Raw genomic sequence first — 101,497 nt, forward strand, 5'->3', positions numbered from 1 at the left:
TATATATTTATATATATATATATATGTCAATTTAATTTCATATATATGTCAAATTAATTATTGATTTTATTAATATATTGTAGGGATCGGATCATTTTTCTGTGACTTAAGCAGTCGATCATTGGAGCTAAGTCACATCCAAGTCATGAAAGCGAATATTGTGATAATGTTGTGCAATTTAGAGAAAATATTCCCACCTTCGTTCTTTGATGTCATGAAGCACTTCCCTGTACACCTACCATATGAAGCCGAACTTGGTGGTCTAGTCCAGTATAGGTGGATGTATCCATTCGAAAGGTTTTTTAAACGCTTGAAAGGAAAGGCGAAGAACAAAAGATATCCAGCGGGATCAATGGTTCAATCATATATTAATGATGATATATCTTACTTCTCAGAACACTACTTTGCTTTAAACATTTCTACAGCTAGTAGAAGGAGGTATTTCATACTTACTGTATAATATATAATGGTCTTTTAAATTTATATGAAAAGGTAATTAAAATTTTAAATATTTTCCAGGTCATTGCGATATGATGAGGGTGAAGTTCCTGTATATCTAGTACCCGTACCGGATATATTCACTCAAGTCAGTCGTCCTAGTGGCCAAACTACAGAGTTTTGGCTGTCTGAGAAAGATCAAAAATGCGCACATGCATACGTATTGCGAAATTGTGATTACTTTCGTCCCCTAGAGAGGTATTTATTTCAGATTTATTTTTATAGCGATTTCTCTTTAATATATTTATGGATTAATTGTCTTCTATATGTTGGGAAAAACAGTGTGTTGGACGATCAAATACGGTATGAATATCCAGAACTCACTGATGGTGAAGTCACATCGAAAAGAGATGAAGATTTTAGCGATTGGGTTCGCCAATATGTAAGTATATGTAAATAAATTAATATAGAAAAATATTTTACTGAATGGGTTCACTTCCGACAATTTATATTTTATTCTTATGTAGGTGTCTACAATGAAACGTGTTCACATTTTTCCTCCATGGGTCCATGAATTGGTTGAAGGTCCAGAAAACAAAGTCAAGTCGTGGCCTATGTATTTTACCAGAGGTTACATGTTTCACACGCGGGAACATGGGCAGACCAAAAAGACAATGAATTATGGGATATATGTCTGAGGGCAAAATTATTTTAAAGCATCTATGGAGAATGATTTTTTTGGGACCGTTGAAAACATAATCGAGCTTGAGTATCCTGGCATTATTAACCTAAAGATCACACTTTTCTACTGTGACTGGTTTGACCCAACGGTTGGCAAAGGTATCCACATGACAAACGGAGGCATCATAGACGTGCTTCCATCAAGAAAATACCAAAATTACGAACCATTTATTTTAGGTTAAGTTTCTTTTCATTAAATATTTAATTTACCTACATACGTATATATATTATTAAATATATATTAATTTAATATGTTCTATTTCTTTATATAGGTTCTCAAGCTGATCAAGTGTGTTATCTATCATATCCATACACTAAACGACCTCACAAATCGTGGCTTACAGTGTGCAAAGTCAATCCAAGGAATGTTGTTCAAGGGAAGTTTAACGAAAATGACTTGGTTATATTGCAACAAACTTTTATTGAGGCAACTCCGACTTTGGTTGAAGAAATCATCATTGAAAGTTTAGTCGACGAGATTCATCAAGATGAACCAATAGATTTTGAGATAGAAGATGCTGAAGGAGAAGACGAATTTCAATGTAACTTGTCAACATCTGATGATGAAGATGAAGATGAAGAACTTGCATACGAAGACTAAATGTGCATCTGATTTGTAAAATATTGTCTCTATGTGTGATTTCTGTTAAAATAAAATAAACTTATTTCAATTATAGTAAACCTTAATAGATTGATTAATCTGGCAATTTGCAAGTAAAAGTATCCACAATTAAAAATATAGTCACAAAACAGTCGCACATTAGCGACCGTTTAATAACTAAACAACTTTGTAACCGTTGTGCGACTACTTTGAAACCACGAGCGGATACCGTTTTGCGACTAAATTGCGACTAACACCTGAATTAGCAACGTTACTGCGACTCTTTTCCCACTCTTGATATTTTTATATCTTAAATTTCATTTTTGAGATGTATGTACATCCTTTGTTATACAATTATACTTGTATTTGACTGAATTTAGTCACTAAAACTTTTTGAAGGTCAAAAATTTCAATGTTAACAATATAAACATGCATATGTTCCAAAACCATTTTTGGACAAACATGTCACCATGGAAGAATATGTAGGAGTTTAGGAAAATGTAAAACTTCTGTTTTAAAAGTCATGTTTTACATACTCTTTACTACTACTATAAGTGATTTATGGATGCAAATAAGCTCATAATGTGTGAAAATCAAACTTTTAAGTTGACTAATAACAGACAGTCACAAAAGCGTAACACTTTGCCACCAAGTCGCAACTATTTTGCGACTGTTATGCAACTGTTTTGCAACTAAAGTGCGACTAACACCTGAATTAGCAACGTTACTGCGACTCTTTTCCCACTCTTGATATTTTTGTATCTTAAATTTCATTTTTGAGATGTATGTACATCCTTTGTTATACAATTATACTTGTATTTGACTGAATTTAGTCACTAAAACTTTTTGAAGGTCAAAAATTTCAATGTTAACAATATAAACATGCATATGTTCCAAAACCATTTTTGGACAAACATGTCACCATGGAAGAATATGTAGGAGTTTAGGAAAATGTAAAACTTCTGTTTTAAAAGTCATGTTTTACATACTCTTTACTACTACTATAAGTGATTTATGGATGCAAATAAGCTCATAATGTGTGAAAATCAAACTTTTAAGTTGACTAATAACAGACAGTCACAAAAGCGTAACACTTTGCCACCAAGTCGCAACTATTTTGCGACTGTTATGCAACTGTTTTGCAACTAAAGTGCGACTAACACCTGAATTAGCAACGTTACTGCGACTCTTTTCCCACTCTTGATATTTTTGTATCTTAAATTTCATTTTTGAGATGTATGTACATCCTTTGTTATACAATTATACTTGTATTTGACTGAATTTAGTCACTAAAACTTTTTGAAGGTCAAAAATTTCAATGTTAACAATATAAACATGCATATGTTCCAAAACCATTTTTGGACAAACATGTCACCATGGAAGAATATGTAGGAGTTTAGGAAAATGTAAAACTTCTGTTTTAAAAGTCATGTTTTACATACTCTTTACTACTACTATAAGTGATTTATGGATGCAAATAAGCTCATAATGTGTGAAAATCAAACTTTTAAGTTGACTAATAACAGACAGTCACAAAAGCGTAACACTTTGCCACCAAGTCGCAACTATTTTGCGACTGTTATGCAACTGTTTTGCAACTAAAGTGCGACTAACACCTGAATTAGCAACGTTACTGCGACTCTTTTCCCACTCTTGATATTTTTGTATCTTAAATTTCATTTTTGAGATGTATGTACATCCTTTGTTATACAATTATACTTGTATTTGACTGAATTTAGTCACTAAAACTTTTTGAAGGTCAAAAATTTCAATGTTAACAATATAAACATGCATATGTTCCAAAACCATTTTTGGACAAACATGTCACCATGGAAGAATATGTAGGAGTTTAGGAAAATGTAAAACTTCTGTTTTAAAAGTCATGTTTTACATACTCTTTACTACTACTATAAGTGATTTATGGATGCAAATAAGCTCATAATGTGTGAAAATCAAACTTTTAAGTTGACTAATAACAGACAGTCACAAAAGCGTAACACTTTGCCACCAAGTCGCAACTATTTTGCGACTGTTATGCAACTGTTTTGCAACTAAAGTGCGACTAACACCTGAATTAGCAACGTTACTGCGACTCTTTTCCCACTCTTGATATTTTTGTATCTTAAATTTCATTTTTGAGATGTATGTACATCCTTTGTTATACAATTATACTTGTATTTGACTGAATTTAGTCACTAAAACTTTTTGAAGGTCAAAAATTTCAATGTTAACAATATAAACATGCATATGTTCCAAAACCATTTTTGGACAAACATGTCACCATGGAAGAATATGTAGGAGTTTAGGAAAATGTAAAACTTCTGTTTTAAAAGTCATGTTTTACATACTCTTTACTACTAATATAAGTGATTTATGGATGCAAATAAGCTCATAATGTGTGAAAATCAAACTTTTAAGTTGACTAATAACAGACAGTCACAAAAGAGTAACACTTTGCCACCAAGTCGCAACTATTTTGCGACTGTTATGCAACTGTTTTGCAACTAAAGTGCGACTAACACCTGAATTAGCAACGTTACTGCGACTCTTTTCCCACTCTTGATATTTTTGTATCTTAAATTTCATTTTTGAGATGTATGTACATCCTTTGTTATACAGTTATACTTGTATTTGACTGAATTTAGTCACTAAAACTTTTTGAAGGTCAAAAATTTCAATGTTAACAATATAAACATGCATATGTTCCAAAACCATCTTTGGACAAACATGTCACCATGGAAGAATGTATAGGAGTTTAGGAAAATGTAAGTCTTCTGTTTTAAAAGCCATGTTTTACATACTCTTCCTATTTTATATACTCTTTACTACTAATATGAGTGATTTATGGATGCAAATAAGCTCATAATGTGTGAAAATCAAACTTTTAAGTTGACTAATAGCAGACAGTCACAAAAGAGTAACACTTTGCCACCATGTTGCAACTGTTTTGCGACTGTTATGCAACCGTTTTGCAACTAAAGTACGACTAACACCTGAATTAGCAACGTTACTGCGACTCTTTTCCCACTCTTGATATTTTTGTATCTTAAATTTCATTTTTGAGATGTATGTACATCCTTTGTTATACAGTTATACTTGTATTTGACTGAATTTAGTCACTAAAACTTTTTGAAGGTCAAAAATTTCAATGTTAACAATATAAACATGCATATGTTCCAAAACCATCTTTGGACAAACATGTCACCATGGAAAAATGTATAGGAGTTTAGGAAAATGTAAGTCTTCTGTTTTAAAAGCCATGTTTTACATACTCTTCCTATTTTATATACTCTTTACTACTAATATGAGTGATTTATGGATGCAAATAAGCTCATAATGTGTGAAAATCAAACTTTTAAGTTGACTAATAGCAGACAGTCACAAAAGAGTAACACTTTGCCACCATGTTGCAACTGTTTTGCAACTGTTATGCAACCGTTTTGCAACTAAAGTACGACTAACACCTGAATTAGCAACGTTACTGCAACTCTTTTCCCACTCTTGATATTTTTGTATCTTAAATTTCATTTTTGAGATGTATGTACATCCTTTGTTATACAGTTATACTTGTATTTGACTGAATTTAGTCACTAAAACTTTTTGAAGGTCAAAAATTTCAATGTTAACAATATAAACATGCATATTCCAAAACCATCTTTGGACAAACATGTCACCATGGAAAAATGTGTAGGAGTTTAGGAAAATGTAAGTCTTCTGTTTTAAAAGCCATGTTTTACATACTCTTTACTACTAATATGAGTGATTTATGGATGCAAATAAGCTCATAATGTGTGAAAATCAAACTTTTAAGTTGACTAATAACAGACAGTCACAAAAGAGTAACACTTTGCCACCATGTTGCAACTGTATTGCGACTGTTATACAACCGTTTTGCAACTAAAGTACGACTAACACCTGAATTAGCAACGTTACTGCGACTCTTTTCCCACTCTTGATATTTTTGTATCTTAAATTTCATTTTTGAGATGTATGTACATCCTTTGTTATACAGTTATACTTGTATTTGACTGAATTTAGTCACTAAAACTTTTTGAAGGTCAAAAATTTCAATGTTAACAATATAAACATGCATATTCCAAAACCATCTTTGGACAAACATGTCACCATGGAAAAATGTGTAGGAGTTTAGGAAAATGTAAGTCTTCTGTTTTAAAAGCCATGTTTTACATACTCTTTACTACTAATATAAGTGATTTATGGATGCAAATAAGCTCATAATGTGTGAAAATCAAACTTTTAAGTTGACTAATAACAGACAGTCACAAAAGAGTAACACTTTGCCACCATGTTGCAACTGTATTGCGACTGTTATGCAACCGTTTTGCAACTAAAGTACGACTAACACCTGAATTAGCAACGTTACTGCGACTCTTTTCCCACTCTTGATATTTTTGTATCTTAAATTTCATTTTTGAGATGTATGTACATCCTTTGTTATACAGTTATACTTGTATTTGACTGAATTTAGTCACTAAAACTTTTTGAAGGTCAAAAATTTCAATGTTAACAATATAAACATGCATATTCCAAAACCATCTTTGGACAAACATGTCACCATGGAAAAATGTGTAGGAGTTTAGGAAAATGTAAGTCTTCTGTTTTAAAAGCCATGTTTTACATACCCTTCCTATTTTATATACTCTTTACTACTAATATGAGTGATTTATGGATGCAAATAAGCTCATAATGTGTGAAAATCAAACTTTTAAGTTGACTAATAACAGACAGTCACAAAAGAGTAACACTTTGCCACCAAGTCGCAACTATTTTGCGACTGTTATGCAACTGTTTTGCAACTAAAGTGCGACTAACACCTGAATTAGCAACGTTACTGCGACTCTTTTCCCACTCTTGATATTTTTGTATCTTAAATTTCATTTTTGAGATGTATGTACATCCTTTGTTATACATTTATACTTGTATTTGACTGAATTTAGTCACTAAAACTTTTTGAAGGTCAAAAATTTCAATGTTAACAATATAAACATGCATATGTTCCAAAACCATCTTTGGACAAACATGTCACCATGGAAAAATGTATAGGAGTTTAGGAAAATGTAAGTCTTCTGTTTTAAAAGCCATGTTTTACATACTCTTCCTATTTTATATACTCTTTACTACTAATATGAGTGATTTATGGATGCAAATAAGCTCATAATGTGTGAAAATCAAACTTTTAAGTTGACTAATAACATACAGTCACAAAAGAGTAACACTTTGCCACCATGTTGCAACTGTTTTGCAACTGTTATGCAACCGTTGCTACTGTTTTTGCAACTACTTTGCTACGGTGTTTTGGCGGTTGATGTTCCCACCACTAATTTGGTGAAATTTGTCTAATTATTTACGGGTGTTTTTTCCCCCAAAGAAGTTTAGTCTGCGACTCCTTTGCAACTGTTTTGCGACTGTGTTTCGTTAATAACTAGGCAAACACTTAAACATTTTTACACTTCTTATTTTCTTGTTCCACTCGATCTAGGGTTTTCTCTCAAAACCTCTCCACTCAAAAAAAATAATCGAATTGTGTTCTCTCTCAAACACATCGATCTCTACTTCTCTCTCAATCTCTCAATCCTCTATTTCTCTCAATCATTTCTCTAAATCTTTTTCTCCTTCTCTCTCTCTCTCTCTCCATCGTTGTCTTCTTTCTCGATCTGATGCCTCCTAAGACCAAGGGTTCTTCCAGAGGTTGCGGTGCCAGAACAGCCACCGGTGTCCAAATCTTCAATGGTAGCATATCCTCTTCTCAGTAGTCGAACCCTTCTGAACGCACACACTCTGCAACACAGTCTGCAACCCAGTCACATCAAAGCCGTCCTTCACAGTTTTTGCCAAGGACAAATCCAGCGCCGATAAGTAGTCCATCGCCGACTACAAATCCACCATCGAGGACAAACATACAGTCGAGTAGTCCTCCACCGCGGAGGATACTTACACCGCCTCTGATTCCTCAACAACAGCCTCTTTCTGTTCCTCACCCTCAACTTCAACTGGAGCTTGTTCCAGAGGAAGATAACGGCAAAGAAGAAAACGAGGAGCAACAAAACCCTAATCAAAATGTCGATCACTACCAAGATCTGTTGGATGGTTTGCTAGCTCTTCCAGGCCGAGAACATCTACCACTCCTGTCTGAGCATCCTATCCCTGGAGTCGAAACTCTATGGTATAAAAACTATCTCCTCTTGTAATTTTGCTTTAAGTATTCTCACATAGAATCTTAAAGCATGAATGTGTTCACTAGTTTGCGGTAATAGGTTCAATAATCGGTTCGATGTTCAATACTTTGATCATGTTCAGTAATCGGTTGTTGTTTGATATTCAATAGTTTCAATAGGTTATAGGTTCATATTTCCAAGTAGACTTACTCAGTTAATGTAACAGGTTTACCGGCACAAAGGAAAGCTGTCTCGAGTCATTGCTGGAATCTTTAGGAGGAAGTTTGATGGGCCTTACTACAGCTGGAAGGTCACTCCATAACACATTCAAGAGCGATATTTCAGGACATTTGCGGTAAGTCAAATAATAGTTTTCACACTACTCTTATTTTTGTACTCTATATATATGAATTTGTATTGTTGCTAACTAAAATATTTTGTGGGATTGTAGCGGAAGTATAATTGGGATGTCGGGATTACTGAGCTCGTTAAAGAAGGTTTCTTGACAATAGCCAAGAAAAGGTTGAAAGGCATTGTCAGTCAAGCTAAGAGGAGTGGTGTACAACCACCATGGATTGGTGATAAAATATGGCCGATTATGTGCGAGTATTGGAACACCCCTGATGCCATTGAGAGGAGTGAGAATGTTTCACAGTGCAGAAACTCTACTCGTGGAGGTCTTGGAGTGCACAAACACTTAGCTGGTCAGAAATCATTTGTAGAAGTTCATCAAGAAATGGTAAGATTTCTCTTTCCATCCTCTTCACCTCAAAGTTTTTCTATTATTTCCATGATTTAATGTGTTTCACTATCATTGTAGGAGGAAGAGCTGGGGTGTCCTGTATCACTGGTCGAATTGTTTCTTAGAACACACACTCGGCCCGATGGAACATTTGTGGATCAAAAAGCCAAAAAAGTTGCTGACACTTATGAGAAGACCATCGAAGAGAGACAATCTGAAACGGACGATGATGGTCCAGATGGTTCAAAGAGCTCAACACATCAGAGTCTTTCCATTGATGAAAGAAATGAAATCTTCCTTCATGTAATTCGTTTATGTCTTTGTGTGTGATTTTTCTTTGTCAATTTTGGTTTCTTAATGTGAATGATGATTGATGTTGATTCTTAGCTTAACAGTCTCCTAGTTTTCTTAAAATTGTTTAATGAGCTATGCTTAGGAACCTAGAATATTTGATGTTGATTCTGCATTTGGTTTTTTGGTTTGTGCTGATTAGCGAATGTTTATCTTTTGGTTTAGTGTACTCAAACAGATACCAAAGGTAACCCATTTGGCCTTGGATCACTTGTTGAGACACTAAGGAAAGAAAAAAGGAAAGAGAGTTATGAAAGCTCTTCTGCAGCAACTCTTGCAGAGCTTCAAGATCAAATTCGGCGCAAGATATCTGAACATGAGTCTGAGAATGCACGACGTGATCAGGAACACCGAGAGTCTCAAGCTGAGATCAAGAAGCTTGTCTTCTTCATCAAAGAAAAAATTCTTGAATACTCAGCTTTTATGGTTTCTCCTCCTGCAGCCACCCAACCAGCTACCGTGCCTGCAACCAATGCACAACCCATCGATGGAGGCACCACACCAGCCTCCAGTCCAGCTGCACAACCCACCGATGGAGGCACCACACCAGATGCCAATTCCCCTACCTCTAATACTTCTTCCAACTGAACTTCTAATTCCCCTTTTCTTTATGTATGAACTTGCTTTTGAATACTGTTTCTTGGATGTTTAGGATGATAAGTTTGCTTGTGTGGTACTTTAAATCATCATTCCTTTTGATTATTAGCATTTGAAATTCTGAAATTAATCAGATTTCGGTTGCTAAAATGTTACTGATTTGTGACTAAACCAATTCAAAAAATGTGACTATTTTGTGACTAAACCAACTCAAATAATATGACTATTTTGTGACTAAACCAATTCAAATAATGTGACTAAACCAATTCACAAAATAGTGGCACAATAGTTACTAAAAACGAACTCCTTAGCGACTACAAAACCAGAGTCTTAACATAGTCGCAATAATAAACGACTAATTTGCGACTCAACTGCTACTACACTAAAACAGACTTCGCAACCCTTTTGGGACTAATAGGTCGTCCTTAATCCGTCACTAAACCTAGACTCTACCATTAATCCCAAAATGGTCGTAAACATAGGACTGTTATATATAGTCACAAAATTGTCCCTAAGTAGACTTTGTTGTAGTTTAGTCGGAAATGTACAACTACCAATTCTAGTCACAGTTTCGTCGCAAATATACGACTATATAAAAGAGTCCATAATCCATCGCAAATAAGCGACCTTGTTGCGACTAACATATTTTGTGACCGTTTTTTGCGACCATCAAAAAGAGTCGCGAAGTAGTCGCAAAACCCTTATTTGCGACTAAAGAGCGACTATAATAGGAGTGACAAATGACATGTTTTCTTGTAGTGTATGATCAACATTATAACCATCAATTTAATCACTAATTGATGTATTGTGGACATGCAACTTTATGTATATGATCTATATGATCAACGTTATAACCATCAATTTAACTTTTATGCGATTAATCAAGATACTATCATTATTAATCTCTACTTTTAACTCATTTTTAAAACTGAAGTATATAAAGCCAATCAACAAGATTTTCATAAAACCAAGTCGAAAACAAATAGTATCAGATCAAAACAATAACACATTAACAATAATAGAAAATGAGAATATTAAATAGTCAAGCACGTGGTGGTCTCCGACATCACTCCAAAGAAGAAATAGATGAGATATGGATCTTCCAAGTTCGTGACTCGTAGTTTAAGCTGAGAGATTCTTGAGAGCTGAGTAATGCAGAAGTAAGCATCCAAACATTGAAAAAATATATATATTTCATTCTTTTGCTCTCTTTTGATTCTAATTCTGACTACTCTCATAGCAATAGCTAGTATCTTGGGTTCAATCCAAAAACATAGCAAACTATGCAATCTTCATGACAGAATCGAGATTGTTGCTGGAAAAAATTTCAGCATCGATCATTCTCTCGACTTAGACTCGTGGGGAAGAGAATCAAAGGTTTTTAAAGTTACTTGTGATTCTGAAGGGTAAAATCATCATTCCATAACCAAAAAAATACCCAAAAACGTAAATACACTACAAGAAAACATGGATTTGCCGATTACAAAAACAGTCACTAAACAGTCGCAAACTACTTAGGTACGACTGATTGGCGACTGACTTACGTAGTCGTTAAACAGTGTGTCGCTAAAATAATCAGTCGCCAAATAGTCGACACGGAGCTACTAATTAGCGACTGATAATTGTGGTCGTTCTTCCCTCGCCAAACAGTCGCTAAAGTTGCGACTGAATTTGCAACTCTTTAGCGACTGATCTGGTTACTCATTTGCGACTGTTTTGGTTACTGTTTTGTGTACGTTTCGGTGACTGTTTTATTATCATGCTTTTTAAAAAATTCTGGTAAAAACGAATTATTTGATTTTGTAATAACAAAACTGATTATTAAAACTATAACTAAAACATAACAAACATGAAACTAAACAAACACATAAGTTTAATTTTACATCCAAACATAACAAGAGTACAAGTCACAAATATTACAAAAGTTTTCATAATCATAAAGGAAGGAGGGATTGTGAAGGAACCTAACTTTGAACATCAAAAAAGTTTGGGTCATTGGTTTGAGACTCGAGGAAGGCGACATAGTTTGGGTTAGTCTTGAGGAAGCTCACCAAACGTGAGATCTCTGCTTGTTGCTCAAATGTAACCCAAATCCATAATTTTTTTTTGGAAAATGTCTAATTCTGTAATTGATCCAAATTTTAACATCCCTAGATCTTGTATTCTAGTATAACTGATAATCTTTATACTTCAAATTTTTCTATTTACAAATCTTGGTTTTTTTTCACCTTTGTGTAGTCATTTTTTCTTAGAGGGATGAAAGAAGACAACTAAAGAGAGATCAGGGACAAAAAGAAAGTAAGGAGAACTTTAATAAAACTGATTATAGTAATAAAATATGTAGTAGCGCTTTAAGAGGAAGAAAACAAATATCTTTTTAATGTGAACCATATGCATTTTTTTTTTGTTTACCTTTAAAATTAGAGTACAACTATTTGATATTCGTTGATGTCTATTGACTTATGTTCTAAATTTAGATAAAAATAATAACAAAAAAACAAAAAATGAGATGACAAAACTTAAAATATATGGTCGTTTTACTGTAAATTGTCAATTTTGGGACAAATCTTGTAGATTAAAGTAAAACGTGTGTCTCTTGATCTTCTAATATGATTTCTATCCTTGAACCTTTGATGTAACCATTTTCTATAACTGATTAATTAACTAGATGCTTGTTTGTTACCTTCTAAAATATATCATTTTAGTTGGCTTCAATCGTGAGCGTCACACATCTATTTAAACTCGCACAGTAGATTTCATAACTCACAAGAAACTTAGATTTTCTGAAAATAACACTCTCTTCTCCTTATTAATTACCACTGTAGGTTTTACAATCACGGTGGACACAATGAGTTCCTCAGGAGAAGAACGAGGTGTTGTTGTTGCAGAACCCGAGCCACCAAGAGGAAATAGAAGTCAATATGCTTTTGCTTGTGCAATCTTAGCATCCATGACGTCTATCATCCTTGGTTATGGTTCGTCTTTGTTATGAATTCTTATCATGCACTAACAGCCCATGTCGAGGTTTGTTCGGTTTTACGGTTTAGATTATCATCTTTACATTTTATGGATGTTGCAGATATAGGAGTGATGAGTGGAGCTGCAATCTTCATAAAAGACGATTTAAAACTCTCAGATGTACAACTTGAGATTCTTATGGGGATTCTGAATATCTACTCCCTGATCGGTTCAGGCGCGGCCGGTAGAACTTCAGATTGGATTGGAAGACGATATACCATAGTGTTGGCAGGAGCCTTCTTCTTTTGTGGTGCTCTTCTCATGGGGTTTGCCACAAACTATCCTTTCATCATGGTTGGTCGTTTCGTAGCTGGTATCGGTGTTGGTTATGCTATGATGATTGCGCCTGTTTACACCGCTGAAGTCGCTCCTGCCTCTTCACGTGGTTTCCTTAGCTCTTTCCCTGAGGTAAACTAGACTCCACCTTTCTTATTATATACTCCCTCCGTTTCAAAATATAAGATGTTTTAAGCAAAACACTCAGATTAAGACGTTTTTACTTTTAACAAGTTCAACCAATCATAAACAATACTGCATAATATAAAATACTAAACTAATCTAAAAGTTGCATTGAAATTTGAAAGCATCCTATATTATGAAACAAAAAACTTCTCCAAAACATCTTATATTTTGAAACGGAGGGAGTATATATTATATATACATGGAGGTTGATGATACTATGTTTCTTTTTTATGCAGATATTTATCAACATTGGTATACTTTTAGGATATGTATCAAATTACTTCTTCTCCAAGCTTCCCGAGCATCTCGGTTGGAGGTTCATGTTAGGGGTTGGAGCGATTCCCTCGGTAATCCTAGCCATTGGAGTGTTGGCAATGCCGGAGTCTCCACGGTGGCTAGTCCTCCAAGGTCGCATTGGAGATGCTTTTAAAGTTCTTGACAAAACCTCAAACACTAAAGAAGAAGCCATCTCGAGGCTCAATGACATAAAACGTGCAGCTGGAATCCCTGATGATATGACAGACGATGTTATAGTCTTGCCGAACAAGAAGACTGCCGGTAAAGGCGTGTGGAAGGACCTTCTTGTCCGACCAACCCCTTCTGTTCGACACATCCTCATAGCATGCCTTGGCATCCACTTCGCCCAACAAGCCTCTGGAATCGATGCGGTCGTGCTTTACTCTCCGACCATCTTCTCAAAGGCTGGACTGCGATCCAAGAATGACCAACTCTTGGCTACAGTGGCTGTCGGAGTTGTCAAGACCCTCTTCATCGTGGTAGGGACTTGTGTGGTTGATCGGTTTGGACGTCGTGCCTTGTTGCTTACTAGTATGGGCGGAATGTTTATTTCGTTGACCGCGCTTGGAACTAGTCTTACAGTAATCGACAGGAACCCCGGACAAACTCTCAAGTGGGCCATAGGGCTTAGCGTTACCACAGTGATGACCTTTGTGGCAACATTCTCAATAGGTGCAGGCCCCGTGACGTGGGTTTACTGCTCAGAGATATTCCCCGTGAGGCTAAGAGCTCAAGGTGCAAGTTTGGGAGTGATGTTAAATAGACTGATGAGTGGTATTATCGGAATGACATTCTTGTCTCTTTCTAAGGGTCTCACCATCGGTGGTGCGTTCCTTCTCTTCGCCGGAGTTGCGGCCGCCGCATGGGTCTTCTTCTTCACTTTCCTTCCGGAGACACGTGGTGTGGCTTTAGAAAATATGGAGAGTCTCTTCGGGAGCTACAACGCAAACAAAAAGAACAATGTTATGAGCAAGGGCAAAGAAGTAGCTGATGAACAATGAAAGTGAGACCAAATTTGCTTCCATTTCATTATTTGATCAATGGGACGTCGTCGATTTCAAAAGACTCTCAAACTTCATTGGCCGAGTGTGGCCAGTAAGAAGATTAATACAGAATTTTACTTGCCATGTCTAATAATCTATCATGTTGTATATAAGTTTTCTTTTGTAAATAAATAGTAAGAAACTCTTCGTATGTAACATAAATGCAACATAGGTTTAATTACTTTGTTTGGACGATTTATTAAGGTACGTTTCGTTATTTACAAGTTATAAACAAACAGTTTAACTGTAGTAGAAGATTCCAATGAAGATCAACGATCTTTATAATCTTCTACATAAACTAGGTTTTGAACCCACGCATGAGTTTATTTTATATATTTTGATGAAAATTATATATACTCATTCCGTTTCAAAATATAAGAAATGACAATTTAAAAAAAATTCAACCAATCATAAATAAAATTGCATAATAAAAAAATATTAAACTAATCTAAAAGTAGCATAGAAACTTAGAAACATCTTATATTATAACACAAAAAATCTTCTCTAAAACATCTTATATTATGAAATGGAGGGAGTATGTGATTGATGACAGTAATGAAATATTATCTTATAAAAAAAATTTAAATTAGTATTAAGTAAAAATTTAAATTTCAGATATACAATTTTTAAAAATATAAAAATGAGTTGTGTTATACATTCAGATCAGATCAAAAAAAATCATGAATTTAACTCGACGTCCAGACAAGGCGAATCAAACTGATGACCTCACATATCCTAAACCATTTATTTGACCACCAGAAAAACGAAATAATTTTGTAATCTTGAATTTATCTCGTTTTTCATATTTAATTGATCGCTACCACCTATGTTTTCGTGTTTTTATTCAATGTTTTCTTATTTTTCATATTCTTTCTTGTCATTTTCATTGTCAAATTTTATGGTAATTGTTATCGTTACTTTTATCCAGTTCTTCGTTATACTCTTCTTCTTCTTCTTCTTCCTTATCAAATTTTTCACATTCTTTCACTGAATTTTTTTTTTTTTTAGACTACCATACAATTTGTTAACCCATCAAACTCCAAGACCAAAATCATTTCTTTTCTCATAAAATTTGTGCAATTCATAAAAAGACCATCATAGTCAACACATGCATCCAATTATTGCTAATTTCATCCATATACTTATTCGGTTTAAGATCCATATGTATTGAAACTTCTCAAACCAAAATCCTTACTCGCGGAGAAAGTAATATGAACACATTATAGTTAAAATAATATTTGTGATTTTCGTCGATCCTTCTTCTTTAAACTCAAATAACATCAACTCAAGGTCTTGCAACGTCAATCCTTATTTCTTAGACTTAAAAATAAAAATTTTACTGCAAGAATATCAAATCGTATTTCTTTGATTTCAATAAATTTTACCTTTTTCTAAAAATTCTTAATAATATAGATTACTACTATATTTCCAAAAATGTTAATTAGTGAAATATCAAATTCTTATTGGTTGTTTTAAATCCTATATGGACACCTTTAGGAGTTTATAGCTTCAACTTTTTATTAGTATAGATATAATATTTTAAAATTTCTATGGAGGTTAAGTAATTGTAATATTTTCAACATTCTATGAAGTTTAAATATTTTTAATATTTGAACCTTTTAAAAGTTTCAATAATTATAATATTTTAAACTTTTAAAATTTATAAATTATAATTTTTTAGAAACCATTTATAAGCTAATAAATTTTAAAAATTTAAAGATTATAAGATTTTGAAACCTTTTAAAAGCTAAGACTTTTAGAAGTTTCAATATTTATAATATTTTAAACTTTTAAAAGGTTTCAAAATATAATATCTGAACCTTTTAAAAAGTTCAATATTTATAATATTTTAAACTATTAAAATTAAAAAATTATAATATTTAAAAACTTTTTAAAAGCTAAGAACTTTTAAAAAGTTTTAATATTTATAATATTTAAACTTTTAAAAATTTTCAATATATTAATATTTTTTTTTCAAACTTTTTAAAGTTTTCGTTTGATCAAATAAAAGATCGGATCAAACAAATAAACTTTTTAACTTGGACGTCTGATAAATCAAGCTTTCATGTTCATTCGCTGTTGGAAGCATATTAATCTTTATTTATACTGGTTCTGAACCATTGTCTAAAAGATTTCTAGCCAATATGGGACGTTGTACATAGTTCTTTTATTTCTATAAATTTAAAATTTTCCTTTTTCTAAAAATTCTGAAAATTTAAAAAATGTTAATGAATGACATGTCAAATCCATATAGGTTGTTTAAAATAATTCTTAATATAGAAAATTCTGGAAATTTAGAAAATGTTAATGAATGACATGTCAAATCCCAATAGGTTGTTTAAAATTCTATGTGGACGCATTAAGGAGTTTATAGCTCCTACTTTTATTTAGTATAGATGTTAGTTTTTTCAATTTAGCCTTTAACATGATACACATATTAATTGTATCGATAAATGTTGACACATGTCAAATTTAAACATATTCTGAAAATAAAAAAAATTATACGCAAGTTTTCTAAAAAAAATATACTTATTTTTATTTTTATTTTTGTCACCATTCAGTCAACAAGTTCGGACGAATTTATTGAAGTATTGACTATGGATCGGAACCTATGTGATTTATTGGAGTCGAATTCTGGTAGAGTCGGTCGCATATGTGGTGTTATAACCACTTGAATAAAAACATCTCTCTTTCATAAATATTATTCTATTTATTAAACAATTAACCTAATTCAATGGGAATTTTTTACTTAAAGCAAGAAACTCCTAATCTGTACTTTCTATTAATAAAAATGCAACATAGGTTTTGTTGATATGAGAAACCAACCATTTTGTATGTTAATTAACTAGTTAAGATCTGGGTAGGTTTTTGGTATAAATCGGTACGAATAGCAAAGAAATGACGAACTGGATTTATATTGATGAACTCTTTTCCTGTTTTTGTGTTACAAGTAGTTTTTCTGAGTATGTTCTCTCCGTTTCTACATCTTTTTCGCAATATTTAAGTCGCTCAATCTCATGCCCGAATCCCGAGATTTACTCCATCGATCTCTCCTCGTTCAACATCGATCTACCGTGATTCTCTCAATCACTTGACTTCGCCACTTCTTCCTAATCACCCGAAAAGATTCTGAACTCATAAAAAACATGGCCCTAAGGCCCATTAAACCTATTATTTGACGGGCCGGCTACTGACCTAGAGTCAGCGAAACCCAACTCCAACAGGTTTGATTACTTTGTCTGGACGATTTTATTAAGGTATTTTTCCGAGTATTGCAACTTTAACTCAAAAGTGGGTTTTTCTTGTGGGACAAAAAGCAATTTAAATGTAGTAGTATATTATATTAATGGAGACCAATGATCTTTATAATTAGTCATATATATATATATACTTATATATATATGTGTTTAAGATCTTAGCGTTGTTAAATAAACAAAAAAAAATCTTATGTTATGAAATATATATAAGAAAAAAACTTTGTTAATGATAGGACTTTGATTTTATTGAAGCTTAAGTAGAAATATACAGTTTCTATTTACTGTTGGTCAGTTGGTGCATTGGCTTATAAAAATGTAGTTTCTGAACATTGCATGGGTTTTGTTGGGTTATGAGTCTAATATGTTATTTTCGGTTTGTTAGGAAAAATATAACTAGCAAGTCTACTAAAATACATCTACGTAAGTTCTTGACTTCAACCCGAATTTATAAGAATCTACAAAATGTTTATTCATGACTTTTGTTTTCATTTTATGGTTTCTATGAATTGTTTATAGATAGAGAAAAAAAAAATATTTTTCGTACTGATTACTAGCTATATTAATCATTGCAAAAGATAATAACACAAAAGCACAAATTATGCATTAAGATTTAAGAATCGTGATCCCTAAAAACCCTAAAGAGAAGACATGATGCAAAAAGAAGAGAAAACAAAATTATAATATATAAAAGACACACATGCAAACCCTAAAGATACCATTACAAGTCACTTTATGCTAAATGGTCCTTGGGGATCGAGCTGTCCGCATAGAATAAGATAAGTTGTGTAGAGAACACGATCCTTACAACCGGTTCGATGCTCAACAATTGCCTCACAAAAGAACTTGAGTTGTTCCAAAGTACAACATCCCAACATTTGCCCTAACAAAAGAAACAGCCAGTTAATTTTTTCCGTGCTCTCGTTTATCACAGGCCTCATGTCAGTCTTGCATGTCCCGCACGGAATCAGTTCCGGAGCTAACCATTTAGCCGGTGCTCGAGTACGCATCACCTCCTTGTTATCCCTAATGTACACATACAATTCGGAAAACTTCTCCATCAGATTGTAAGATATCGTATGAGTCCTATCGCAAGGATTGCAGTGGACTTGACCAGAGATCACGTTTATATTATTGGCAGTCAATTCACTGATGGTATGATGTACGGCTAGCTTGTTCGTAGCCCATGGATACGGTGGTATGATCACCTTGTCATCCACAGCCACAGCCACAGGCACAGCGACAGGCACCTTTTTTTTAACCGCACCCGCTTTTCTTAATTTACGACGTGCTTGCCCTCCTGGTTTCCGACCTCTGCGGGGAGTTTCCAAGGCCACGGTTTGAGGAGGGTGAAGGAGTTGTCCGGAAGGTTGATAATGCAACGGGACCGCTAATCTGGGAGTTTGCAAGGCCACGGTTTCAACCTGGTTCAGTTGAGGGAGGTGAAGGGTTTGTACGGAAGGCGATGAATATAGCGGAAGAGTCTGTTCGGGAATATTCCTAGGGTTTGTACCGTTAGTGATCAAGTCTTCAATTAAAGACGTCATGTGAGGTGGTTGAGTAGGAGGAGAAGGTTGGATAACTCGTGGAGGACCGAATGATGTCAAGAGTTGCATGAAGGACATATGGCCTTGTTTCTCCACGGGATCTTGTTCTTGAGGAACCAACCGGCCTTGTCTGTTCACAGGATTTCTTCGTTGAGGTAACCCTAAGGACAGATCGAGATTGAGATCAAACTCAGGATCACTATTTTCGTCAGCCATGATGGTGCAGAAGTGGAAAAGAGAGATTTAGGTTAAATCTGTTGTTAGGGTAAATTGGGAGATATGAGTACAACGTAGGGAAACAAGGATGTGAGATCTGGAAAAGCTTTAGTTGACATTTACATTAAGGGGTATATATATAGTTGTTTGTTAATGAATGATAAGTATCTGACAATATATATTTATTTAATTTACTATTCGCGAAAACGTAGGAGCCTGTACAATTTTCAACACTATCCACATTGACTATTAATTATTTCTTTTACTGTATTAAGTTTTTTTGTCATTGTCAAATCTTGCATAAACTTATCCATATATATTGTTAAAAGGTATATATATACTGTACGTTAATTAAAGCATGAAATGATGGTACGGACAAATAGATAAAAAAAAATAAACCCAAAAGATTCCAAAAGTACCATAAATCCTAGATAAAATTTAGAAATTAGAACCTTAAAACTTCGTACCAAAAATTATAGAATTAACTAATATATATAAAATAATTATACTCTCTGTTATATAAAAAATATCATTTTGACACAATTTACATAAATCAGAAATATATAATTATACATGTTTCTCTCTATTTAATAAATGATTAATGGTTCAATTTCAATAAACTTTGGGTTAAAGAATAAGTTAGAAAATTTAGTGTATAAAACATAATGAAATTGTAAAATAACATTCTTTGTGAAACACAAAAAAAACTCTATCATAACACTCTTTATAAAAGAGAGAGTGTATATTTTTTTTGTTCAATAACTTCAATTTCAAGTAAATTCATACATATCTTTTACAAAAAGAATTATTACCAACTTACAGTATTTTGCGTAGGCCTGAGCAAAATACCTGGATCCAAAGATCCAATCCAAACCCAATCCAAACCTGTATCCTAAAATTTTAAAATAGTCGAACAGTTTCAAAATTTTAAACCCAAAAATCTGAACCCCGTCCATAAAGTATCATTTGATTAAAAAAAACAAACTAACCATCTTTCAAAACTTTTCACTAAAAGTGAGTTATCCACACGAGCAAGTAAAAATTTCATAGATTTCTAATGAGATAAAACATGTGCTTACTAATAATGATATTTTTGGGGGTAAAAACAATTTTAGGCTGTAAATGGATACAAAAAAAATGGGTTGAACAAAATTGGGTTGAATAATATTCAACTCATTCATCTCCAAAATAGTGCCTGAACAAGTTGAAGATTTTTGTTATAGGATTAGTTATTTTTTCAACTTTTTAAGTTGAACGGGCTGAATAGTTTTTTCCAACCTCTTCAACCTTTACAATGCAAATAGTGAAAATTGGTTGAATAATTTGAAGTTTTGATATGAATGTGTTCTTCAACTGCTTCCAACATGTTACTGAAACGACCCGACCCGGTTTTTTTTAACATAATAATAATATAATTAAATATCTCATAATATTTAATTACAATCCAACTAATAAACCAACAACATAACATAATCAACCAACCATAATACCATTAACATGCACAGTGAAATACATATAACAATAATCACCAATACAATATTCTTCCTAACCATTCTATCCACCAACCTAACATGCTTCTACACAAGGTTCCAACATAAATAACATAACCAAGGACACACAATCGAGACCCTAGATCATCCTCCTTCTCATCGCCATGATTTCACGCTACACATGCATTACCTGCACCATAAACACAATGAGATGCGTGAGTATTACCAGAATACCCACTGAGACGATCCTCCCGTCTACGAGCTATACACACAAGAAAATCAAGAGTACAACCACAAAGAAAACATAACAAACTAGTCATTGAACAGATCACTCAATAACACATTCACCACACCTACATATCATCACAGAAAACAAGTCATACAACCCAATCACTCAGATAAGCTCATGGTCACGCACTCACCTTAGCAAAGTGATTCAAACAACAATACTACCAGGAACTAGACAAGACCACGATCTCAGTTAAAATCCTCGATGGTCTCAACTCGTGTCTGAAAAAACGTGTCCCATGAAACTGCCAATAACTCACAGATTTTAAACCCAAATTCACTTCTGTAAAAAGGAGAGTCTACCAAAATGTCTTAGCTACAACCCTACCAAAAATCAATACCTTCTGAAATGATTTGAGCAGTCGGACCCTCCTTCTCCCAAACCTTGTCAGTTCTTCTCTCTTTACTCTAAGGAAAAGGCTTGATCTCCTTCTCTTTCTCCTTTATACCAAATAAGATCTCTCTCTTTCTCTCCTTCTCTCTGATCCGAACAATGTCCACAACAGCCACCAAGCAAAAGAGAAAGCTTCACTTGATAAATTATAGGGTTTTTGGTTTAATTAAATTAAATGAGATTTACCTACAATGGAATTAATTAAATTATCCTTTGATTTAATTAATAAATCGATCAGGTTAATAAATCATTAGTCATTAAACCAATCTACTTCAATTCTCGATATAAAATCTAATACTCCCTCCGATCTGAAATAAGTGTCGTTCTAGGAGTGATTTTTTTTATTTATTAAGTGTCGTTCTCTCTTTTCAATGTAATAATACTAATTAAATAACTAATATAACCTTAACTAAATTAACACAAATTACTAAACCTGAAAATAACAAATCTTTAAAATACAACACCAACAAGGATATATCAAGAGACATAATATGAAGAGTCATCTATGAATATATATTGGGTTAGTGGGTTAGTCATAAACCTGAAAAGCAGCAAAAAGGAAAATCATCTACAGGTAGAAGAAAAACAAAATAAGCAAACTAATGTCAATGTGGTGCATACTTCTTTTTTTTATGTCAACAGAGTCCCTGAGGAAGAAGGAGACTTTCATTTGAGCAAGGAGAATACTGATGTGAAGCCAAAAGGGGTGCATGACTTTGATCTCAACAAACGCTTGTATTGGGAAGGAGACATTCATCCTGAAAAAGAGATTCAAGACCTGATACTGATGTTTCTTAAAATTTATTTTCTAAAATGTTTTTAGATTTTGCTGTTGAATTTTCTACTAGTAGTCTCTTCTTCATATGATCCCCAATAAGTTTTTCTATGGTTTGTTCTCCAAATAATAAAAATAAATAAATCCAGTTTCTAAATATCATAGGTTCACATCTCCATACCAGAAACAAGCAACGACAAACAGAGAAATTAAAGCAATATAATCTTACCTTAATACATGTAAAATCTGACCAATTTGATCTAGATATGATTGATATCCAAGCCATCTCCTTGAAGAACATAGAGCATCAATGACACGGCTGCAATAAAAGCAAACTTTTGCATATGTCTACATGTATCTTTAAGACCTGCAAGTACCTGCAAAATTTAATTTTCTATTCCTGTTCCAGGTTTAGACAATCTTTGATAGCATTTGTAGAGTATAAACTTGCGGCAAACATCTAGAGACTTAAAGAAAATCTATGCATTCACCTTGAGGGCTCTGAATTTTTCTCATAAGACAAGTTACATCCAAAAAAATATTGATAACATATAAATGAGACAAAAGCTAGAATATAAACCTGTAGCGAAAGCAAACCTTACTCTCTAAGCTGATTTCTCACATTTTCTACTATAGTAGAATTACATTTTATTTGCTTAGGAAGTTGAACCTCTTGCTCCAACTCTTCTTTCCTCATGTGTGGGATTTTATAATTATTAGACCCTCCAATTCTCATTGTTTCTTGCATGCAAAGTTGCAGAGTTAAGAAAATGTGGTTTATCCTTCTCGCTGGATAATCTTCATAAGCCGTTTTTACAGCGTGAATAAGCTCTTCAACATTCTTCGGACATACCTTATGTTGTAATGCTTGGATATCCCTAAAAAATCAAAGATCAAGAACATTCAAGTCTGGAGAGTTTGGCGATTGACACATCAAACGAATATCAAAACCATTCTATGAAGTTGCTGCTTTGAATTCTACATCGCTTGGATACACATGCGCTCTTGCATTATCTTGTTGAATGTAGATAACTTTATCTACATACTCACGAGGCCATTTCTCACGAATATTGGGAAGAACTTCTTCTATCAATATTCTTCTCACATCATCTCTCTTGACCTATGTAATTGGTTTTATTTCCATTGTCCCAGCTTCTCTATTTCTACTCCGTCTTGTTGCAGGTTGAATTGTAACAAAAGACCAAACCCCAATCTTTCCTAAGAAAGTTTCGTTTCCATCAGCATCAGATCTCGGACGAGCCATTGCAACGAACACCATAACTTTGCCAATGAAGTTCTTACTTTGGCATGTTCGTATGGGATCATCATCTTCATGAAGTAGATAGTAATTCTCAGTTATTTTGGTCATATAGAACCACTTTTCATCAATATGTACAACGTTGTACATATCAATAAATTGTGGTTCATGAATCAAAATCTGAGGATCCGATATTTTAAGGCAAAAGTGTAACCTTGCTACCTTATTTTCTTCTCTAAGATGTGGTTTTAATGCGTTTGAATGACGTCGCAGAAGACCTTCTTTCACACGTCTGTGTAGTGCTGAATAACTAATTCCAAGGGCTTCAGCCAATGTCCTCAAAGTCGTCCACTGATGTAGAGGTGTATTGATGGTCTGCTGTATGTAGTGGGATTTTCTTACACCTACGTATTTTTTTCCTTCTTTGAGACACATCAACAGATTCACCAGCAAGAGTGTCTATAGCTCGTTTACATATCCTTTGAACCGCCTGAATATGCACCGAAAGTAAATCCAATACCTCTTGTGTGGTCCGTTTACTCAGATTTCCTCTCACACTCCTTTCAAAAAAGCGTTATAGACTGTCCACCTTTGACCAATAGTGTAGTTCTTTTTTTTTCCAGTTGTGGCATTACCATTTGCTTTAGGTCCTGCTCCAAGCAGTTATTGATTTACAAATTAGCAGATGCATCATCAAATCATAATGCACAATCAGTATATATAAAAAAATTTACGAGAGCACTTACCTTGGTCTTCAACCAAGTTGTCATTATGTCCTGCTCCAAATTGTAGAAACAGAGATCAACAATTGTAATCGAAAGTGTATGTGCAATGCTACAAACTAGTTTTAAATCATAGTTACGAGCTATTCAAGTTAACAAGAAGACTAACCTTGTTCTCCAACAAAGTGATCTTGAGTTTCTTAATTTTTGTTTGCTCCTGGTCCAAAATGGAGAACACGGATTGACATAAATAACAGTACATGGAAAAAAAAATAAAGATTCAATTTACCTTTGTCTCCAATGTAATCTGCACTTTCTTCATACAACTCATCGGCATGTAGGTCTAAAATATCAGAAATTGATTCTTCTGTTGGATTGACATTGAGATGGATTACGACGGTACTTTCAGACGATGCTATAATTCCTACAACTGATTCTACATCTTCTTTCATTGATTCCACACCCGAATGAATAGATTCACCGTCATCTCTTAAACCTCCACATTCAGAATCATGATCATTACTATTCGCGGGAATGATATCCAAATCAAATGAATGTTTTGTATTTTCTGAAGGCGGAAAGTTTAGATCGAAGTTAGCCATGGAAGATGATCAATCAAATTCCATGTTACTCCAAATATAAAGAAACGTGAAAATATTTGAATTTTAGTTTTTGCCCCCATTAAATATCTTCTTCTACTTCTATTCTTTTTCTTTCCCCATGAATTTTTTTTCTTTCCCTCCACTTCTATTCTCATCATCGTAATCAAAAACGTGTATACTCTATTGAATTGGAGTATTTAATTTAGTAAAAGTTGTTAATTGAAATTGGGAAGAATACTAAAAGGCCAAATTGCAATGATTAACTTTGTATAATCTGTGAATTCTACAAAGGTACAGACATGAGAAGATTAAGAATCAGAAATAGAATTAGAGAAAGCAGAGACAATACCATTGATTCTTCTATCGACTGATAAAGCATCACCAACTTCTCAAAGAATCCATTCAGAAGAATGTAGACATCGCTCTTTTCGGTTAACATGCTTGATGAGTAATACATGAAATGAAATATCAGATTATTCCCTCTGCTGCATCAGACGCTCTCGAAAGGCCAAGACCGCCTAACTTTGCATTGAACTTTCCATCTAAAAATACATTTGTACACTTCATATATAAACGGCATTTTGTCGCCTTCATTGCAAGAGCCAAGCATGGTTATAAGGTTCAAATGATGAAGGTGGAAGCTCATCAGAAAATTGGCTGAGCTCGCTGGAAATCAGAGGAGGCGGAGGAGGAAAAGAAGAAGCTCACCGCCTGAAATTCAATTTCAAATAAAAATGAATGTTTTCGATTTGCTTCAGGAACCTCAAAATTTTTGCAAAAATTTTGAGTGTATGTGAAGCCGCTGAGATGCATGTGAAGGTTGCAGACGTTGTCTCGAATTGAAAGATAACCGTCGGAGAATATGTGACGGTGGTTGGAATCCGCACCAGATTTTGATTTTGCAATAGGAAAAGAGGAAACTTAATTTCTCCATGTCCAGGGCGAAAGAAATCGATCGGAGAAGTTTGTCTTGTTTAAAAAATAAAAACGGAGGAGTTGAGTTTATGACAGAGGTGATCGGAGAAAAAGAAGAAAATTGGAGATGAGAAAAGCTGAAAATTAATTTATTGAATAAAAGAGATAGCGAAAAATAAAATTGTAAATTAGTTTTAATCCTGAAGACAAAATAGTCAAATTGTACACTTACTTAATCTAAGAGAATTTTTCCAGAACAACACTTATTTCAGATCGGAAGGAGTATTATTATTTTCCGGGACACGAACGATAGATTTAAATTAAATGGCAGAATCTCTAGATAAGTGGTCTAGTTTTTTTTATAACTAATACATGTTTTCTTCATCAACGAAAATTTATTCTTCTTTTTATGTATCATTCTAAATTCTCAAACTAACACCTTAGGGTCATCTACATCATTTTTAGACACTTCTTCTAAGAATTTGTTCAGTGATCGTAAAGTCACTTATATAAATAAATAAGAGAAATACCCTAAAATAGCACAAACAAAGTTTAATGGACAATTATAGCACACATTCCATAAATTTCCAAAAATAGCACTATTTAACATATTAAAATATTTAAAATTAATTTTTAGAATTTCTTTTTATGTTTGGGTTCACATTTTCACATTTAGGGTATAGTTTTTGAGGGGTAGGGTTTAGTATTTTGAATTTAAGATTTAATTTAGAAGATTAATTAGTGCTATTTTTAGAACTTTAGAGATATTGTGCTAAGTTTGGAACAAAAACTTATTTTGGTGCTATTTTTGAGAATCTCCCAATAAATAATTGGTGAAACAAAGTAAACAAACTATTTTTGTGAAAAAAATATTTTATTGTTTATATAACTGTATCTTTTTGTTCATATATAACTGATAACTATTAAGACAGAAAAATGCAGAAAAACACATTTGATTATTGGGGTATTTCAATTTTTTTTTTTAATATCACTTAATGATTTTAAATATATAGATATATATATATAATGATTTCTGAAAATATAATGGGAGATTCTCAAAAATAGCACTAGTTTAAGTTTTTATTACAAACTTAGCACACACTCTTAAAAATGACAAACTTAGCACAAACTTATATATCACTAATAACAAATTTAAGGGATTAAAAATAAAATGTTTAAATTGGGAGAACCCGAAACTCCATGTTCTTCCGGCGAGAGTATACGGTGAGAGAGAATCGAAGAAATATGAATCTGGCGAACCCAATCGAATCTGAAGCGGAAGTGAAACATAATTTGAAATCAAGGAATCAGAGGTGAATCATTAGTGAAAAATTTGCGTTGGCGACATCAGAGGCGAACGACGAGCTCTGGTTCAGATCTCGTCGAAGATCTTCGAGCTCTGGTTCAGAAAGATGATCAAGCCAAAGCTTCGTTTTCATCTGGTTTTGAGATCATGCTTCTTCAAGTGTTTTAAGGATGATGATAGTTTTGTGTACTGATTAGTAGAATGGGATCCAATTTGGCTCGATTTCTATGATTCTAAGGCTGCCAAGGTTGTTTAGATTTTTCATTTCATAGTTCCCCATAGAAATGATAGTTCTGCTGTAAGATTCTCCGAGAATTTGATGTTGAAAGTAACGTTGCTTGATCACAGTCACATTACAATTTTTTTTTTTTCATCTAGGTTTGCTTTAATCACTAGTTGTGGTTGAATCTGGTCACATTGGTAGATGGGTTGCAGAAGTCTACTAGATAATTTATATTTTTGGTTTCTTCCTTACTGTTGGTAAGAGGATCCTCGAAGGTGAACTTCTAGTTTAAAGAGTTATGGGCACATGAATATTCTAAACTCTACCATGGAAAATTATTGTTGAATGCTTCATTCTTCGGTACCTTATTTCATCATGAGTGTCTCACATTTGCAGGTTTTTGACATGAACGTAAAAGTAGTTACACCAGGAGATGTGGGCGCTAGTGCAAGGGATGGGACAAGTCTAGAAGATGGGATCCAAGCCATAAGAAGGAATCCAAGCTGGATTTATTTGGTTTTGATTCTCTTGTGAAGGACATAATCTTGGTTTGAAGAGGTACTTTTGATCTTATTTTCTTATTAATAATTTTGTGTTGTCTTTACTAGTGTTAGTGTCTCTCATTATTAATAAAACAGTAAGGAATCCTCTTTTACCCAGCTACGTGGAAATGACATCTTTTACCTTAAACCACGCTTTATACTTCATCAATTCAGCAGTTTAATTTTTCGATAATGTTGATTTTTTCTTGTACATTATATATGTCATTTGCTTTGGGAAACACATTTTCTCTTACTTGCCTTACAGGTTCATCTTATGATGTGATGCTTGTTAACGAAATTGAAACCTGTAAGTTAAGATAGATGGTCAGCAGTAACTATTGCATCAAGAAAATGTATGATGTGTAGTGATAATGGTGAAATTCAGGAAGGATTACAAGAAATTCAGGAAGGGTTCTTTAAATTCATGATGAGCTTCATAACAAGTTTAGATTTCATGATGACTTTAATAAAAAATCTGGATATTGCTAAAGACCATGATAGCATAAAAATGAAACCATTACCCTGTACTAATGAAACTTTTTTTTTGTATTTTACAATTATTTTTAGTAATGCTGAGATTTTATGTTGAACGTTTCCTTGTTTTATGAATTCAAATATATTTTCATAACATCGTTATTTATAGATGCTTCCTTACTCCATTCAAACTTTTGTTGATAGCTCCTTAAGTCACTTCTCCTATTCTTGTAACTTGAAAAATCAACACCGAGCATCCATCATTACTATGAAATGTTGAAAACTCAGCATCCATCATTTCGGAAGGACATCTCATATTTCAGGAAGGCCTTCATCATGATAAAATAAAATGAAAACAAAGAAAACAAAGCATACATGCTCCATAAGGACCCGAAGCGGGATCTTTGAGTATTGTACTAGCATGTAACTAGTAAGACAAGTTTTTCATTCAAATATAATATAAAAATAAATGTATATATATGGATATTGCCCGGATAGGTGATTCTTTGAAATTTAGGAAGGTTTCATTAAACTTCATGATGACCTTCATAAAAATTTAGAAAGACACAAAATCAAATCATTAGTCATATGTATATATATATATATATATAATATCATGATGTGCACAAAAAAAATTAATATCCCTCACTAAATGGAGTAGTTTGTAATATATCAGCAAAACATAAATTAAAAAAGGGTCAAAACTCATTTCTTTAAATTTAGGAAAGATTTCACATTATTTAGGATGATATTTTTGAATTTTATGAAGGTCTCCCTAAATGTCTGATGGTCAACTTTGTATCTGCAGTTTGTATCTCTCTCAAAAATTGTAGCAACTATTGACGAATATAAGCATTAGCTATAAGTTCTACAAGTTGCTAATACGATTGGCCCCTTAAGCTGAGATCCAACATCACATTGAGTAGGAAGATCATAATACATTCAAGTTTAAAACTTGTAAATATGCTATAACACCAAACCTGCAAACTACAAGCTGAACCAAACCAAACCAAACCTTGTGGTTGAGACGTTTTTTTGATCTTGAACTTCCACGATTTGGACAGTTTCTCTTCCATCATCTGTTGATGTAAATAGTGGTCTCTAGGAAGCATTATGTCGAACACTTGGTGTGCAAAATGATTAGTCGTGAACTTTGCTTACTGCTTACCACTCTTTAACCATTTCCATAGACATTTAAAACTTCTACTTTCTCTTCTTGAGGAGTTGACGAGATATTAATACCAAAACTAGAGTGGAAATCCTCTTCACAAACAGTTGGAAATGCATTGTGAAATCAAAGGCATGGCTCCATATTAGAGATAGTTACGTGATGTTGAGATGCATCCTTTTGTGAGATAAATTGATTATAGCCAATCGATTATTTGAGATGGACCTTTCCACCATAGGCGAGAGAAAGCTCATGAAACACAGCAAAGAGAGAAGCGTCAAGGGACTCAACATGCGACTGTCTTTCTCGGCGAGAAGTTCACGGAGATCCGACGACTCCGATTCAAGAGCAAAGAGACCCATCGAGAGAGGGAAATATGTGATTGGCAAGCTACATCGAGTTGTTCAAATGGACTGCAAGGTAGAACTCGTCAGGAGATCGAAGCTTCTCGAACCACCTGTAATTGATGCAGTTGTTGTTGGTGTTCTTGTTCCTTAGAGACGAGGAGCTCGTGAATATCGACAACGAGAACCGAAGCAATTTCTAAAAAGATTATCATTAATTTTATTATTTTATTATTAAATTAATAATGCTAGTTTTGGAATATTTTACAATGTGTGCTAATTTTGGAAATGTGCTAATTTTGGAAAGAAAAATATAGCAGGGTGCTATTTGAGAGTATTTCTCCAAAAAAATGGATGGAAAAGAAAACACACATTTCTTAACCGTTGAATACTACAGATGTGACGTGGCGAACAATGATTAGATCAGGCATTGTGTACTTAATCTGGTGCTTATGCAGTGGATCGCAGCTCTCTCCCATCTTCTAAAAATTCTAAGTTGTAACCCCCTTTGGCCTTTGCTCTCTCGATCCCAGCTTCCGAGTTCTGACTCTGTTTCTCACAATCGAAACGGAGAGATCTGAATAACACCTTTGAAGATCAGAGATGGCGCAACCTCTCGTGAAGAAAGACGACGATCACGATGATGAGCGTATGCTTTTCCTATTCCTCCTTTTTTTTTCTCTTTTTCGTTCCACCATATCTGTTTCGCAATGCTCAGATCAGTTTGTTAGCTTCGAGATCTATGATTTTTGGGAATTTTATCCTAGTGTAATTGGTTTATAGATCTCGATTCTGTTAGTATTTTCTCTCTTTACAGTGTTCCTAAGTTTTTACGAATCGATTACTGCGTTTTCTGATTCCGAATTATGGCTGTAGAGTTATTATAGAATACGGGCATTATTTGTTATCATCCTGGATCCGGTCTATATGGTTGCTTATTTCGGTTGCTAATGTTTTGTGTGGCTCAGTGGAGTATTCTCCATTCATGGGAATTGAGAAGGGAGCAGTGCTTCAGGAAGCTAGAGTCTTCAATGACCCTCAGCTTGATCCTAGAAGGTGCTCGCAGGTCATCACGAAGCTTCTTTATTTGCTTAACCAAGGAGAGGCATTCANAAATATGTGATTGGCAAGCTACATCGAGTTGTTCAAATGGACTGCAAGGTAGAACTCGTCAGGAGATCGAAGCTTCTCGAACCACCTGTAATTGATGCAGTTGTTGTTGGTGTTCTTGTTCCTTAGAGACGAGGAGCTCGTGAATATCGACAACGAGAACCGAAGCAATTTCTAAAAAGATTATCATTAATTTTATTATTTTATTATTAAATTAATAATGCTAGTTTTGGAATATTTTACAATGTGTGCTAATTTTGGAAATGTGCTAATTTTGGAAAGAAAAATATAGCAGGGTGCTATTTGAGAGTATTTCTCCAAAAAAATGGATGGAAAAGAAAACACACATTTCTTAACCGTTGAATACTACAGATGTGACGTGGCGAACAATGATTAGATCAGGCATTGTGTACTTAATCTGGTGCTTATGCAGTGGATCGCAGCTCTCTCCCATCTTCTAAAAATTCTAAGTTGTAACCCCCTTTGGCCTTTGCTCTCTCGATCCCAGCTTCCGAGTTCTGACTCTGTTTCTCACAATCGAAACGGAGAGATCTGAATAACACCTTTGAAGATCAGAGATGGCGCAACCTCTCGTGAAGAAAGACGACGATCACGATGATGAGCGTATGCTTTTCCTATTCCTCCTTTTTTTTTCTCTTTTTCGTTCCACCATATCTGTTTCGCAATGCTCAGATCAGTTTGTTAGCTTCGAGATCTATGATTTTTGGGAATTTTATCCTAGTGTAATTGGTTTATAGATCTCGATTCTGTTAGTATTTTCTCTCTTTACAGTGTTCCTAAGTTTTTACGAATCGATTACTGCGTTTTCTGATTCCGAATTATGGCTGTAGAGTTATTATAGAATACGGGCATTATTTGTTATCATCCTGGATCCGGTCTATATGGTTGCTTATTTCGGTTGCTAATGTTTTGTGTGGCTCAGTGGAGTATTCTCCATTCATGGGAATTGAGAAGGGAGCAGTGCTTCAGGAAGCTAGAGTCTTCAATGACCCTCAGCTTGATCCTAGAAGGTGCTCGCAGGTCATCACGAAGCTTCTTTATTTGCTTAACCAAGGAGAGGCATTCACCAAGGTCAGTTTTATCCATGCTAATGGGAACTTTTTTATAGTGACATTGATCCTTTTCCCGAAAATTTGTTGTTTGGTATTGTAGTGTTAGAAGTGTGAATGCAATGTTATTACTTTATTACTGAAGTTATCATTTTCCAATGTTTATTGTTTTTTTGGGTTCGTGTGCAGGTTGAAGCTACAGAAGTTTTCTTTTCCGTTACAAAACTTTTCCAATCAAAAGATACTGGTTTAAGGAGAATGGTCTACTTGATCATAAAGGAGTTATCTCCATCAGCGGACGAGGTCTGTTGTACCTATTTGGCTTAAAAGCGGCATCCTACACTTTACTGTAGGTATAATTTCTGATAAGTTGTTTGTCTGTTTATTTTTATAGGTTATTATTGTAACTAGCTCCTTGATGAAGGACATGAACAGCAAGATTGATATGTATCGTGCAAATGCTATCCGTGTCCTTTGCCGAATTATAGATGGAACCCTTCTTACACAAATTGAGCGGTACTTGAAACAAGCTATTGTGGATAAGAATCCTGTTGTTTCAAGTGCAGCTTTAGTCAGTGGACTTCACATGCTTAAGGTGTCCTTTACACGCCAAATAAACTATGCTCTCCTTTTACGCACCAAATATATTAGCCTGTTTCGTACGACTGATACAAGTGCATTGTTGTTTCCAGACAAACCCAGAAATTGTTAAAAGATGGAGCAACGAGGTTCAAGAAGCTGTCCAGTCTAGAGCAGCCCTTGTTCAGTTTCATGCCTTGGCTTTGCTCCATCAGGTACAGTGCTTGATCTCGTATTTGGAAAGTAAATTGTTTCTTCTTTTCTGATATTTGGGATCTAAGTTTAGCACTCATTGAATAGTAGCATCTTTTATGCAAAGGGTTTTGGAGCTTACTACTAAATATATTGATTATAAACATAAAAAATAAGCTTCTGTAGTTTCTTTGTAGTTATATGCTTATATATAATATGGTCAATGATATGAACATATTACATGTTTATGTATACATACGCTTTATTTTTCTGCCATTCTTTCATGGGACCATGCCACAGATGTAAAGTTCAACCCTGAGCTGCTTTTTTATCAGTATGGTTCAACCTGTATCTGAAGGCATCCTCACGGTCACGGATTCTGCATATGTAAATTACTATTAGGCTCGAGTTACTACATATCATGTGTCGCTGCTGTAGGGTCTTGTGAATGTTTGCCCTTCTCTACTAGAAGGTATTGAGAATTGATCTAATGAATTAAAATTATTAATTGACATATCCAGATACGTCAAAACGATCGCTTGGCTGTCAGCAAGTTGGTTGGTACCTTGACGAGGGGAGCTGTCCGCTCTCCTTTGGCCCAGTGTCTATTGATACGATACACCAGTCAGGTTTGTCCTTGTAATTCATATAAGATGATACATGGGTGAAAGTCTTTATGTGATATCTAACTATAGTCTCTACTATTCAGATAATCCGAGACATGTCCAACCACGGCCAGTCTGGGGAACGTCCATTCTACGATTTCTTGGAGAGTTGTCTGCGCCATAAGGCAGAAATGGTGATCCTTGAGGCTGCCAGGGCTATCACTGAGCTTGATGGTGTGACAAGCCGAGAACTGACTCCGGCAATCACTGTGCTCCAGCTCTTCTTAAGTTCCCCTAAACCAGTGCTGAGATTTGCTGCTGTTCGGACTCTTAACAAGGTTACAATGCTTTTTCTTTGTTTTCTTGCATGAAACATATCAATAAAAAGTATTCTCTTTAATTCCTAACAAACACTTAAAGCTTGTTTCTGAGCTTTTTAATATAGCCTCATCATTTTTTTTATCGAGGATAACGAGATACAAATAGGCATTGAAAACTCTTCTCTTTCTACACTGTATACTAAATGGAGGTTTAAACTACACAGGTTGCAATGACTCATCCCATGGCTGTCACCAACTGCAACATTGATATGGAGAGTTTAATTTCTGATCAGAATAGAAGTATTGCTACACTTGCTATTACCACACTCCTGAAGACAGGGAATGAATCTAGTGTGGAACGGTTGATGAAGCAGATAACTAATTTCATGTCAGATATTGCCGATGAGTTCAAAATTGTGGTTGTGGATGCCATAAGATCATTGTGTTTGAAATTTCCACTGAAGTATAGATCACTGTAAGTGAAGTTTTAAGTTTTGTTATTAGTAGTTTCGGTTTGTAGCATTACTACTTTTTCTGACGACTTCAAGATGTTAAGACTTTTATGGGACACTGGTATATAATAAATCTGCCTCACCCTTTTGGATTTGTAGGATGAACTTCTTAAGCAACATTCTTAGGGAAGAAGGTGGATTTGAGTATAAAAGGGCAATTGTAGATTCTATCGTAACCATTATCAGAGATATTCCAGATGCAAAGGAAAATGGATTGCTCCATCTTTGCGAGTTCATTGAAGATTGTGAATTCACATACCTTTCTACACAGGTAATTGTTTTTTGACATCTTTAAACTAGCATTATAACTGCAGTTGTTTATGTTTTGTTTGTTATCTAAATACTTTTATCCTTTCTCTTGCGTAGATCCTTCATTTCCTGGGAATTGAAGGGCCAAACACCTCAGATCCAAGCAAGTATATCCGTTATATATATAACCGTGTGCACTTGGAGAACGCAACTGTACGAGCTGCTGCTGTTTGCACACTTGCAAAGTTTGGGTCTATGGTTGAAGCATTGAAGGTATAGTAGTTATCTTATTTAGCATTATTAAATTTTGTTTCTTGTTTATCATTCTTGATTGTTGACAAAGATAAATATCAATGAATGTCCTGCAGCCCCGGATTACTGTCTTGCTGAAGCGCTGCATTTATGACAGTGATGACGAGGTTTGTGACTAGTCCTATTGACAATTGATGGATATTTTGTATCTCATTGTGTACCGGTTGCATTAGTTTACATGGATTTCTCTGTGTGCATGCATGCTTCTACATTGGTAATACATTCTTTACTGAGTAGAGACACCAACTTCTGTTCAATAGTGCCTTTAATATGAGTACATCCTCTTTTGTATCTACAGGTTCGTGATAGAGCAACACTCTTTTTGAGTATACTTGGTAATGATGGCCTCGTTGGCACTGACAATGATAGCATAGAATTTTTATTTGGTTCCCTGGAGGCCCCTCTTGTCAACATGGAGACAAGTCTTAAAAACTATGTGAGTTTCCCAGATCCTCATTTTCCACTCGATATATAGTCATTGGGACATCAGTTATCTTATATATCATTGATTCTTCAGGAGCCCTCTGAAGAAGCTTTTGATGTTGACTCTGTGCCTAAGGAAGTCAAATCGCAGCCACTTGCAGAGAAGAAAGCCAAGGGTAAAAAGCCCACTGGTCTCGGTGCTCCACTACCTGCACCTGTTTCTGGTTTTGATGCATATGAAAGAATTCTTTCATCTATTCCAGAATTTGCTACCTTTGGAAAACTTTTCAAGGTTTGAATAGAAATTTTCTGCACATCGCATCTCTTTTCACTTTACTTTTATCCACTAATCCTGATTGGTCAAACGTGTTTCATTCTCAGTCTTCTTCACCTGTGGAGCTAACTGAAGCAGAAACAGAATATTCAGTCAATGTAGTAAAGCATATCTTCGAGAGTCACGTTGTGTTTCAGTATAACTGCACAAACACAGTACCAGAGCAATTGTTGGAGAGGGTAATGAGCATGATGATATGCCAAATGATCAATTAATTTGATGCCACCGAAAAGCCATTGTTTGTTGACGATTTGAATCTTCTGTTTTGTAGGTCAATGTCATTGTCGATGCTTCAGAAGCAGAGGAGTTCAGTGAATTATCTTCTAAACCACTAAACTCACTCCCTTACGATTCCCCTGGTCAGACCTTTGTGGCCTTTGAAAAGCCAGAAGGAGTCCCTGCTGTTGGAAAGTTCTCAAACACATTGACTTTCATTGTTAAGGAGGTATGTTAACACCTGCTTGATAAGCTTTCTCTTTCATCCACTTTTAGTAGACGGAATCACATGATCACGGTTATTCTCATGGGTTCGAGCAGGTTGAGCAAAGCACAGGTGAACCATTGGACGATGGTGTGGAAGATGAGTACCAGCTCGAGGACCTTGAAGTTGTTGCTGCTGACTACATGGTGAACGTCGGTGTCTCCAATTTCCGAAATGCATGGGAAAACATGGACGAGGAAAACGAGCTTGTAGATGAGTATGGCCTTGGACCAAGAGACAGCTTAGGGGAAGCTGTAAAAGCTGTAACTGATCTTCTTGGCATGCAGTCTTGTGAGGTTAGGCGTGCTTCTCCCTTACTTAAATACTGTTTTGTTAACATCATTGAAAGCTCTCCCCTTGTTCTCAAGTCATAATTTTTTGGTTCAGGGTACGGAGACAGTGGCGAGCAACGCAAGGTCACACACAAGCTTACTATCAGGTTTGTACATAGGAAACGTGAAAGTGTTGGTGAAGGCACAATTCGGAATGGACAGCTCAAAAGAAATTGTAATGAAACTGGCTGTTCGAGCAGAGGACCCATCTGTCAGCGATGCGATTCACGCACTTGTTGCCAACGGCTAAACATATTAAAGTGTTCTTTGCTAGAGAAAGACATCGAGAGAATCTATAACTATATGATTTGTTTGTCTTAAACCCTTTTGGTATTTTGATGTTGCCTCAACATTTTTGGTGTTTGCTACGTTTTACCATTAGTATAAATATTCTTTTGAGCATCAGTCGTTGTTGATCTTTTCTTTAATAAAGGACAACATTGATTAAGAATATTTATATGAATTGGAGAAAAAAAAACCAAAATGATTGACCTGAAAAAAAAAGAGAGTAGGAACTAGGAGACTTGTGGAATGAGGCTTTTGCTACATAATTCGCAAGGAAGGAAAAAGAATGAAACAAGAAATGAACATGATAACGAGAGGCAGATACAGCGAAGAAGAGCTTTCTGATCCGTTCTTCTCCGTTGCTTTATCTGAAGTCACATATTTATTCATTTCTCCTCTTATGCTTCCATCTCCTGCTCTTGGGTAGATGCAACTGTTATAACCTAAAAACAGAAAAAGCCAAAAATAATGAAATAACTGTTAGTGTATGGCATGTGTAATTAGACGAAATGTGTGACTCGATCGCACTCTTAATGTAGACATGAAAACTTTAGAAATATTATGTCAAATAATCTGTATCATATATTCCTATTTAACTTCTTTCTACGTACCTAGATACTGTACAAATATAATAAGTTCAGAAGAGAAAAGAAGAAAAAACAAACAAAGTACAAATATAAGTTTATTAGCTTGTATTAAGAACAAAATCAGAGGAACCCTAGCTAGATATATAATTACAAAATGAGATGAGAAAAATAAAATAGAAATATATCATTATTTGGGTTTATGGCTTTCTTATTCGTTCTTTGTAACAGATCACATGTAGCATGACTCAAGAAGATCTAATGAACTCATGAATGTCCCTAATGTTGGTTTAGATCTCACATGCAGCTTTCTTGAACCATAATAATAATAATAAAAAAATTGGCTGTCACAGTCTCATGAACTCACGATTTATAGCAAGTCGGACATGAAAGATGAAGAGGAAAATAACTTACTAGGGTTATTCGAAGTGATCCTCGCGGTTTTAGAGAAATCGCAATCCGTAGGGTTTTCAGGAGACTTTTGGAAATAGAGATTCATGGCATAGGCTGTATGAGACATGAGATTGTTAGGCTCGAAACAAAGCCCTCCTGGCATTATTGGGCCACAGTCGATTCCCTGCCCACAAACCCAATCTAGACTATCTTGCAACTGTTCTTCAGTCGCATCATCCTTTGGCACACACCATCCCATCGATGTTGCTTCACCCAATGGCGGAGATTGTGACGTCTACTATCATCACAAATAACATTCACTAGAAATGGTTGACTATCTCATAAATAAGCAATTCATGTCGTCTAGCAATTGAAAGATTCCCATTGTAGTTTCATGCAACTATGGTTGCCTTAAATAGCAAGAATATATATCCGGCTTTTCATATGCCGCGGGGGATTAGATCAATGCGGATGCGAGATCCCATGGTTATTATTTGGTTATATTATCTTAGTACCTGACTACTAGTAGTTTTAGTGAGGCCAATGTCGTAGGCCATCGAAAGGTCAGGCTTGAAAAGGCCAAAAGAACGCTCAAAGGAAGGACCCGGCTTGAGATTTTCATCAAATAGAGCAAAAATGTAAGTGTCGATGGATTTGCCGGGCATGAGCGGAGTCCCAACCATGGACCTCAAGTGAGCAACAAGGTTCCCATTGTAAGCCTTAGCATTCTCAACACTCGGACCCACCTCGTTACTGTCACCGGTCGATGGCCAACCAGTTTCAGCCACAACCACTTCCAGTTTTTCGAATCCCATCGATTTCAAAGCTGAGTGCACGGCATCAACCTAGGCAAAACCACATGTTTGTATCAGTATAACGTGTTTCGGTGTGTGCAAATGCTGGTTCTATCTTACTATAATGAGTTTGATTCTTTCTAAGTGGAAAAAAAAAAGTAAATTTAAAGAGAGATAATTAGTTCCTCAATACAAAATCTCTTTTTTTTTGGACAACATTTTAAGGGGGGATAAAGTTATTAGTAATAAATAAAATTCCAACGTTCAAATACAGACTTTTCACATGATTTACAATTGTAATAAATAATTGAAGATCTCGGTGCAGCAATATGCATGTTATATAATAAATGAACCATACCTTGAGACTGAGACCAAATAAACAAATGCATAGCTGTTTATTTAATTAAATGATTATTAATAATGTACACTATGTCATATGACGTTTGAGCTGGATTAATAATGTACACTAAGCGGTCCACCAATTTCAAAACCAAAGACTTGCCCACTTCATAGATTGAATAGCAAGTTCAAGAAAATGTTATAATAATATTGGTCATCATTTAATAAGAATAATGCTCTATTTTGTTTAGTACAAAACCGAGAATGAGAGTTTAGATATTACAAATACAAGTGTAAGTAATTTTACCTGTGCATCGAACATGTTCGTGTACTTGATTCCAGTGTTAGAGTCGACCCGTCCAGCGTTAGGCTGGAAAAGGCAAAACGCTAGCGTTTCGGGTCTCGGGTCGCTTTGATACGCAAAGAAGGGGTACGGGTTGATGGCAAAAGGTGACCCGGTATCGCTAAGGAACTGTAGAATACCCTTTAAACCAGCCTGATAACTGAGAGCAAACGAACCAGCTGATGGCGGTTCGGAGTTGCCAAGCACCGTCATTGCGTGTACCGTAGACACCTTGATTTTTCCGCCTAGTGAAACCGCCTCAAGAGAATTTTGGATATTTTGCATAGCCGGGAGAAGCTGGTTCACCAGATTCAGGTCATTCGACAATAGTAACTGCACCAAAGAAATATTTAGTGATTTAAATTACTTCCATACATTTTAATTTAAATAACACATATCTATGTGGTTGTTCAAGTCGATGGACAAAGTTTACAAAAATAACATCAAGAAAACAAATTCTTGAAAGCGGGTTGAAACCGTGAAAGATTTAGGGATTTTATCAAGAAAACTCATTAATAATTTGTGAGATATATTTGATTGAGAGGAGGAGTTCACCTCATTGCCAACATTGATGAGGATGATGTTCGAGGCAGGATAGAAAGGGAGTACGTTGGAACTAATCCACTGAGAGGCGACGTTGAGATCCGAGGCTACAGACGGGAGATCACCATTGGCTACTCCGATAACAATGCCGATGCCCGTGCCAGCCAAGGATTTGATGATGGAGGGATCGGCATTGTATAGCCTCACTTTTTGGATGGAGGTGGATTGGAGGAGTTTGGCCGTTTCGGACGGTGATGGGAGGTTGTCGGCTAGTAAGCCGTAGTTTACTCCGATAAACGACTGTGCATTTGACGGCGGAAAAAAGAAGAGAATGAAGAGGAGAGGGAAGAAGATGGAGAGAACCATGGAAACAGAGGAATGTAAGAGGAAGTGAGATTTGAAATGTTAAAAGAGTAATAATGAAGATAGAAGGTTAGGTTAGTGCAAGGGTTAGAAGAAATGTAGTTTATTAGTTAGTGTAAGGGTTTTTACAGAATCCCGAAGCTCACATGTGCTGATTTAAACTACAATCCACTTGCTGACTTCTCTGCCACGGGTTTCCCCGTTTCTTACAATATTAGGACCTACAATATTCATATTATGGAGATTTCTTTCAAATTTTGTTATTAGGTGTTTCATGTTTGGTAGGGGATTATAATTTGTGAAACAGCCAACTAAACACCAACTAATTAAAACAAAGACTGATTTTGTTCTTTATTTTACATTTTAACGGGATACAATATTAAAAAGAAAGAAGAAGATAATAATTATCGTTCAATCGTTTTCTCTCTAATCTTTGTAATTTTAAATATTTTTTGGACAAGTCTCTCTCTAATCTTTATTTGATTATATATCTTCTTCAAATTTAATTATACTTTCATTCATATATTGTTTTCAGAGAAATTTTCCTTAGTTAGATTCATTGCTAACTTTTGGTAAAAAAAAAGATTCATTACTAGATGTGGTTAAAGATTTTCTCAAATGTTACAGAGCAAAAATCGTTTCTTACAGTTAGATTGGCGCCCCAATGTATTAAGAAGCATAGAAGATGTGTCTTAACCTAGTTGCAAGAAAACATAAATGGATACGCGGAAAAAACCGTTCCAAAAGCATAAAGAGGAATTGCAGTGTATAACCCCAAAAAAATTAATAATTCAATGACTGACTATATTAACCATTAAAAACTTATACTACCTATATTTTCTGTAAGAATTCCCAAACTAACCCTCAATCACACCACCTCCTACCATTATCTACCACCACCACCTCCATCAACCACAACCACCGGCCTCCGTCCAGCCACCACCGTCGTTCAGCCGTCCACCACCAACCGCCGTCCAGCCTCCGGCCAACTCCATCCACCGGCCAACGACCAACTCCGATCACCGGCCACCGGCCAACTCCGACCACCGGCCAACTCCGACCACCGGCCAACTCTGGCCAACGGCTACCGGTCAAGTCCGGCTGTCAGCCACCACCAACTCCAACCTCCGTCCAGCCACCGGCCGTCGTTTACCACCTCCACCTCCGGCCGCCGTTCAGCCAGCCACCACCTCCGGCCGCCGGACACAAGAGATCGACGGAAGTAATGTCGGGGGCATCAAGGGCATTAGAGGAGTTTATAGTGAAGTGGAGTATTTGTGGGGAAGTGTTGTTCATGGCTGGACGGAATCAAATATTCCAGCCCACCTCTCTTGTTACTCGGTCGCTAGGGATGATTGGTTGTGCGACTCAGTCACTAGATGAGGTGGGGTTTGGTGTGTTTGTGGGAGTTTTTTTTGTAAGGAGCAATTTCTACGCCGGTTGTCTTGTCGGAATTATAGGGTTCCGGTGAGATAGTTTCCCGTGGATCCTGTGTGAGGATTGGGAATCCGGGTGCGGTCATTTCAGGACGTCCTGGCGAGACGTATAGGACATTCGAACTGTTGACCTTGCATATACTAAACCATTTCTTTTACCACCAAACAAACGAAACACTTTTAGAATCATTATTTAATCTCGTTTTCTTATATTTAATTGATCGAACCTATCTATGTCTTCGTGTTTCTTTCCGTTGTTTTTTTACTCTTCATATTCTTTCTCGTAATTTCCATTGTCAAATTTCATGATAATTATCATCATACTTTTACCGTCCGGTTCTTCGTTATACTCTTCTTCTTCCTCTTCCTCGTCATCATTCTCATATTCTTCCACTGAATAATTATTTTAAACATTTTTTTTAGATAACCATATAACTTGGTAACCCATCAAACTCCAAGACCAAAATCATTGTCTCTTTTCTCGTAAAAATTTATGGATCATCATAGTTACCACATGCACTCAATTATTGATACTTTCACATGTATACTTACTCGATTTTTGATCCACATTTATTGAAACTTCTCGAATCAAAATCTTTGATACTACAAAATTGCAAATTACTTGCAGAGAAAGTAATATGAACACATGTATAGCTAATAAATAATGTGTTTGTCGTCGATCTTTTTTCTTTAAACTTCAAAAATTCACTCAAACAACATCAAATCAAGGTCTTTCAACGTCAATCCTTCTTTCTTAGACCCAGAAATATAAATTTTGCTGAAACAATATCAAGTCACCTATAAATTTATACACAAAAACATGTTTAACAGCTCATAGGATATGTAAAGCATAAAGATAGATAAATAAGATATTTTCAAAATATTAAACTTTTAAGTTTTAGGTAACATTTTTCATGTTTCGTAGAGTTTCTGATTTCTAAACGTTTTAGAAACAAAAAACGGGGAGAGTTTCCATGGAACCTAACTCAAAACAAAGTAGCTTAAATGTACACATTATTTGGTTTTATCAGATATAAACATTATTTGATGTCATAAGGCAAAATGGTTCTATGGTCTAGCGGTTAGGACATTGGACTCTGAATCCAGTAACCCGAGTTCAATTCTCGGTAGAACCTTCTTCTTTTTGTTAAATCTTTCCTTTTATTTTCAAGCTTCCCACGTGCGAATAAAACAGTCATCATAGAGCTTCACCACACGTACGAAATCAGATCCAAGAAAAAGGAAAGAAGTAAAAGTTGGAACTGAGAAACAAATGTAAAACGAACCCAACCTTTTTCTTGTTTTCTGGTCTTTCTTTCAATAAGAAAGAAACCAAAAAAAACAAAACCCAATCTCCAAGAATTACAATTTACAAAAAAAATCCTCGTTAAACCAAAAACCAAAATTAAGTAAAGGAAAAAAAATGAACTACAAATTCTAACTCCACCAATCCTAACCCCAAGAAACATAAAAAAAAATTAAAGACAAAAACAAAGAAAAAAAAAAAAAACAAATCCTCCCTTCTAACATTTATGCTACCTTTGAGGACTCTCTTTGCCTCTGTTATTATCGACACAAAGAATCGACTGAAACGAATCATAAATTATCCTCTACTACTCCATAAGCAGCAGGTTCAGGCACAATCTCACTAGACTGCCGTCTTCTCGACGATGAGTTCCCATTGTTATTGTTCCTTCCACTGCTTCCTTGCGACCCCGAGTTCCTCAAACCATTACCACCACCACCACCATTATTACCACTTGTTGTTGCCCCTGCTTGAACCGCTGTTACATCTGACGCGCTCTGCCTCCAGCTCCCGAATATAGCAGCATTCCAAGACCCTCTTGACGAGTTTGTTCTCAACCGGGAAGAGCCTGAACCCGAGTTGGTATCTTCTCTTACTACTTTCAGTGGGTTCTCAAGTGCGTTCACAATGTGTCTCATTAACGGTCGTCTTGTTGGTTTTGGGTTTAGGCATGACTTTGCAATGATAGCCATTGCCCATACTTCTTCTAGAAGGTCTTCGTCTACCATTAATGATGGGTCTATGATCTTGGTTACTAGTTCCTTTTCGTTTGTGCTGATGTATGGCAAAGCTTCTTCCATGTACTCTCTTGCTATTGCGTTGTCTGGCGAACTGATCCCGAGCTTCCCCGTTACTAGCTCTAGTAATACTTTGCCGAAGCAGTAGACATCATAGGAACATGTTGCATTTGCTGCACCTAAAAGAGAGGAAAACAATCAGATGTCTTCGAAAAATCCCCAAACCTATTCGGTTAATCTTACAAAGCAATAGATTTGGTTTCTTTCATTCAGATACTACATCCACGAACCGGCTCCTTTGATACATTCCTAGAACCTATTAACTTAATGTTCTATTATGAAAGAAGCAATTGAAACGTTACACTTCAAAATGTAGATCGTTTTTAAACTAAAGTTCATATTATGATGGAAGGTTTTATGATCCGAAGTATATATACCTGAAGATGATGGTTCAGTTGATCTGCAATAGTGGGAAAAGAAGATGGAGACGCATTAGTAAATATTCAAATTATAACACAAGGACCAGAAGGTTTGTTAATGTCATAAGCACTTACTGTGGTAACCGAAGTAAACGAGAAATCCTGCTTTGATAAGCATCACCTTGAGCATATGCCTCACTTAGGCTTCCCAGACGTACCTCAAATTTATCATCAAGAAGTATGCTACTTGCCTGTACGTCCCTATACAACATTGAACACACACAAATGAATACTCTCGGTTTTGTGCTTACTAGGAAAACATAGCAACAAGTAATTTAGGAGCAGATAACATCAATGGGCTGCTACATCAATGTAACTTAGTGGAGGATTCAAACCTAGTTCACACATGCTACATATATATACTATGTCTTGCTATGTCAATATGCTTTAAATAGTATCAAGATTATATTACAAAAAGCTGAGAAGGAGACAAGTAGTACCTATGAACTAGAGGTGGTGAACACTCATGATGCAAATAAGATAGTCCCTCTGCTGCACCAAGAGCAATTTTCAACCTTGTTATCCAATCCAAAGACTTCAATCCATCACCTTCGTTGTCGGGTTTCCTGAACAAAGCACTAGCCAAATCACCGTTTCTCATAAACTTGTATACCAGATACTTTTGGCTCTCATTCTCCAAGCAGTGTCCTAAAAAGGGAACCAGCCTCTGGTGTGCAGCCTTACTAAACAACTCCAGTTCTGATATATACCCTTCACTTTTACTTTCCCGCACATCAATCTTTTTTATAACAATAGGTGTACCATTTTCCAAGAAACCACGAAACAAACTCCCAGAGTGGCCACGTTTTATCAGACTGCCATCATTGAACTCCGCTGTTGCCTGGAGCAGCTGCTCATAAGAAAAAGCATTTCCAAGACGTGACAAATCAAAAGTCTGTGCTCCTTTAGGTGGTTGTTGTGAAGCTTCCCCTGCAGGCTTAGGCCTGTCAACATTTCCACTTTGTGCCGCTCTGCGTCTTCGGCGTATACACACAACCAAAAGAATTGGCAAGATGACAAATATCAGAATAAAACCAATCCCACCTGCCACTGCTGCAATTATAATTACAGTTCTGTGGCTTATCCCTGAAGAAGCTTTTCTTGATGTAGGTTGTGTAGAGTTAGGACGTCCAAAATCATCAAAATCTAACCCTCTAGATTTATAGAATGCTGCACAAATTGCTGACGGCTTCTGTCTCCTCTCATTTTGAAGACAATTGCTTGTAACAGACACATTTTTCCCTACCACATAGTCCGGAACCTTACCTTCGAAGTAATTACCCGAGAGGTTTATCTCCCTGAACCTTCTAAGAATCGCTGTGAGCTCTCCATAGAATGTGTTAGATGAGATATCAACAACTGTAGTAGTAGCTATCTGGTCTGGATCAGAGCTAGAATTTGGTAGCATTCCTGTGAAGTTGTTCTTAGCAATGTCAAGTATCCGTAATCTGGGTAACGACCAACAGAGATCAGGTACACTACCGGAGATAACATTCTCCCTAAAAACTAGACTTTGTAGTTGGCTCTCAGCACTGCACAAATCTACTGGTAAAGTTCCACTTAACAAGTTATCGCCAATCGCCATTAGCTGCAACTTCCTTAACTTACTCAACTCCTGAGGAACTGAACCAGACAATGAATTGATGCTGAGATCAAGGTCAACAAGATTGACAAGACCACCTAGCTCTGAAGGAATCGGAGACGAGAAACTATTACTTGAAAAATTCAGATGGATAAGCTTCGATAACGTTCCTAAACCTGGAGGGATAGGTCCAGTAAGGTAATTAGAAGAAACATCAAGAGTCAACAGATTCTTCAGAGAGCTAAAAGATGGAGGAAGAGTCCCAGTGAGTGAGTTCTTAGAGAGATCAAGCTCTGATAGATTCAACAACTGCCCTAAACTGCTGGGAACTAAACTTGTAAGACTGTTCTGAGACAGATTCAAAGTCTTCAAACTAGTAAGGTTACCAAGAGTAAAAGGAACAGCACCACTAACAGAGCAAGAACTAAGATCCAACACTTGCAATGTCAACAAAGTAACACCAAACCACTCAGGTATACTCCCAGGAAGTGCTAACCCAGAGGCGTTGAAGTATACCAAACGAGTAAGATTACGAAGAGGATCAACAGCGAATTGTGGGTTTTGCTTACCAATTCTTGTTCTCCTGAACCCTGAAACGTTGATCCCAGTGATACTACCGTTCTCACATTGTATCCCTCTCCACACACCACAAGGATCACCTTTGATTGGCCAATCTGTTCCTTTTAACCCTAAAGAAGACCTGAGGTTAAGCAGAGTGAGTCTCTCACTAAATCGAGTCCGTGTTTGGCCAGCAACAACAACAGAGTCAAACAGTACCAAACACAAGAAAAAACCCAATGCGCTTCTTCTTTGATCAACCATTGCTTATCAAACTCAATCCAACGACCCATCAACACACACACTCATCACTCACAAACCCCAGAGAGAGAGAGAGAGAGAGATTTAAGCGAAATACCCAAATCCCACAACCCTAATAAAAATCAAGTCTTTCGATATTTAGAGAAGATGAAAGAGACAGATATCGAACTGGGTTTGCTCTGTTTCTGGATCCAAATACAGCTCCTACCTTCACAGACATTAAAGCACCTCTCTTTCTTTCTTTCTCTCTCTTCCCTCTCTCTCTAAATCCTAATTTATGAGAGAAAAAAAAAAGAATTAAAGTAGAAAAATTCACTAATCCTTAAAATCAGACAAAACACACATAAAAGTGATTTGTTTGTTCTGTGCGAAAAAAAAAAATCTTTAAAGAGAGAGAAGAAGAAGAAGAAGAAGAAGAAGAAGAAGATCGAGATTGTTGAGAAAACAACTGTAGACTGTGACACTCCTCTCTCGTCTTTAGAAGAAACTTCGAAATTAATTCTTTTTATTTATTTTAATACTGTATGAATCTGATTTGATTAATAACTTTTTGAAATTCAATATTTAAAAAAAAATAACCAAGTGTGGTTTGACTTGGTAACCCCGCTATAAGGCTTAGTTGGCGCAATTACTATTCCTATAAAAAGGTTGGGAACAAAAGTTTTTTTTTTTTTTTTTCAGATTTTATTATTATCCCTCTGTATATATTTATTGTCATCCCTTCATATATTTAAGGAGTAATATATCTCTCCTCCTAAATTTCACCATACTTGGCCGATTGAGAGAATCTTTTTTTATTGCTTTCTAAAAATCTTCTGTTAATTCCTTCAAAAAGTAATTACGAAATATAACTATACAAAATCACTGTAACGTCAATTCAATTCACAAGCACACAACCAAATCAGCTAGCGGAGTATAACATTTAACTGGCAGTATATAAATATATTCTCCAACATGGCAACATGGGTCCGCCAAGAAGTGGTTGACTCTTCCCCTCACTCAACGATTTGCTTCGTCACATTCTTAGCTAAGGAAACTTCAAATCTCTTGCTCGTCTTCAATTCATTCAACAGAAGTTTATGTATCTTGAAGGCACAAAATCTCTTATTCATACAGTTATTGATGTGGGTTTCTTTGTCAATGAAAGTAGTATACGAGTTCTATGCTAATCTAGGTAACATTGAATATCGTGAGAACGGTCTCATTCTAGCGTATGTTCATGGGATTAATGTTTAAATTTTCACCAGACATCATCAATCAAATGTTTCTGGAGGACAACTTATGCTCCGTCCAATCCAGTGATGGTACTTACACTTATGTTTCTGACATCAAAATCGATTAAACTTCCCAAGTCCAATCCACCATATCCGACAAACCCACAAACTAGAAACTGAAATTGAATCGCTGATATGAAACAAAACCAAATTATGAATCTTGGGAGAAAAAAAAAATAGAACCTTTGAAACTCGATTTAAGCTTCTACTCACTGAACATTGGAGGCGAGAGAGTGAGCAAGAAGAAAACTTGAGCAGCTTTCTAAACGAACATGATGAATTGAGAGACATTGTTTCAACAAAGAAAACTTTGGATTGAATCAATTCAAGATTGAATCAAGTTTGGTACAAATCAGGAGATTTATAGAAGTGAAAAAAAAAAACTAATTCTAATTCATAGGAAACTAAAAGATTGCAGAATGGTGCAATGAATGAATTGACAAGTCTGTCTCTCTTTATCATAGCCCAGATGGTTTGTTCCTAATCCGGCTTGAACGTCTCACTGGTGTAATCATCTCTTCTTCTCTATCACCCTGTGTATAATCCATAAAACGGGTTAGTGTTAAAACGATGCAAAAACTTTTGTATTTAAGTGATCATCACTGATTTGATGATGGTACTTACACTTTTGATAAGAAATTGGTCATGATGTTCTTCATTTTCTCATAAGTTGTGAAACTTCCGTAAGAAAAGGAGCCAACAGAGTACTCTGATGCTGAAGAAGCCATTGATTCTCTCCTCAACTTGCTACTGCTACTGTTGGTATTCTTCTTGCCTCCTTCGGCCTCGAAGTTAAGTGAAGAAAGCTTTTCTTTTGTCAGATTCTCTACTGGTACATCCTCGATGATGGTCTCAGCGGATGCAGCCACAGATTTTAACTTCTTAACGTACATGTAGGCAACCGCTGCGAGTAGAGCCAGCATAGTCGAGGACAATACTATCGTAGCCTTGACTGAATCATTATCAGACCTTACTTCAGGATGAACATCATCACTAGTTTCTGTTGCATTTTCTCCAAAAGCTTCTTCTGTTCCACTTTCAGCATCAGCTTTGGCTAAATCACTATCAGCCTTGTTAGAAGAACTTACTTCAAGATGAAGAACATCATGACCAATTTCTCCAATACCTTCACTTTCAGCAGCAAGTATCTCACTCTCTTTTTGCTGGTGGAGATTGATGGCAACGGATTCAGCATGCTGGTTAATGTAGATAGCTTCTGATTCAGCTTCTTCCAGCTCCTCCTGGTCCTTTTTGGATGATCCTGTCTCAAGCTTTTCTTCAGGAGTCACCTCAGACTCTCTCTGTTCTTCAGTGTTCCACTCGAAGCCATTTCCGGAAAGAGCATTCAAGTTCCCTTCAACTTCACTCAGCTCTATATCTGTGTTCCATCTCACCTCAGTCTGTTCATCAGATTCATTAGTTTCTGCATCCCCATCTGATTTCTCCTCTCCTCCACTCTTTAGCTCAGATCCATTGACAGAACCATCCTCTCCATAGACATCTTCTCCATAGACATTGATAGAACCATCCTCTCCATAGACATCTAAAAGATTGGTTTCAACTGTGCTCGTCTCTTGTAATGGTTCTTCATTAACAGAACCATCCTCTCCATAGACATCCTCTCCATAGACATTGACAGAACCATCCTCTCCATAGACATCTAAAAGATTGGTTTCAACTGTGCTCTTCTCTTGTAGTGGTTCTTCAATGATTTTATCTCTTGTTGGCTGGAAAACAGTATTATCCTCCAGAGTATACGTCAAGTTATGAAATTGCAACTGACCATATTCCTCATTACCTCCTCCAAGACTTGAGATCAGCTTATCCATGTACACAAGTGATGAATCTATCAAAGTCCAAAACTTTTCACTCAACTTGTCCAAGTTATTAGCTTTTGCAAACTCTGTGATTTCTTTTGGGATATGGAACTCGTTGAAAGTTGAGATCATCGGTGGAGAAAAGGTCGCTGAAACTAACAAATACGCCATGGCCAAAGCCAAAAACCAACCAAGGAACTTGAATTTCCTGAAACCAGACTGTTTTGGAATCTGACTTGTTTCTTTAACGCTTTCACAAACCATTTCTTCATCACTCTCTGCTTCCAATTGCTCCACCTCTTCAGTTTCATCTTTTACTACTGCCTCAGCTCCATCCTTGTCCTGTTCCTCACATGTATCAGATTCTTCTACAGACAATTCAGTTTCCGAAGAAGAGCTTTCAGAGATGAAAAGTTCCTCAAGCTGCTTGCACTCATCATAACGCTTCTCGATTCTTGGATTCGGCTTATAATGAAGGAACTGAGGCCTCGGCGACAGATAATTCTTCTTCGGATCATAAGGAGGCAACAATGTAGTATCAACTTCACGAGCTGCAAATTCAGGAGATGCGTATGGAACAGAAGGACGAGGACTGATCCTGAACCTTGGATCAGAATATGTAATCCCTTTGTTCTCATAAACTTCCTTCTCATCAAAATCAGTCACAGTCATGTCATGTGACCCTTCAAACTGCATCTTATCATCAATACAAATGGAGTGTATGACATCTGAAAACGAAACACATGACTTAGCACGGTGATGACTTCTTTTGTTGTCTTCCAAGATAAGACCTTTAACATCAGAGAAGGACCGAGACATTTCGTTTTTATCAGACAACACTCTCTTCCTTGGCGATGGATTTATTTTAGAAACTGCTGAGATTGTTGGTGACATGAAGTTCTTGGAAACTTTTGGAGTTGTAACAGCTTTGGTCTCGTTCTCTTTGTCTTCTCCACCAAAAGAGTTCCTCCGAGTAAACTCTGACGAACATCAAAAAAATCACAACACCTCAATCAGCAAGAACATATCAAAGATTCTGAACTTAAGATCTACAAGAACCAAGATTAGCCAATAGAATCAATCTAAGAGTTAACGAACACATCTATTAATCGAAAAAGAGATACCTTTACCTGAGAAAGACTAAGTTAAACCCTAAAAATCAAAACTTTTGAGGAATTGAGCAAACCTTTTCCAGATATAGACTAAGTTCAACCCTAATCTAAAAATCGAAACTTTGGAGGAACTGAGCAAAACCTTAATCTGCAAAGACTATGTTAAACCCTAATCTAAAAATCGAAACATTGGACGAATTGAGAAAGACCCTAACCTGAGGGGATATTGACTTTTGTATTCGCCGGAAAAGGATTGCCACCAAAGCTCCGGCGTAACGGGTCACCGGCTTCAGAGTTTCTTGGTTTAGGGTTTGGTCTGTTAGGGATTGGAGGAGAAAAAGAGGGATTTTTGTTGGTTGGAGAAGCCATTGACTTATACAAATTGTTCGGAACCCCTTAATTTGTTAACAAATCTGAAATCTTTGGGTTGTTAAAAGAAACAAAGAACGAAGAAAATTGCAAGAGAGAGGTCAAGAAAGCTCTAAAGATTGAGAGAGAGGTTTGAAAGTGGGGAGGAAGAGAAAGAGAGAGAGAATCGTAACGGCTAGTTGCAATTTTTGGAAAGATCGATCTGAGGATTTAAACGACGGCTACTCGATATTTTTGACCGTTGCTGAATATAAAAAAGGGTGTTTCAAAAATTGTTGGATCTGAGTCTGACGACCCAATCGTTAAGGCCATCTTTATAGGGACATCTTTATGGGTGTTCTTGGGCTTATATTTATTCAAAATAATTCGAAATTGGGCTTAGATCATAAAACATGTTCCTATTTCGGAACTGTTGTTAGGTGTGTTCTTCTATGACGTGTCGCAATGGTATTGGAAAGAAGTATTTGGGGGTCGAGAGTTTTATTTGGTTTCTTCTTCCAGTGAGTCTTGTTGTTTTGGTCGGTCGAGAGATTTTTCTCGTTTCATCTTCTTCCATCGACGACGACGATTTGCTCAGAAACAAAACAGTTTCTCATCGGAGAAGAATCTCGTTTACGATTCTCCTTCTCCTAATCTCGTTTAGTACAAGGGTCTCTGGTTCGATTGACGAATCTGGAAGAAGAGTGATTGAAGCGAGAACTGGGCAAGACTTGATTTGGGTTGTTCAGCTTTCCGATCTCCATTTCAGTGTTCATCATCCCGAAAGAGCCATTGATTTCAAAAACATCGTTGGTCCTGCTCTGTCTCTTATCAACCCTTCTCTCGTTCTAATCACCGGTGATCTCACAGGTTTATATCTCTCTCCTTATATGTTCAAATTTGTGGATCATAGGTTCTTAGGTTTTACTTATACTTCTTATATGCAAGTCTGAAGCTTTATTGATTTGAGTTCAATCTTTCCCCCAAAAATTATAACTTATTGATTTGAGTTCGATCTTTCCCCCAAAAATTATAACTTTAACTTTGGGAACCATTGTGGTTAGATGGTTTTGTTTCGTGAAGATTGCTGGTTGATTCTTTTTCTTAATTTGGTTAATCAGATAGGAAAAGCAAAGACATGTTAACAATGAAGCTAAATGAAGATGAGTGGTTAGAATACGAGAGTGTGATGAAAGATGTTGTGAAAGAAGTGGGTTGAATAAGAGCATATTCTATGTAGAGAAGAGAAATGTTGCATCCGCGGATTCTATCATCCGGTAATGCACCTTACCTTACTATGCTTCCTTGCAAATATTTTCTATATACATATCATCCAAATTCAAACTGATCTTCTTTATGTAAATGGTAAACCAGAGGAGCAATAGAAAACAATGAGAAACTACGAGCGCAGTTTTCTTCTGCGGTCACAACCACATTAAGCAATGTGGATTCTGCAAACAGCGATATCATCTCATCCATTGACCGTAAGTAATCTAATTCAGTTTTCCTCATTCATGTATAAATCAATCAATCAATGCTCTTATATATTTGACTCTAATCATTTTAAATTTGCAGAATCTTTACAACTCGATAAAGACGTATCAGTGGATGTTAATTCCACAATCGCTCCTTGTTCTGAAAACTTGAAAGAACTAAGAAGCCACCATGATGGCAACGTAGTAGACATCAAAGAAAAGACAGGAAAATGTTTTGGTCACGAGTACAAGGTAACACGATCTGTTCAATTTTATTTTATTCATGATAACATGATTGAATTGGACAAAATTGTTTATTTATCAAAATTGTAAATAAATAGGTGGATGAAGCAACAAGCTCAACGCCAAGGAAGAGAGAGTACAACATTCCAACGGTAGGATCAATAGAAGAACTGAAAACGCCTTCATTGGGTGCTGAAAGTACTTCCAACTGGTGGTATCAGTTTACCGACCTTTCCGTTGGATTCATGTTTTATGTCAACATCCTTTGCACGTCACAAATATGAATGATAGTAGCATGATCATAGTTTTCATGATCATAGTTTTCAAGAAGCAGTTCATTCTCAACAGTGTTTTATTGTTTCATACAAATATTATATTAATAAATCATATGATCTTACACTAGTTCTCCCTATAACTAACTTTTGAGCAAAAGATCTTAAAGACTGATCTTAGATTATTTTCCTAATTTATATAATCTAAGAACACTAAAAAAAGATATCCCTATAAAGATGCCCTAATATAAAGCTTTTAGACATCAGTCATTTGATAGATAATATTGATTTTAAGATGATCTCAGCCTCGTATGTGCAAGTACTTAAAAAAGAAGAATTTTTTTTTTTTTTTGGCAAACATTAAAAAGAAGAAATTATTTTACAATTTTACGACTTAATATGTGATGCTTCTTGCTGTCGAAAACAAATCTTTTATCTTATAAAGTACTAGATAAGGACCCGTCCGATGTGCGGGTTTAAAGTTTTATAAACAACGTTATTTGTAAGTTTTATTTTTGCTATAATATACGGATTTATATTTATTTACAAATATTTTATGTATGTTACTATTAAAAGCATATTTTTTACACCTAAACATACTGTATGGTATAAATATATTATTTACTTTCACTTTTGCATAGTTTGTAACATCACAATGGCTCCACCTTCTAGAAAAATGTTTGTATGAACACATTAAACCAATTATTACATGTCTTTTAAATTTCAATTTTGCATAGTTCTTCTAATTACTAAAATTATTGGCTCAAAAAAATTTTGAATAAAAAATATATTACATAGTATACTAATCAATGATGTAACATCACAATAGTGTATGACCAACAATGGAGAGAACCTCGGCTCCGCCCTCCTCCCATATGGAGAGAACCTTGCGTCCAACCTCCTCCACCATGGAGAGAACATTGGCTCCACCTTCCTCCCTTGGGAAGATAATTTTGCGTCCAACCTCTTCCACCTTTCTCCCTTGGGAAGATAACCTTGCGTCCAACCTCCTCCACCATAGAGAGAACCTCGGCTCTGCCCTCCTCATGTGTAGAGAGAACATGTTCACGTGTTTTTAGCTATCTCAAAATGACTTGCTCCGACAACCAATGAAACTAAAGACCCTTTTCTAACATCATAAAATCTTTTAATAGTAACTAATGTTAAATTTTCCAATGTATTCATGGAAATTTCTTTGACACACCATGATGCAGCGTTTGTCTCTGGAACGCCCGACTGCCACCTTGCTTAGTGAGCCTCATGTCCACTCCTAGTTCATGGGCTCACCTTCCTCAGTAGGCTCCACGTCTACTTCTGGCCCACTCATATCCGACGGCCGGTTTGTTACGTCCAGGAGGCTCTAAATACTTACCCCTATAAATCACTATATGATCTTTTCTTATGTTTTGTCCTCACTCGCATAGTTCCGACAATCACCCATCCTCAAACTATTTCAGCTCAAGTATGCTTAACTCTGGAGTTCTCTCAGGATTCTTGATCGAAAAGATAAGTGCACTTTGGTGACATAGGTGGCCAAATCAATTCTTTTAAACCTATCAGCAAACCAGGGTGTCACAGTCTCCGAACTCCTATTGATCTATCAACAACAATTTATGTTTTTCCAATCTATCTATCTATGTTTGTTGTAATCTTGTGTTTGATTAGTCTACTTTATCTAACTATTAAGTTGATGAGCTTCTACTCTTTATCTCCCTTTGGGATTGAACGAATGGTAACAATTATGTTTGCACAAAAAGGATCTATGACCAACCAATCAAGGTTGAAAAAATAGAAGCAAATTAATTTGACATAAATAAAGAAATAATAGAAAATTATAATCACAATAATAAATGAATTCCAAATAATTCAAAGGTGAAAAAATAAATTAAATAAAACAATCTAAAAATACTACATTAAATTTTAAAATACAGTATTCGAAAAAGAAGACACATATATTAATCTCTTTTTGGGTTAATATATTAATCTTACCTATTACAAACAGAAAAAGGAGAAAGTATGAGAAAATGTTGGTTTACAAAATAAAAAGAAATTGTCTGTCCATTAAAATTTTTTTACCAATAGAACAAAGTTGAAAACAATATTTTTGAATAAATTATTTTGTTAGATGAAAAGTATGAGTCAGTCTATGTTTATATAGAAGTGAGTATTTACAAAATTTAAAATTAATAATTAACTGTATATTTCCTTAATCTTATTTCTATCTTTTTGTAGAATTAATAAATTAAAAATAAAAATAAGTAAATAATATTATAATTTCGAATTTTATGATATATATCTATATATATAATCTCCTTATAATTATTTTAAAAAAACTATTAATTTTTGTAATTTTTTTTGATAATTATCTTTTTACATTATTAATATTGTTTAAAACAAAATATTTTGTTTTTGTTGTAATCTCAAATCCTTACTATTAAATATTAACTTTTACAAATGTCAAAATCTCAGATTGATATAAACTTAACACATGTCAAAATCTTGTTAATGACTAACTTTCAAAATCCAATTTTATATAATAAGATAAGTCACCTGGCCAGTGGATTTTGCCACATCAGATTTTGTATTTCTAAATTAAAAAAAATTACCCATTACTTTCGAACAAAGAAAACATTTACACGAACTGAAACAATAAAAAACGTTTACAAGTCTAAGAAAAACTGAACGAAAATTAAAAAAAAATGGTTACATGTTTGGGCTATTATTAATAAAGCCCAAGTCCATAAAAATGATTTGTAAACACAAAAACTATTTACTTCTTCGTCTTCTCCATGATGCTTCATCGAGTTGTATCCCTAATTTTCCGCCCACTAACACTTCCACGTTCAAGGTGATTTTACAACCGATTCCTCTTTTATTTTAAATCCCAGTTCAGTTTATTTTATCTGTTATATCTCCTCTAACCTCTCTCTTCCATCGTTTTTTTCCTGCTCATCTACACTACAGTTACAATTCTCAGTCATGTGAATGTTCAAACTTTTGTTCATATTCATAGATTTTATCTTTAACTCATATTAATTATGATTTTTATATATTCATGTCAGAGCTTTAATATCCCAGACATGGAATTATTTATCCAACAGATCAAGCTAGAGTAATTTCTCAAGGTTATTCTCATATATGGGCTGATAGATCCATATATAGAATTATGGATTTGCAGGTTCAGATTCCAAATTACAGTCTCCACTCTTTCACCTAATTTTTTATCTAGCAATTGCTTATGGATCGTGAGGTTTTTACATCTTTTGTTTATCATCTAACTGTAGGGGTTAGTCTCCAACATGAAAGAAAGAGCTTTCCGCCAATGGAGTTTCAAATTGTCTCCTAATCTCAATTTGTATCATAATCAACTCATTTTATGCCATTTACAAGACATGATATCCTGTTGGTACCTCTACCTCACATATGGACTTCTTCTTATTAATTTCCCACTGTCTTACAGGTTCTAGGAACAATTGATCTGTGTTGTTGGGTAAAATTTGATTTAGTTCCTTCATGTAACCTTTCCTCAAGTCTTCGCAGAAAAATAAAAACAAATTTAATTCTCTTTGTTTGTTTTACGCAGGAGAATAACAAGAAGAAAAGAGAGAACAACAACGGTTAGTCATTTTTACTTAATGCAATCCAATCTTTTGACGATGAGTGATGCAATTTCCAGCAACTACGAAATTGAGATGATGGAGATCAGAGACAAGGGACCTCCACCGGGAGATCCACCGGATACCCCTGGAACATGGGTAAGGAAGGCGACAGGGGGTCTGAGTGGAGATAGGCCTTCTCCGGAGGGGGTTATACCGGATGACTATGTAACAGAGAGGTTGCGTGTGGAGTTTCCGGATGGGCATCATGGAGAACCGGTGATCACCATTCATAATGATGTTCTGGTTGCCATGAATGGACTGTGGAAGCAGTATATGATTGTCAAGGTGCTGGGTCAAAATGTTCCGCTCCCAGTTCTAAGCAGGAAGTTTTGGGAACTGTGGAAACTGCGAGGAGGGATGACTGTTCTCGATCTTCCGAGACAGTTTTTCATTATTCGTTTTGAAGTTGAGGAGGAGTATATGGCGGCTGTCATAGGGGGACCATGGAAAGCGTTTGGTAGTTACCTCATGGTGCAAGCATGGTCGCCGTCCTTTGATCCACTAACGGACGATATTTTTACCACGCCGGTTTGGAATAGGTTGTCTCATATTCCGTTCAATCTCTATCATAGATCTATCCTTCTGGGAATAGCTGGTAGTCTTGGGAAACCGATCAGAATAGATCCGATGACCCTGAATGTTGAGAGAGCACGTTTTGCTCGCATATGTGTGGAGGTTGATTTGAGGAATCCGTTGAAGATGTCAGTGGTCATTAATGGTGAGCGTTATTTCGTAATGTATGAAGGCTTAACCAATACTTGTTCTGGTTGTGGGGTATATGGACATTTGGTCCATGGATGCCCGCAGAGAGAACCAGAGAAGGAGGTGGTCGCAGTTTCCCCTTCGGTGGTAAGGCGGTCTAGTGGGAGAGATAAGGACGAGGATGGGTTCACGGTGGTGCGTCGATCGGGAAATCGGTCGGAGAAGAAGAACAAGCGAGTTTCCTTTTCAGCAGGCAATTTGGGAGGAGGTTTTGGCAGGAATCTGCAGGAGATCCCAACAGTTAAGGAAAGTGCAAGAATTACGGTCTGAAACAGTTTTGACGGGATAGGGGAAAATATTTCTTTGCTACCAATAAGGGAAGGAGTTGGATCTCGGGGGGAGAATAAGGAAAAAAAATATGTTCAGTTGCCCCATAATAATGGCAAGATAATATTTAGCGTGAAGCAGGGGGATTCGAACAGGGGAATTGCTAAGGCAGGTAATGGCGCGAGAGAAGGTTTAAAAGATAAACGGGCCAGAGTCAGAAAGCCTAGTGGTGCAAATGGGCCGGGATCCATAATTAATCGGCCTGCCAGAGGTTTAATTTTTGGCCCAGTTCAGGAGGAGACCCGTTTGTCTACCTCGGGTAAACGTCCCCGAGTCGAGAGTGATGGTGCTAGTCGAAAGGATGGAATACCAAATATCAGGAGTGGAGATTCCGATGAATCGACTCCGATTGAGACTTCTGACGGAGCGGATACTTAGAGACCGTTTCAATTGGAGATGGGTTTGAATCTGGGGCAAGGGGATTCTGTTGACCGTTGGGTCTCATCAGACGGGGATGTAGAGTTGAGGGTTGATTAACGGTTGGCCTCAGTAGTTCAATCATTCCTATTTGTAATCTTGATGATGAATATTCGGATTTGGAACTGCCAGGGGCGAATAAACCCAATTTTGGAAGATTTATACGGTATATGTTGAAGAAGTTCAAGACCGATATCTTAGCTTTGTTCGAGACGCATGCGGGAGGAGATAGAGCGGGAAGAATCTGTCAGGGGTTGGGATTTGATAATTCATTCCGGGTGGATGCGGTGGGTCAAATTGGTGGACTTTGGTTACTTTGGCGTTCGGGGGTTGGTCCGGTTAAGGTTGTGGAAGCTACGAATCAGTTTATCTACTCAACAGTGGGGGAGGGTACTGATATTATGCATCTGGTGGTGGTATATGCTGCTCCAACGGTTAGTAGGCGTAGTGGATTGTTGGATAAACTGAGGGAGAGGCTACACGGGATTTTGGACCCGATTGTTTTTGGAGGCGACTTCAACACAATTATGCGCTTAGATGAGAGGACAGGCGGTAACGGGAGGTTGTCTGGACTCATTAGCGTTTGGAAAATGGGTAAATGCGTCTTCCCTTATTAACATGGGGTTTAAGGTAAGTAAGTTTACCTGGAGAAGAAGGTGTGTGGAGAGTACTTATGTGGCTAAAAGGTTAGATCGTGTTCTCTGTAATGCTCCTGCGAGACTGAAATGGCAGGATGCATCAGTTTCGCATCTCCCTTTCCTTGCCTTGGACCATGCTCTGTTGTTCCTTCAGTTGAGCCCTGAGGTAGAGGTGGATCCGAGAAGATGACCTTTTCGTTTCGAGGCAGCTTGGCTGCAACACGAAAGTTTCAAGGAGATGTTGAGGAACTCATGGGACACTCAAGTTACCACTCCGCAAGCATTATTTCGACTGCAGAAAAAGCTTAAATCTTGGAACAAAGAGGTATTTGGGGATGTCCAAAAGCGTAAGGAAGAGTTGGTGAGAGAGATCCAACAGGTTCAAGATTTGTTGGACATTCAAAAAAACGGATGCCTTATTACAACAAGAGGTAGAACTCACTAAGTAGTTTGATGTGGTCCTTGAGCAGGAGGAAACCATTTGGTTTCAAAAGTCTTGTGAAAAATGGATAGTCCTGGGAGATCGGAATACTACCTTTTTCATACCTCAACAATAATTCGGAGAAGGAGGAATCGCATTGAGATGTTGAAGAATGCAGAGCGACGCTGGGTTACGGATGCTAAAGCACTTGAACAGCTGACACTGGATTGTTACAAAAGGTTATATTCAATGGATGATGTTGACCTGATTGTTGATCAGTTGCCACAGGAGGGTTTTGTGCGTTTGTATCGTGAGGAAGTGAGAGTACTGGAGAAGTATTTCATTGAGCAGGAGGTGGAGGGTGCTATTAACAGTATGGGTAAATTTAAAGCACCTGGTCCGGATGGTTTCCAACCGGTGTTTTACCAACAGTGTTGGGAGACGGTTGGAAGCTCAGTGAAGAAAGTGTGTACTCGACTTTTTTGAAACTGGACATTTACCAGAAGGATTTAATGATGCACTTGTTGTTTTGAATCCCAATGTTGGAAATCTGGAGAGGATAATACAGTTTCGACCAATAAGTCTATATAATGTGCTCTTCAAGGTCATCATGAAAGTCATGGTGCTACGTTTGAAGCAGGTAATGCCTAAGTTAATTGGCCTGGCTCAATTCAGCTTTATCCCAGGGCGGTTAAGCATCGATAATATTGTAGTGGTACAGGAGGTGGTGCACTCGATGCATCGTAAAAAGTGTCGTAAAGGGTGGATGTTGCTGAAGCTAGATTTAGAGAAGGCCAATGACAGGATCCGATGAGATTTCCTGGCAGATACACTCAAGGAAGCAAGGTTTTCAGATAGATGGGTGGATTGGATTATGTCCTGTGTCACTGGTCCGTCAATGAGTCTTCTGTGGAATGGTGAGAAATCTGATTCGTTTAAACCGTTGAGGGGACTGCAACATGGGGACCCCTTGTCACCATATCTGTTCATGCTCTGTCCTGATAGATTGTGTCACCTGATTGACGGTCTATTAATGCGGGGGAGTGGAAGCCTATCACGTTGTCTCACATTTGCTTTGATGATGACTTGATCTTGTTTGCTGAAGCATCTGTGGCACAAATACGCGTGATAAGGAGAGTGTTAGAGAGATTTTGTATGGCTCAAGGCCAGAAGGTCATCTTGGAGAAGTTGAAGATCTACTTTTCAGGTAATGTGAGTTGAGATTTGGAGAAACTGATAAGTGATGAGAGTGGCATCAAAGCAACAAAGGATCTGGGCAAGTATCTTGGAATGCCATTCCTACAAAAACGGATTAATAAAGAAACGTTTGGTGAGATTCTCGAGAGAGTTTCATCGAAGCTACAGGCTGGAGAAACCAATGTTTGAGTTTTGCAGGCAGATTGACATTGACGAGAGCTGTTATGTAATCGATTCCGGTTCATACCATGAGTACCATATCCTTACCAAAGTCGATCATGGACAGCTTAGATAAAGTGTCAAGAACTTTTTTGTGGGGTAGTACGGAGTTAAGAAGCGTCAACATCTCGTCTGTTGGGATCGTGTTTGTCGTCCTAAGAGTGAGGGTGGGTTGGGGATACGGTCCTCGCAGAATATGAATAAAGCACTCCTCGCAAAGTTGGGTTTGGCGTATGTTACATGATCACTTTAGTCTCTGGACTAAAGTGCTACGGGATAAATACTAGGTGAAGGATATTTGTGATTGTACATGGCTGGTGCCTAAGGGTACTTGGTCCTCAACGCGGAGAAGTGTGACTACCAGTCTCGGAGAGGTGGTTGTACCGAATGTCAGGTGGGTCGTCGGAGATGGCAGGAATGTCAGGTTCTGGGCTGATATGTGGGTATTCAGATGTATCCCTTTTGTCAGTGAGTGAAGTGAATCTTCCTTTGGGGGCAGAGCTCATCCCAGTTTGTGATGTATGGCATATTTGCAGGGGTTGGCGATGGGACCAAATTGAACCGTATGTCTCTGCAGAGAGGGTTTTATAGCTGAGCTCAGTGGTTATTGATAATGTGACAGGTGCAGGGGATCATCTATCATGGGGAGGTCAGTATGATGGGAAGTTTTCGGTCAAGTCTGCATATTCCTTGTTGACATGAGAGAGCAGTCCTCGACCAGATCTTAGTAGCCTATTTTCACGAGTTTGGAGGGTGCGTGTACCGGAACGAGTCCGGATTTTCTTATGGTTAGGCATGAACCAGGTACTTATGACGAATACAAAAGGCAAAGACGACACTTATGTGGTTCCGGGATTTTTCCAACTTCGATGGTAGGTTTGCTACGTCCCTACAGATCACCACATAAAATATGTCCTTGTGTTTTGTCCTCACTCGCATAGTTCCGATAATCACTTTCTGGAAGGTCACCCATCATGAAACTACTTCAGTATAAGCATGCTTAACTCTTGAGTTTTCTCAAGACCCTTGACAAGAAAAGATAACGTAGGTGGCCAAATCAATTCTTACAAAACTCTCTGCAAACCGGGGTGTCACACCAAATTCCACACTTTAATGTCCAATATTTCCGTAGTATATATATATATATGTATATATATATTAGAAAATGAGGCATATATATTATGTATTATTTTTCTGTTATATTTGTTTTTTGTTAGACTACTATTTATTGAATAGTACATGATGTTATACATTTAATATTACGACACAAAAAGTGTACTATGTTTTTATAATTTATTATTTCATATTTAGATATCCTACTATATTAATTGAGAAGTACAAATATGAAACTAATCTTAAAATGTGTAGAAAAATACATTCAATTGCCATTAGAAAAACTTAATTAAGATTAATTAATTAAATAAATAAATATAATTAATTAAAAAATAAAAACGCTGAGAGATCAAATATAAAAAAAAATCTAGAAAAAAGAAATCTATTCAAATCAAAACTAATTTGTACTTGAGAAAAAAAATTAACTGCTAAGATTTTTTAAAGATACGGATAAATTTTTTTCAAGTAGAGTTTATTTTTTACTATAATTTTATATTGTCATGCCATTGATTTTAAATAATTATTAGTTAAAAAATATTTTCTCTCTCTAATAAATTGTGGACGAAAATTACAATTTTGTTTTTTTTAATAAACAAATCAGAATTTCAAAAACTAAGATTTTATATCCAAGTAGTCAATATAATTATTTTTAATAACTAGATTTCAAATATTTTGTTAAAATTTCAAATTATGATCTCATATCATATTTATTTTATTTTATTTACAAAGTGTTTGGAATTTTCATATAATACTTATCATTAATAAAAGTCAGAATTTTTTTTTGCATATGTTGTGATTTGAATTTTTAAAAACAAAGCTATATTACTCGATCTATGAAAATAAAATATGTGTTTTAATTTTCATATTGGTGGGTTGGTAAAACTAAATTTATATAGCTTCAAAAATAAAATACTATAATATTCTAAAATAATTAGAAATTCAAAAAACATATATAGATTTACAGAACAATTAAAAAATATTATCTTAAACAAAATAATTTTTTATAAAAAATTAACAATAACTTTTATTATTCTATTATATATTTTTTTTTTTAAATGTTGACCAGTGCTTAGTAAGATTGATTATTTGTAAAAACATATCTAAAATTATATTTATGATTTCTCATGTTTTATTGAGCATAAATATGTGGATCAAAGAGAAACATTTTAATTTCATCTTTTCACTTTTAAATTCGTTTTGAATTTGATAGAATCTTTTTCTCTTGTTTGGGCAACCAACCATAAAGGTTTATTTTAATCAACTTGTGGTTGACAAAAAAACAAATATTGTTTTGAATTCTATAAACAAATTTAGAGAAAATTGTAAATTTTTTTTATAAAGATTTTGTTTCTATGTATATATATTTGAAGCCAATAAATTATTGTAAAACTATTTCGTTAGTATGATGAAATTTGAAGACAATGTTTGATAGTAAGATTAAGATATCTAATTTTTTAGACATTTATACCCATAAGAATTTGTTTTGGATTTGTTTTACACTTAATAATATTCTTATGTAACTTTTTTTATAATGTGTACTCTTTTAATATTAGTACGATGATATGTATGCAAACACAAAAAAAAAATTGAATTAGCCACAGCGTAAGTGTAGCATGAGAATTACAAATTTTAGAAATTGAGCTTATAATTAAGGAGAAACGGAAATCAGAGAGCTTATAATATGGCCTTGAATGGTAACTAGTTTTTAAGTTGATTTTGGTTTTTGATTTTTTGAAAATCTATTTCTTTACCATTCAAGATTTTCAAAAATTGGATTCCCTAAAGATTAGGAAAACTAGTTTCTAAGTGGTTTTTCTAAATTTCAAAGAAAAACTAAAAACCATAAATTTGAGATTTTGTGGAAAACCTTTTTTTCCAGCGTAAATTTTTATTTTTGACTTTTAATTTATTAATTTTTAAATATACAGCAAAAACCAAAAAACAAAAATTTAAAAACAAAAATTCAAAAACCAAAATCTAAAAACTAAAAACCAATGAAAAACTTATTGCCATTCATAGCCTATGGCAAAACCGCCTACTCAATTAAAAATCATGTGATTATAATATAATACAGGGAAAATAGCCATTTCATACCCGTACACACTCTGAAAGTGCGAATTGCTACCTGTACAAATAAGGAGTGCCAATTTATACATGTACCCTAAGACATTTCAAATTTCATACCTATACTCACAAAATTGAGCTAATTTCACAGTCAACGTTAACAGATTTAAGTCAACCGTTAGAAATGCTGACTCAGAATCCACGTGTATATTGACTGCCATCGAAAATGCAAAACGTCGTCGTTTTGTTTTCTTCAAAAAAAATTGTGTGGTGGTTTCGAACCCACGACCTCTTCTATGTTAAACATAGGACTTAACCAGTTTATCCCACAACAACTCTCAAAAGAATCATACAAACTTATTGATATAAACCTAAGATAGCATCCATCGAAATCGAAAAAAAGTTGTAGAAATCCTCACTCCCACGGGTCGAACTCGCGTCCTCAGATACATACAGTATAGGACTTAACCAACTGTTCCCACAACAATACTTGGTTATAGCACACAAATTTATCTTTATAAACCTATAAGATATCTAAGTCCCAATTAAATGAATTTGAATTGGGGGAAAAATAAAAATCCTAGGGTTCTTCTTCTATCAAATATAACTGATAAATTTATAAATTTATATTTAAATTATAAATTTATAATTTATAACTGAGAATTAAATATAAATTTATAAATTAAATATAATTGAGAATATATTTATAAATTTATAAATTATCAGTTAAATGAAATGTTTAAAGTTTAAGGTTTAAAGTTTAAGATTTATAAATATTTCATTTAATTTTTAAATATAAATTAATTTAATTTAAATATAATTATATTCTCAGTTATATTTAATTTATAAATTTATATTTAATTCTCAGTTATAAATTATAAATTTATAAATTTAACAGTTATACAAATTTATCTTTATATTCTCAGTTATAAATTATAAATTTAATATAAAATTATAATTTATAGCAGAGAATTAAATATAAAGTTATAATTTATAATTTCATTTAATTTAATTTATAAATTTAAATTTATAAATATATTCTCAGTTATATTTAATTTATAAATTTATGTTTAATTATCAGTTATATTTATAATTTATAACTTAAATATAAATTTTTAAATTTATCAGTTATATTTGAGAGAAGAAGAAGAACCCTAGAATTTTTATAGGTTTATAAAGATAAATTTGTGTGTTTTGACCGTGTATTGTTGTGGGATCAGTTGGTTAAGTCCTATACTGTCTGTATCTGAGGACGTTGGTTCGACCCGCGGGAGTGGGGATTTCCACCATTTTTTCCGATTTTGATGGATGCTACCTTAGGTTTATATTAATAAGTTTGTATGATTCTTTCCAGTATTGTTGTGGGATAAATTGGTTAAGTCCTATGCTAAACCCAGAAGAGGTTGTGGGTTCGAACCACCAGTGTGTGGATATTCCATAAGTTTTTTCTTGAAGAAAACAAAACGACGTCGTTTTGCATTTTCGATGGCAGGCAATACACACGTGGATTCTGAGTCAGCATCTCTAACGGTTGACTTAAATCCGTTAACGTGGACTGTCAAATTGGCTCAATTTTGTGAGTATAGGTATGAAATTTGAAATGTCTTAGGGTACATGTATAAATTGGCACTCTCTATTTTTACAGGTAGCAATTCACACTTTCGGAGTGTGTACGAGTATGAAATGACCCTTTTCCCATATAATACAAATCACAATATTATCAATACAATAAAAATTAGATGTGATTTTCTCCAGTGTTGACATATCAGCATTTTGGAGAATCCTAGAGTTGACACCTCAGTTAAAACAGGTAACCAATCAAATTATAAGAATTAATACAGCTTAACTTTTATATCCAATAATATTCATATCTCCTTCCATATCAAATTTTTAAGTTAATTTGCTGCATTTAAAAAAATAGACCAAGCCTAATAGGCTAACAGTTTTACTGCAGGAAATCTATGAACACATTTGGAGGCCCAGGAGTATTCTGATTGGGACAAAATTTTGTGGAGAGATTTAAGGTATTACTGAATAGATAACAAACGGTGGGATTGCTTTTCCAACGGTTAGTTCTTCATTTATTTGTATGTTTCAGAGACTATTTGGCAGAGTAAAATAAATTGTGACAAGTTGCATTGTTTGGTTTGGCAAACGAGGTTGGATTGAGCTGAAGCTCAGCATGAGTACTGTGATGCATGAATATATGTTTTTATTATGGAGAACCAAGCTTTAAGTCTCCAACAAGTTAAGGCTAAGGTGAGGGTGGTATTTACGGATATGCAATGATCTCTTTCGTTATATACTCTTCAACAGTTGTTGAGTATATGCTCAATAATTGTCTATGTTGTAAAACTTAGCAAGTGTGAATTACTGATTTTAATAGTGATTTGTACTCCTTAGCTTTATGAGAAGGGACTACTGAAATGTCTGTCTATACATGTTGGTCTATTTGGAAATGTTCTGGATTTATAATGATAGTATATAGATTGTATGAGCTCTAATGAGAAAGCTAACACACTTAAAATTACAAACATACAAAAAATAAACATAAAAATATATAACAGAAAAAATACAAAAAACAACCCGCGGCGTAGCGCGGGTACTATCCTAATACACCATAAATCTTTTAGGTTGGTCAATTATTTACATTTAGAAAAAAATCAGAGGGGAATATATATTGCCAGAAATATTCGATTAACATTTTGGTCAATGTTCAATAGAATAAATTATTCAAATCCATTTTGCCTAAATAACAATCTATTTTTAAGTCAACAAAAAGAAAAACCTTTAAATGGCCTTTAATTTTGCAAATTTAATATTGTGATAAAATATAAGAAATATTAGAATGACAACTAAATAATATTTTGTAGGGTCTAAATAGAAACAGTGTAGAGCAATTATTGAAAGATAAAAAAGAATATTTATATAGTAACACTATATATATATTTATATTTCTTTCATTTTAAATTAAGTTTTATTTGAGGACTTAAATTTTATTTTATAATAAATATTAAAAGCTTTTGATTATTTTTTTTAATGTACCAATGAGAAAGTTTGTAAAGGATATATATTAATAAAGGGTAAACCATAAAATTGTTTGTTTTCTTAATATGTGTTTAAAAACCTTAAACGACCCTGAATTTAAATCCGAAAGAATATATTATCTGTATTTGTAGCACCTCTCACTTTTTATAACTCGTCTCACGCCTTCTTAGATCCATTTGAAACCATTAAATAATGTACACTTTAAACTTTTTAAAAAATATTCCTTCATTTCAAAATATAAGATGTTTTAAGTAAAAACACGCAGATTCAGAAATGAATATTTTAAAAAAGTTCAGCCAATCATAAACAAGATGTTTGGTTGTTGCCCTAACGAAATCGACTTTAATTCAACATAGTCATTTTATCTCAAAGGCAGCTAATATGGAAGTTGATGACCTAAATGAAATAAACTTTAGTTTCTTCTTTTTTTTTTTTGAATCTAACTTTAGTTTCTTCTCTTGTAAGACTCTTGAATTATTTAAAAAACAATGAAACAGTTTAATTTATTTCTTTCTAATATCATCTTTGAAAACACTTCTTCGTACAATTAATAAGAATGTGTTTCTTTATCACTGAAAGTAGTTGTTAATTAACATGCATATGCTTTAAGTGGAACAGAGCAAAACAGTGGTACAAAAGGATTTTAAATTGTAGTTAACATGTATATGCTTTTAGGTCACGAATGCTAACTTCGCTATATCTTGATAGATGTGAGAGATTGTGAGTATATGACATGCATGTTACATATGCGGCAAGCAATGCCAGAGTTACAAGTCATCTCTCCTACTCCAAAAGCATTATGTAGTCAGTTTCTCAGGATCCAATAACTAGCTTGGATAAATTGATCCGACTATCAACAGTTCTTGATACTATAATATAAAAACTTCCATCAAGTATTTACTGTAAATATCCCTTTAATGGATGGAAGATACTTTTCTTACGTTACATACATCTGTATCTTCCCCACACGGCCATACATGACCTACGATGTCTAACTAGATTCTTGTTTCGTTAATCATCCATCTGAACATTATTTTTGGTATGGCTCATGTATATCCGACCATACATGCTTTTCGAAAATGTTTCAATGTCTCCATGCCTTAAACTCTTCTTAGGTTACTCATGCATTGATTTTAATTTGCATAAGTACTTGACACTCTCTTTCTCGAGCATTAGATTCTTAATTTGACTAATCGCGTGGGCTTATTTTCATTATGACTTGAGCAACAAATAATGTTCAAGAAAACAAAGCTAAGTCTCATTTCTGTTTTTAAAAAATGTTGTTGTTTTAGGACCTCACTTGGCCCCGTCAATAAGGATGCCTCCCTATCAAGTGATAGTGGTTTTTTGTATGCATTATTTTTATTTTTCTTTCAAGTAGCATACTATCTACAGGCACAACCTTTTAGTTTACGGATGACAAAGATCTTTACGCTCCTTAACAGTTGAATTGCTCTCTTTTAATCCATCTGATCCAACAGTACATCTGACTCATAGGTTCGACGAATCTAACTTATATATTTACCAAAAAATATTATTAGTCATAGATACAAAACATTGTTAACTTATATAGATTAATTTTTATTTTTGAATATTTGAATACCTTATATATATATATTAGGTTATTGACCAGTAAAATACAAATAAATTTGTATATATAAAGGTGAACTATGCTTTGATGTAGAAAACAAAAGTTGGTGAGAAACATAAAAGATATAATATAAAAAAGAGAGCATTAATTTTTGACTCCTCCTCCTCCTTAGCTTCCGGCAATTATCTCTTTGTTCTCCGGTGCATCTACTCTTTCAAATCAGGTCTCAACTTATTTACGCACATCTATCCAAAATTCCATGTTACGTTAGCAAATACAGCTTCCACATTAACGTACATAGCATAAGTTCGTTTCATTTGTTCGTTTTCTTTTAAAATTTTTATCATAATAATACAATATTTTATTCAATTTTAGTTTCCCTCTTAGATCTTGATTTCTAATTTTCAGATATAATAATCTAAATTAAAAATATTTCTCTTGTAGATCCGACGTCCTTTGTTATTATAATGGATCCCCTTATGGTCACAACAGAAGCTGAGGTCGTCCCTGCCACCGTTACAGTCAAAACAGAAGCTGCGGTCGTCCCTGCTATCGTTTCGGTCACAACACAAGCTGAGGTTGTCCCTGCTCCTGCTACTGTCACAGTCACAACAGAAGCTAAGGGCATCCCTGCTAAGCGATCAAAGACTACAAGGTTTGTTGATATATAGATGTGGGATTATGGGGTATGTTAAAAGCCCCACTTTTGAAACAGAACTTTAGATCCTTAATTTCATATATCTCTATATTGTTCAAAATTTTGTATATTATGGGTCTCTACTTTTTTGTTTGACTCCAGGAATGATTTTCTAAAATTTGGTTTGGGTAGCCTAGTCTAATATGTTCCTCTTCCTTCGTTTTAACATTGTTTTTAGTGAATGTCCTTTTTCCCTTCTTTTATTAAAAAAAAATTAACAAAAAAATGTTTTTCTTCGTTTAGAAATCTCAGTTTTATTTTATTTAAAATACAATTTCCACAATTCATTTGATTTCTATTTTTAAAAAATTACAGCTATTAGATTTGATGTATTTAAATAAACATAGCTTTTATAGATAACAAAATCCTAACTATCTTTTTTTTTTTTTTTGGTATAGTGGTATAGACCAAAAAAAATGTATTATACCTCTTATAACACTATTATACTATATTTCAATATTTCATCATCAGATTTCAAATAATTTATCATAAGTTTTTGTATATTTTTTTCTTTCTTTGAAATATTTTCAAAAGCTTATAAATCTAGGGTTCCCATTTCTGAATCTTGCCTTAGGTGTCCACCCAAAGCTCTAGATTTGTTCCAATCATACATACTGTTATTTTATTTTACCATCTTATGAATTACATTTACATATTAACCGGGTAAAAATGATTTTGCAGCTGCTTACCTCTTCCTAGACGTCAATTCTATCACTCTCAAAGCGATCAGGTGATTCAAGTTCCTTGACAAACTTCTTTTGAATATTCTTTGACTTGCAAGTTATGATATTTCTCATGAACTTTTGTATATACTTAATTGGTCTCATTTAAATTTGAATATTGGTTAGTTGTGTCCATGTTGTCTCTTTTTTTATTGTCACTAACCAAGCATGTTTTTGTTGTTACAAAGCCAATGACACTTGATGAAGTACTCTCTGACCAAGATAGCAAAAATGAAGTCGAGGCTAAGGTTGAGGCTGAGGTTGAGGCTGAGGCTGAGGCTGAGACTGAGGCTCCAAATCTGGTATATTCCATGGTTAATAAACAACCAACAACAAAATGAAATATGAAGTTACTTGCTACTGACCTTTGAAATTTTGTAAAAACTGCAGAGGATTAATGATTCGATGAAAGAGAATGAAATTATGAATATATTCATTCAACTGTGGAACTCTTTTGTTAAAAAGAATAGGTAAGATTAATTTGTACGTTGAACTTATAATGTCTATTGAAATGTCTTGATTAATGGTTTTGGTTAAAAACTTTTTGGTCAAATAAAAGTTATAAATTATGTTGCAGGGTTCTGGCAGATGCTCATATTCCTTGGACATGTGAAGAATTCTCAAAATTATACAAAAAAGAGTTGCACGATAACTTAAAACTTGACATGTAAGTATTATCATTCCAAAATTCTATAAATACACCAATATAAATATACATACACTATATTAAATTTGTTTTGTACGTTTATTGGAATTTTTTAATTAATAATATCAGGTGCTGGCGATTATTCATGATGAAACAATGGGATTATGGAATTCTTGACGCAACCACCATAACCAAATGCAATACCATCATCCAGAAATATCCTGCCACCTCAGATATGGATGTTGAGAAAAATGATCATAAAAGCAATAAGAAGTAATTCAAAAATCTCTGATGATTTAAACGATGTTGTTTATTAGATTGCAACTTTATATATTTGTTATTATTTAGGAGCAAAAACATATACCATTTTTTAAAATGTTATTTTTCTGTTTTGCTAGTGAGGACAACAGAAAAACTACACATGCATCAGGTAGTGAATCTAGTATGTGTAGACACGAGGAGAAATATGAAATGGATGTGGATGTAAAAGCTCTCAACACTGAATCTTCACAAGTTGTGGACAGGGCCACCACCCTTTTTCAAAGGAGCTTAGGCAAAAGGCCGGTCAAACAAACACCGAAGATGAAAGAAATGATAGATACAAAACGGTATACTTTCATTACTCGTGGAAGTAGTAGCCGAAGAGGTCGTGGTGGTGGAGGTCGAGGTGGTCGTGGTTGCGGAGGCTCGGGCGGTCGTGAAAACCTCATCTAGTGATCTCTAGTTGGCTAGTTCTTTCGTTCTATCTTTTCTTGTTTTTTTTCAACTTTTAAGTTTATGTTGTTTCTCCATATCTAAGATTAATTGTATGCTTAATCACTTTTCTCTCTAAAATGCTCTGTTGAAATTCGAAATGTTTGACCCAAAAGTCATAGCCATGTAACAATTATTAAAAAAAATTGTTTTAATTATGAATTGTTTTCCTTCTTGTAATTTACAAAGCTTCTTCTCCACTTTTCATTTTTCAGTTAGTCTACTTTCTTTGTGTTATTTTATACAGGCTTAATATGTTAAAAAATCTTGTGTTAAAGTTACTTGTCTCTAACGTTATTTACATCAACATCAAGATACATATAGTCTTTTTTTTTTTTTGATCAAAATACATATAGTCTATGTTTTTGTTTTTGTCAATGTTCTTGAATATCCAACGGTATGTTCAGACATTAACAACAACAAAAACATTGATGATAGATATCTAACAAAAATGAAAATAACCATTGTGTATCATTTTTTTGAGGAGAAAATATAATGGGGTGTTATTGGATGGGTGATTTCTAAATTCATATGGAATTGTAAATTCTAGAAATTAAAACACATGGATTTTGAAATAACATGTTTTATCCTTGGATTTGAATCCTTCTATTTTACACTTTCAAATCCATACAAATCCATTTAAAACATAATGTGGATTTTGAAATCCAAAAACAAATCATTAAATGAATAACATGGGATTTTAACAAGTATTTGTAAATCATAGAACCAATAACACATCATTTTGATAAGTATTTTAAAATCAATGATTGAATAACACATGATTTTTGTCTGGATTTCCAAATCCATTAAAATCATAGAACCAATAACCCCCTCTAAGTGTTTAACTATTTGTATACAATGGGGGGGAGAGGGGAATCTTCTAATAGAGGAAATAAATAGAATGAAAAAATTCCATATTAAGAGGAATTAATAAAATAGACAAAAATCTTATAAGAAAAAGGAAGAAATAAAATGGAAACTATCCTAGTGCAACGGAATATCAGGATAATGAGTAGTCAAGTTGTTCAATTGAAGAGAAGAAGTGCTAAGAACTTGATGACTTGTGGAACAAGAAACAAGCTGTGAAGACTTAAAGGAAGAACAATTCTTCTGTATTTATTAAAATATCAAAGCCGCCTCTTAAAGGAGATATAACAATCCTATTTATACTTCCTATGATAGCTAGGGTAACATGCTAAGATTTAAAATAAGGAAAACCTAAGTAAGTATGAATTGGAACAAACCTCCACTCTCGAATAATAAATAAACCGACAAGTGAAATAAAAACCCATTAGTAAAAAGCAAACAAAGTCCAACACATGAGAGATGTATATATTCTACATTAGGTCCTCCAGGGTAACAGAAAAATTCATCTCAGAATTTTCCATATTGTCATCACCCATATATGGAACCAAGTGTTTGATGTGTAATACATTGGCTGTCTTCATATGTGGAGGAAGGCGAAGACGGTAAGCATTGTTGTTTTCTTCTCCAGCACGTCAAGCGAACCTATCTTATTAGCCTTGAGCTTATTATAAGTACTTGGTGGGAAACGATCTTTAGTAAGGACAGCCCCCACTTATCGCCCACCTTAAACTGAAGATCCGACGATGCAGATCCGCACTTATCTTATACTTTTCACTTGCAACTTATTTAAGTTGGATCAAAACTTGACGATGAAGCTCAACAAAGTCTTCAAACAAATCACAAGCTCTACCATGGCCACGAGTACGATCTGCTGCAATGTTCAAGTCGAGAGGGCTAAGAGGAATCAGACCATCGACAATGCAAAACAGGCTGAACCCAGTAGAACGATTTACAGCATGATTATGAGCAAACTCAGCCTGACACAAAATGTTGTCCCATGAGCGAATGTTATAACCGACCAAACACCGTAGAAGATCCCCGAGAGCATGGTTTGTGACTTCTATCTGATCGTTGGTTTGAGGATGTCTAAGCTAGTACGCAACATTCGCCATAAAGATCTCCAAAAATGACTAAGAAACCTTGAATCACGATCAGACACAATAAAGCAAAGCAATCCATGCAGCTTGTAAACTTCACGAAAGAACAAAGTAGCAACCTTTAATGTGTCTGTAGTCTTTTTGCAAGCCACAAAGTGAACCATTTTGGAAAAATGATCAACGACCACAAAGATGGAGTCATTTATGTTTGAGGAAGACCAAGAACAAAATCTATGCTTATATCTGTCTACGGCTGATTTGGTGAATTCATGTCTCAGAAAATCCTATAAATAGAAGGTTTTTAGTTTTTTTTTTCTAAATTTTTTTCCATAGTAATATATTCTATATATGTGTGTAATTGTTTATACCTTCTCGTCAAGCAAAAGTATGACAATTCCAATAAATTCCTCTTTCTTTTTATTATCATATGAAATCTCAAAATCGTAGGAGGCAGACAGACTACTTGTGTTTGTGTTGGTTTTCGGTTTTTGGGGTGAACTATTTTCATTCACCTCCTCTTAATTAATCAATTAAAATACAACAATATGTCAACTTCTGTCATATTTAAAAAAATAAAAATAAAAAAAAAAACAAAAAAACAGAAAAAAACAACACAAATTAAAAAAAAAAGATTATGCAAATTTTTATTAAGAAAACTATGTAGGTTTTGGGTGACAAAATAGAAGTTAGGAAATATAAAAAAAACCAAAAATAATTAATACTACTAAATAAATCAATTTTAAAATTTTCTGACATTATATATAGGTTTTTTATTATAACATATAAACTCTAACCACCATTTTATTAACTTAAACCGACATATAATTTTAAATTATAAAATCTAAACCTAAAACCTAATCAGTTCCTTTTTTATATCCAAACCAACATATAATTTTTTTAATTGTAAAATCTAAACCCTAAACCCTAACCACTCTTTTATAAACTCAAACCGTGTGAATGTAAAATCTAAACCCTAAACCCTAAATCTTAACCACTGTTTTATAAACCCAAATCGATGTATAATTTTTTAATTGTAAAATCTAAAACCTAAACCCTAACCACTTTTTTTATAAATCCAAACCGACATATAATTTTATTTAATTATAAAATCTTAACATAATCTCTCTTATAAACCTAAATTGATCTAATTTCCTTCATAAAAATCTACAGAAGGGAAGTATCTTTAGTCAAGTGGTTACATCACCATCTCTACGACCGATCCCACCGGAGTTCTACTCCACGAAGTCGCGTTACTCCACATAGTAGGGATTGACTATGAATCGGGTTTTGTCGATTCAATGATGACAAAAAGAAAAAAAAAATACAAAACAAAACAAAACAAAACAAAAAAAGAGATTTGAGAGTAGTGGAAGAAGATGAGAAAATGAAAGAGAATAAGATAATGAATATTTATAGGAAGAGAAATGATGAAAATTTACATTTAGAAAAATGAAAGTTACAACTCTAATTTATTGTTTTGTTTTAATACAATTGATTTATACAACTTAGTGGAGAAATAAAGTTAATGCATAATTTATAGGGGGAATTTATATGATTTCAGTTTTATATTATGTGAGGTAAATGTGAATATTAATTGTTTCTAAATTTGTGTTTTAATATAAATATTTTTTTTGTTAAAATTGCATTTCATGCCAAGTGGACCAATAAGGAGAGAGTGAAACCTTACTTTTACTTTTATATATATGATTCTGAACTGTTTTGAAATATAATTTTTTTTTGTGGGGTGTATTGTAGTTATATTTATGTACATTGTGTTTTTGTAACAATTGTGTAAGGGTTACAAAAGTAAACGACTTCAAATTGGTAGACCATATAATATTAATATAGGTTATAGCTAAGATTAATTATTTGATAGATTATATGGATTAATTATTTGATAGTTTATATAGATTTATGATTAGTGGTTTATGACCCTTCAGTGAATGTGGTGATCGTTGATAAGTCTTTGCAAATGGTAACGTGTGAAGTTTTGCTCCCAGGAACTGCTCATTGGATAGTGGTTTCTATTGTCTATGCAGCAAATGAGGAGGGCACGAGAAAAGAGTTGTGGGAGGAGTTGAGGAACTTGGCGACTTCTCAATTAGTGGGACATAAACCGTGGCTGGTCCTCGGAGATTTTAACCAGATTCTCAACCCATGGGAGTACTCAAAGTCCCCGACAAGTAATGTAAACAGCAGAATTAGAGAGTTCTGGGATTGCTTGACTAATTATGACCTGGCAGATCTTGTTTACAAAGGTAACACTTTCACCTCGTGGAATAAAAGCCTTTCAAATCCAATGGCAAAAAGATTGACAGAATTCTCGTTAATGAAAGCTGGTCAAGCTATTTTCCCTTATCCTCTGCCTCTTTTGGTGAATCAGATTTCTCAGACCATGCCTCTTGTGAAGTGGTCTTGGAGACTGTCTCTCAGCATATAAAGAGACCTTCCGGTTCTTCAATTACTTACTTCACAGCCCTAACTTTGTGCATTTGATCAGGGAGCAATTGTTCTCTGTCAACACGGTAGGTTTGGCAATGTTCAGGTCCTCCAGAAAGCTTCAGGCTCTCAAACCTTTTATCAGAGCATTCAGCAAAGATAACTTCTTAGATCTGGAAAAATGGGATGTTGAAGCTCACGATTTAGTCTTGACCTGTCAGAGAAATACGCTCCAAAACCCCTCAGTCCTTAATGCCTCAGCAGAGTTGGAAGCCACAAGGAAATGGCACATTTAGTAAATGCGGAAGAGAAGTTCTTTTGTCAAAAGTCGAGAATCTCCTGGCTGTTAGAGGGGGATAGCAATACTGCCTACTTCCATCGGATGGTGGATTTATGCTTCTCAGTGAATAGAATCCAGTTACTCATTGACGACTCTGGTGGTAAAATTGAATCTCAACAGGAGGATCACTGCTCTAGTTACTTTGAAGCTCTACTAAATGAAGATATCCTAGCTCCCCATCTTGAACAGAGTGACATGGATCTGCTTCTCCCATTAGAAGTTCGCAGGATCAAATCAGGGAATTGAGCTTAATGTTCATAGACCAGGAAATAGCGGATGCTTTCTCCTCTCTTCCAAGAAACAAGGCCAGTGGTCCGGACGGTTACTCAGCGGAGTTTTTCAAAGGAATGTGGGAGATTGTGTGATGCGAGCGCTGGACGGCTCGCGGTACGGACGGAACGTCGGTTCCTTGAGATGGTCGGTGTATCGGAAACTTTCCTCGGACCAGACGGTAGGGAACGAAAGAGGAGATGAAATGAGCGATGGAAACATAATTTGGGGGAAATCGGACGAGTGGAACGCGGATCCGGTCAAGCAGCTGCTTGACCGCGGTTGTTTGGATAGATGAACGCGGTAGCGGATGGACGGTACGGTCGGAAATGGACGGCGGCTAGCGAACCGAGTGAGAAACTCGACCTCGGTTCACTAGGGAATGATGGAGTCAAAGCGGAACACAACAAACGGTCGGAACCGAACGCGAAATGGTAGAGATGGACGGAAGGTGGATCGATGCGACGACAAACGGAAGATGGCTCGGCCCGTGATACGGTCGAACTAGAAGGTCTTGAACCCGGTTCACAAACTTTCTAGGGTTTCTCAAGAGCCAAGTCCCGGACTTGGGATAAGGAGAGAGGTGAGACTAGAAACAAAGATTCTCTCTTTGGGAAATTTAATTCTATATTCAAGTCTACCTTTACAAATGAGAGTTTAGGCCTTTATATAGGTAGGCTTACATATGGGAGACACTAAAATCCTAGACACGCGGCCAAAGCTAAGGAACACACATGTCCCTAAAAGCAAAAGCAAAAGCAATTCCAAACAAAGACCAATCAAACGGTCATAAGAGAGTTCAAAGGAAATAAAAGAAAGGAAAGGAAGGAGATAGAAACGCCACGTCATTGGTGGGACGTGGAGGACAGAATCTTCACTCTCTTGGCTCCTAAGTATGTCAATGAAAGTTTTCAAGTCATGAGCCAAGCGGGAACGAAGTGGAGATGAACTAGAAGCTTCTCAAAGTTGGTCGCACTCTAGGCTCTTCTTTGGTGATGCTAGCCATGAGCCCTTGGTGTAAAGGTTGGAGCTTGGCCTGAACTGCCCATTAGGTGACTTGTCTTGCTCCTCCTTGATGATCCTTGGGGACTGGTTGGTGCTGCACATCACTAGGAAGGCCGGTCCCAAGTTTTCCTGCGGGTGGTACGAGTGGCCGAGTGGTGTCCGAGAGGTGTCCGGGCGTTGTCCGAGAGGTGTCCGAGAGATGCGAGTGTTCATGACCGAGTGATCAATCCCATGCTCACATCATTCCCTCCCTCTTATAGAATTTTTGACCTCAGAACTTTTCTCTCCACCTGGATCAAAAAGGAAAACCAAATCAGCATCATCAAAAGTCCAACATCGGTCTAATTTTACCGGGATCAAATGGAAAAAGTAAGGCTTTAAGAGAAAAGGATAAGACTTCCCCGGTAAGGCCAGTGGCATTGGTCGCTCCAACCACTTCATGAACCTTGGTTGCTTTCTGAGACTCTCCAGGATGCCACACAAAAAATTGATCCGCACCAAAGTTGCAAAAATTTCTCGCCATAGGACCTTGTGCGGTAGTGGTCTTGGCGCTAAAGGTGGAGAAGGGTGGCACTGTATTGGCAACTCCCAGCTGGAGCATACTACTTGAAGTAGTCAAGAGTAATACCGAATGAAAAGACCCTTTGATGGCCATCTTCGGTGGCTCAACTTGCTTGAAACTCCCCATTAGCAAACTGATCACACGACCAGTATCTTCTTTGGCGTCGCGCGTCCTGGTTGGAGATTCACGCACCGGGTCCTGCTCCAAACTTGGCGGTCGATTATTCGCTCGGTCTTGATCAGGAGCGGTAAGGAGTTTGCCGCGGGTCGCTTGATGGCCTGGACTTGCACCTCCGAGCGTAATGGCTTGATGATCGGGAGGCTCGGCTGGCGTCTCATTGATTCGTCCCGGGCCAATGACTCCTTCAGGACCGACTTATTGATCGAAATCCAGCCCTAAGCTCAGCGCACGGTCAACTTGCTCCGTTGGTGTGGCGTTCTCAATCAAGTCAGATCATCTTGTTCCGGCTGGTGAGGAATTCGCGGGTCCAACGTTGGTGAAGACACAAGGGACGAGTTTTGGTTCTGTGATGATTCTCCATGGGTGTAAAATGTCTCTACTTGTCCCAACATTTCTCCAAGGTGTTGGATTTGAGATTGGATAGAGATCAACTCGTCCATGAAACTTGTTGCTTCGGGAGAATGCACCGGCTTCCTTGAGGCTCGTTGCTTTGACTTAGTCCGAGATCCCACAATGCTCGCCTTGGCTTTATCTCGGCCGCGGCTAGAATTGTTGACCGGTGATGCGCGTGGACACCAGCTTGGAAGACCTTGATTCCAGGTGCGGTAGGCACTAGACTTACTGGATGATCCGTACTATGATAAGGTCGGAAATCTACTGGTGCAACTCGGGTACACCTCTTGCTGCTCTCTGTGTTTCCAGGGTGGTGCGTAGTAGCAACCCGAGTAGTCGCCATCGGAATCTTCGTCACTAGGTTGCCATGGTTCGCGATGAGGTGCAGTTTGTGAAGTAGACGGCCAATAGTAGTCCGATGATCCATGCTCGTGTTCCTCTGGTTCCAGGCCTTCTTAATAGTCCTCCTCGTACCGTGATGCATCCTCGGTAATCTCTTGTTCCGAATCAGTGCCTTGTGGTTCTTCGTACCACGGTTTGTCCTCGGTAGCTTCTGGTTCCGGTTCACTGTCATGGTGTTCTTCGTACCATGGTTCATCATCGGAGTAAGAATCGTCATGCTCCATACTTGACCAGGGTTGAATCAAGCATTAGCTATCGATCATGGCTCGGGAACTAGGTACGGTCGACGGTACGGACGAGTACCGGTGATCAGCAATGGTACGGACGGCCAACGGTGGTCGTCCATCAGTACAGACGGCTGATACGGACGGCTGGTACGGACGGACGATGATGTATGGACGGTGGTTCGGACAGCTCGTACGGACGATCGATGGTATTGGTGGGGAACAAAAGAGGAGATGAAATGAACGATGGAAACAGAATTTGGGGGCAATCGGACGACTGGAACGCGGATCCGGTCGAGCAGCTGCTTGACCGCGGTTGGTCGAACGGATGAACGCGGTAGTGGATGGACGGTGTGGTCGGAAATGGACGGCAGCTAACAAACCGAGTGAAAAATTAAACCTCGGTTCACTAGGGAACGATGGAGTCGAAGCGGAACACAACGAACGGTCGGAACCGAACGCGGTACGGTAGAGATGGACAGAAGGTGGATCGATCCAACGACACACGGGAGATGGCTCGGCCCGTGATACGGTCAAACTAGAAGGTCTTGAACCCGGTTCACGAACCTTCAAGGGTTTCTCAAGAGCCAAGTCCCGGACATGGTTAAGGAGAGAGGTGAGACAAGAAACAAAGATTCTCTCTTTGGGAAATTTAATTTTATATTCAATTCTGCCTTTACAAATGAGGGTTTAGGACTTTATATAGGTAGGCTTACATATGGGAGACACTAAAACCCTAGACACACAGCCAAAGCTAAGGAACACACATGTCCCTAAAAGCAAAAGCAAAAGTAATTCCAAACAAAGACCAATCCAACGGTCATAAGAGAGTTCAAATGAAATAAAAGAAAGGAAAGGACGGAGATAGAAACGCCACGTCATTGGTGGGACGTGCAGGATAGAATCTTCACTTCCTTGGCTTCTAAGTATGTCAATGAAAGTTTTCAAGTCATGAGCCAAGCGGGAACGAAGTGGAGATGCACTAGAGCTCGCTGCCTCGTTAAAACCCCTTCGGTAAACCCATTGGGAAACACCCGAAGTAGGAAAAGAGTACAGCTCCTTCTAATGACTTAGGGGTATCTTCACGCTTGCGTGATGGTGAAAACACAAAAATCAAGTTTCTCAAAGCTGGTCGCACCCTAGGCTCTTCTTTGGTGATGCTAGCCATGAGCCCTTGGTGTAAAGGTTGGAGCTTGGCCTGAACTGCCCATTAGGTGACTTGTCTTGCTCCTCCTTGATGATTCTTGGGGACTGGTTGGTGCCGCACATCACCAGGAAGGTCGTTCCCAAGTTGTCCTGCGGGTTGTACGAGTGGCCGAGTGGTGTCCGAGAGGTGACCGGGCGTTGTCCGAGAGGTGTCTGAGAGATGCGAGTGTTCATGACCGAGTGATTGATCCCGTGCTCACATCATTGTGGGTCCTGAAGTTTTGGATGCAGTTAAAGAATTCTTCACCTCATGTCAGCTTCTGAAGCAATGGAACTCTACCACCCTCGTGCTTGATAACTCTCCAATTTAGATGTTTTAAGCATCTTTTTTTGTCCATATTTTGCATTTTTTATACTTTAACCTTAGCATTTTTAGGTCATTAACTGTAGGAATTCGTATTTAGGCCATTTAGGGTGTTGCATTCTTGCATTTGCATACCTTGGATGAAAACAGGAACTTTAGAGCCTAAAAAGTGCAAAAAGAAGGGTTAACAAGTTGCAGCTATCACAAGGAAGGAACTGGTTACATTTATAGGGTTTACATAGAAGCATCAAAAAGAAAAAAAGAGACACCCGACCATACCACCTCATAATTGCCACATAGCACCTGGTCGAGTTCATGACGAGACCTTCAAATATCGACTCGAATGAAGATTTTACGGTGGGATTCAGCTTCTGAGTTCTTCATCAAAGTTATAGGAAATCGAGTTCTCTTTCCAAATGTGGTGATATGAAGCCAATCGGATGTGCGGTTAAAGATTTATTCCTGTTTTAGTAAGCGTATATACATCCAGATCGAAGAATGGATCCATCCGATCACCTATCCGATCATGCACCCAAAGTGGAGCTCGAGTTCCACCTCGTGCAGAATGTCGTATAACTGCTGAGGTGGCTAGGTCAACATGTTTCCTTATAAATACCTCCTCTTAACCCTATTTTCGACAGACAAGAGGCGAAAGCCGCTTCTACTCTTTTCTTGACATTTCTTTTCATGTTTTTGTTCTTCTTTCAACTTGAATTCTGTTTACATTTTTCTATTGCTTCTTTTTAATAAAACGTTTATCTATTTCTCATCTTTATGATTATGCAATGTTTATTTATTTATGGGTTTATGTTATTTCCCATGAGATCTGAGTAGTGAATCAAAAGTTTTTAGGGATGGGATAGGCAATTTTGTGTTCTTGATCGGTAGGATGTCTTAGCTTGGCTGTTTATGTTTTATAAATTCCTTTCTAGATTGGTGTTCTTAATGCTATCAACAAACCGAGAGGGTGAGATTAGATCTATGGTGTTTTACCATTGAGAGATGTAGATGAGATGCTTGAATAAATCAATGCTAGAGATTTACTCACTTAGCCTAAGAGATTAGATGTGTAAGGAGTTTATTGACAATAATGAATCGGCTTGTATTGCATGCTTAGTCATGTTTCTCCAACGAGAGTTGGGTAGGGAAGTGATCAAGGTTGATTGTTTCTATCACGAGAGTGTTTTAACAAGATTTTAGAGATTCACTATCTAAAGAATATTTGCTTGAGGCATGTAGGACATCCATATTGGTCAGGAACACGTAGGAGTCAATTACCCCATCCTTAGGAGCTTTCGCATCTTGATTGTTTACTGTTTTTATATCAACCCGACCACCAACCCGATCTGGTACTCGATCAGCTGCATCGTGTGGTACTTCGAGTTGTTCTTGATTTTTGTTCTTTCTGTTTTCTTATTTTTGTTCACATTAGGTTGATAGATAAAACCCCCATTATTACTTGGTTTGACTTGCTTGTTTCTGATTGCATCTTATTTGCTAGCATAACAACCATTTGGATTGATAACCCTTTGTACTACAACTGCATAGGGAATTGATACCCTGGGTGAAAATCCTGTTATCAGTGCTTATCACGAAAATTCCCAATGCTTCAAGAACTTCAGACTTCAGGCCTATTTCATGCTTGAACACCCTCTATAAGGTGATCGCAAAGCTTCTGACGTCAAGGCTTAAGAAGCTGCTTGTGGAGGTCATCTCTCCAGCTCAATCTGCTTTCCTTCCTGGTAGATTGCTAGCAGAGAACGTACTTTTGGCCATAGAGATAGTCCACGGCTATAATAGAAAGAACATTAATTCTCGAGGGATGTTAAAGGTGGACATGCGAAAAGCTTTTGACACAGTCAGATGGGACTTCATCGTTTATGCCCATAAAGCATTAGCAGTTCCTTATATTTTTCATAAACTGGATTTGGCAATGCATTTCAACTCCCACATTCTCTATGTCCATTAATGGATCTAGTGGTGGCTTCTTCAAAAGCTCAAGAGGTTTAAGGCAAGGTGACCCACTCTCCCCTTACTTGTTTGTGCTAGCTATGGAGGTGTTCTCAAACCTGCTTAAATCACGATTTGATGCGGGGTATATACACTACCATCCTGATACCTCTGACCTCTCTGTCTCTCATCTGATATTTGTCGATGATGTCATGGTGTTCTTTGACGGGGGTAGTTCTTCTCTCCACGGCATAACAGAAGCTCTTGATGACTTTGCCGCATGGTCTGGTCTACAAGTAAACAAGGACAAAACACACTTGTATCTGGCAGGTACAAAACAAACAAAATATATCACCATTGCAAATTATGGTTTTCCCATCGGTTCTCTCCCAATAAGGTACTTGGGATTGCCGTTAATGAGTAGAAAGCTAAGGATTGCTGAGTAAGAGCCACTTCTTGAAAAGCTCAGAAAGAGGTTCAGATCATGGTCTGTCAAATGTCTCTCTTTTGCGGGTCGGGTGCAGCTCATATCTTCGGTGATTACAGGCATAGTCAACTTCTGGATATCAACGTTTATGCTTCCGAAGGGCTGCATCAAAAGTATTGAATCTCTGTGCTCTAGATTTCTTTGGTCAAGAAGTATCGATGGTAGCACTGGAGCAAAGATTGCTTGGTCAGGGGTTTGCTTACCTAAATCGGAAGGTGGTGTCGGCTTAAGGCGTTTTACAGATTGGAACAAAACTTTGTGCTTTCGTTTCATCTGGCTTCTCTTTGACGAAAATGAATCTCTTTGGGCTCATTGGCACAAGCACCATCACATAAAAAGCGAATCTTTTTGGGAAAGTGAAGAAACCACGAGGGACTCTATGTGAAGAGAATGGTATCTAATGGTTTGAGCCCTGAGGAAGGAGCTTTGCTAACTAAGGATGTTAGTGCAATTCTATTGAACCATCCTGTTCCAAGGAAGAAAGAGAGGAAGCATGAGGTGGTTGTCTCTAAGGAAGTGAGTGCAATCATTCAATGTAGGACTGCCGAGAAGTTACCAGATCCTGGAAGCTTGGTACTTAATTGCTCTATCTCCACAGGAAGGTTTGCACACTCACTTTGTGATCTTGGTTCTAGTATCAACTTGATGCCACATTCTGTTGCTGTGAGACGTGGGATGACAGAATTTAAGCCAACTCAAATTTCTCTTATCTTGGCTGATCGCTCCCGAAGAATTCCTAAAGGTGTTTTAGAGGATATTCTAGTTAAGGTTGGGAACTTCATGATTCCTACTAACTTTGTGGTGCTGAAGTATGATACAGAGCCTAAAGATCCTATCATCTTAGGAAGATCTTTATTGGCTACAGCTGGTGCCATCATTGATGTGAAGAAGGGACACATAGCACTGAATGTGGATGGATTGAGTATGAATTTTGAGATGGATAAGCTGAGGAGGGCTCCTACTATTGATGGACAGACTTTTTCTGTTGAGAAAGTTTCTGCAATACGAGCAACAGGCTCAGTGTCGATCGACACAGAGGAGGCATCGATCGACACTCCTCCACGACCGAGACAAAACTTGTACAAAGTTGATGCTCCAAGTCATAAACTTGTTCCCAAACAGAAGAGTCACCAATCCACACTTCAGAGTCCTCAAGTAAGGCCAAGGTATGCATCTTCCTTACCTAATCCTCCTCAAATCATCAACAGGATTTTCAAAGATACAAAAACTGTTTTGCAGTTAACCAAGCCACTAAATATTGTAGAGCGTTTGTTTCTTCTGTTGGTGATTTTGCAGGGCTTAACAGAAGCAAACCCATCCCTAAATCCCGCCATGGTCCTATTCCTCGCATACTTGGCAAGCCTAATGCACCTAAAGCTTATACACCACCTTGGATGAAGAGGTCATTCACTCAGAGGCATTCACTGCCACGTTCTGATCCACGGAATGCATGAGCTTCAGCAAAGTCAAGCTAATGACTGAAAACAAGCGCTTAGTGGGAGGCAACCCACTCATAGGTTTTTCTTTTCCCTCTTGAGTCATTTTTATTCTTGTTTTGAGTCAGTTTGAATTAGTTTTGAATTATGAACTTCAATCTATCATGTTGCGTTTAATAATGTGTTTGAGTGATTATTAGCAGTGCTAACATCCAAGGATTGAGAGGGACACAAATTAACAGCAACTAACTATGGATTTCTGGGCAAAAACTCTGCAGACGCAGAGAGTGTCGATCGACACTGAAATGGGGACATTGTTGTTTAAGTCATTACAATTTTCAATATATTTTTGTTTCTTTTTGCTTTCCTCTTACATGATAACACTGGGGACAGTGTTGTTTAAGTCTGGGGGAGGTTATCTACTAACTATGTTTTTGTTTTTGAGTTTCAGTTGTGTCAGTCAAAACCATAAAGTTTGAGTCAAATTTTTCAAAAAATTTCTTTGTCTTTGGAAATTATGATCTTGATTAATGATTTCTCTTATTTGACTAACTCTCTAATGATTATTTGTTTATGCTTGATCTCAGAACTGAAGCTTAGAAAGACTATGAGCCTTATCAACAATCCTGAAAGTCCTTATTCAATGGATATCTGATTGATCTAACGTTTTTTCAACCTTTATCAGGATTTTAACCGGACTTAATCGCTTACTTTGGGGTTGGAAATCAGTGGACTAGACTTCTTCTTCGGGCCATACAAGACAGTGCAATTTTTCAAAGTATGTCTCCCCTCTCTCGTCCCTTCAGTGCTTTAAAAAAAAAGATCAGAAAAAGGGATAAAAGATGAGATGATTTTGATCAGTTTAGAGAGGTAGGTAAATTACATGTGACCTCATTATTCTACTCTTGAGTCAAATGATCACACAAAGCTTGGAAGCGAGGGGTAGGTAAATTACCAATTACCCCGGTATTCGCTTACACCTTTGATTAAAAACAAACAATTTGGGAGTAATCAGCCCTTTGGAAGTGAGAAAAGGGAGAGGAAAGGAGATGTAAGAAGAATGTCTTGGCTTGAAGAGAGTCCATATGCCACTGATCAATACACCCAAGGTAAGAATTCACCTTATTTGTGCTTTAATATTGACTAATGAGATGACAATGGAGATTTCAGAGATTCCAAAGGATTGTGGGATTTGAGTAAGGAATGTTGATGCTTATCATGGTTGAGTATAAGAAGTAAGTTCTTGAGTCAGGTAAATGAAGAGTGCGAATAAGAATCATCATGCAGTTGAGTGAGTTCCCTGTTTTCAAACCTCTTTCACAGGTCTAAGCTTATGTTTTGCTTGAGGGCAAGCAAAGGCTAAGTCTGGGGGAGTTGATATATCATGGTTTTTGTGGTTTTTAACCATGATATAAGGAGTCTTTTAGTGTCTTTTCATTTGTTTCTAGATTGTTTTTGAGTCTTTACAGGTTTTTAGCATGGAAGGAGCAAAATGGAGCAATTTGGATGTTTTGGAGCATAAATCTTGAAGAATCAATTTGGTCTCGGATGAAAGCAGGAGCATCGACCGACACCAAGATAGGAGGCATCGATCGACACTCATCTCTGCCGACTCAAGACCCAAGTTTTGGAAAATTTACAAATCTGCCCCAAAGTTTTCCATATTTGCAACATAAGTCCCTGACGTGTTTTAGGACATATAAATAGTATTTTTAGGTTTTGCAAACCCTTAAGTTATTTTCTAGCAAGTTTTATTTTTTTCTGCAACCCTGTGAGATTTTGAGAGCTTTTGGGAGAGAGATCTGAACTGCTTTGAGAGAAGAATTCTTGAACTCCCTCTTTACTCTTTTAATTTCAATTGCTTATTATTCAGAATTATGTCTTGTTCTTCATTAAATATGTCAGAGTAGTTTGCTTGTTAGATTCAGGGTTTTTTCATAGGGTTTTTATGAATTATTAGATCTGTTTATTTAGGATTCATTATCTATCTAGATCTTCATCTTAGGTTGTTCTTCATATTAATTCTNAACCTCTTTCACATGTTTAATCTTATGTTTTGCTTGAGGGCAAGCAAAGGCTAAGTCTGGGGGAGTTGATATATCATGGTTTTTGTGGTTTTTAACCATGATATAAGGAGTCTTTTAGAGTCTTTTGATTTGTTTTCTCGGATGTTTTTGAATCTTTACAGGTTTTCTAGGATTTTGGTATGAAAAGAGCAAAGTGGAACAGTTTGGATCATTTTGGAGCAATAATCTGGAGGAAACGAACTTGGAGTCAGAACAGAGAGGGAGTGTCGATCGACACTGCCTTAGCATCGATCGACACCATGTTCAGCCGATGAAGAATCACAAATTTGGAAGTTTTACAAAGTTGCCCGAAGTTTTCCATATTTGCAACATAAGTCCCTGACGTGTTTTAGGACATATAAATAGTATTTTTAGGTTTTGCAAACCCTTAAGTTATTTTCTAGCAAGTTTTATTTTTTTCTGCAACCCTGTGAGATTTTGAGAGCTTTTGGGAGAGAGATCTGAACTGCTTTGAGAGAAGAATTCTTGAACTCCCTCTTTACTCTTTTAATTTCAATTGCTTATTATTCAGAATTATGTCTTGTTCTTCATTAAATATGTCAGAGTAGTTTGCTTGTTAGATTCAGGGTTTTTTCATAGGGTTTTTATGAATTATTAGATCTGTTTATTTAGGATTCATTATCTATCTAGATCTTCATCTTAGGTTGTTCTTCATATTAATTCTTGATTGATCACCTAGAATTAATACTTTAGGAAAATAAATTGATATGAGAATATAATTGATTTTCCTGATAAAACCTTTTGATGAGCAAAATTATTTCTTGCAAAGAGATTTGATTTAATAATTGTGTGAACAATCTAAACCTGATTTTATTGCTGATTTTTAACCTAGAATTTTACAAAGAGATTTGGATTTTCTGGTTTTAAATTTAGATATTATTTGCAGTGAGAACTTATTTAATTTACAAAAGTGTTTAGAGTTCTAGATATGTTCTTAATTGCCTGAATCCTAATTTATTGATCGATTTAATATTTCATAATTTCCTGAGAAATTCTCTAGACCTAGCTTTTTGATCCATTGAATTTACAACAACTTTTATTTAATACTTTGCATTGCTATTTCAATTTTAATTTAATTCGTTTAGCATAATTTAAAAATTTTATAATTTATTGTGTAGAATTTGAGTCCTTGTGAAATTCGACCCCTAAGTACTACAATGATCTCTTAATTTGAGAGAGTAGCTCAGGGTTAAATTTGAGTATATCAAGTTACAATTTATAAAATCCAGTGATATAATACGGTAACTAAGACCAATTATATAAGGGATCTAAGGACTAATTATAGTCTTCCTCTCAGGAAACAATAAGATTTGATTTATGATTTTTAATTTTATTTTTCCATCAATTATAGACACATATATTATTAAAAAAACTAATAATATCCAACTTAATATAATTCTCCTTAATAAAATACCTTATGGTATCTCCAATATAAAATACTCACGCTTTATATCCAATTTTATTATTTGTCCTTCTCTTACTATATTATTTATATTAAATTGTCATTAGTATAACTAAGGAATATTTCATTCAATAATTGAAGGAAATCTATACTATTAATTTGGGAATACACTTAAGTGTTAAAAAAATCATATCAAATATCCATGTTGCCAAACTGAACCAATTTACATATTCTGAAAAAGAAAATAAACAACAAATTTGGACAATGACTTTCCGGCGACTTCCGGCCAAATGGCTGAATGGAATTTTTGGGTCGATAGTGCAATGAAAAACTGGTAACGAGTACTACAAGATGGTATACTCATACGTCCAAAATGAAGTTGATTTGAATCAGAAATAAGAGTGTGAATTAAACTCCTTAGGGTGTTTGCGAAAAAGTCCCACATCGGAAATGGGAGTGATTTTTCACTCCTTTATATATGATTTCACACTCTTCTAGTTTCAAAAAGTGTGTAGAAGGAAGAGGGAAAGTTCCCACACGCGAGCCAAACCGAACCAGGCCTAGCCTTGGGCCTTGGGAATTCTCGCCAAGTATTTTTTGGATCGCTTTAGATCCATCTATTTTTTTGGAAAGACTTGGCGTGAACTCCAAGCGACTTGGGCAATAATGCAAGAATCTTCTGAGAATATTCTCTCGAGATCCTATCTCATTTCACTATATATAGAGTCACAGCCTCTCATTATTTCACACACTCAAAAACAGAAAGACTCGTACTTCTAAATACAGCTTCTCTCTCTCTCTCTCTCTCTCTCTCTCTCTCTCTCTCTCTCTCTCTCTCTCTGTTCTTAGCTTAGTAGTTTAGAGAGTATAACACAGATCTGTTCGTTTTAGTTCTTTTATTGGTGATCGGTTATATCGTGATAGTTTGTGATCGGTTATATCGTGATCGGTTATATCGTGAGATTCATAAACCGTAATTGTCCGAAAGCATTTAGGGCTAATTTATTGAATTAAGAAAAAATATATTATATCTTACCTGTGTAATTTATTAAACTGTCGTTGTAATTTATTTCTGATTTCTTTATTTCAGTATAATTAGTATTTTTTCTCAATTGGATTTTTGCACTCTTAACATTATTATTATCTACATTTTCGAAAGAAAACCCGAATTACATACATTCAGATAGTACAAATTTATGAATGTTTGGCCATTAAATAGCCGCAATCCTTACAAAGACTGTTCGACCAGAAGTCACATTAAAGTGTTAGTTTCTTGTCTCAAGTCGTTTTAATACCATTTATTAACATTTCCCACTTCCTACCTTGACTTGACCCCCATAACTGCCAGCTTTATCCTTTAATTGTAACCTCGCAAACCACACATTTACAAGCCTGGATAATGCTTGAAACTTGGATAATCGTCATTTATCAATAGATGCTGCATGAGTATAAAAATATGTTACTGGTGTTGTGCGTTTCAAATATGAATGTGGTTTAAGCGCCTTATGCAGAAATTATGTTAATTTAATAGAAATGGTTAATTGAAAATGTTCGATGGTAATCGTGCGGGCATTTTTAATCGTGCGGGCATTTTGATGGGAGAAACTTTCTTCATTGGAGACTTCGATACTCGTGCGTGTTTTATAATGTTCGTAAGGAATAATGAGTGCAAATGGTTGCAAGGTTGAAGGGATTGAACAGGTTGAATAATTTTTTTCAACTAATTTTCACCATTTGTATTGAAAAGGTTGAAGAGGTTGGAAAAAATTATTCTGCCCGTTCAACTTAAAATGTTGAAAAAATAAACTAATCCTACAGCAAAAGTGTTCAACTTATTCAACTACTATTTTGGAGATGAATGAGTTGAATATTATTCAACTCAATTTTGTTCAATCCAATTTTTCAATTTTAAGCAACCATTTCCACCAATATGTGTGCGCCCACGACTCTAGTGATCATCTACATATCAATTGTTTCGATTCTGCATTTTTAATTATTGGTCAAAAATTATTAAATTTTAGTTTATTCAAATTGAATTGAACTTGAAAAAATTCACATGTTCTATTTTTTGGTTTGACGTTTTGAGTAAAGCATATGGAGCGCGCTCGTTCTCAAGTGGATGGCTTTATAATCAATCACAAAAGATAATAAAAAGCTATGGATTTCATCCAAATCCTCACTAAGCTACAATCACATTTTTGCAAGAAAAAGAGAAATCTTCCTCTGTTCGCTTCCCATTCATAACTTTCCTTTTGTTCAAGTAGATTTTTTCGGATCGCAAATATTAAGTATAACTAAATATGATTTTAAATGAACAATACTTTGCAAAAACAAAAGTTTGTAGATAAACTTTATAAAAAACAATCTTGATATTTATCCTTTTAATTTCTCATAAATAATTATTAATTTTCTGTTTCTCCAAACGAAAAAAATTGGTTTAAAAGGACACCACACCACATTCATATGAACAAACAAATATGATTGGGCTATTATAGAACCATAGTCTCTAGAAGACTACAGGGAAAAAAAAACTATACTACCAAACTCTCACATTAAAGTTTTGAGTAAATACATTCGACCAACTTTAGTTTTGGGTAACAAGAAACAACATAGGTTTTTCTGATATGTGTTTAATTTCGTTTTGGATTTTGATACCCCAAAAGGATTTGAGTTGGCAAATTTATTATACTCACTTCCTCCTACTTGGACTTTGACCCTTAATAAATTGCTAGCCAAAGATCACATCACACATTTATTTACCTTTATCATTGATATGTCACTCGTGAATAACAAAAATACTATACCTTTTTGGCTGCTATTTATACACACGCACACAAACACACCACATCACACCACAAAGGTTAAAAAAAAAAAACAAATAACACAAAACCAAAAACACTTTTGTTCTTCTCTCTCTCTAAAAACACAAGTTTTCGACAGATCAACTGTTCTCTTCTTCATACGTGTTCATCAATGGCGTCACTTCACTGATTCAAAAGTCCTATCAAACCCCACTTACCCATTTCTCTCTCAATCTCTCATTACACACACACACATCTTCTCTCAATCAGAAAGGTTACATTTTTTTTTTATTGGAAACCACAAGCCATGGAAGCTGCTAACGAGCCCGTCAATGGCGGATCCGTACAGATCCGAACGGAGAACGAAAGACCAAAGCTTCCTAATTTCTTACAAAGCGTCAACATAAAATACGTCAAGCTAGGTTACCATTATCTGATTACTCATCTCTTCAAGCTCTGTTTGGTTCCTTTAATGGCGGTTTTGGTCACAGAGATCTCTCGATTAACAACTGAAGATCTCTACCAGATTTGGCTTCACCTCCAATACAATCTCGTAGCTTTCATCGTCCTCTCTGCTTTAGCTGTCTTTGGCTCGACCGTTTACATCATGAGCCGTCCCAGATCCGTGTACCTCGTTGACTACTCTTGTTACCTTCCTCCAGAGACTCTTCAGGTTAACTATCAGAAGTTTATGGATCACTCTAAGCTGATTGAAGATTTCAATGAGTCGTCGTTAGAGTTTCAGAGAAAGATTCTCGAACGTTCTGGTTTAGGAGAAGAGACTTATCTCCCTGAGGCTTTGCATTGTATCCCTCCACGTCCAACGATGATGGCGGCGCGTGAGGAAGCAGAGCAGGTAATGTTCGGTGCACTCGATAAGCTTTTCGAGAATACCGAGATTAACCCTAGGGATATTGGTGTCTTGGTTGTCAACTGTAGCTTGTTTAATCCTACACCTTCCTTGTCAGCTATGATTGTTAACAAGTATAAGCTTAGAGGGAATGTTAAAAGTTTTAACCTTGGTGGGATGGGGTGTAGTGCTGGTGTTATCTCTATCGATTTAGCTAAAGATATGTTGCAAGTTCATAGGAACACTTATGCTGTTGTGGTTAGTACTGAGAACATTACTCAGAATTGGTATTTTGGGAATAAGAAGGCTATGTTGATTCCGAACTGCTTGTTTCGTGTTGGTGGTTCGGCGATTTTGTTGTCTAATAAGGGTAAGGATCGTAGACGGTCTAAGTATAAGTTGGTTCATACGGTTAGGACTCATAAAGGAGCTGTTGAGAAGGCTTTCAACTGTGTTTACCAAGAACAAGATGATAATGGCAAGACTGGTGTCTCTTTGTCGAAAGATCTTATGGCTATAGCTGGGGAAGCGCTTAAGGCGAATATCACTACTTTGGGTCCTTTGGTTCTACCTATAAGCGAGCAGATTCTGTTTTTCATGACTTTGGTTACAAAGAAGTTGTTTAATGCTAAGCTGAAGCCTTACATTCCTGATTTCAAACTTGCGTTTGATCATTTCTGTATCCATGCTGGTGGTAGAGCTGTGATTGATGAGCTTGAGAAGAATCTGCAGCTTTCGCAGACACATGTCGAGGCATCGAGAATGACACTGCACAGATTCGGAAACACTTCTTCGAGTTCAATCTGGTATGAGCTGGCTTACATTGAGGCTAAAGGAAGGATGAAGAAAGGAAACCGGGTTTGGCAGATTGCTTTTGGAAGTGGGTTTAAGTGTAACAGCGCGGTTTGGGTTGCTCTGCATAATGTCAAGCCTTCGGTTAGTAGTCCGTGGGAACATTGCATTGATCGATATCCGGTTAAGCTCGACTTCTGATTCAGTTAAAAAACCATTAGTTTGTCATAAACGTGGTTAGACTCTGCCCTGGTTTATTGTTCTTTGTTCCTGTTTTAAAAATGGTTCAGTTCTTGTACTCTTTAAATGTGATGCTTCTTGACTATTATACCCTCACCTTTTGTTCTATGGCATCTCGAATCGATACACAGTTGCGTAGAACTTTATGTATACCAAAAAAGATTGGTACTTTATTAGAATCATGTAACAAAGTAAAAGCAAAGGTAAAAAAACTCTTTGACAAACCTAGAATCCTAGATTTGATCTCAAACACATTATTTGGACTTGATTTGTGTCCAAGCAAAAGGAATCTTTACAATAGTAAACCGACATTTCCAAAAAGAAAAGGACACTCGATTATTTGCTGGCAATCTCGAGATCCAAATGTGTGTTTTAGTGTCCCTATCTTCTAGTTGGCGATTATGATAATGATCATATGACGAACCAAACATAAAATCTATTGGGTCATTATCATCATTACTACGTCAGGTTCCCTAATATATAATAACAAGATTAGTATGCCAATTTATAAACCAAAACCTTGGGTTTAGAAATTCATTGAAATCTCTACAAATACAAATCAGAAACAAAAAATTAAAACGCAAAAGATTTGTACTATTAAGGGGATGAATTAAATTATAGTAGGTTTTATGGTTGGTATTATAAAAAGTAACACATCAGTGCCGGGGCCCTTGTACCAAGCAAGCATATCAAGCACAAACTTGTGGCTCCAAAAATATTTTGAAGATTAAAGCTACTTTTGTGAAAGCAATGCTAAAATATCTTCTTCTTTTTTTCTTTTCTTTTTTTTTTTTAATTAGAAAATAGAAAGCAATGCTAAGCTAATTTTTGAACAAAAATCCAAAAAAACGGGCAATTTTTTCTTTTAGTGGGAAAAGTTATATAATATAATGTAGTTGAGATGACCCATGTAAGGTTGTGTCTTACCGCAGAGGCTAAAAGGTCGTGTGGTAATGAATCAATCGAGTTTGGTACATGGACTTTTAAAGTCTTAGACCACCATCCATATGCAGCATATGATATGCTATAGAGAAATAGAAACAAAAGCTGGTACAGTGTTCAAATTTGCTCAAATTTCCCTTGTGGTACAGTGTTCGACTCGACGAATTGCCCTCACTATAGAACACGACTTGAGAGTTATTGCAAGTGGACTCTACTCCATGGTCGGTTAAGGTTTAAAGCATATAGAGATATACTTTCATTCAAAGGTAAGTTTTATGCGAAAAGGCTCCTTCTGGTCGATTAAAGAAAATACTGCAGCAGGTTCTTGGATGTGGAGAAAACTGTTGAAGTATAGGCACATTGCCTCCGATTTTGTCAAATATGAGGTTCGTAATGGGAGATGCATCTCTTTTTGGCATGATAAGTGGTCCAGATTGGGTTGTTTACTGGATATTACAGGCCAGCGTGGTTGCATTGATATGGAAATACCGTTACATGCCACAGTTGCAGAGGCGATAGACCATAGAAGAAGAAGGCACTGGGTGGACTATCTCAACCAAATAGAGTCTGTTCTGGATGAGATACGTTCACACGGGACAACTGATGCGGTCGATGTAGTCTTATGGAAAGGGAAAGGTGGTCGTTTCACTACGAAGTTTACGACCAAGGAGACTTGGATGCAACTTCGGGAGTCTCATGGTCATACAGACTGGGCAAGAGGGATCTGGTTCTCTCTAGCAACACCGAAATACACTTTCATATCTTGGCTAGCAACTCTGAATAAGCTCTCAACGGGTGACCGCATGCAAGCCTAGGGTGGTAATTTTAACACATCATGTGTCCTCTGCTCGTGCACTCTGGAAACAAGAGACCATCTATTCTTTTCCTGTCCTTTCTCAACTGAAGTATGGGCCGGACTCACTGCAAAGCTCTTAGCCAACAGGTTCTCAACAGTATGGGGATGCGTCTTATCGCTACTCACAGATACCACACAAAGCTCAGACACCTTATATCTCTTACGCTATACTTTCCAGGCCACAGTCCATACTATCTGGAAGGAACGTAATGGCCGGAGACAAGGGGAAACCCCAACCCCTGTTCCTCTGCTTATCAAGCTCTTGGACCGGAATGTTCGCGACAGACTGCTCTCTATCTATGCTCAAGGAAACGGCAAACACAGGGCTGCAATGGAATTGTGGCTAGGCACAAGATAAACTCCAGTTTTTCTATTCCTTTATTATAGCTGTTAGATAGATTTTAATTTTTAAACAACTTAAACACTCTCAAAAATGTTGATGTAAAAAGCTTTTTTCGAATAAATTTTACATTTTATTCAAAAAAAAAAAAAAAAAGGTAAGTTTTATGTTGTAAAGGCAAGTTTTATGTTGCTGATATGATTGGACGGGGACATCTATGTTATCGAGTCCTCATTCAGTGTTACAGAGATCAGTTCAGTCACACAGTCTCATGAAACTTTTGATGAGAAGATTGGTTGTATCAGGAGACGAGTTGTTACTGGTGCAACGGTTTACGCCAGGAAGGTATGGTGATGCATATATGCATGCATGGTGCAGATTTTTTAGGCTCGAAGAGGAACACCAAAGGCGATGGGTTCGGGTTAATGACTTGGAAATGACTGGAATCTCTGCTATTCCTCAAAGGCGCTTCCGGGAATGAAAGGGAACTGCATTGTGTTCATTGAACCAAAAAACATCTATGAGAGAATCCTTTTCTTTGACTTAGGAGCCAGAAAGACCAGTGCGGCGGTTACAGAATGCAGAGGCTATATGGGTGCATTCGGCGAAAATCAAGAATCTGCGCGGTCTTGTGGAATTGTGACGAAGCAAAATCCTGTAGTTGGCACCTATCATATATTAAGTAAATTTGAATCAGTTCATTAACCATGTGTTCACATTTATGTATCTTTGGTTTGGATGATTGTATTGGCTAGGATACTTCGTTGGAAAGTTTTAATTCAACTTTACTACCCATTTATAGAATTCTAGATTAAAAAAAAGCATCACATGTCATTTACTAAAATCAGTTCATTCAACAACGATATATAGTAATCACTTCAAGTTCTAAGTTAATTCATTTTGCTCCTTTGAACACCTTTACAATTTCTGTGATACGCTGCTAACATGTCATTTTACAAGTCCATGGTATATTTGAGCAAATATGAAGTCCTTTAGAGTCTTAGACCATTTACAGTGGTGATTCTCAAACAGTTGCTAAGACAGTTGTTCATTTATTAAAAACAAATAAACAATAATTAAAGAAGAGAGAAGACAGAAAAATAAGGAGAAAAGTGAGAAACGATTCTTACTGAGAATCTATAGAACCATTTCTCACCACATGTCACATGATTACTAGTTGAATTCTTTTTTCTGATTTAATCTTTAAATAAATAATTATATTATATTAAAATAATATATATTGAGAACTTATCTCATTTTAACCAGTGGACATGTCCTTAAACCACCATCCATATGCTATAGAGTCTTAGACCACCATCCACATACCTGTTGGATGTCTCCAATTTTTTAATAATAAAAGTAAAAAAAAAATAAAGTTTTAATCATAAACATCGGAGACCTGTGTCTCTACCCAGATAATTTAGATACTTAGAGACACGCTAACATACTTAGGGCATTCCCATCCGTTATACAGCCATTGGGTGTCAAAAAAGTTAAACAATAATATTTTTAATTTTATTTAATTATTTAATTATTTTTTAGTTTGTCCAACCAATCAAGTGATGACAGCTGTAGATGCTGTGTCTTAATTGTGCTGGGTAGAGACACTTTCCACACATCTTTCTACATTTTTCTTATTTTTTGAATTTTTTTATTCTTCTAATCCTCTGTCAAATATGTGCAATGGGAGTGCACTTAGAGACATACTTAGAGATACGGTAACGTGTCAAGAATCCATTGGTTACGTTTTGGTGTTTTTTTTTTTTTTTTTTTTTTTTTTTTTTTTTTTTTTTTTTTTTTTTTNCTCTCTTTCGATACAAACAAAACAAAACAAGGAAAGGATAAATCGATTTATCAAAATTGACGAGAACAAACAAATCAAAGTTCTGATCGGTTTCCAGACAAAATGGATATCTCCTCGTTGTCTTCTTCTTCTCTGTGACAGGAATAATAGTTTGGTTTGGTTATATTTTGGTTATTATCCGGTTTAGTATGTATTTTGGTTTGTTTATCTGGTTTAGCAAACACGATATATGTAAACCTTTCTCATTAGTGAGAATCAATCAATGAAAATCAACAATCTTCTTAATCTCTATTATCTCTATATCATCATCATCATCTTCCACCATTGAATCTCTGTTCTTCGGGTCAATCCTTCTCCCTTAGTGATCATCCCCTGGGCTTTGATTTACCCTTATCTTGTTCTCACGGTGAGAGCTGATTTGGGATATACTTTTACTGTTTCATTGGTATCAGAGCAGTGAGTTCTTCGAACTGGTTTTCATGGCAGATACACAACAACAATCGATGATCAAGTCAGATTATAAGCCAAAGAAGCTTCCTTACTCATGTGAGGAGGTCTACGAAAGAATGGACAAGGGTTTGTGTATACTTTGTGAGGAACACGACATCCCTGGTCATTATCAGTTGAAGCACAAGGGAGTCAGAATTCTCATGAAGGAATGTGAAGATGATGATCAAGTTTCTGATGTCTTAGAAGAAGTTCATCAAATCCAGAAGGTTGTGAAGAATCCTGACACGTTCGCGGAAACGGTGAAGAATTCATATCCCTTAATTGAACCGTTGAAGCCTGCCTCAGTTTTACAGGGTGTAGATTCTGTTGCTGATGTGCTGAATGACCCTAAAATGGATTCATATGTTGAGGAGGTCGAGAAATTGCCTCAACAATTAACTAGTGGTAATGGCAACATCAATGCACACCAAGTGTTTGATAAAATTCCTCTAAGAATAACAAGTAAGGGGAAACGGAGAACAAGTCTTAAGGGATGGAAATTCAAGTTCAAAGCCAGTTCAAAGAGAGGAAAAATGGTGGGTTTATCATTTGAGGATGCAGCTGCTTTGGTTAACGAAGATCCTAAAGAGACAATTTGGGATTGTGTCTACAAAGAGTTCACAAAAACTATGACGGCTCATGGGAAGAAAAGAATGGACCAATTTAAAATAGCTCAAGCTGATCGTGTATGGGAGCCACGTGGTTTACCAACTAAATTGGAGCTTTGGGATTGTCCAGAAAAAGAATCAAGGTCATACCAAGCATCGCATCATATTGAAAGGTTTTCATTTCCTCAGGTACTAAATTCTGACTCGGAACAAACTAGAAATAGTGTATTGCAGTTACATATTGGTGTGGGTTTGGTTGATTCAGGACATATAAGAAAATATAGGTTGAAGTCACATGTTGGTACAAACTTGATTGAGTTTCGAGTCGGTCATGGCGGTAATATGTTTATTGCCACTAAAATGCTTGTTCATGACAAAGTGATGGTTGTAGCTCAGAGATTGACAAGTTTACAAATCCCTAGACTATCTCTAGCTAACCATGTGTGGAAACCTGGTGGAGTATTAAATGAAGATGATAAGTGGAAAGGGATAGAGAAATGTTACAATCATGGTATGCTTATGAGGTTAATGCGATGGCTTCCTAGTATGTGGTTGCAAAGAATCAAGTCCACGGAGCTTTACAAGTTAGCAATATGTTCTTTGGTTGGTCTAAAAACGTGGTCAAGGTTATGCTCCGGTGATATATCGTTAGTTGAAGGTTTTGTGAATGCAAATTCTGAGATGGAACAACAAGAATTGCTAAGCACTAGAAAGAAGAAGCAAAAGTGGTCAAAATCTTGGCGATTCAAGTTCAAAAGAAGGTCAGAGGCACACAAACTAAAAGGTAATCAACTACTTCTGGATCAAATGGCTGAAAATATTGAAGTTAACTCTAGGGATGGTGAAGAGCAGCCTCTTGTCTCTGGGGACAGCCAATCTAATCTAAAATTTATGCGCTATCAAAATTGGATAAAGATGTATGTTCTGGTTAACGTAGAAAAAGGTAGGGTACACCATGTGTGTGATGTTGCCTCTGTATGCTTATTACTAGATGAAGTTGGTCATTTCAGTTCTGAAACATTCTCACTTGGTGAAGTTGTTAAGATATGGAGAATTTTGAAAGCTGGACATGTTCATAGAAAGGGGAATGTGTGGCTAGAAAACTTTAAGCAGATGCTGGAAATTGGTGTTCGTAGAAGATGGTTCCCATTGTTGATGGAAAATCATGTTTCCCCACTCACAGTCATACCCTACGGCTTGACGTCATCTTCAAGAGAGAAGGGTTATTTTAGTGTGTACTTGGTAATGGGTTCAAATAGAGAATCATTTCTAGCATCTCAGAACATGATGGAAATCGGGGGCAGAATTTTTGAAACAACAAAGGTGAGACAGAATCTGAAAAGCTGTCAAAGTGGCTCTCTTCTAGAGTTCTTAAAGACACATGAAGCTATAGTAGACAGATCCATGCTCCCTTGCAACAACACTATGTTTGTCACTTATCTCAGAAACTTGGAGAAGAGCTACGTTGTGTCTACCCTACGAATTGAAGATGCTCTCAAAGAAGCTGCGGTTGTTAACTTCACAGTGGACCGATTTGAAAGGCATATGGTTACAATCCTTTCCTATGGAATGTTTCACTCACCAAGACAACCAGAAGATGGGAAATGGTCATGCTCGATGTGGGGTGCTCTACACTTAAAGAGTGCTGCAAAGAATGACACAAAGATCTCTATTAATTGCGTTTACGGATCACTGCCACGACCTCCAGATTTCAGGACACTAGAGAAAAGTCTTGAAAGGCTGAGCAAGCACCAGAAAGAAACTAAACTATTATTCGCCAAGAACCACAAGTTGCTGAACCCTGAAGCCAGCCTTTACACCAATTTGACGCAGTTCAGTACTGAGCTTCAAAGTCGCAAGATGCACGCCAGATACGATATGATGCGAGTTAGGTATGCTTCTAATTCTCTTGCTGAACTTTGTGCTTATGAAGTGTTCCATTTCCAAAGGCCACCAGAGATCTATATCAAGGGTTCATCACCAAATATAGAGATTATCATCCTTGAGGACAAGGATGTTCTCAACAGGGGAGTATTGTGACAGGAATAATAGTTTGGTTTGGTTATATTTTGGTTATTATCCGGTTTAGTATGTATTTTGGTTTGTTTATCTGGTTTAGCAAACACGATATATGTAAACCTTTCTCATTAGTGAGAATCAATCAATGAAAATCAACAATCTTCTTAATCTCTATTATCTCTATATCATCATCATCATCTTCCACCATTGAATCTCTGTTCTTCGGGTCAATCCTTCTCCCTTAATGATCATCCCCTGGGCTTTGATTTACCCTTATCTTGTTCTCACGGTGAGAGCTGATTTGGGATATACTTTTACTGTTTCATTCTCCGATTCCACTTACTTCTTCTCTGTTAGGTAAGAAGCTTCTCTGTTATGTGTTTGATGAATGAAGATGATTCGGAACCAAAAAGGTAACCTCATCAAACGTGTCTTTGATTCTATTTTATTTGTAATTTGTAATTTACAAATCGGAATCACTTTGGTGTTGAGATTGATTACTTGATTGTCTGCTTTGTGAGGTTTGCTATGTATTGATATTTGATACTAATCATTGTGTTTAGTTTGAGTGTTGAATTCGATTAAAGTTTTGAAATTGCTAGGGATGTAGTTAGAAATTGGGTTCCTTATGCTTCTTTTATGAGTCTTATTTCCTTTTTCGGTAGCTGATGGGTTTGTCTCTTTCAGAGATGAGCCAAACAAATGGTGATTCTATTCTCTTAAAATTTGCTTTCTTGAAATGGAACTTGTTCAGATACAATGCAAAGATATGTTATTGGAGGAGTAAGATGTGGCCAAAGCTTTAGTCAAATATGCAAATCAGGTCGGCATTGAGGTGTTGGTGGTTGGTTCCTCCTCATAAGGTGGCTTTCTCAGGTGTGTTTAATCTCTTCTCTTTGCTGTGAAATCTTTTAACTAGAAATGGTGGATCAGATGTCAAAAATTGAGTCTTATTGACTTTTACGGTTCAACAAACCTACAAAGATTCGAGGAACCATCAACGAAGACTGCACCTAATTTTTCCACGGTTTATGTCATAACAAAGGAAAGCTTTCAACAAAGAAAAGAGCTTCTCGTGCTGCACCCTCTGTTTCTCCATTACGCATGCAGCTTCAACAAGCTAGCTTAAAGCCACATCCACCGTTGCCTTCTCCTGCAACTACTAACACAAGATGTTAAAAACAACATAGCTTTTCTAAATGTTTCTTTCACTTGTCAAATCTCCTGTAGAATACTAAACCTTTTCTGACTGTATTAATATATATTGGTTTCTGGTAGCTGAGAGACACTTTCTAGTAGCAAAAGTGTCAAGGACGTGGGGATAAATTTAGCGACCGGATGCAGATCTCTAAGATAGATGGGGGTTCAATCTCGGATTTCCTGTTGTGACCGGATAAGGATCTCGGAGTTGATAGGGGTTCAATCTCGGGGTTCATGTGTGTTGACCCGTATGGTTAGTTTTGTGCTGGTCGAAGGGGGCCAGCGTTGTGTTGACCCAGAGGGTTAGTTTTGTGCTGGTCGAAGGGGGCCAGCGTTGTGTTGACCAGTGGGGTCAGTAAATTGTTAATCGGTGTGGTAAGGATTGTGTGAAACAGTGGGGTTAGGATGGTGTTGACCGGTGGGGTCAGTTTAGGCTGACCAGTGGGGTCAGGGTGGTTTGGGGCTAGTGGTGTCCTGGTTGCTAGTCAGAGGGGGCCAGCGTTGTGTTGACCAGTGGGGTCAGGAAATTGTTGATCGGTGGGGTAAGGATTGTGTGAACCAGTGGGGTTAGGATGGTGTTGATC

At 36.1% G+C, this 101,497-nt stretch overlaps 10 protein-coding genes, 2 long non-coding RNA genes and 1 other non-coding gene across 19 annotated transcripts in view; 9 read left to right on the forward strand and 4 right to left on the reverse strand.

Moving 5' to 3' along the window:
• Positions 12,495-14,424, forward strand: LOC104748740 (putative polyol transporter 2). The gene is made up of 3 exons (XM_010470337.1): positions 12,495-12,621; positions 12,726-13,072; positions 13,363-14,424. Exons 1-3 carry the CDS (start codon positions 12,495-12,497, stop codon positions 14,422-14,424), a joined length of 1,536 nt encoding a protein of 511 aa, XP_010468639.1.
• LOC104748741 lies at positions 18,454-19,483 on the reverse strand. The gene is made up of 2 exons (XM_010470338.1): positions 18,567-19,483; positions 18,454-18,481 (listed from the first exon to the last, which is right to left on the reverse strand). The coding sequence occupies exons 1-2, from the start codon at positions 19,481-19,483 to the stop codon at positions 18,454-18,456; spliced, it is 945 nt and encodes a 314-aa protein (XP_010468640.1).
• On the forward strand, positions 27,080-28,588 carry LOC104747419. Its single transcript, XR_761149.2, has 2 exons — positions 27,080-28,014; positions 28,264-28,588. It is a non-coding gene; the product is annotated as an uncharacterized LOC104747419 (long non-coding RNA).
• On the forward strand, positions 31,569-36,905 carry LOC104747421 (coatomer subunit gamma-like). Its single transcript, XM_010469046.2, has 17 exons — positions 31,569-31,718; positions 32,038-32,186; positions 32,354-32,467; positions 32,559-32,759; positions 32,857-32,958; positions 33,457-33,564; positions 33,645-33,878; positions 34,085-34,335; positions 34,472-34,643; positions 34,739-34,894; positions 34,990-35,040; positions 35,232-35,369; positions 35,451-35,648; positions 35,738-35,869; positions 35,962-36,135; positions 36,228-36,467; positions 36,559-36,905. Exons 1-17 carry the CDS (start codon positions 31,673-31,675, stop codon positions 36,751-36,753), a joined length of 2,661 nt encoding a protein of 886 aa, XP_010467348.1. The 5' UTR covers positions 31,569-31,672; the 3' UTR covers positions 36,754-36,905.
• Positions 37,026-40,230, reverse strand: LOC104747420 (glucan endo-1,3-beta-glucosidase 7). The gene is made up of 5 exons (XM_010469044.2): positions 39,797-40,230; positions 39,206-39,574; positions 38,281-38,610; positions 37,787-38,060; positions 37,026-37,231 (listed from the first exon to the last, which is right to left on the reverse strand). Exons 1-5 carry the CDS (start codon positions 40,148-40,150, stop codon positions 37,047-37,049), a joined length of 1,512 nt encoding a protein of 503 aa, XP_010467346.1. The 5' UTR covers positions 40,151-40,230; the 3' UTR covers positions 37,026-37,046.
• On the forward strand, positions 42,648-42,719 carry TRNAQ-CUG. Its single transcript has one exon. It is a non-coding gene; the product is annotated as a tRNA-Gln (tRNA).
• Positions 42,937-46,992, reverse strand: LOC104747422 (probable LRR receptor-like serine/threonine-protein kinase At2g16250). The gene is made up of 4 exons (XM_010469047.1): positions 44,546-46,992; positions 44,181-44,306; positions 44,064-44,086; positions 42,937-43,805 (listed from the first exon to the last, which is right to left on the reverse strand). The coding sequence occupies exons 1-4, from the start codon at positions 46,507-46,509 to the stop codon at positions 43,180-43,182; spliced, it is 2,739 nt and encodes a 912-aa protein (XP_010467349.1). The 5' UTR covers positions 46,510-46,992; the 3' UTR covers positions 42,937-43,179.
• LOC104747423 lies at positions 48,006-51,308 on the reverse strand. The gene is made up of 3 exons (XM_010469048.2): positions 50,925-51,308; positions 48,405-50,577; positions 48,006-48,313 (listed from the first exon to the last, which is right to left on the reverse strand). Exons 1-3 carry the CDS (start codon positions 51,076-51,078, stop codon positions 48,292-48,294), a joined length of 2,349 nt encoding a protein of 782 aa, XP_010467350.1. The 5' UTR covers positions 51,079-51,308; the 3' UTR covers positions 48,006-48,291.
• On the forward strand, positions 51,568-53,177 carry LOC104747424. The gene is made up of 5 exons (XR_761150.2): positions 51,568-51,927; positions 52,179-52,334; positions 52,432-52,541; positions 52,633-52,784; positions 52,874-53,177. It is a non-coding gene; the product is annotated as an uncharacterized LOC104747424 (long non-coding RNA).
• On the forward strand, positions 55,851-66,291 carry LOC104747425. Of its 5 annotated transcripts, XR_761153.2 has the most exons (6): positions 55,851-55,895; positions 56,110-56,225; positions 56,332-56,402; positions 56,508-56,537; positions 56,631-56,664; positions 65,819-66,291. XR_761153.2 is itself a non-coding variant. In XM_010469051.2 (5 exons), exon 5 carries the CDS (start codon positions 56,683-56,685, stop codon positions 57,736-57,738), a length of 1,056 nt encoding a protein of 351 aa, XP_010467353.1. In that variant the 5' UTR covers positions 55,851-55,895; positions 56,110-56,225; positions 56,332-56,402; positions 56,508-56,537; positions 56,631-56,682; the 3' UTR covers positions 57,739-61,979. The 5 variants fall into 5 exon arrangements, 3 of the variants coding, with proteins under 3 accessions (XP_010467353.1, XP_010467351.1, XP_010467352.1); XR_761151.2 differs by lacking the exon at positions 56,508-56,537 and having other exon boundaries at positions 56,332-56,449; XM_010469051.2 differs by lacking the exon at positions 65,819-66,291 and having other exon boundaries at positions 56,631-61,979.
• On the forward strand, positions 68,971-71,282 carry LOC104748742 (polycomb group protein VERNALIZATION 2-like). The gene is made up of 8 exons (XM_010470339.1): positions 68,971-69,006; positions 69,127-69,158; positions 69,882-69,930; positions 70,111-70,224; positions 70,313-70,392; positions 70,500-70,589; positions 70,698-70,841; positions 70,967-71,282. The coding sequence occupies exons 1-8, from the start codon at positions 68,971-68,973 to the stop codon at positions 71,280-71,282; spliced, it is 861 nt and encodes a 286-aa protein (XP_010468641.1).
• On the forward strand, positions 90,834-92,793 carry LOC104747426 (3-ketoacyl-CoA synthase 9). Its single transcript, XM_010469052.2, has one exon. It carries the CDS (start codon positions 91,081-91,083, stop codon positions 92,614-92,616), a length of 1,536 nt encoding a protein of 511 aa, XP_010467354.1. The 5' UTR covers positions 90,834-91,080; the 3' UTR covers positions 92,617-92,793.
• Positions 96,640-101,497, forward strand: part of LOC104747427 — a 7,212-nt gene continuing 2,354 nt past the window's right edge. Inside the window, exons 1-3 of one of the 3 annotated variants that reach the window (XR_761155.1) lie at positions 96,640-97,003; positions 100,071-100,126; positions 100,468-100,589. Coding sequence is in view for 2 of the 3 variants with exons in the window: in XM_019237375.1 (XP_019092920.1) it covers positions 97,101-99,734 (2,634 nt within the window). In the remaining variant the exon portion in view is untranslated. Of the gene's footprint in view, positions 99,884-100,070; positions 100,127-100,467; positions 100,590-101,497 lie in introns of those variants that run through there. The other 2 variants (XM_010469053.1, XM_019237375.1) reach the window with 2 other exon arrangements.

This window comes from Camelina sativa, chromosome 15 (assembly GCF_000633955.1).
Source record: "Camelina sativa cultivar DH55 chromosome 15, Cs, whole genome shotgun sequence".
Classification (NCBI taxonomy): Eukaryota; Viridiplantae; Streptophyta; class Magnoliopsida; order Brassicales; family Brassicaceae; genus Camelina; species Camelina sativa.

What these genes read in the sequence shown, in the direction of transcription:
- LOC104748741 (XM_010470338.1), bottom strand. Translation starts at nt 19,483, where the DNA reads ATGGCTGACGAAAATAGTGATCCTGAGTTTGATCTCAATCTCGATCTG. An exon ending in TGTACTTTGGAACAACTCAA is followed by an intron (nt 18,482 to 18,566) that starts GTTCTTTTGTGA and finishes CTATGCGGACAG; the next exon opens with CTCGATCCCCAAGGACCATT.
- LOC104748742 (XM_010470339.1), top strand. Translation starts at nt 68,971, where the DNA reads ATGGATCCCCTTATGGTCACAACAGAAGCTGAGGTC. An exon ending in ATCACTCTCAAAGCGATCAG is followed by an intron (nt 69,931 to 70,110) that starts GTGATTCAAGTT and finishes GTTGTTACAAAG; the next exon opens with CCAATGACACTTGATGAAGT. An exon ending in GATCATAAAAGCAATAAGAA is followed by an intron (nt 70,842 to 70,966) that starts GTAATTCAAAAA and finishes CTGTTTTGCTAG; the next exon opens with TGAGGACAACAGAAAAACTA.
- LOC104747421 (XM_010469046.2), top strand. Translation starts at nt 31,673, where the DNA reads ATGGCGCAACCTCTCGTGAAGAAAGACGACGATCACGATGATGAGC. An exon ending in TCACATACCTTTCTACACAG is followed by an intron (nt 34,644 to 34,738) that starts GTAATTGTTTTT and finishes TCTCTTGCGTAG; the next exon opens with ATCCTTCATTTCCTGGGAAT. An exon ending in AGACAAGTCTTAAAAACTAT is followed by an intron (nt 35,370 to 35,450) that starts GTGAGTTTCCCA and finishes TTGATTCTTCAG; the next exon opens with GAGCCCTCTGAAGAAGCTTT.
- LOC104747425 (XM_010469049.2), top strand. Translation starts at nt 56,424, where the DNA reads ATGCCATTTACAAGACATGATATCCT. An exon ending in TTTACAAGACATGATATCCT is followed by an intron (nt 56,450 to 56,630) that starts GTTGGTACCTCT and finishes TGTTTTACGCAG; the next exon opens with GAGAATAACAAGAAGAAAAG.
- LOC104748740 (XM_010470337.1), top strand. Translation starts at nt 12,495, where the DNA reads ATGAGTTCCTCAGGAGAAGAACGAGGTGTTGTTGTTGCAGAACCCGAG. An exon ending in GTCTATCATCCTTGGTTATG is followed by an intron (nt 12,622 to 12,725) that starts GTTCGTCTTTGT and finishes TGGATGTTGCAG; the next exon opens with ATATAGGAGTGATGAGTGGA. An exon ending in TCCTTAGCTCTTTCCCTGAG is followed by an intron (nt 13,073 to 13,362) that starts GTAAACTAGACT and finishes TTTTTTATGCAG; the next exon opens with ATATTTATCAACATTGGTAT.
- LOC104747422 (XM_010469047.1), bottom strand. Translation starts at nt 46,509, where the DNA reads ATGGTTGATCAAAGAAGAAGCGCATTGGGTTTTTTCTTGTGTTTGGTA. An exon ending in CGTTTACTTCGGTTACCACA is followed by an intron (nt 44,087 to 44,180) that starts GTAAGTGCTTAT and finishes CCACTATTGCAG; the next exon opens with ATCAACTGAACCATCATCTT. An exon ending in AACTGAACCATCATCTTCAG is followed by an intron (nt 43,806 to 44,063) that starts GTATATATACTT and finishes CCTCTCTTTTAG; the next exon opens with GTGCAGCAAATGCAACATGT.
- LOC104747423 (XM_010469048.2), bottom strand. Translation starts at nt 51,078, where the DNA reads ATGGCTTCTCCAACCAACAAAAATCCCTCTTTTTCTCCTCCAATCCCT. An exon ending in AAAAGTCAATATCCCCTCAG is followed by an intron (nt 50,578 to 50,924) that starts GTTAGGGTCTTT and finishes GATGTTCGTCAG; the next exon opens with AGTTTACTCGGAGGAACTCT. An exon ending in ACCAATTTCTTATCAAAAGT is followed by an intron (nt 48,314 to 48,404) that starts GTAAGTACCATC and finishes GATTATACACAG; the next exon opens with GGTGATAGAGAAGAAGAGAT.
- LOC104747426 (XM_010469052.2), top strand. Translation starts at nt 91,081, where the DNA reads ATGGAAGCTGCTAACGAGCCCGTCAATGGCGGATCCGTACAGATCCGA.
- LOC104747420 (XM_010469044.2), bottom strand. Translation starts at nt 40,150, where the DNA reads ATGGTTCTCTCCATCTTCTTCCCTCTCCTCTTCATTCTCTTCTTTTTT. An exon ending in CGAACATGTTCGATGCACAG is followed by an intron (nt 38,611 to 39,205) that starts GTAAAATTACTT and finishes GGTTTTGCCTAG; the next exon opens with GTTGATGCCGTGCACTCAGC. An exon ending in CTAAAACTACTAGTAGTCAG is followed by an intron (nt 38,061 to 38,280) that starts GTACTAAGATAA and finishes TGATGATAGTAG; the next exon opens with ACGTCACAATCTCCGCCATT.